General features: G+C 38.4%; 3 protein-coding genes and 1 long non-coding RNA gene across 6 annotated transcripts in view; 2 read left to right on the forward strand and 2 right to left on the reverse strand.

Moving 5' to 3' along the window:
* Positions 1–16,789: 16,789 nt before the first annotated feature.
* Positions 16,790–25,085, forward strand: RAG1 (recombination activating 1). The gene is made up of 2 exons (XM_016123252.2): positions 16,790–16,900; positions 20,625–25,085. Exon 2 carries the CDS (start codon positions 20,639–20,641, stop codon positions 23,768–23,770), a length of 3,132 nt encoding a protein of 1,043 aa, XP_015978738.2. The 5' UTR covers positions 16,790–16,900; positions 20,625–20,638; the 3' UTR covers positions 23,771–25,085.
* A 7,080-nt stretch (positions 25,086–32,165) lies between these two features.
* Positions 32,166–39,584, reverse strand: RAG2 (recombination activating 2). The gene is made up of 2 exons (XM_016123246.2): positions 39,429–39,584; positions 32,166–35,206 (listed from the first exon to the last, which is right to left on the reverse strand). The coding sequence occupies exon 2, from the start codon at positions 35,172–35,174 to the stop codon at positions 33,591–33,593; it is 1,584 nt and encodes a 527-aa protein (XP_015978732.2). The 5' UTR covers positions 35,175–35,206; positions 39,429–39,584; the 3' UTR covers positions 32,166–33,590.
* On the forward strand, positions 35,468–92,404 carry IFTAP (intraflagellar transport associated protein). 2 transcript variants are annotated; one of them, XM_016123247.2, is made up of 7 exons: positions 35,468–35,661; positions 51,515–51,669; positions 70,740–70,897; positions 72,647–72,718; positions 74,110–74,176; positions 85,848–85,996; positions 92,153–92,404. In XM_016123247.2, the coding sequence occupies exons 2-7, from the start codon at positions 51,567–51,569 to the stop codon at positions 92,315–92,317; spliced, it is 714 nt and encodes a 237-aa protein (XP_015978733.2). In that variant the 5' UTR covers positions 35,468–35,661; positions 51,515–51,566; the 3' UTR covers positions 92,318–92,404. The 2 variants fall into 2 exon arrangements, with proteins under 2 accessions (XP_015978733.2, XP_015978735.2); XM_016123249.2 differs by lacking the exons at positions 35,468–35,661; positions 51,515–51,669 and adding an exon at positions 59,894–61,513.
* Positions 92,405–143,247: 50,843 nt separating this feature from the next.
* LOC118602900 overlaps positions 143,248–144,179 on the reverse strand; it is a 3,089-nt gene continuing 2,157 nt past the window's right edge. For both annotated transcript variants that reach the window (XR_004950968.1, XR_004950967.1), the window contains exon 2: positions 143,248–143,768. This is a non-coding gene — a long non-coding RNA (uncharacterized LOC118602900). The remainder of the gene's footprint in view (positions 143,769–144,179) is intronic.

Below are 144,179 nucleotides of genomic sequence, written 5' to 3' on the forward strand. Positions count from 1 at the left end.
TCTTCATCCATAAAATTGGAATAAAATTTACCCTGTCTTCTTTTCAGAGCTGTTATGAGTTCAAATGAGATTATATATGTGAAAAAGCTTTGCAAATTAGGAAGTGCTATATAGATAGAAGGAATATTCTGATTAGTAGAGTTGCTTGATATGTATAACAACCACAATACCCAGGTTTTCTGAAATGCTGCTAATTTAAAATATTTTGTGCAGTTTTCCTTAGTCAACCTAAAGTTAATCAAAGCGTATAAAAATATTGTCACCATATCATTCCCGAATTGCTGTTTTTCACATTCTGTTTGAAACATGAAATAGGATACACCTTGTAGGCTGTTGCAGGTGGGGGTGGGTGGGTGAGAGATTTTTTCCCCTCAAACATTTAGCAATAAGATTTCCCTCTAAGAGTTAAATTATAAAATTAAGGCATGATTCATTAATTTGAAACATTTATTGAACAGCCATTATGTGCATGTGGCAGTCAGTCTTGAAGATGTGTTTATGTTCTGATGATCCCCTTCCACAATGAATAGAGTGTAACCAATGGGATGTGAAAATGACAGAATGTGACTTTTTAGGCTAGGTTGTCTCCAGGGTTCCAAAGGAACCAACTCAAGAATTCACAGTTACTAAGGGAGAATTTCTTGGAGGTCAAGGAGAGATTCATTAAGAAATATTCTAAGTGACTGCATCTTATTTCATTCAGAAAACGAGCTCAAGACAAACTATAGTGTTTTATCCATCCTTCTTTCCTTCCTTCCTTTCTTTCTTCCTTCTCCTTCCTTCTTTCCTTCCTTCCTTCTTTCCTTCCTTCCTTCCTTCCTTTCTTCCTTCCTTCCTTCTTGCCCTCTCCCCCTCCTCTCCCTCCCTCCCTCCTTCCCTCCCTTCTTCTCTCTCTCTCTCTCTCTCTCTCTCTTTCCTTCCTTCCTTCTTTCTTTCTCTTCCTTCCTTACTATCTCAGCTTCCATCCATTTGTCTATGCACCCATCTATGGTCTGTACATCTATGTTAGAATTAAAATTCATGAATAAAATGATTTTCACGATTTTGATTGAAAACTGATGGAAAGTAAATCTGATCGGTTGAATTGGTTTGTCAATGAGGACTGGCTTTATTAGTTAGATTACATAGTAGATTTTCCTTATAAATTAAATGAGAATTGAATGATGTGTACGTGCAGCTCCTAAGTGTTTTCAAAAAAACACGCAAGGCATGTATAAAATATACAATATGGCAGAATCACATTCTTTGCGATTGTTCGAACTTATTATAACATTTTAGATGCCAACCTAAAGTATCATCTTACAAAAGCGCCTTAAAGTGAGAATCTTTTTCACAGCAGAAACAGGAAGAGTGAGAAAGTAAATATGTTAACCTTTGAGAAAATTATAGATCAAGAAAGACTGAGTTAATCAGAACAGGAATTAGAGATGATGGTGATGGAGCCCAGAAAAAAGTCAAAGGTATCCAGTGTGGCATTTCCCACATGCATTCGATTTAGGGGAAATGCCATGCATCAAAATCTCCCCTTAGCTGTCCATTTTCAAAGGCAGGAGTTTTGGAGATGACCTGATGTCATCAACCTTTGAGTTGTAAAAGCAATTACCTATTGAATGAGTTCATGATTGCTAACAGTGGCTAAATGAAGCTGATGGATTTCAACAGAGGATTCTGGCCTTGGAATAGATTGCAAGTACAATAAGTTTCAGGGTAGTCCCCACCATTTCTCCCTCCTTCCTCCCATCCCATTCTACCAAAATAAGGGAAAGTTCTCAGAGAGCAAAGGAAGGAGTAGATGAGGAGTGAAGGGGTAGGGGGTGGAGCAAAGAGGGCCGGGTGAAGGAGGTGTGTACACATGTGGGTGTGTACTGGAAGGCTCCTGCCAGTAACAACAGCAGGCTTCGATGGCGCTGTTCCCTTGGCCCAGGCCACTGTCCAGACTGAGGGCAGACTGAGCCGCTAGGAGCCAGACGCTTAGTTTTGGAGCCCGCCTTGAAATCAGTGAGAGTCCCCCATATTGTCAGTGGCAATGAGTTTCTTTGGTAAAGCCTGTCTACTATGAAGGATCTAAAATTCTTGCCCTTCCCTCTCTACCTTCTTCCCAAATCCACACCAAGAACCTAGACTTTTTGTGGCCACACTCATTTTTCCTGCTTTCGGGGAAAGGAGGGGATATCTTCATTACTTGGAAGAATGGGGAGGATAGGCACCTTTTCATGGCATTGGGACCAATTTTTTTCCTAGTTTCACCACTGCTCATCAAGCAATGGTGAGATAATAAGTTGATTCAATTTATTGCTTTCATTGAGGGAAAGAATGTGCTAGGCATAGGAGGTAAGTATCTGATCTAGCTGTGAATTTTATTTTTAACGTAAACAATTACTTTAATCTGATTTGTATATCTATTTCCTGTGAGCTGCATAAGTGTACAGGCACACTGGGTGGATAATACCAATTTTTGAACTGATAGAGCTAAAGGTCAGATTAATTCACCAAGGTAAATAATACCTTATGGCTTCTCTTGGTACATTCTTTTCTGGACACTTTTAAAACAATTGCTATTAAGAAAAATCATCCAAAACTTCAAATAAAGTGAGAGGAAAGCTACATATCCTTTTGGTGTCATTGTTTAACATGTTCACCTAATAATTATTTTATTATCTACATCTGAGAATTCACCTATGTTTGACTTTGCCAATTACTATGTGATTAAAGACCAGACACTAAAGTTACACATTAACTTAGAGATTTCTGTCCAATAAGAAATCTAACCCAAGAGGTTAATGCACTATAGGATATTAACCAGTTTCTTACCTATTAAGCAGTTAAATTAATTTCAACTTTTCTTTGACTGATTATATAAAAATCTCTGTTTTTCCAAGTCTCCTTTGAACCAGATATATCAGCTTATTAATTTACTAATTAATGGATCGAATAAAATCTTAGATGCGTGTTCATTCTATGTTTGTATAGAAGTCTCGCGTTTAATTTTTTGAAAATTATTTTAATGCTACACCATGTCTGTTTGACTCTGCTTCTTTCCAACATTCTCATAGTGAATAAACTGCTCAGTCAGATTTTTCCATGTTTGATGTTTGACCTCGTGAATGAGACAATGTCGATCCTTTCAGGATGTTGGGATTCTTATTTAAAAAAATCATAACCATGGCACTGTAACACAAAACCAAAAATGTATCTTTAAGATTTTAGCTTACCCACATTCTGGAATGCGTAGAGGCTAAATTTTGAGGAAGGTTCTGAGTCTGAAAGTCTCATTTGTATGTGTTCCTGCTGGTTGCTTGGTGTGGAGACTCCCATGCAGCAGCAGAAAGTGGGGTCTCTGAGGCAGGACAAGGACAAGTGTCCTGCGCTGTGGCTTGAACTTGCTCGGTGGGAAGAACAGGAAATATATCTTCAGTGTTCGATTAGAATTTATAACATAATTTCCCCCCAAAGGCAATTAAATAACTAATATTAGTTCCCTCGAATTGCTCACCATGTAGTTGAAATAATGTCTTTTATGCAACAGTATTATTTTCAGTAATTGTATTTTTTCATTGCAATAAGTCACATAGTCTTCTGTCGGGGAGACTGGAAGATTAGTTCCAATTTATAACATGGTTCTTATAGAAGATACGTATTTCATTTGGAACAACTAAATAAAAATGCTTTTGGGGCGAACAGACAATTCTTTGATAGATTGGGAACAGCCTGCAATGAGACCATGAGGTTTATTACAATGACAAAATTGAGTAAATTAAAAGCTGCTTTACTAAAAAAGGAAATGGAAAGAGTGTCGTGTGTGTGTGTTCTTAGTACTATCACACCTTTGAGTTCTTTTTTTGTTTTTTAATCACATACGGTAGGACACACTCCAGGTTCTTCTGAAGAACCTGGATTTGCATTTTTTATATGGTGTTGTTATTAATACCTCATGATTATTAAGAAGAAAATAATTTTCAATTTCAACATTTCATTCACTAAAAATGTTATACTTTCATCCCAGTTTCTGGATTTCCTCAGTAGAACATCGCTTTAATGAATAACACAAGACTGACAACTTCCATATAACATGTTCTGGATGATAGCTTATACTCTGCTGCTGTAGGGAATACAACATACAATAATGTGGAACTAATAATGATCTTTGAAAATTTGACTTGTGCATGTTGGAAGATTTCCAATCTGGTTTTCTGAAGATGGTAATGGTGGTGTTTTCTTCTTAGGGGCATTTGTTAAGAGCCATTTACATTTTGTTTTGTTTTGTTTTCTGTACCAGTGAACTAGAGACATAAAGGATCAATGCCAGAAGGTGATGAACAAGAGATAATTTTAGCCATGACTGGAGAGGCATACTTTCTGATAGGAAATCTCTCTAAACTAAATTGGGGAAGAGCCAACTATCATATTCCAGAGAGGAAATAAAGTATTAGAAATTCAAACACAAGTGGAAACTGCAATGATTCAGTAGCTTTAGTTCCATTTGCTCTTAAAATAGTTTATATTTATTTTGCTTCTTAAATCAAGCATTCCCGATGTAATTAAAATGCCTCAAAATAATATTAAAGAATGTACACTTTCCTACTCATATGGCTATGCCTACGATAAATTTACTATCTTTCTAAGGTTATTTCTACTATATTTGCTTTTATAATATATCAGTAAACTTTCATGCATGAATCTTTGCCCACGTGAAGATTCTTTGCATGAATCTTTGACTTTAACATGGATTCCTTCAATGGACATTGGTAAATCAAAGGCTGTGGATATTTATGACTTCTCTTACAAATGACTTTCCAGAAAGAACGTCAATTTGTGTTCCCTTAGTTATTGGTGTGTATCTTACTCATTTTCCCTAGAATTCAAGGATCAAATATTATGTTTAAAAAATGAACACATGTATAAATAATTTTAAGAAAAAATTAAAATTCACATGCAACAAAATAGTCATGTTACAGAAGGGTAAAAAATAAAAGGTGGAAGTTTTCCCTTACATTTCTGAAACTCAGTTCTATTTTCTTGAAGTAAACACTGTGATGGAAAAACATACAACCAATTGAAATGTAACACCAAGGCCTTGCTATTTATATAACTACGTTTGGTAAGGAGGGGAGTGATTACCTGTTAAGGCTTGGGGATCATGATAGCACAATCTCTATAAATATTACCCAATATATATCCATATTTAAGTTCCTGCAATTGTATCTGAAATAATCCTTTAGAGCTATTTCTTTGGTTTAGTTTTCTAGCCAGGATTAAGTTTGCAATTGCATTTGCATTTGCTTGTCATTAATTTTTTTTAAATTAAACTTTAATTTCGAGATAATTGTAGATTCGCAATAGATGCAGATGCAATTGTAAGATACAGTACAGAGCACTCCCATTTACCCTTTATTCAGTTTCCACCAATGATAACTTCTTGCAAAACTGTACCACAATATCACAATATCTTGCTCTTGATTGACTATTTCCATCACCACAAGGATCCCTCCTGTTGCCCTTTTATAGTCAAACCCACTTCCTTCCTGCTTCTATTTTCCTTATACCCTGGAAACCACTAATCTGTTCTGCATTTTCATAATTTTATCATTTCAAGAATGTTACGTGAATGGAATCATATAGCATGTAAACTTTGGGGTTGTAATTGGCAATAGACGTTACTGTACAGGTTTTTTTGTGTGAACATAAATCTTCATTTCTCTGAGTTACGTGTTCAGGAGTGCACGTGCTGAATCCTATGGTACTTACATTTTAGCTTTTTAAGAAATTAACAGATAGTTTTCCAGAGTAGCTGTACCATTACACATTTTTACCACCAAGGTATGTGTGTGTCAGGTTTATATTAGCCATTCTGATAGATCTGTAATGGTTTTAGTTTTCCTTTCCCTAATGGCTATGATATGTAAATGTCTCTTTGGCAAAATGTCTCTTCATGTCTTTTGACTATTTTCAGATTGGGTTGTTAGTCTTTTCACTGTTATCTATTTTGATTTAGTTTTAGTATAAGGTGTGAGACGAGGTCAGCTTCCTCCTGTCTTCCCTCCCTCTCTACTATCTTTCTTTCTTTCTTCTTCTTCTTCTTTATTTTTTTTTTTGACTTTGACTATCCAATTACTTTAGCATCATTTGTTTAAAAGGCTACCTTTCCTCTACTGAATTGTTTTTGCACCTTTGTAAAAAGTCAACTGGTTTGAAAGCCCGTGGATACAGAGATGGATGGCCGTACCACATTTTGCTTACCCATTTATTCCTTGACGGACACTGGGTTGCTTCTATCCTTTGACAACTGTGTTATCTCGTGGCTGCTGTGGGTCGAATCTAGGCAAGGCTCAGCTGGTTCTTTGCTCAGCTTTTCCCTGGGCTGCAATTTCATCAGAGACATGACTGGGGAAAAATCTGCTCCTAACTCTCTCAGGTTGTCAGCAGAATTCATATCCTTGAGGTTATATGACTGAGATCTTCATTTTCTTCCTGGCTGTTGGCCTGTTCACAGTTATGAGAGGCTTCCAGACTGTCCCTGTCACATGGCACCTCTATAGTCCCTCTCACAATGTGGAAGCTTGTTTCTTCAAACCAGAGAGAGAGAAAAGTCTCTCCTGGCTCCTAAGACAGGGTCTCATATGACATAGCATAGTCAAGGGTATGATGGTTGCCTTTGCTGTATTCCCTTGCTTAGCTCAAGTTACAGGTTCTACCTGAATTTAAGGAGAAGAGATTTGTACATCATGTTTTTAGACACTCTTCTGTATGCGTAATTTATTTCATGCTACATTTAAAAATAAATTACAAAGAAAAAATCGCATAGATAGGTGAAATGTTGAAGATGTTCTCTCTATCATCTATCTATAGCAAATTAAAAACAAAAACAAACCACTGCAGGGAGGCAATAGTTACCCTAATCATAGAAGAAATTTAAAAAAAGCATCAAATAGCATAATGAGAGTTATTTTATATCTATCATATTTATTAAATTTTGGTTTTAAAAGATAATTTTTTCAATGAATGGATTTTTTCAGGATTAAAAAAATATTATTCTTTAAACTTAAAAATTTTAATAGCTTATGCCTTGGAAGAGATTTCTGTTCATTATTTTTATCTGAATGTAGTGATGAGCTCCCCTGAAGCTAAAGCTTTTTGTTTAGCGTTGGAAAATTGACTTCAATTATATCTTGAGTAATGCTTTTATTCTGTTTGATTTGACTAGATTCAATTATGTTTGGGGGATACCCACAATTCTTTGGGTTTCATTTCGCTATCTCATTTATCCAATAGTATTTATTCCTGTCTTTTTCCTCTCATTACTTTCATCTCTTCATTCATTTCCTATGTGATCCAAGAGTGTTTCTTCAATTTGTCTTCTGCATCACCGCTGCAAATTTGTCTTTCATAGCATCTAAAGTATTTATTTTATGCCTTCTCCGGAGGTGTTAGTTTCATTGCACTTCCTTTTTATCTTGGTTTATCTTCTTATCAAAGCCCCTTGTTGTTCAATAGATGTAATTTTGTATAGGAACAAAAGTAAATAAATATTTTACCATTTTTCTTCTGTTTCAGAAAAGCCTTTCCACTGAAATATTTTGTCACTAAAAAAGGCTTTTCTTTGTGCTGTAGAATTTCTTCATCACTAACATACTTATTTGGTTCTATTATTTATCTTAGAAAGAGAATTCTGTGTAGAGCTGGTATTAAGAAATACTTACATCTATTTCAATCAGAACCCTACACTTTTCCTTCCAGGGACTATCTGTAGTTTCTGCTTGTGTTTAAGGCCGGACCTACCATGCACAGAAAAAACAATGCTAGCTTTTTTCCAATTGTAAAACTCTTCAATGCAAATGCAAAGAGACTCACATTGAAATTGTTTTTACTTGATTGAATGGGTTCTTATTTGACAGAATAAGAAGGGAAATAGGGATAAGCTCCTGGCTTATTGTATATTTGGCAGGCTCCGTTTAGTTTTATAACATTGTTTTTCTCAAATGGTAAAACAAATACATGGTCACTGAACAGAGACTAAACCTTACATGCATCTAAAACTGTAGTTGCAGAGAGGCAAAAGAAGTTTTATGGAGAGGCTTTCTGAGGACTCTTTAACCTTTCCCTTCTGCCTGGTTAGTGCAGTGCTGCTTGCCTGAAATAGATTTTTATTCTTGCCTTTGTAGTTGGCTTCCCAGATACTTGCAACAGCTACTTATCAGAGGCAGATTCTCTATTCTGCTCCATAAGCCAGAGTCTTTCTACTTGGGCCACCCTGTTCATCATGGCAGCCTCCCTCCCTATCTCCAAATTGGAAAGTTTCTCTGGGTCTGTACTGTAGGTTAAGAAGGGGGCCTCAATTCGATCCTTTTTCTTTCCTCCCTCTCTTTCCTTTCTCTCTGTCTCTGTCCTCTCCTTTTCTTTCCTATTTTCCTCTCAGGTTATTTTCTCTGCCACCATTGTAGAGTAGGCTGGGATTCTATTATGGTCTGAATTGTATCCCCCCCCCCAGTTCATACATTGAAGTCCTAACCCCTAATAGGACTGTATTTGGCAATGGAGGCCTTAAAGAGATAATTAAGGTTAAACGGGGTCATGCGAAGGGGCTCTAATCCAATAGGACTAGCTTCCTAAAGGAGAAGAGACAGCAGGGATGTGTAAGCACAGAGGAGAGACCATGTGAGGACACAGCAGACAGGTGGCCATCTGCAAAGCAGGAGAGAGGCACCATGAGAAGAAACCAAACCTGCTGACTCCTTGATCTTGGACTTCCAGCCTCCAGAACTGTCAGAAATACATTTCTCTTTAGTTCTGTTCCCAGTTCGTGGTATTTTGTTATGACAGCCCTAGCAGACTAATATAGATACTATCTATCCATCATTTCTGCTAATCTATAGAGATTCCTTCTGTGAATCTTGGCACGTGTCTAATTTTTATCACTAATGTCTTATACTGCTGAAATTTCCTCTCCTTTTGCATGTTTTATAGGCATTTTTATGTGGCATTGGGAAAGAAAGGTCCACTGGCCTTCCCTTAATCTCCTTTGAACCTTTACATTTCTTATGGCCTCTAGCATGTAATTTGGCAGTTATATCCTATCTTGTTACATTCATTAATAGCATCAGCTTTAAGATCATCTGCCCAATTAACCCATAGATTGCAAGTAGCCGGTTATCATGTTCTGTAATCCTTGTCTAGCACAATGCTTATGCTTAAAAAACTGGAGGGTTGGTCAATTGCTTTAAAATCTCGAATTTTGGATCTAGAGTACAGGGATCTTCTTGATTCTCTCTGTTTCCTAGGTTTAGATGATGAATTCAGATTCTGCTAAAAGTGAAGGCAGTAGGTGCTGGACCATCTATCAACAAATGGGAGTATTTTGGAGCCTCCAGTCTGGTTTCTGCTTGAAGTGATATGCTGTTCAGTTGTTTTCCTCTGGGACCCAGAGGCAGATGTAGACAAACAGCAGGTGAGGAGGAAGAGCTGGGCTGAGCAGGGGGAGAGCTGTAAACAACGGAAACTATATTAAGAAAAAGCATCTGCAGCGCTTGTCTCAATCCTGCCACCCACTGGGCATGTGACTGAATTGACTTTTCGCAGTCAGCTCATCAGTGACAGGCGTGGAATGATTTGCACTACACGCAAGTGGCAGCATTTTAGAATTGGAAAGTTTCTTAGACATCACATGTTCTGATGTGTTAGGAAGCCTCGCTGTGGTATATGAACTATTTTAGGTAGTACACGAGATGATTTTAGGTAGAGACATGTTAACATTGGGTGCACATTAACATCGAATTGCTTTTCCGATTTTCTTTCAATCCTTTCGATGCTGGGAAGGAGAAAGCATCTGTCTGGTGCTGGTAGACCTTTACACATACCAACCTTCCTTCCTAACAGAGCGAGCATGTCCCCTCTGACATTGTATCTCTGCTACTACCTTTTGATAACAGATAAAAGTCCCTTTTTAAATCAATGAACTTATGCAAGATGTTTTCCTTTAAAGACAAATATTAGCCAAATAATAGTGCAGGTAATGCTTGGATAAAGCAAAAATTGTGAAGGTGATACAGAGTGAAATGAAGATACTGGCATCCCATCCCCTTCCCTTCGCTTCTACAAATGAAGGAACCAAAGCCTCTTTTGTAACGTGCCACTGCGAGGCCAAGTTGCGATAGTTGGGATAATTGACTAGCGGCCTCTGTTCTCACCAAGATGTCCAAGAGGAAGGAGAGGCTTCCCCAGAAGTAATCAGAGCTTGGCATCTGTGTGGACCTTTACAATGGCAATGCCTGACACAGAGAGAAGGTCTCCGACCAGCCGACCTTTCACTGGTTACCAGAAGGCAAAGAAAAGAACAGTGCCAGAAGAATGAATATTAACATTTGGGTGTGTGATCTCCGAGGCATTAAAGGACATGGTAAAAATTGAGAAGATGGTATAGAGAATCCTCATATATCTCTTATCTAGTTTCCTTTATTACATCGATAAGATACATTAGCCACAGTTAATTCCCTTTAACAATTATTTTGGGGTAGATACAAGAGGCTAACTAAATAATGGCCTCCAGCGATATGAGGTTCTAATCCCTGGAACCTAGAAATGTTATCTTCATGCCATAGCTTTTGCAGATGTAATTAAATTGAGGATTTTGAGATGGATAGATTATCCTGGATTATCCAGATGGGTCCTAAATGCAATCCCAAGTGTCCTTCTAAGAGAGAGGCAGAGGGATGTTTCACACAGTGAGCAGAGGAGAAGGCAATGTGACCACTGAGACAGCCATTGGAGTGATGTAGTCACTTGGCACTCCCAGAATGCAAAGAATGTAGCTCTAGAGGCTAGAAGAAGCAAGGAACTAATTCTGCCTTAGAACTTTCTAAAATTCAAGAGATTCTGGAGGAATAGCAAAGTTCCCCTTTCTGAAAGCAGCCAGTGTTACTAGATTCTTACGCATCTTTCCAGAAATAATAGATGAATATACAAGCAAAACAGGTATTGACATATTTTCCCTCTCTTTTTACCCATGTGTTAATCTGTTCATTGTTCTGTACCCTGCTTTCCCCCTGTGTTTTCACAAACAATAACCCTTGAAGACTATTCTGTATAAATACACAATTTCCTTTACATTTTTTAATGGTCCTTGTAAGAAGGGAAAGAGGCACTAGGAGTTCTCACACATAGAAAAAAGGCCACATGAGGACGCAGTGAGAAGACAGCATCTGCAAGCCAAGGAGAAAAGACCAGAAACCAAAGCTGGATCCTGAACTTCCTGTCTCCAGAACTGTAAGAAAGTAAATTTCTGTTGTTTAAGCCACCGAGTCTCTGGTAGTTTGTTATGGCAGCCCTCTGGAGTGTCTAAACTTTTGGATGTGTCCCAATTTTGTCTTGTAAGTATGTCAGTCAGATTGGATGAGGGACTACCTTAATGGCCTCATTTTAACCTCGTCACTCCTTTAAAGGCGCTGTCTTCAAACATAGTCCCATTCTGAGGTACTGGGGGCGGGGCCACGATTTCAACATACGAATTTTGGACGACACATTTCAGCCCATAGATTACGGGCATAACGGGCATAAAACTATTTCAACGCTCGACTATATTGTTATTGATTACTACCAAAAAGAAGTGGCTTTGTTGGAGAAGAGGAGTTATAAATCCAGAGACCAAAAAGGCTGCTGAACCTGGACTTGATTCCTCCTGCCTTGCACACAGTCTCTACATAATGGTCTGTGGGCAAGGAGAAACAGAATCCGCCAAGAACACTTTTTTCTGATATAATACATGCAACACATTCTAATTAAAGATAAATATGGCTTTTTTTTTTATATAGTAGGTGATTTTTTCTGGGGTGAGGAGGAGGGCAAATGGCATTCCAGAGATTGAAAATGTTGAGGGAGGCCTGAAGAGAATGTGGGTAAATTTTTTGACAGAAGTACAAAACATGGCAAATCTCATTTAAAGCTCAACTCAGCTAGTCTCCCCTTATCTGTCGCGCAGTTACTTTTTAAAATTGGTATGTAGGTGGAAAAAAGTAGACTCTAGACTGGTCTTTATAGAAGCTTATATAATGAAATAAATAAATTATTAGTACTAGTGGCCATCCCCAGATGTGGAAATAAAGATAAAGACTTTTGTCCGTAAGTGAATAGTAAAGTAGAATTTTATCTGCATTTGGAAATTGTTCTCTTTATCTGAGTGGGAGCAATGTCCCAGGAAAATTTTTTAATAAGATAAGCATTTAAATCACATAGTAAATTATAATTTTTTTTGGTGTGGGGGTGTGTGTTACAGGCAATTCAATGGCAGACTTTGCACAAAAATAATTACAAGTCGATTATAGTTTTCCATCTCTCTCCAGGACCACTATTCATAACTTGAAAAGGAATATAGTTTTTAATTAAAATTTATGAAAATGTAGCAATTGTTTTCATTATGTAGGAAATTAAACCTCCCAGTAACTAAAGATAGAAATACAGTTAAATTAAATTACAATTAAAGCCCCTTGTTCAAAAGTATTTCTTTCTCACCTTCCAAAAATTATTGCAAAGTTTTAGGAGCCCCCGAATTGTAGAGGTTGTGGCAGTTCCCCAAATTTGGCTTTTTGTAAAGATATTTATTGCTGTTCTGCAGTTAGTCATTTCAGGCCATTATGTTTACTCTTGTCTTGAGAAAGCTCATTCCTCAAACTTGAATTCTAGCCCTGAGAAATTTAGATCAAATTCATCCTCCATCAGTGTTTGAACTCATTCTTAGACTGCATTCAGCTAAATAACGAGAAGAAAAGAATGCCTTTCTATATTTGGGGATTGAAGGTGGAACAGATGCCCCCAAATTTGAAATGATGTCTGATAGAGTCCTGAACTCTGGACTTCACTTCTCAGTTCCCTAAACTCCCTCACAGAGACATGGTCCCCATGTCTACACTTGTGTGAGGAATGAGAAGGCATTTATTATGTATTTCCTGGGACCAATTAGCAGTAGTGAACTAGTGAGAGTAGAGTTTCATATTGGACTCTCGACTTCAGTGGAAGATTGGAGTTAATTAGGTGTGGGGTCTTGAGCAAATTACTTTGACTGTCTAAGCATTTGGTGCTGTTTCATAGTCTATAGGGATTATGGGGGGTTCCTAAGAGGTAGGCAATGGTGGAAGGACTGGGAGCGAAGATAGAATTTGGGATAGGGGAGGACAGACGAGAACCAAACATATGATTCCTTATAAACCAGTTCACAAATTCAATAAATTCTTGACCCGTTTCTGATAGCTTAATGATACAGACTTTTTCGCCCACACGATGGCACTAGCTGTTTAGAAAACAGCCTCGCTAATATCAGAAAGTCAGTGGTGGCACTCCTGAGTTTGTGGGGGAATGAACTGCAGCTGACGTTTAGAGCAATTAATAACGCATTAGAAAATTTACTAACAGGGACAATCTACATCGAGTTAATTAGAAAGCAGTTTCACGACTGGGGAAATGGGGGAGAAATGAACGTGTGGGGCTGCTGGCTCTACTACCAGTGCGATGGCAAGTGTACATATCACCGAAGGCTCTAATCTAGCCACGACCTGTTAAGATTCTGCTTCGTTGCCAACTGGAGTGTTTTACTAGGCTGAGAGAAGTGAGATGACATGGGAGAGAGGGACGCTCCCTTTTCAGCGTAGCGGAAAGAACCTCGTCCTGGAACTTGGGAGGCCAGGTTTTTAATGCCATTTCTGCTGCTAATTCCCTCCTGTGACATTGAACAGAACATTTTGTCTTTCAGGGACTGTTTCTCACCTATAAAATGCATCCGTTGGGGCAGATAACCTCTAAGTTCTCTTCTAGCTTTGGCATCCAATTTGGTGATGTTAGAAGACAAGAGTTTTGCTAGCTGGAGATATATAGATACATGCTTATATTTGTAATCGCAATGTCAGTAAACAGCATCTGCTGGATTATGATAAGAGCACAAAATGCAGTGTTCACACACTCAGACCACAGCTGCAATAGTAGATTTTGATTGATATCAGCAATTGGAGCTCATGGTTATCTGGGAAGAAATTGAATTTGAAAAGGTCTCTTAAAAGGGTCTGCAGGGAGCCTAAAGGAATAAGTGTAGGCAACCTGCTAAGGAGGGTTTGGGGCTTGGATGGAGAGGCAGGTGCAGGGAGGGACAGCAGGGTGTATGTGCTCAGTGGGTGTCAGACTTGTGTTGGGTCTGCAGGTACTTTTCAGATTAACTGCAGCTAATCACTCAGCAGGAGGGCCGTGCTCAAAGCTGCAACCTGGCATCTAATTGTCCAAACTCTCATTTGCCCTTTTCATTCTTTTCCACTTACTAAATTTGGTCAAGATCTGTCAGCAGCGCTTTATTTTTAATTTGCTCAGGACGACGTGGAATCTCAGGCAGCTCTGACTTTGCTCTTTGATGGTGGAAGTCAAAGTTGGCTCCAGGTGGAATTTGTGATGTGGAAAAGATTTGAAACAAAAACAGTGGGTGGAATTTTAGTGACCAGGAGGAGGGGCAAGAATCCATTGCTCAGCTTGTTTTTCCTGGTGAACCAATAGAGGTCTCATCTCACAGTGGGGGGGACAGGTGACAGTGATGTGATTTCAACATGGATGGGAGAAAGCGGTCCCAGGTGTAATGGGGAAGAACAGGAGACTACTGGAAATTCTGCCCTTGAAGAATCTGATGTATACAAATCCAGATTTTTATAAAACAAAACAATTAGAAGAGCTTATCTTCATATGCATTCACTATTTTTATCGTTTTAAATTCATCATTAATTTACTTATTTGTACACCTTGTGTTTTTTCTATTTATAAAAGTAACGCATGACTGCTAAAAAATTAAACAAAAATCTATGGTAAATATGGTAAAAAAAAAAAACAAAGAGAAAAAGAGAGAGAGAGAGAGAAACTCTCCCATTATCTGGTCTGACGGTCATATCCCTGCAACCCATGGCCTGGATAAGTTTCTTTGATGAGTCTCTTTGAACAATCTAACTTTCCCAAGAAAAAGTGAAAATGATCCTATTTATGACTTTTTGAGGTCAGAGAAATTTTATCACTCTAGTTTGGGCCTGAAGGGTGACCAATAGACCCTGTTCTGCCTTGGACTTTCAGAGCTAAACCCAGGAAAGTCCCTGGGAAAACTGGAATGGTTGGTCACTTTTGTTTCACTTCTAAGTCGACTAGCCTATGAACTAAAGCCTGATCCTTCAAAGCTGGAACTTGCTGCTTTGTTTCAATTCTGTAAGATATTCCTGTTTTCCTGTTTCTTCAAAGTGAAGCAAGAAAATCTAGCCCTTTCTTTTTCTTTTGCTGAGTCCAGTGGAGATGCAGTGTTTTGGAGCGCAGGAAGATGAATGGGAAGGGCGTCTTCTTCCACGTCAGACACATTGTGACTCCTCTCTACTGGACCCCATTGTATGAAAAGGACATCAAGGCACATCCTGGGGGCCCTGCTTTCTGCTGATTTGAACACAGGCACTGTTCAAATCAGGAAACGTTCTGTTTGTACCTGCCCAGTCTCTCAGTATCATGTGAAGCTCAGGTGAAGGCTTCATCCCTTTGGGTGTAAAAAACACTGAAGCTCCTAGAAGCCCTAGACCAATTCTTGTCTTTCCCAATGTTATCACAATGGATTCTGCCCTGTCTTGAGCTTACCGAGCAGAAGCTGTGTCTCTAGGACTGTTGTGTGGTTGGACTGGCCCAACTGTAAAACAGTAGGGATCTAACAGGGGTATCTAATAAAGGCAGTAGATCTTGGAGTAATACTTGCACCTGACTCTTTGACAGTTTGTGCCGAGGACCAAGTGAGAGCAAGGCAATCCCTAAGTGTTATCTGAACACAGGAGTACTTTGTGGGATAAAACTGGTTTGAGAATTATCAAGGGGATTTGAAACACAGACTGTGCTAGGTATACTGAAGTTCATTTTTCAGTCATTCTCCCACTATGTAAATGGCCTTCAGTATTCTCCTTTTATAGCAGAGTGGCGTGATTAAGAGCACAAGCTTCGGAAGCCCACCCCGTCTTCACCATGCAGTGGCTGTGTGACCATGGGCAAGTTCTCCATTGCTCCAAACTTCTGTTGCTTCTCTTTGGAGGTAAGAATATCAAAAGTGCAGAACTGTGGTGAAAATTACATATAAAGTACTTAAAAGCTTTATCTATTGCTCTCAATAACTAGCGGTTAATACTATCAATACTAGGGTTGTAGATGAGGAGATTGAGACGTCAATCACCTGAGGCAAGATTTAAATCCAAGTCTGTTGATTTAAAAACTCTAGTAATGTTTAAGTGTTGTTAGAAGCAGCATGACCTTCCCTGACCAAGAATTGACCAGATAGGAGGATTCTGGGTGATTTGGATACCATTTCAAAATAACAATAAAAAATTATTCTATAGTTAGTATTTGATAAATATCTGCTAAGTGTAGACATTGTTCCAAGTGTTTACCATAACTCTCAATGTATAACCTCATTGACTCTTTGAGGTATATACTGTTAGTATTTCCATCTTACAGAGCAGGATACTGAGGCACAGAGGTATAAAACCTTGGCAGAAGCCAGAGATTACACTGGCAAGATCATTTCCAACCAAACAGTCCTGGCGAGCAAACTAGCAGTTTTGGCAATGCTCCAGCATACACCGGTGTTTGGCTCTACACTCAGGTCCCCCAGCAAAGCTTCCTGAGAGCCAGGTGCCAGCTGGAGCTGGGGGCTCCTGGCCTGTGATTGGCTGCCATCTTTTGTGGTTAGCCCTCCGTTGTGAGGGAGGCTGGGAAGGACAGTGGAGGCTGATAAATAATGCAGCAGCCTGCTCTGAGGGACAGGAGAGCAAGGAAGGAGAGAAGAATGCACTTTGCTCTCTTGTTGATATCAAATAATATCAACTGAATCACAGACATCCCAACACTTTGCCCAGGCAGCCTGCTGAGCAAGGTAACATTTGGACTTTTCATGCCTTGAGCCATGTATTTATTTATATTTTTATGTTTCTAATTAAGAGTAGTTGGGTTTCTTTTTTTTTTTTTCTCACAGGGGATGAGAGGAAAGAGTGAGGGAAGATGACATTAATTTGTTTTTTTTTCTCTCTAATGTATGAAAATAGGAAAGGAGCACAATGCCAAGTTCAGGAAGAAACTGTAGGTTCATAGAGAAGATCCAAATTATCCAAACTACTGCAAATGAATGCTGTAGGCAGAGAAGGGCTTAAGGAGTACCTTTTGAATAAATGAGCAAACGAATCGGTAGAAGGAAAGGTTTGAGACTCTTGGCAAAAAAGCATATTATTCTGGTTCAGGTGAGAAAAATTATTAGGAGCAAACAAATTCCAGAGTGGGAGGAAATGTGTACTTTCCCAGATATTGTCAAGTATTGACAGGAAGTTCTTGAACTAGATTGGATTAAATAGGAGACCAGTATTTCTCAAAGAGTGACCGACCTGTGAGCCACTCATAGCAAGATCACTGGAATGTTTGTTAAAAAATACAATTTTTAGACTCTATCCCAGGTAAACTGAATCAGACCCTCTGGGACCCGATGATCTGCATTATTATTTTTTTAAACGCAAGCTCCCTAATGATTCTGATACATAATAATTTTGAGAGTTGCCACTGCAGGAACCCCACTTTGACATTTTGTCCTTGAACCAGGATTCTTGGCCAGGGGTTGTGGCAGTGCATTCTCTTTCTAAAGTGGTTCAAGCAAGAAGTTTCCTGAAGAAAGGGCAAGAATCTTGGGATTCTTTTGTGGTTGCCTGAGATTTATAAAAAGGTTTTTAATGCTGCCAACATTTTGATGATTGTCTCAGGCAAATAGAGGATAATAGTATTTGTGGAGTGAATGAGTGAAACGGATGTGACAATGAGAGGTCACATCTGGGAACGCACGAGTCACTTGGGAATTCTGTATTGGCCAAGTTGAAGATGCTAAGAGGGGAGCTTGAGGGCCAAGTACTAGTATGTATGTGTGTGTAGGGTGGGGAGCTGGGCAGGGGTAAATGTGGTGCTGCTGCTATGGACCAACTCCTGAATTAGTAATGATGGCGCTCACCACAAATGATAGCTTCTGCTCCATGCAAGCCACCGCATACTGGTTTGTGAAGATTAATCTGTGCCCAGTGGAGAAAAGGACAACTGTAGCTATGATGACAGGTGATGACGGCAAAGCTGAGGTGGCAGGGCCCAATGGGAAGGCTAAGCTAGCAATAGTCACTGTGCCTTTTAGATTCTGAGGCTGTGGAGGGGAGATCACGCATTTGCAGGATCCCCGAGTGTCAAATAAAGCGACTACAAGATCACTCTTTCCTAACTTCATGTGGTCTGTAGGCCCATATTTTAGTCTCCTCTCTACAGGCTTACCAGAAAAGAAAGATAAGCTAAGAATGGGGGTCAGATTCAAGGTTCAGCCAGGTCTTAAACTTTTCTGGGGGAAATTTAGAAAGAAATATGGAAAAGCGAGTATGGATATACATGTAAATCTAGCCTTTAAAACATGTCCTTCTAAATTGAAAAGATGACAAAATTAAAAAAAAAATAGTTTGTTGAGAAAAATTCAAATGGTAGAAAAATGAATAAAATAGAAAATTAAAAGAGACCTTCTTACCAGTGCCAATTCTATTTTCTAAGGAGTAAACATTGTTAAGATTTTAGTGCATGTCCTTTCAGAGTCTCTGTAATTTCAGGTACATACAATTAGGAACAAATAAGCACAAAAGGGGCCTTGCTGTATTACGATTGTTGTTCTGTGCTTTGCCACGTGGGCATCTTACTTAGTGTTTTCAGTGCATACATAGAAATTTTGAATTTCTGTGTCGTTTTCCATTGTATACCTGGAGCACAGTTTAATAATGCCCTATTGGTGATGCTGTTTCTACTTTTAAAGTAACAATTTTTTAAACAAATATTTCACTCTGGCTCCATATAAGTGGAAATAATCCGTGGGATATTTAGGAACATAACTGAACCATAAGGAATGTTGAAATATTTGTTGGGCTGCAGCTGAAATACTTTTGAGCTTGATGAAATGTTGGAAATGGTTCAGAGTTGTTTAGTCCTGCCTATAGAATAGTTTAACAGGATTTTTCTTTTTAACCAAGTCTTGGAAATTGGCTTTCAGTTTTTATGAAAAACATCAATCTCTGAAGCATAATCTATGCATGAGAAAAAAAAGTCAGCAGTTTAAAGGGATGACTCAAAAAGAAAGTTTTTTAGCTGTAGTCAGGATTCGCCCTTGCGAGTCTCTCACCAATGACCCCATCCTCAAATCCCACCCCTGGCCAGATTGTGTTCACCTGAGGATTAGTCTTTATGACTATATGATTATATATATATATATATATATATATATGTGTGTGTGTGTGTGTGTGTGTGTATATTATTAACTAATATATATATAATGATATATATGTATATATGTGTGTATGTATACACACACACACACACACACATGTATATATCATTGTTTTGGTTAATTGATTGAGGGGGAAAATGTTATTGATGTAATTGGTGTGTCAAGAGTGTTAACCCAGGCAAATTTGGGAGATACAGACGATAAGTTGAAAGTAAAGTTGCTGTTTTTCTGGTTATGTGTACTAAAGACTTTGGAGAGTATTGGGCTAATTGGGTCAAGAAAGGACTCAAATGGCATTTTCAGACTTTTTTTTTTTCCTACAGAACCGTTGCTGTCTGCATCACAACCGAAATTAGTAGGGTTTCCTGGTGTATATAATTGCAACTGTTATTTACCAGAAGGAAACTATTACTCCTGCCTCTTATTACAAACTGTAGAGCTAATGGCCACTGCCCACTAATGACTCCCAGAATGGCAGCCCAACACATACTTCAAAGTTGCTTACGGTTTTATACGAAACTACATGAATTTTTCATATTAAAATCTTTTGGAATCCTCATACTTGCATACTATGTTTTATTACAGGTTTAGAGAGTTCTGTGGTTTTTGTTTCTAATGTAGACACAGCCTTATAATTTACAGCAGCGTTCACTAATTAAAATTGTAAGCATAATTACTATCCATGATACTTATTATTAGTTTGCATTCATAAACCTCAAAATTCACTTCATCCTTCAAGTAGTGAGTAATTAGTTTCTTTGGGTTTATAGCTTTATCATCCCTTTATGACCCTTCTGGAAGAAATAAACAACCAACTTCCCAAGAGACTGCTTTAAAGCTGGAAATATATTGTCCGGCTAGTGCAATGAAGCTAATACAATGTGAAAAATATGATTTTTCCTTGTTATTAGCAGGCAGTTTTTCTTTACATGTACTCAGAAAATAACTATTAAGCACTTAATGTGTCCTAGGAACCTCAGAGAAGGAGATGAATCACTCAAAGATTCTGTCCTCAAAGATCTTAAGGTTTTGATGGAAAGGAAATAAAATCATACATATGTATTTAAAACAAATCATAATGGTCCATGTACATAGTATAAAAAATCATAATCATCATCAGAATAGGGAATGACTCTGTTCCCCACTGTACAATTGGCACCTAATGAAGTATATTAAAATAGGAGGTAAATTAAGTAACTTTATGGATGAATTAAAGAGTGAATATTTGAATGTATCAATTTGTATTCCTTCTGAGATGTATCAGTGAGATATTGAAATTTTTCCTAATCTGACTTGTTTTCATTGTTCCCAGGTACCTCAGCCAGCATGGCTGTCTCTTTGCCCCCCATGCTGGGACTCAGTTCTGTCCCAGATGAAATACAGCACCCGCATATTAAGTTTTCAGAATGGAAATTTAAGCTGTTCAGGGTGAGATCCTTTGAAAAGCCACCTGAAGAAGCTCAAGTGGAAAAGAAAGACCCCCTTGAGGGGAAACCGTCTCTAGAGCAATCTCCTGCAGTCCTGGATGATGCTGGCGGTCAGAAGCCAGCTTCGGCTCAACCAGTATTAAAGCCACACCCTAAGTTTTTGAAGAAGTTCCACGATGATGGGAAAGCAAGAGACAAAGCAATCCACCAAGCCAACCTTCGACATCTCTGCCGCATCTGTGGGAATTCTTTTAAAACCGACGGGCACAGTAGGAGATATCCAGTCCACGGGCCTGTGGATGGTAAAACCCAAGTCCTTTTACGAAAGAAGGAAAAGAGAGCCACTTCCTGGCCAGATCTCATTGCCAAGGTTTTCCGGATCGATGTGAAGGCAGATGTTGACTCGATTCACCCCACTGAGTTCTGTCACGTCTGCTGGAGCATCATGCACAGGAAGTTTAGCAGCGCCCCACATGAGGTTTACTTCCCGAGGAATGCAACCATGGAGTGGCACCCCCACACACCTTCCTGTGATATCTGCCACACTGCCCGTCGGGCACTCAAGAGGAAGAGTCGTGAGCCAAATGCACAGCTCAGCAAAAAACTCAAAACGGTGGTTGACCGAGCGAGACAAGCCCGTCAGCGCAAGAAAAGAGGTCAGGAGAGGATCAGTAGCAAGGAAGTGATGAAGCAGATTGCCAACTGCAGTAAGATACATCTTAGCACCAAGCTCCTTGCGGTGGACTTCCCGGCACAGTTTGTGAAATCCATCTCCTGCCAGATTTGTGAACACATTCTGGCCGACCCTGTGGAGACCACCTGTAAGCATGTATTTTGCAGGATCTGCATTCTCAGATGCCTCAAAGTCTTGGGCAGCTATTGTCCCACGTGCCGATATCCATGCTTCCCGACTGACCTAGAGAGTCCAGTGAAGTCCTTTCTGAGCATCTTGAATTCCCTGATGGTGAAATGCCCAGCACAAGAGTGCAATGAGGAGGTCAGCTTGGAAAAATACAATCACCATGTCTCAAGCCACAAGGACTCAAAAGAGACTTTTGTGCATATTAATAAAGGAGGCCGGCCCCGCCAGCATCTCTTGTCACTGACCCGGAGGGCTCAGAAGCACCGTCTGAGAGAGCTCAAGCTACAAGTTAAGGCCTTTGCTGACAAAGAAGAAGGTGGAGATGTCAAGTCTGTGTGCCTGACCTTGTTCCTGCTGGCGCTGAGGGCGAGAAACGAGCACAGACAAGCCGATGAGCTGGAGGCCATCATGCAGGGTCGGGGCTCTGGCCTGCAGCCAGCTGTTTGCTTGGCCATCCGTGTCAACACCTTCCTCAGCTGCAGTCAGTACCACAAGATGTACAGGACTGTGAAAGCCATCACGGGGAGGCAGATTTTTCAGCCTTTGCATGCCCTTCGGAATGCTGAGAAGGTCCTTCTGCCGGGCTACCACCCCTTTGAGTGGCAGCCACCTCTGAAGAACGTGTCTTCCAGCACTGATGTGGGCATTATTGATGGACTGTCCGGGCTGTCCTCCTCTGTGGACGATTACCCAGTGGACACAATTGCGAAGCGTTTTCGCTATGATTCGGCTTTGGTGTCTGCTTTAATGGACATGGAAGAAGATATCATGGAAGGCATGAGAGCCCAAGACCTCGATGACTACCTGAATGGCCCCTTCACTGTAGTGGTGAAGGAGTCCTGTGATGGGATGGGAGATGTGAGTGAGAAGCACGGGAGTGGGCCAGCAGTTCCGGAAAAGGCAGTTCGATTTTCGTTCACAGTCATGAAAATCACTATAGCACATGGCTCACAGAATGTGACGGTGTTTGAGGAAGCCAAACCCAACTCTGAACTGTGTTGCAAGCCCTTGTGCCTTATGCTGGCAGATGAGTCCGACCATGAGACCCTGACAGCCATCCTGAGCCCTCTCATTGCCGAGAGGGAGGCCATGAAGAGCAGCGAATTAATGCTTGAGATGGGAGGCATCCTCCGGACTTTCAAGTTCATCTTTAGGGGTACCGGATATGATGAGAAACTTGTCCGGGAAGTAGAAGGCCTCGAGGCTTCTGGCTCAGTCTACATTTGTACCCTTTGCGATACCACCCGCCTGGAAGCCTCTCAGAATCTTGTCTTTCACTCCATAACCAGAAGCCATTCGGAGAACTTGGAGCGCTATGAGGTTTGGCGCTCCAACCCGTACCATGAGTCTGTGGAAGAACTGCGGGACCGGGTCAAAGGGGTCTCGGCCAAGCCCTTCATCGAGACAGTCCCTTCCATAGATGCACTCCACTGTGACATTGGCAATGCAGCTGAGTTTTACAAGATTTTCCAGCTAGAGATAGGGGAGGTGTATAAGAATCCCAATGCCTCCAAAGAGGAAAGGAAAAGATGGCAGGCGACACTGGACAAGCATCTCCGGAAGAAGATGAACCTGAAACCAATCATGAGAATGAATGGCAACTTTGCCAGGAAGCTCATGACCAAAGAGACTGTCGAAGCAGTCTGCGAGCTAATTCCCTCCGAGGAGAGGCACGAAGCTCTGAGGGAGCTGATGGACCTTTACCTGAAGATGAAACCTGTGTGGAGATCATCATGCCCTGCTAAAGAGTGCCCGGAATCTCTCTGCCAATATAGTTTCAATTCGCAGCGTTTTGCAGAGCTCCTCTCTACCAAGTTCAAGTATAGATATGAGGGCAAAATCACCAATTATTTTCACAAAACCCTGGCACACGTCCCTGAACTTATTGAGAGGGATGGCTCCATTGGAGCCTGGGCAAGTGAAGGAAACGAGTCTGGCAACAAACTGTTCAGGCGCTTTCGGAAAATGAATGCCAGGCAGTCCAAGTGCTACGAAATGGAAGATGTCTTGAAACATCACTGGTTGTATACCTCCAAATACCTCCAGAAGTTTATGAATGCTCATAATGCATTAAAAAACTCTGGGTTTACCATAAACTCACAGGCAAGTGTAGGGGACCCGTTAGGCCTAGAGGACTCTCAGGAAATTCAAGATTCAATGGAATTTTAAGTAGGGCAACCACTTATGAGCTGGTTTTACAAATGAGCTTTCCTCTGGGGTTGTGCTGAGACCTTCTCCTAGAACCCTTTGCTCCTGTGCGCAGGGTTTCACCACAGAGGTGGTGGCGGGTTGGAGAGGCCACAGAAGCTGAAACCATGTCAGGAATGAATAACTGGTGAGCTGATTGTTTGAGCTGTTCAGCGAGTTCAGAGAAGCAACAGGAGAAATCAGTTATTTGAAAGCTCAATAACTCAGACCAGGAGTAACTGCAGGGGACCAGAGATGAACAAAGATATGTGTGTGTGACCGAGTGACATGAAAATCAAAGCCGATGTCATCAAAGAAGAAGGACTAGTAAAGTCAGGAAAGGAATTTGTCTTGTGGATTCCATTTTTTACCCTTAATCTCTTATAGTTTGTATTGAGATACAGCATTTTCTATGTTGCTTTATTTTATAATTTTCACATATCTTGGCTTACTCTACAAGATTTAAGAGAGCTTTTCAGATTTCTCTAATATTAATAATATTTTACATTCGTGTGGCACAATGACCTTTACAAAGTGTTCTCAATGCATTTTCTCATTTGTTACATTTAAACAGAAATACCTTACATCCAGGAAATTTTTGGAAAATTAGGCCTTTTCTAGCTTTAAAATCTATGTTGCAACCTTAAGAATTTAAGAGGGTATTTGCCGCTGTAGAAGAATACAGCTGTTAGCTACAGTTAGTTTTTCAATCTTCTGATAATACGTATCTACTTAGGTATCAGGAGCCAAGTCTTGTTTTTATTATTACTTTTTAATTTCAATTCATTTAGCCTTGTTATATATACAATCTTGAAGCCACAGAGGTTTTTGGAATCTGGGTTTGCTTACTGTATAAAGACAGATTCAATGTCTTGCTGAAAATTTTTGTCAGAATTTCTCCTTATAGCTTTAGTCAATTTTATTAAATCTAGGTTTCACGGAGTCTTTCCCTCTGTGATACGTTATTCTTTCTATTATGCTCAGTTTATTGTCAGTGTATTCAGATTTTTGTAACAAGGTACTTTTGTACTTTTCCTATTTGCTAAATTTAAGTGGAGCCTGCTCGCAAGACAGTGGAAGAATTAACATTTGTAGAGTGGTTTTTCTTGTTGCCACTTTTGGAATATTTTCACATCCATTTTTCCTAATTTTTCCTTATCACAACTCTGTGGGGTAGACATTATTATTATCCCCATTTGATGGAGGGTTAAATGATTTGCCCAAAGTCACAGGGATAATATATACCTGATCCAAAATTTGAATTTGGATTCCATATCTTTTCTACTATCTTTTTTTTTTTTTTTAAAAAAAAAAAAATAAGGCAGTATCATAATTTGCTTAGGATGCATAACTAATCTCTTCATAATCCTGGGATTATGTTTTTTTGGGGACAGGGATGGGTTGGTTTTTAAGTTTTTGATGTGCTTTGGGCCTTTTTATAGAAGAAAGTAATGCTAAAGCTCTCAAGAGCCACTAAAACCTCTGGTGGCTCCAATCATTTGGGAACTATTGTCTGCATCCTTAGGAATTTGGGAGTTGCCAAATGCTGGCAATTTAGAGCAGGCATAGGATTTTATATGCTAGTGAGTCAAGATGATATGTTAGTGTTAATTAGTTTTTCTTCCTTTGATTTTATTGGCCATAATTGCTACTTTTCATACACAATACATCAAAGAGCTTTGTAATTTAGTTGTCACATGTGCATCAATGACATTATCCTAAACGGTATGCGTTTGGTGTTTTTATAGGGATTGAACCCTGTATTTCCTATTTAATAAACACAGCAGTTTTCCTTGCTTTTTATATATAGAATATATATAAATTATGAAGACATTTGTAATTTAGTCATCAAAAGGATATATATATTTCGATTTTATTTTTTCTTGAAAATGCAAGTTTTGCATTTTGTAAACAAACTTCTAAATCACCCTTTCCCTTCATCTCATTTAATCCCTGCAGCATGTCTCTGCACTAATGAACAGCCAAGTTCATGTAATCATTCTACTCCCTAAAGCATGCTGGCACTAGTTTGTAGATTTTTTCTCATTTATACTCTGTACTCAATTGGTGGCACTTTAAATACTTTCTAGAATTAAAGCTTTCCCTCCACTTTTTTTTCCCCAGCATTGTAGGAACTATTTTGAATGCATGTGACTAACAGCATGATTTATAGCACAACCATCCCAATAATCCATTAATCAGATCATATTTTGATAAAACTCGGGAACATCTGGCTGCAAGAATTTCAATATGTAGCGATGTTGCCTGTGGTTGTTTTTGCCCTCTTTGTTGAGATAGCAATATCCCAGACTCTGGTTTTATACTTGAGTTTGATATTTTACAATGCCCATTGTAAATGCAATCACATACTCCAGGGAAATTCCCTGCACTGAATGGAGCATTTTTTTGAAGTATAGTCTGGAACTTCAGAAGTGCAATGCATTTTTTTTTTCCTGCAAAACCTGATTCTACAAGTTTTCCTGCCAACCCACCGAGGGGCACTGCAGGGACGATTGATAATGGCTGATGAAAGCTGATGAATGGTTGGTGTGAGGTCAGATAGCACTTTGGGATTAATAAACACACACTGAGAAGCCAGAGCAGGTGGAAAAGATGTCTTTTTCTTCCAGGTGAACTGGAATTTAGTTTTGTCTCAATTTATTTTCACAAAATATAGATGAAGGTAAAGATTTTTTTTGGTTGAGCATGTGGGTCTTGCATTACATTAAACAGAATGCACATTCCACACAGCTAGGAGGTAAGATTTATAAGTGCCAATGGTGGTTGGGAAGAGCAAATCATCATTTGGATGCAAGTGATTTTTGATTGTAGATATGTATGTGTCTTCAGTTATTGTATGAGGCATAGTCTGTTCTTTCTAGATTAAGACATTTTAAATAAGGGAGGATATTTCGTATTTTATTTTTTTCCCTTTAACTACAATAATCTATATAAATATACCTCAGAGATCATTTTTTTGGCGAGATTTTTCTTTCTTTTTTTAACATTGCACTTCACTTTATTTTCTTACAAATAATCATAAAGTTTGTTGAATGGCTACCCAGAGCCTTTTTTGTTATTTTGTTTTGTTTTAGGGTAAGTTCAGGTACCAGGATGCAATGGATTTATTTGATGTGGGAGGTCTGTATTTCCATGTCAAGTGTTTTCAAATTAAATGAAATATGTGTTTCGATACTTATTTTTATATTTTAATATTTCTGCTCCTCGTTAATATTATGGTTACTATTCACAACTGTATATTAACGTGTTTGAAATAAAATTTGGAAATTTGAAAATACTGGGTATTGTGATTTATATTCAGATAATAATATTGAGTGCAACATTTAAAAAATGAAATAACTTTTTTCTTGAGGGAGACAGAAAATAAATCTGCTGATCTTTAGAATAAAGGGCAACAGAATAGTGGTAATGAGTATAATTTATCCTAATGTAGGATGAGACATATTTTATGTGGATCTTGGATTTTCAATAAATGCTTATTGATGGGTACCCAGACGAGGCCATTCAAGAGACCTTTATCTTTAAGCTATACATACTAATCAGCTTTTCGAAAGGAGTGTTATTGATAATCTTTCCTTCCTATTCTCACAAAATTATGATTCCAATAAATACACATTTACTGGATTGGTATCTGGAGACAGAATGAAGTATTAGTTCTCTTAGAAATAAGTATGCTAAATTAGATGCTTTCTGACAGAATTAGATTTCTGAAAAGGTGATATCATCTATGGTAAATTTCAAGTCAAAACGCAAAATTCTATGCTAGAGTGGAATTTGGCGGCAGATAAATAATTTGAAATTCTTGTCATTAGAATGGCTGCTTTTTCTATCTAAATTTACCATGTTATCCATTTTAAATCCATGTGAACTCCTTTCAGTAGAAAACAGAATAAATTTAACCCAAGACCTCACCTCATCTTCTTCTGTGAATTTCACTGCATTTTTGATTTCCAAGTCTGTGAGATGAAATGTTTTGATTGATAAAAACATTTAAAATACAGGGGATTTATTTCCACATCCCACTCTTCCTTTATTAAAGAATTGGAAAGAGAGTGAGACATCTGCAGAAGTGAACACATTTTAGTCTATATACAGTGAACTTAATTCAATTCAATGAACATTTATCAAGCAACCAACTACGATGTACCAGAAACCATGCTTCGTATTAAGGATACAAAGTTGAAGAAGAAACTATCCTTGTTTTCAAGGACCCCACTGTCAAATAGAGAAAGCAGGCATATAAATGTCATATATTTTAATAAATGCTATAAAGGAAGACAGTGGGCAACGAGAGATGCCTTGGCCACAAAGCTGAGTGGTTTCTCTTTGTTTAGGCTGAAAGTTTCAGAGAGAACATTGAGATTGAGTTAAATCTTGAAGGATATAGTTGTCTACTGGGGGAAAGGATTTTCCAGATGGAGGAAGTTCGGCTTTGATGGAGAATCAAGAGGGATATGGGGAGAAGAGAGATAGGCCTAAAGAATCATATCTTACTGTACTAGACATTTGAATTTTTCCCATGAGAAATGAGTAGTCGCTGGACAGTTTTTACCTATGCGGTATCAGATTTTTACTTTGGAATGATGTCTCAGAACAGTCAAATTATCGGAGGGGGCTATGGTGAAGCAGAGAGACCAGTTAGGGGGTTGTTTAAAGAGTCTAAGCACAAAGTAATGCATGCGGTGGCAATGAGTATGCAGAGCATACAGTTTTGTTTCCAGTTTAACAGAACTATGTTAATACCTTTCATTATGATTTCAAGGTAAATGAGGCTATTTCGTCTGGATGTTTAAATATATACTATAGCTAATACTGGCTCAGTGCTTGCCACATCCATTTTCTTCACCACATGCAGCCAAACTATATTTTCCAGTTCCCTTCTATCTAGGTGGGGCCATGTAATTAGTTTTTTGATAGTGGAATGCATCACTTACAGCCTGAACCATTTATAAGTAGGTATGCGTTCTTCGTGCTCTTTCTTTTCCTTGTCTCTGAAGTCTCGAGTATACACAATAAAGATAAAGATGGCAGACTCGCCAAAAAGAAAAACTTGATTCCCTGAGACACATCTTTGAGGAGAGCCATGCAGGCGAATAGCCTAATGAGGAAAACCTGCATTGGACTCTACCTGAGGGAGAAATAAAATTTAATTGTGACAATTTACTGGTGTTTGAGATTTTGTTGTTGTTGTTGTTATAGCAGCCAGTGTTAATTATCTTGACCTAATAATTTTTTAAAAATTATCATCTATGTAGTTGCTCAGAGGTTTGTTGATTCCATTTATTCTCATCTCTCCCTTATTCTGTTAATTTAATTTATTCACTCTATTTCTCTGTGTCTGTGTCTGCGTCTCTGTCTCTGACTCTGTCTCTCTCTGACTATCAGTGTTATGCTAGACAAAGAATAGATCACTTTGGCTGCTCATGCTGAAATACAGATGCAACTCACCATAGAATTTAATTCAATTCAGTTCAACAACTTAAATGCCTACAATAGGCCAGGCATAATGTTAAGTACCAGAAATATAGAAATCACAAAGTCACCATTTGAGTCCTCATGTAACTCATAGTTGGTTGGACAAGTCATACACTTAGAATACCTAGTAACCAGTAATTTATTGGGTGAGATAAAATAACGGAAATCATTAGACAGGAAACAGTAGAAATCATTAGACAGTGCTGAAATAGCACTGAGGAGAGATGATGGACTCTGTATAAAATGACAATGGTTTGAGATAGTACTCTTTTTTTGAGAAAAAAATTTAATTAAAATGTCATTCTGTAACTCCGCTACAAAATGATTTGAATTTCAGAACATGTCTGAAAAAGACATTGTCCTTTTCAATAATATTCTCTAAAGATAACCTTTGAAAAGATTCCTTTAATTTGGATAAATAAAAATTAATTCTCTCGTATTTAAACTATGGCAATTTATAAAATGACCTTAGTATGTGGTTGGTTTTTGATTTCTGCTGACTCCATATTATTATGTATTTTAAGTTTTGATTCCTCTGCAAAGAACTAATGGATTAATGACCATTTTATTTTTTCTTAATCCTAATAATTTATTTTTTCCAGCTTTATTAAGCTATAATTGACATATAACACTGTGTAAATTTAAGGTGTACAATGTGATGATTCAATATACATGTATATTGTGAAATGATTATCACAATAAGATTAGTTAACAGATCCGTCAGCCCACATGCTATTTTTTTGCAGTGAGAATATTTAATATCTACTTTCTTAGAAATTTTGAGTTTTAAATGTAAAAACATTTTTATCAAAGAAAAATTTTTTTCTTTACTGTTGAAAATAAAAAGACATGTTTCCACCAAGGTATTGGTCAATCAACCTACAAATCAGATAAGAATACAATTTTTCAAAATATATTTTAAAATTTGTGTTGGTTTTGGGGGAATTAATTTTGAGGGATTTTCAGAAATAGTCTGAAATGATGCAGAACCAGGTCTGGTAGATAAAGTGAGTAGTCAAACTTTGTAATAACATTTTGGGTGATTTGTGCTAAAATAATACTTGATTTATTTTCCTTCTAGTTCTTTTTGTCCTGACGTTGGGTTTCAGGAATGAAATAAACTGAAAATACTAGCATTAGGATTTAAAGAACAGTGGGTGAATAAGGACTAGTCTATCATGCCCTCATCCATTCATTCAATAAATATTTATTTGGTACTTACCATGGCCAGGAACTGTGTCCATGACTAGACAAAGATTTCTAAGGAGGGCATAGGAGAAAAAGCTGGAATGAGTAGACTCTTTGAGTCCCAGAAAAATAGGATCCTTGTATCCTATGTCTTGGGTTGAACTATGGAGTTGGGGAGAACAATAGAAATCCCAGATAAGTTTGGGGGAGTCATGAGCAGAGAAAATGAGAATCTTACTTTCCTGATAGAGCTGAGGAAGCCAGTGACATCGAGAGGCAAGATGATGATGAGATGTGTTTAGCCAGAGACAGTCAAGAGGAAGTTCTGTGACCCAGTAAGGCACAGAAGCATCAGGATGTGCCCAAGAGTGGTACAGAAATAGACAAATACTAGGTAGTCTCACAGAGAGGACTGTGGCCACTCTGAGAGAGAAGGGACAGGGTGATCTCATTATCAAGGAAGCCCCCTAGGGACCTGAAAGCAGCTGAGAGAGGGAGAGAGAGAGAGAGAGAGAGAGAGAGAGAGAGAGCGCACTAGACCTAAAGATGTCTTGTAGTTAGGCTGAGATGCAACTTGGAGTCATCTTCAAAGCTGGCAACCTCAGGTTAGCTGGGAATGTGGATGTTGTAGCAGAAGCTAGTGATGAGGGGAGGTGTGGTGTGCCCTGCAGAGGGAATGGGTTGCTCAAAAGCCCTGAGTACTGAAACATCTAGGGATGCTCACTAAAAATGTTATCAGTTCAGCATTTTGGGCAATTCAGCACAAGGTCTGAAGGGAATGTTGAAACAAAGGGAAGGAGGAGAGGGCAAGTCAAAATGATATGAATGAACTTGTATGTGACCTTATTTTACTGATGAAAATCAGTGAGCCCTGACCCCTGCTTACCTCTCCAGGCTCGGGCCACTCCACACCCCATGTTTTGACCAGAATGACCTTATTTCAGATCCTCAAATGTCACAAGCTTCATCTTACTCCAGAGCTTTTAGGCCAACTATTTCTTTTTAATTATGCTTTCCCTTCTTATAACATATTAAACTCATTAGTACTTATAGATGACTACAGTCCATTAAAATGGTCACCTTGGAAAGCCATACACTTATTTATTGATATTATTCTTGTGTAAACAGTTTTGGAACTTACCTTTAGGACTTCTTTATGAGCCATATCAGAAAACTCATTTTGTTAGCTTGTATTCAGACTTCCTTTTAATCTAAAGTGGTAATATAATACTCAGTTACAGCCTACTAGGCTTTGGTTGACATTTGTCTGTTTTCAGAAACCAGTTCTATCTCTAATAAAGGAACAGGAATAACTGTTAAAAATCTTCAAAGGAATGAATCTCAGGCTCTGAAAGTGGTTAAAATGTGAGCCTAGAAATGTTTTAGGCAAAGCAGTATATTCTTGGAATAAGAGAGAACTCTTCTAATGTGGTTCATTTGAATGTTTGTGTACGCTTATTAAAAAAGAAGCATCATTATCTAAAGTTACACCTGATGAACTCATTGATGAATGACTTAAAAAGACTAATTTTTATTCAAATATTTGGTAAGACCAAAGTACTTGCTCTTGAAGTACACCACACACAATCACACAAACACACACACGCGCGCGCGCAAACACACACACACACTCAAAAGTACCTATGCTGGTGATATGAGTTTAACTATAGAACCCAGTGAGGTCAGAATTAAATCATTTAGATTATCCCATCTTGACTTCATTGACTACAAATCAAATATAGTAATAGTTTCTTAGCCACTCAGTCACTGTAGACAAATTAAGATAAGGTAACGTATCTATCTTTAGAGGGAATAACTCTTTTGAACCCTATTTTAGTTCTAACTTATGTCAATTTCTACTAACAGATACAAAGAAGTCAAAGTAGAATGATCCTGAGAATAATAAATAGTGTAATTTTGCCTCAGTTGGGTAACTATGAATGTTAATAATTGGAGCAAATCAATATAAACAGAAGGCATTTTAATATTTTATTAATTTTAGGTAAGTGATAGAAACAACAAAAAAACAAAACAAAAAAACACAATGGTATAGCAAATTGTTCAAAAGGACTATTCATCAAACAACATTACTGAAACAAAGTGAACACGATTTAATTTATTCAAGTTAATTTTAGTATTTAAGACATGGAACTGTTAGGGAAGACCTTATGTTCTAGGGTTTTATCTCTCCTGTAGGGTTCATGTTTCCCAAAATTTTGCAATAGTGCATTACACATTGTGGACTCTCAGATGCTATGGCTTAGACTCTTGGGATAATGTAAAATGCTTTTCCAGAAAAATATTCTAGGAGGGAAGGTATTTTTTTCTAAGGTCATCTATTCATCAATTAATGTCTTGAAGCCTCAAAATTAACAGTCCTTTTGACTTTCATTCTAGAAAGTATTTATTGAACCTTAGCAAGCTCACTTTTATTTTATAATTTTCATTGGCAGCAAACTCTGCATATTAACTAGACACATACATGAATTAATTTTTCCCCCTTTGAAATCTTCTACTTGTTAACTTGAGGAAATTCCTTGAACTTTTCTTATTTGGGGGAAATGAATAATACTATTCTTCTCCATGAGATTTATTTTGTGGTCCTTCTTTAGCATACTTTCATTCATCTTCTTTTTTCAGAATGCTTCGGTTTTCATTAAATCTCTCCAAGAATCAGTTCGGGTGACTGGCTTTGGTTCATCTGTACACCATATGGTGGGGGATCCTTTAAAGAAAGTGCATGCAGATAACTTGAGAAAAGGCAACAAACTTTATGCAGGCTCCTCTTCGTGTCAATGGAGCCTATCTATCTATCTATCTATCTATCTATCTATCTATCTATCTATCTATCTTGATTATTGTTATTGCTTCTATATTTAAGATTCCTTGAATGACAAAATTCAGATCAGAAATTCTCATTTAAGATATCTTGGAGTAAAATATTTTCAAGTATTTAGCATTGTATTATAAGCACTTTTTACTGGCACTGAATTCATATCACTAAAAGAAAACAGACATTTTCAATAAATGAAAATAGAAATGTAATTTTATCAGCGCTATGATTCTTCAAAACAGGTTTAAAAATCGGTGCACTCGAATCTAAAAGGCTGTTGAGAAACTAATCAAACAATCTTCTAAGAAAGGATTTCTTGGCAGGGGTAAGAATTTTCCCAGAACCCTTTTTATGGAGGGATTTCAGTGGAGGCTTCTTTAAGGGCAGGGCTCTTTTGGGGGTTTGCAGTGCTCTTGCTATCTCCACATGCTCATTGCAGTAATACTTGTTGCTTCCTTCTGACAGATGGATGAGTGTGCGTTCTGCCAGATCCATGCACTGGGCATGGACCCAGTGTCCATCTCCATGGGAGCAATAGATCATGGCAGGTTTGTTTAGCTCGGTTGAATAAAATGGTACCCAAGTGTTGATATTCACATCACAAGTAGGGCAGCATGTAATCCAGTAGCCGGTCTCAGACTCATCTTCCTCATCATCTTCATTATAGATATCAAATTCATCATCACCATCAAAACTATTTGCTTCTGCACTGAAACAAAATTCTTCTGAGTCTTCAAAAGGAGTGGAGTCCCCTGGGTCTTCTGTTGATGTCTGACTATTTGTGAATGTTTTCTGATCTTCATTTATGTCGTCTTCAGCACATTTCAACATATAGAAATAGAATGTTTCTGAAACAACCTGCTTATTGTCTCCTGGTATGCCAAGGAAGACAGTTCCATTTCCCATGTTGCTTCCAAACCATATCTTGCTGTGCTTGATATCCGGGGTCCAATCTGGGGTCTCCATCTCACGAATTGCTATCTTGTTGTCCTCGAAAGAGATGATATTGCAGACCATTCTTTTCTGATTTTCAAGCTGATAGCCACCCACAATAACAAATTCATCCTTGTTTGTTTGGGTCAGGATTGCACTGGAGACAGAGATTCCTCCTGGTAAAACTGTGCAGTTCACAGCTGGGCTACCCAGGGGAAGATCGACCCTTATTCTGTATAGGTTGGCAGGGCGGACATTATTGGCAAGTGAATGCCCTCCTAAAATATAAATGGTATCATTTCTGGCAATGGAGACATGAAAAGACAGCCCATCTTGAAGTTCTGGAAGAATGTACGCTGTAGAGCACCCAAATTCAAAATCCAGCAGGAAAACATGGGGCAGGCAGTCAGCTACGCTGTTCCATTTTTCTGTGATTCTTTGGGCAGATGGTATGTACGCTCGTCCTCCGAAGAGAACACCCACACTCTTTCCCCGGCTATACACCACGTCGATGGAATGACCATATCTGGCTTCAGGAACATCTCCTACCAGGTCTTTCTCAGTGCAGCGAAAAGTAACTTTTTTGTTGTTCTTACACACAACAGATATGACATAAATTTTATCTGAAAGCTCATTGTTTGGTGTTTTCCCTCCATGGATAATGTATTGATACTTTTCAGATTCTGCGCTGCCTTTGAACGTGCAAGTGGCTGGGTAGCGAAGAGGGGGAAGATAGCAGGAATCCTTAGAGAAAACCGTAGGCTTCAGTTTGAGTTGGTTATGCTTCACATCAAAATGGAAAACTCCAGTAGGGCAGGACCTCTTGGGCCAGCCTTTTTGGCCAAAGAAGAAAAGTTGGCCATCAAAATTCATCAGTGAGAAGCCTGGTTGAATTAAGGCTATGTTATTACTGACTGTTATCATCTGTAGTGACATATTTTCTGATCGTGGCTGTGTAGATCTTTTACCTGAAAGAATTACCAAAAAAAAAAAAAAAAAATTGACTTACTATATCTCTTCTTATATATCATTCTTTTTGAAAAATACAGAAAGCATGTTTCAAAAAAAAAGCTATCCTACAAGCCTGCAGTGGAACTGAATTAGTAAAATCCAGGCGCTTTGGTAAGCAAAGAGCCACAGAACCTTCTCGTCTAACGCAATCCAAGCGGCTGGGGCACGTTTTAGACAAGGACTATCCTCCCTTTGATTTCTGGGAGTTGTAGTCCTTTTTCCTTAAAGGACTCACCACTTGTCATCAGAAAGAACTACATTGCCTAGGAATCCGTCCTCTGTGGGATGTGTGGCTACGATAGTTTGTCTTTGTTGCTCCAAAAAGGGAGAATCCTAGGATGTCTCTGAGTAAAGACGCCAGAAGTGCCAAGTGACTAGATGGGAGCGAAGCCGGAAAACTAGGGACCCGGAGGTGAGAGTGGCGGACGCAGACCCAACATCCGGGTTGCGGGAAAGCTGCAGCAGCTGGGGGGCCTTCGGGCAGCCCTCTACCCCGGTGTGGCCAGTGATTCTCCCGGGAACTCTCAGGCTGGTGACCTAGTAGGAAGCACAACCGCCTCTAGCTAGAGTCGGGTTGCCTGGAAACCGCAGCCCGAAGGACGCCGGGCCTAGTGTGCTTGCAGACTCCTGCCTGGACGCTGTGGAGCTCCGCGCAAAGTTGCTGGGGCGCGGGGTTAAGGGGGGAACCGAGGTTTAAAATAGGCGCGACTATTCTGCAGAACTGAAAGATCAGTCTCGGAATATCTGGAGTGCAGGGGAGAAATTACTTGATAATGATTTTTTTTTTTTACCACGCCTATATTTAGTCATGAAAATACAGTAAATAGACTCTAGCGAGTGCCACATGAAAGTCCCTTTATTTGCTCAACTGCTTTTGCTCTCTTTCATAAGGTTCTTTTAGGGAAGCAGAAGAGATTCAGAAACACCTCTCTTTCTCCCTCTTCCTCCTTAGTTCTCCCTCTCGTTCCTTTCCTCTCCCTCTCACTTCTTTGCACTCTCCCTCCCTTTAGGAAAATAGAGTTAGTGGCTGTTATTTCAGGCTCTTTTCAGCACCCCTCCCCCCCAATTTGAAGTAATTCTTTAGTAATTCTGTAGTAAGCAGGCATTGAGGAAAGAGGTGTCAGAATTACTCAGGATTTAATATTTATATTATAATATTTTTAAAGAAAGTGTTCACTAGCTAAAATAAGCTTGATCAATTTTTACTTTTATTATTACCTACCTTAGAGAGATGTCATGAGCCTTAATGAGACATATACACCCTCTTTGCAGAGTGAAGTCCTAGGCACCAAAGATTAAAAGAAACGAAATAGGACAGATTCTCTGACTTTTAAGAGTAAATTGTTACTATGCTTCAAAAATAGTATAAAACAGTGGCTGAGTATAGACTCTGAAGGCTGATTTGCTGTATTTAAATCATGGTTCTGTTACTGACTACATGAATTTGGGCAAGTAATCTAATCTCTCTCTGCCTCAGTTTCCTCATCTGTAAAATAAGATAATTTTACTTACTTTATAGGTAGATGTAAGTGATGGTTAGTAAATTAACGCATATAAAGAAAGGACTCAGCACAGGGCTTTGCGCACAGTAAGTGATAATTATTATGATTATGCTTGAACTTAACAAAAGTAAGCTTTTTAATACACAATACCTGCCACTCATGGCAGATGATTTTTATAATATTGGAGGCAATTAGAAAGGCTTTAGGATCTGGGAATCTGGTCAGTGGGTATAGATTAATAATTTTTTAAAATAATGAGAATTGGATAAATATATACAACAGAGGTGCTGGTGGCGATTTAAATAACAGGAAATATTTCATTCTTTTTGTTACCCTTTCTGAAGTCCTCATTAAATATGCAGACTCTGAAGTTGGAGTATCTGAGTCCAAATCTGGGCTCTAAAGCTTAGTTGCTGTGTAACTATTTTGGGCAAGTTATTTTCTCTTTGTTCTTTTCTGTAAAATAAGGATACTATTAGTACTCATTTATTGGTTGTTTTGAAGAATAAATGGAAAAACTTATGTAAATCCCATAGTGCAGAAATATTCCATAAATGTTAGTTGATACTGCAAAGTTTCCTTGGACCACTTAGGATCTCTAGGCAGTCTAATGAGGTGCTGCTGGGGCTTTTCTCCTTGAAGCACTTCTGTAGATCAAGTGTAATTAATTCCTCATATTCTCTTCTACTTATTAGTTTCAGTTTGCTTGGGAGATTCCTCAAGGAGTGATATTTTAATAATCATCCTGTGGGTTATTAAACCAAGTGAAAAATGGTGAATGAGACAGACGATTACTAAAGTTATGAAAGCAAGCCTTTCTCCTCATCAGGCCATAGTGGTTTGTAGGTTCAGTAACTTGTCCCGCTTATGAAATAACATGGGCAAGTGTTTTCTTTGTTCATGACCTATCCATGTATACATAAGAGAAGGCATCTGTGCAACTAAGAAAATGCTCTCAGGAAATACTGTTGACCCTCAATTCAGTAAATGAAAACCGTAAGTGATTACACTCAGCATGCTGTGTGATGATTGTCAGACTTGCCCTCGTTGGAGTGGAGGGAGAGCTGAAGCCAAAGCCTGCTTGTTTTAAACACTTAGGAAGACTATTATTGGGATATAAGATGAGGCATATAGGGCTCATGGATTCAACATCGTAATGGGTGAACATACACTAAGAATATTTAATTTTAGACAGTAAACTTTAAAAATACATTTTCGTTGTAGCCTATTGGCTTCATTTTAAGGTTGTCATTGGGATTTTGGCTTCTCAAGTGAAAATAGGATTATTATGGATTAGACAGAAACATTTTCTTTGGGAAGACACAAGGAATACTACCCATTTTTTTGTAGCTTAATTTGGATCCCTAAAGTTTTCTGTTCTGTTCCTTTAATTCCTTGTCGTTGGCACACCTCATAATTTCAGGGCCCTAAAAACAGTGCTAAAGTTTATTACTGTTAACAAAACATCTCCTCTTGTAACACAGTTCAAATATTTGTATATTTAATGTTTAGGTTACCCATTTTAAACCTTGCCCAGAAGATTTACATATTTAAAGAATAAACAGAAACACTGAATGTATTTTTACATTATTTTGACATTTATTTAGTTTTGAAAATTTTGCTTTATTAAATATATTTTCACTGTAGTAGACTGTTGTATATTTTCCATTTTAATATGACTATATGAGTCATGTCTTTTTTGTAAGAGTTTTTATTTTTATTGTATGTACGTATTTATTTATTTATTTATTTATCTTAGGCAAGGCAACCCTTGGTTGACCTCACAGATTGCAAGGACCTTGTCATTTTACAATCCCTTATTTATTTATTTATTTATTTATTTATTTATTTATTTATTTATTTATTTATTTTACACTTACAGCACCTGGTCTTCCTAGGTGGTAAGAGTTTTTAAAAGGTTATACTAAAACTAAAAAAATCTACTTTCTTTAAATAGGCTAGATAAAAACAGATTTTGAAAAAGAAGACACTATTCTTTAACTGAAGGAAGTTTCAAAGTCAACACATTAAAGATTCTATTTAAAAGACGAAAATATAGGCCCAATAAATTTATACAAATTTCCCAACCCCATGCTAACTCTTCTCAGCAGGGAGATTTTCGTTTATGACTATGAAGCTAGGGCATAGTTGAGAATCAAAAGAGGACTAATAGTGTGAGGTCTGGGTTTGTAGTTTCCTGTGTCTGAACTGACTCTTTTTCCCTTCAAAGTAAAGTACTGTACTCTGAAGCATGAACAGCGATGCCCCTATTTTCCTGATTTCTCCAAAATAGCAGGTAACCTCATGTAACTGCAGTCATTTAGTGCATGAATTAACCATATCTTGCATGGTTAGTCAGATTTGAGGCATACATTATTCGATTTTTTTTTTTTTTTGATGACCAGAATTAGGTCATCCTTCTGATACTTATGGCAGAGTAGAATTTATGCACTAAGATTAATACAAGGGCTCTGACGCCACAGGAATTAAACCCTTGTAGCAGCTTGCAACTAGGGAGCCCCATAGTTTCCAAATTCTGCGTCATACCTTCTCCTCTAGACACCCAATCCACCTGTTAACTAACATGCTGCCAAAGGGGCCATCATCTATTTCTTGAAGTTGACAAATGTAGGCGCCCATCTTTTAGCTTTGGTAGAAATGAAGATATTGGACCTACCTGAAGGCCAGAGGGGCTACTCACCCCTCTCTGAATCTTTGCCGTTAAACGAGGTATTAAATGTCAGCACTTGGGGAGGATTCACTGACTGCCCACTCTGACCGTGGCAAGCAGAGGCTGACGGTAGAGAGTGTGTATGTGTGCCTACAGATGTTCCAGTGAACACTGAACTAAAGGGAGTAACTGACTGTGACCTTTTTTTTTTCTTTAGATGGTTGAGAGAGATATCCACTAGGGTGTACCCTCAAGATTTAACTATTTCCTTACTGGCAAACAATGGTAAAATAGTCAGCTATTTATCTGTAAAGACAAAAGAAAAATCTGGTTCAAACCTGATTTATAATTTTATTTGAGCCATTTTAGAAAAACAGAAGAAAATCAACATAATAACTCTGATTTAAATGAATACTATGGTGAATCAAATGGGAAATTCCTTTTCCTAAAGCAGAGACCACTGATACCAATGTCAGTCATGTTGACCTTGAATTGCTCTTCAGTGGTCTCGTTTTTTTTAATGCAAGTCTCAGAAAAGATTCTAATTATTGGAGGCCTAATGCCAACTTTATATCAGGTTGCTGCTGTGTAATACTGGATAGTAGAAACATTAAGACAGTTGGCTTTGGAGGCAAGCTGACCTGGTTTTCTCTGCCAGCTCTGCCATTTTCCAGATGGAGTCAACTTTATCCCCAAGCCTCTGTGCCCCCATCTCTGAAATGGGTATAATAGAAATGTTTACCTCAAAAGATGGTGGCAAAAAGGTTAAATGAGATAATATCTTTAGAGTGCTCAGCCAAGAATGATATTCCAGTGGTCTCAATAACAAAAACTCTGTTGGTGGCCTTCCTCACTCCCATCCAGAGGTTTCATAACCAAAGAAGGCAAAGGTTGACTTAATTTTTAGAATAGACTTTATTTTTTTAGAGCAGTTTTAAGTATACAACAAAATCAAATGGAATTTACAAGATTTGTCATGTACCTCCTGCGGCACTCATCACTAGCCTCTCTCGGTATCAACATCACCCAATGTTTGTTATCATTGGTGAATGTACATTGACACGTTATCACCCAAAGTCCATAGTTTACACCAGGATTCACTCTTGGTGTCGTATAGTCTATGGCTTTGGACAATAGTAAAATGACGTGTATCCACAATTATAGTCTCATACAGCAGAGGTTCACTGCCCTAAAAACATTCTGTGCTCTGCCAATTCATCTCTCCCTTTCCCCTAACTCCTGGCAACCACCTATCCTTTTACTGTTTCTATAGTTTTACCTTTTCCAAAATGTCAAATACTGGCAAACCTTGGAGATATTGCAGTTTCAGTTTCAGACCACTGTAATAAAGCAAGTATCGCAATAAAGCGAGTCATAATCATTTTGCTGGTGGAGGGTCTCGCTTTCAATGTGTTAAAAATACAAAATCTGTGAAGTGCAATAAAACGAGGTAAGCCTGTGGTTAGAATCATTCAGTATGTAGCCTTCTTAGATCAGCTTCTTTCACTTAGTCATATTCATTTAAGGTTCCTCTATGTGTTTTCCTGGCTCAATGGCTCATTTCTTTTTAGCACTGAATAATATTTCATTGTCTGGTTGTACCACAGGTGATTTATCCATTCTCCTACTGAAAGATATCTTGGTTGTTTCCAGGTTTTGACATTTATGAATGAAGTTGCTATAAACATCCACGTGCAGGTTTTTGTGTGGACATAAATTTTTAGCTTTTTCGCGTAAATACCAAGAAGTATCGTATGATAAGTGCATGTTTAGTTTTGTAAGAAAATGCCAAACTGTCTTCCAAAGTGGCTGTTTGATTTTGCATTCCCACCAGAAATGGATGAGAGTTCCTGTTGCTGCATATCCTTGTCAGCATTTGGTGGTGTCGGTGTTCTGGATTTCGGCCATCCTAATGAGTGTGTAGTGGTATCTCACTGTTGTTCTGATTTGCATTTCCCTGATGACATATGATGTAGAGCATCTTTTCATGTGCTTTCTTGTCATCTGTATATCTTCTCTGGTGAGGTGTCTTAGTTAAGGTCTTTGGTCTATTTTTTTAAATCAGGTTGTTTTCTTATTGTTGAATTTTACGAGTTTTTTGTGTATTTTGGATAACAGTCCTTTATCAGATGTGTCTCTTAAATATTTTCTCTCAGTCTGTGGCTTTTCTTTTTATTCTCTTCTTGGCGTCTTTCACAGAGCAGAGGTTTTTACTTTTAATGAAGCCTAGCTTATCAATTATTTATTTCATGGATCATGTCTTTAGTGTCGTATCTAAAAAGTTGTTGCCATACCCAAAATCATCTAGCTTTTTTCCTATGTTATCTCCTAGGAACTTTATGGTTTTCTGTTTTCTGTTTAGGTCTATGATCCATTTCAAGTTAATTCTTGTGAAGAGTGTAAGGTCTGTATTCTACCCATTAAACCTATCACCTAACCATAAAATTTTTCATTTCTTTGTGCTCTACTCTGTTTACCCAAATTATACACGTTTTATCTAATTATGAGAATGCATTTAAATTTTGTTTTAGCTTTTAATATAATAAAATTATTTCATATACTCTATGCAATGTGTATTTTATTTTCACCATTATATTTTTTAATAGTTGCCTGAAATTTTAGTAAGTAAATATAACACAGTTTATCTGATCATCCACCACTGTTGGTCATTTGATGATTATCTGTGTGACCTAGATGATAGAATTCAGTGCTCAGAGGTAAACAGATCTGGATTTGGGTCTCAGTTGTTCTGCTACTTACTAGCCAAATGACCTTTTAGAGGTTCAGTTTCCTGGGACAATACCTGCCTTATTGTGAGGATTAATGGATATAAAGTGTCTGGTATAAAGACTGTACTCATTAAATCTTGTCTAATGATGATGATGCTATAAACGTGTTTGGATAAGTGACCATTTTCATTTTGTAAAATTTTAGGATATATTTTCAGTTTTTAAAAAACTGATGAGTAGCTTAGCCGTTTGGCTGATTCTCATCACTTAAAATGTTGGTCCATCCTTTTAAAAAAGCATCATCATCTTTTCTAATTGCTTTCCTGACTACTCTTTCTTTGTCTGCAAAAGAGTATTGGATTATTTCTCTCACCCGTTTATGATGTTATATAATGATTATGATACTCGAAATTCCAGCATCAATGAGATCTCTTCTAAAGTTGAAATATTGGATATCTCCCCAGTAAATACAAAATAAGAACCAATGTAGAAACCATGGGTAGGTTTAGGTAAGTGTTTTAGCCTTTGCATTTTACTAACACACACACACACACACACACACACACACACACACAGGCAGTTTGTTGCAGAATGGGTTATTTGTCTCCTGAAGAAACTAGAAATTAGTGACTCATTTGGAAAGGGGTTTTAAAACTCTGAGCCCTTACTATACCATTAGGAGAGCGTTAGACTTGCAGTGGTCTCATTCCAGGTCCCAATCTACTAAAGTGCTCAGCATAGAAATGAAATGTGAAATAGTAAATAGTATTTATTGAGCATCCACTATGTATAGTCAGGTGGAGAAATAGAACAAAAACCACATAGGCCTTAAGGAACGTACATGATAGGGTGGAGCAACTTTCGATTGTGGGTTAAAGTGCCTCTCATTCTTCCCACATTCCTCCATTCAGCCTTAAAGTTCTTAAAGTTTCACCGAAATCGCAATTACAGGTTACTCAGCTCACTCTTAAGCCTTGAGACAGAATCAAATTCAGACTCGTACTGAAATATATTGACTTCTCCTACCTTTAATCTAAGAAATAATGGACAATTAAAAGATACAAGTCGGTGTAATTACAGAATAAAATAATTTTTGTTCCACAAGGGAGATAAAAGTAATGAGATATGCCGATGCATAACTGAACAAAAAAGAAAGCATAATTGGAGAAAAGTAGAATGTCAGAGATGGAACACAGCTTCAAGTTCAATCCCTTCAGTTTTACATTCAGACTACTTAAGGCCAGAAAAGTTACATAACTTGCCAAGGGTAACACAGCTGCAAGTATGTGTGTACCTGGTGGGTTCAGGTGAGGCAGAAAAGAAACAGTCTTCTGTGAACTCATGACAGTGTTATCAAGAAGTCCAATGTACCTCTCGAGCATTACCATCTCCATTTTATAAATAGAGAAACAACTTAAATTACATTGTTGCTCAATGAGTTAATAAATGATTGAAATATGGTCTGCGGTGACTTTTGATAGCATTTGGAAAGGCATAGACTCTTTAAAATTTTTTGATAAGTGGCTGGTTTTTAATAATATAAATAGTATATGAAAGGGAGATGTTTAGCTTGTTGAGCAAATCCCATGATAGGAGTCAACTGGCAAAGAGGAGAAAAGAGGAAGGAAAAGAAAATATAGAGAAGGAAGCAATCTACGGTTAATGATGGATTGTCAAGAGGAAACGTCATGAGTGACTTTTTTTTATTTAAAGCAATTAATGAAATATGGTCACTTGACCAGACTGCCTGGTATTTTCCTATGTTCCGTGTTGTCTGACTTAAGGTGGACTCTTTGCTGTAAAGTTAAGTGAAAAAAAAATTTCAGAGGTGTTTTACAATGTTGTACTACCAAAAAAATGCACTTAAGATTTTATTTTTAGAGAAGGAAGAAATTTGTGTTTTTTAATTTCTTCTTTTGAGTATAGTAACCATGTTGGTGAAAATAAATTGTGTGTGTGTTGTGTTGTATTGTGTACATCGAGGCAAAATTGCAGATAAAATGCTGAGAGTAATTGGAAGCTAGAGAACCATTATATTACTGCTTAAAGCCCATTCATAATCACATTCACAGGAATTTAGAATTAAAAATAGTTGGGAAATACATCTTTAAAATCTTATTTCTTTTAAGAGAATGTCAAATGAAAAGGTCAATTTTATTTGCAAGAGCTGGCATTCTGAAACACTTAGAAATGAATTCCTGCAAGCAGAGTCGATTTGGTTCGGTTGGTCTACACCTGCTTCTAACTAGCTGTGCAGGTTTTGCTTTAAAGTAGGCTTTCTGGTCTTGTAAAAGTGCTGGGCATTGTGCAGGTGGCTGACAGGCTCAGGAAGCTGGAGCGAAGGGGATAACTGTAAAGAGTGGATGCCTTCATGTTATAGTTGTTATGCAATACAGATAAAATAAGCATTAATGGGACAATGCATCCCATGTGAAGGTGGGATTATAATGAATGAATAACTCTTTTATGATTGAAATACTATTGCATGGTTATAGAGCTATAAACTTGACTCAGAAGCCACTACCTTATGGAGTCCCAGCCTTAATAGGGACGTTGGAAAAATGTTCACTGAAACACTCACTGTTACCATCCAGAACTCGCTGGTATAGTTGATCACATTCCTGAAGACAGGAGACCAGTTTTGAATGTGCTTGACATGTTCATGTGCTGTACCATTTCCTTGATAAACATACTAGTCTATAGATCATGTGATGTAGGAGTTTTGTTAGAGGGGTGAAGGTAGGGTATTTATTTGTGATTGCCCACAGCTCTAAATTTTTCAGAAAAGCAAATAAATGAAAATAGTGGTGAAAGGGTAGTCTTCGTGACTTCAAAAACAATGGATTTTCTAGAATTTGTCTTATGGGTACATCCTTCAGATTCCATGTCCGCAGATAATCTGTTTTTTAAAAGAATGACAGGGAGTGAGCAGGGAGAGGAAGTTTGAATGCTTCGCAGTTTGCATTTTTCTTTGTTTAACGGAATTAATAGCTGTGTAATTGAAAACAGTCTAATATTCAGTTGACCTGCCTCAGTGAGTCAAGCAGACATTTCTAGATTGACTTAAACAGCTTGGAGGAAGAGTATATTTTGGGGAAATAAAATTGATTTTGTACAATCTGCTGATGAACAGCAAGGCTTAATGAATGATGGCCTCAAGAAACCTCATTACAGTAGCTTGGATGAATGAGCAGAAAAGGGAAGCAAATTTTTCAAGAGGAAAGTTTCTGCTTAAACTTGTAATTTTATAGATTAGTATTATTCCCATCCCCCAGAGCTTTCTACAGTGGGAAGGCAATCAACATGCCTGCATTCCAACATTCTTGGCAATACTTTTAGTGATAATTTTCTTTTCCTAAATCTCTTTTGCCTTAGTTGGCTAACTCTTCTCCTGCTTCCCTTTCCCCTTTTTTTAAACTTTTAACTGAGAAATAATTATAGATTCACATGAGGTTGCAAAGAAATGTACAGGGAGATTCCATGCAACCTTGGTCTAGCCTTTTGCAATGTTAACATCTTATATAACTGCACTATTAAAACTCGGGAAATCGGCATTGGTAGAATCCACAGACATATTCAGATTTCACCAGTTATATATACACTCATTTGTATGTGCGATTAGTTCAAATATATCACGTGCATAGCCTTATATAACCACTACCACAATTAAGATACTTAGTTGAACCATCATTACAAGACTCATAATACCCTCATTTATATTCATATCTCTCTCCTTGCCTCCTTTCTAACCCCAGCAACCACTAATTTGTTCTCCATCTCTTTAAATATGTCATTTCTTAAATGATACATAAATGGAATCATGCAGTATGTACATAGAGCCTTTTGAGATTGTCTTTGTGGTTCATCCAAGTTATTGTGTGAATCAATAGTTTGTTCCTTTTTATTGCTGAGTAATATTCCATGGTATAGATGTACAACAGTTTGTTTAACCATTCACCCATTAAAGGACATTTGGGTCGTTTTTTGTTTTGGACTATTATGCATACAGCAGCTATGAACATTCGTATACAAATTTTTGCATAGGAATAAGTATTTCTCTGGGGTAAATATCAAGAGTGCAATTGTCAGTTTAATAGTAAGTCAATTTTTAGTTTTGCAAGGAACTGCCAAACTGGTTTTCAGAGTGGCTGAATCATTTTGCATTACCACTAGCAATGTATGAGTTAGTGTCTTTCTGCGTCCCTGTCAGCATTTGGTGCTATCACAATTTTTCATGTTAGCCATTTCCAAGTGTGCAGTGGTCATTTTAATTTGCATTTCTCTAATGACTAATATTGAATATCATTTCATGAGATTATTTGCCGTTTATTTTTTTTTGTTGTTGAAATGTGTCTTTCATCCTTTTTAGATTGGATTTTTCTCTAATGTTGAGTTTTGAGAGTGCTTTTTTACATTCTATATGCTAGTCCTTTGTTGGACGTGTGATTTATAAATATTTTCTCTCTGCCTGTAATTTGTCTTTTCATCTTAACAGGATCTTTCACAGAGCCAAGTTTTTAATTTTGCTGAGGTTTGATTTATCCAGTTTTCCTCTTATGGATTATGCTTTTGGTGTCAAGCCTAAGAACGCTTTGCCTAGTCCTATGTCCTAAAAAGGTTGTCTATATATTTTCCCTTCCTTTATAAAATCCACGCACTATTTTGCCTTGATGTATTGTTATTGTACCTATTCCTATTATACCTTTTATTTTAAAATACTGTCATTCCATTTCATATTGCTCTAATTCAAAAATAATCCAGAAACAGGTCATCAGAGTCATTTCTGTTACAAAAATGGAGCCCTGTATTGAAAACATAGATTATAATCCTCTTTTAGAAAAGGAAATAGATCTGCTTTTTTTTTTGTTTAATTTTTCTTTTTCTTTCTCTCTCTCTTTTTTTTTTTTGGTAACTAGATCTTTTTATTAAGGTGACCTTTGTGATATCTATGTTCACAGTAAGCATGTAATGGTCCCCCATTTTTTATTAGATGCAGTTTTTGGGATAGTTGTCTATTTTTTTTTTTTCCTTCAGATGAGGTTTTTCAAAGGAAAAAGTGTAGCTAAGGCATGCCTACTACTGAGACCTCTGCACAGATGATAACTTCTCTGTTGGAAAGCTTTGTACTCAACAGTAATCCCAAGCCTTTCCTACCTTCCTCTAAATGCTTCCTTTAATATTTATTGCAGGGGAATACCCCGGGGAATTTATGTAGAAGTATAGAAGTTTATGCCATCAGCTTTTTTGGTGATAATGATGAATCTCATGCCTTTTAAGTGTTAGAATAGGTTTTCTGGGAGAAGCTTATAACTTGAAGCGCAGTGTATTCTTTGATGTTAGAAGTGTACGTTTTTATCTCATCCCAATAAAATAAAACACACAGTAAAGGAGTTTAGATTATTTTCTGTTTTGTAAGATTTGTATTTATGCCTTCTTCTTTATTCCTTTTATCTTTTCCTTTGTTTTCTTATTTGTACTGGTAGCTGTCTGGAACAACAATGTTCCTGGGGTATAGAATGTAGTCAGGGGTATGGGTATATACCCATCTAGGGTCAAATCGCAATATTTTGCTTAATTTCCTGCTGATTTCATGAATGCCTTAAAATTCATAATCATGAGCATGTCATTACTATTTATGATATGAGAACCAAACACTCCTTCTCATCATAGAGTCACTGGTTGACAAAAACCCCACCGAAAGTTTTTTTTTCCCAGAACCATTCATTTATTCTCTCAACTCTAAGAATCTGTGGCAATTTCTGTCATTGGACTTCTTTTTCTCTTCTTGATATGATCTAAAAGACATAAAAAAATTTAGAGGATGCAAAATAGGTGTAGTTCAGTCAAGGAAGAAGAAATCATTCCATCTCAGATCTCTTTTATCATGTAAATAAATAGGTACACCTCCAATTTGATGTGGTTTTTTTGAGATTAGTCAATTTTCCAGAATATAAAAGGAGACGCATCTGGTGAAGCGCCAACAGTGCTGGTTTCATTTTCTTAGGTAAGGCAAATTATTTTGATAACATCCCATCTTACCTTTTAGCACAGCAAGAGATTTTTGTTGAAAACTATGAAAATCTGAGAAAGTAGGCTTTTGACAGCCCCTGCACAACTCTTTAAAAATGTGTTATTTGTTATTTTTAAGTATCAGTCGTACATCATCTCGCAATTGTTTTTAAAAAACTTTTTTTTTTTTTATTTTTTTGCATACATACAACTTGCTTGCTGTTAAAAAGCAGCTTACCCACTTTAAGAGGAAACCAGCGGAGACTAGCTAGCTCATGGGGACTCTAATTTTAAGGTTTACCACTTTTATCTCTGAAAGTTGCATTTTGTTTAGGTAAGTTGATCAAGCAGAGATCTGAAGATAAACATCAAAGATGTGCTTAAATTAATGGTGATAATTAGATGTACCACATTTCATAATAAGTTCTTTTCGGATAGCACACAACATCAACTGGCTTGGGTGATTGTTAATTTCATGATTTCATATTAGAAAACAGAACTTTGGGAAGGTTGTGTGATTCTTTCATTTTTTCTCTCAGTGATTTGATAAGAAGGGAACCCTGTTCCTTACCAAGCCTGTGGTCTTCCTGTGACCTTTATTTAGTAGTCTATACTACTCTGTGTTTCCTACTGGAGGCTGTAAGTGTGAAAGTGTTATTGGTGAGTTACCAGTAGACATAACATCACAATATGTTCTAGGTCTTTCATGTGAAGCTCTAAGCCCAAAAACATAAAAACTAAACCAGAACAAAGAATCTTGTTATCCAGGCAAGTCTGTTTCTCTCCACTTCCCCCACCACCCCTTTTCTCTGCCTCTCCCTTTCCTTCTTTTAGAAAAATACTTTATGATAAAAACACAAATGCATGTGAATAGTAACTGAAAAAGCATTGCTTCCTTTTAGAAAACCACTAGGATTTGCATAAACCACTTTACTGTCTAGTAAATGATTATCTGCTCTGTCAGCCCCTGGGGACTTTTAACATTAGGTTGTTTGTATTTTTATAGAGAAGGAAAGTTTTAAATTTGAAGGTGGGTGCCTGTTAGATGCTCGAAATAATGATAGTTTGTAAAACTGGATTTTCCAAAAGTCTTTAAAAAGTCATAAAAACATAACCTCTTCTGTATGTGATAACCACATGAATAAAATGAGAGGCCTTGAAAGATTTCGAATTTGTGCTGTGCACAGCCTGTTAATTATTTGCTTTTAGCAAAATTTACATGTGTTAAGGCTAAATACTCAAAATATACCAATCTGAGAATTGGAAAGGAAGTTTAAAGGAATTTCTGTCATCACTTCACAAGCATCCATGAGGAGGCATTTACAGGAATATAAGACACAAGCGGCTGCTTCTCCGTGGTACTTGCTTGCTGAAGTAGATTACCCAAGATGATCTGAGAACGAGATTGATATAACACGAGGTTAGAATTTTGTGGGGGTCCAATTCTGGGAAAGCAGATTGATATGGACATTTTTGAAACTAAGTACGTGATAGTAAAATAATAGCCACCTCTGAATTTATTTATTATTTTTTCTATCAACTGCAAGCATAATTTATTAAATTTTGGATTGCTGAAGCTTGACAGTGTTACAGGTAAATTTGCATAAACCATAACTGATGCTTTTTCCTGTATCTAATTATTAGGTACAGATAGCTTGAAACAGTTTCTTTCATTTTGAGGTACAGAGCTACATATTTTATTCTCACTCAGTCTTTTACAACATCGAGTTTTAACCAGGGTTGTAACCCATGAAGAATTATCTTGATTTATCTCTAGTTAACATCAGTGCCTTCAGAATCAAAGGGGTGACAGTCAAAACAGGTCTTAGTGTAGACAAAGGACAGATTACTAAGCCTGATCCATTATCATGATCATCATGGCTAACATTTCTTGAGGTGCCTTGTATACTCATTTAATCCTTATAGAAATCCTGTGAGGTACATGTAGCCTCACACCCTTGGGGTCAGATGTATTTCAGAATTCATAATTTTTTGGAGTTCAGAAAGAGAATCATATTACACAAAAATCTCCAGTGGGGTCTGGGAAAGCACCTCAAAAGCAAGCTAATTAGTATTTCTGCAGGGAAACATAAATAGTGACACTGAGTAGAAGAAAGGAAAGCCATAAATACTTTCATGTTACTTCAGATCAGGTCTTGCCATCATATGAGGATGGGCATCAGCTTATGAAAACAATTTTTTGAAAATATCAAATAAAGTTAATAACAGGTAACAGATTTTTTACTCTTATTTTAGAAAAAAAAAATAAGAAGCTTGGTGCTTTCTCTGTGTGCTAGGTAGTACTGGAGACCCCCTCCTTTTTATTATCCTCCATGAATTGTACTAGCTACTTAGGCAGTAATTACTCTTCTGCTTTCCGTAGATAGTCAATTTTCTCAAAGCAATGTAAGAATGACATTTCATACAGAATGAATGGAATTTAACAAGATGAAATCTAAGTAAGAACAAAGTTCAGACTGTGCAAGCATTGCGGTATTGTGTCTTAGCTGACAGGCGTTTAGTTAGCTGTGTGTTAAATGAACTGACTGTGTGGAGGGGCCACAGCAACGTGAGTGTGATCTTCAGCTTCGTAGAAGGAGGGCGGATTTTGGAATGAGAGAGTTAGTGAAATCTCACTGTATCCAGGACCATTTCTGGAGTCTTATTTTCATTTCCGATGCCATATTTTAAAGAAAGGAAGGCAGTATAAAATCTTTAACAGGTAGATTGATCAGGAGGATGAAAGGACTTGAAGCCACATCAGGTAAGGCAGAAGTAAAGTAATTGGGCAAGTTTATATGAGCATTTTGCCAGATTCTAGCAATATTTGACTACAAATAAGTAGTCAAATAAGTATGCTCAGATAAGTATGAATGCTCCTTGACTTACGATACGGTTACGTCCAGATAAACCCAATCAATGCAAGTTGGAAATATTGTAAGTTTAAAATGCATTTAATACTGTTTTCCCTTGTGATCGATTGGCTGACTGGGAGCTTCAGCATCACCAGAGGGTATGATAATATGTATTGCTAGCCTGGGAAAAAAATCAAAATTTCTTAAGTCAGGTACCATCTGTAATTTTAGCTTGATGGTGATTGACTGCCAGCTCTATGCAACTTCCTGAGCTGTCAGACACTTGGGGTACAAAGATGAAAAGACATATGAATTAAGAAGATGATAATGAGGAAACTGAAACCAAGAATAACAATTCAGAAACCAAAGTCTGTTCCTCTAGGAACTATCTTATCTGTCCTTTGGGCCTCGGAATTCTTCCACCTACCCATCTAGCATACTTTCAGAGATGCTGGTACTGCACGAATCTCTCTAGCTCTTATTCTTCTTTGTTTTGTAGATAAAATGGATTTGTGAATAGGAATGCCTGTCTACACATTGGAATTGGAGATATGGATGAAGATCAAATGATTGAAGAAGTCTTGGATAAATTTGTTAGTTGTCATGAGCAAACGTATGAAGAATTTCTGAGCACTTTTACTCATCTATCAAAAGGTAAAATGGAGAAGTAAGCTTTCATTAGCAGTAGAGATAAAGAACCTTCTGGGTCATTGACCCACATTTGTGAGACTATTGGTCTTTCACTTAGCTGCACATCGGACTCACCTGAGGAAATTTTAGAGTATATTGATGCCGTGGCCCATTCTAAATTTTAGCGGGGGCCTAAGAATCAGTAGTTTATAAAAGTTCCTCTGGTGATTTAATGTGTAACCAAGATTGAGAACAGGGAAGTTTCGTAATCTCCAACATTATAACACTCTCGAGATAGTTGTCTTCATGATTCATGTCTTCTTAACAAGTGTAAAAGAAGGGTAATTATAATGAACAAAAGGAAAAGTGATTGTCACCTGTTTCTTTTATTGTGCAAAATAATTGGAACATCGATATCTGCTTTGTTTACACTTAAATACTGGACTGTGGTCTCGTTTATACTTAAGGGATATGGAGAATTTAGGAATTCTCTAGTTAACTTCAGGACTGTGAATGATCTATTTTGACATGATACTTGGATCAAATTCATCTTTATAATGGCCAAAACACCTTGGTCTGTAATTTGGGTCCAGGCAGATGCTTGCTTTCTTTGAGCCTAGTGGTTTAGTTCCATAGTCACTGGACCCAAACGTGACAGTTTGAATGGCTGAGGGTGGGGTGTGGAAACAGGGTAAAATGGGCAGAATTAATGCATCTTGATATGCCAATTGTGTTTGATAATCCAAATTATTTGGGAAATTATTTGTAAAGCAGGCTTTATTTTTGTACTATGGAAGAGTAAGGACTTGCAAGGACTTGGATATTTTAAGGAGGTTATGATATTTTTGTTTCGAGGGTAAGAGAGTCTATTCTTTTTTCAAATTTCTGTATGATCATTGCATGCTGAGACAGAAACTGTCGTCCATGTGGCAACTTCATTTTGAGTTCAGTTTTGGGCCCCAAACTGAGCTGAAATAAATGATGATGCAAATAACATAAACTGCATCTCCAAGCACACTAATTTTTTTCCTTTCAAAATATCCCTAGGCGCCAGTTCACATTATAATAAACTAATGACCTGAAAAAATTCCTCTTAAAGCACAAAAAGTTGGGAGTGCAAAAATGCATCTTAAATCAGTAAGCATCCTTCATTCCCCCCCCCCCCCCGAAATATTTAAATACCTTCTGAAAAACCAAACAGGACTTAGGGACAGGCCTAAGAATTGACTGATAGAAGAATTGATCAAAGTGAATGTGTTATATTCTGTTTTAAGGAAAACCTGAAAGCTATTTCTTCAAAGTTTTCCCCTTCTTTCCAGCCCTCCATTTGTCTTAGTGTTTTGTTGCTGTGCTGATATGTAGTGGAATCTCTTCTCTGTTAAAGTGGTTAGCACCATGCATGCTTATGTACATTTCTTTAGTAGGTTTAGTTTCTCAAGTCCATTACCATTTCTACTGATTGACTGTTCTATTTAACTTTATAATAGTTATATGCCAGAATGCTTATGGGATTCAGTTTCCTTCCAAGAGTATTAAAAGGGTCAATAATCCTATTAAAAATGTTTCCCTGGAAAAAATTAAACTGTAGCTTTATTGAAAGAAATTCACATTACCACTTCAGACTCTTGGAAAAACAGTTGGAAACTGTTAATATTGTAGCATATTTCTCACTATAGTACATTTATGTTGATCATATTTTGCAGTTTTTTTTTTAAGAGGAGCTCTGTTTTTTTAAACCATGGCATATTTGATAAAAAGTATAATGTTCTACCAAAATCTTAAAAGAGACATATTAATTATGAGTTTTAAACAGTTATAATTGAATTTTCAATAGTGTCTTTGGTTCAAGAGGATAAGACCAAGTTGTAAGATTTGTATTAGAAGGTCAGCGTGCAGATTTTGGTTTTATTCATTATCGGTGAAGACATTATTATATTGACATTATTGTGAATAAAGAGGCCAAGTTTCAGTCATTAGTGTCTCAGTTTCTTTGTGAATATGATTAATTTATAGATGTTTTTAGAATATCCATCTAAAGGGAAAAATGCTTTTTCCTTCTTGTCTGTCACATTTCTATCATTTTTTTTTTGGTTATAAAAAACCAGATATGAAAACTTACATTTGATTTTCTGATAGTGCATTCATTCATTCATTCATTCATTCCCTCTGAGTGTGTAGTTATGGTCTAGGTATTATGTTAGTTGCCAAGGATCCAAAAATAAATAAGATATTATTTTTATTCTCAAGCACTCTTAGTCCAGTGAGAGAAAGAAATAAGCAAACGAGGAATTACACTAATGTATGATAAGTACCGTAATGGAGAGGAGCAGGAGCAGAGCTCTCTGAGCGCTCATAGGAGGGCCGTTCCGCTCATACCTGAGGGGAGGACAATTAGATCTACACATTGGAGAGGAAGCGAGAGGTAAACCTGGGATAACCACTGAACCAAAACTTACCCTGAGTCCTAACATGTTAAATAGAGGCCAGGAAGGTTGGAAAGATGTTAAGGCGCTTCTGTTGGTGATGGTGCTTTTGGATCAGAGCTCCATTTGTTTCAGTACTAATACATATATTTATATAAAATAATTTTTAATAATAGGTTTAAATAATAAGTTTTCCAGATGGAGATGTAGCTTTGCTTTTAGTAAGGTTTAGAGTTATTTCTAAGCCTTTGAAAGGAAAAGGCAAGTTCTTTCAATTTCCTTCCACACCAAGATGATCACAGAACCCAATGTGGGGAGCATTTGCTCTCACCTTTTATGTCGGTAGTTACTACCCATAATGCCATCACACAGAGATCACAGAAATTATATATGTAAGAAGCCAGTGACTTAGAAGTTGACATTCAGTCTTTTTACTTCATTATGTCACATATCACTAACCTTGGGGCTTTTCAGGAGTTACATGCAATCCCCCATCCTCCTCACTCCACCCCTCCCCCCATACCATTATTGTTCTGATTTTGTGCTTCAGGCTAAATGGTTAATTTCCATTAAAGTTGCCCATTTTACCAACTATTCAGCTTTTAGTTTGGAAATTGAAATGAATATACTGTGGTTTTATGATGAACTCTTAAATAAATCTTTTGTTTTTCGTTCTTTGATTTATTTCATTCTTAAAATACTTAGGTTCCAGTTTCCCAAGCAATTCTACTAGTTTCTGTATTACCACTTAAAACAGCTTTTTATTCACTGCAATATTTCTCTGTTTAACCTTTTTTCTTATGTCTAGATCAAAGATATGTTTCCAATTTTGATGCGTAATTTTGTTTCTGGTTTTCTTCATGCTATTCTCATTTCACTGGTAATACTTTTTACTTTTAGCGTTTTGTTGTTCTTTACACATATCTTTGAAAAAAAATTTCTATCAGCTCAATTTTCTTTTCTCCCTTCATACTTGTTAATATTTGAAGTAAATGCCCCCTTAGGTAGAACATCGTGTGTGTGAATGTTTATGACAAAGGGCTGTGCCTGTGACTTCATGTGCTGGTAGTGGTCTGACCTTTGATTTTTCCAGACTCTTAGTTTCAAAGCCTCTAAATAGTTTTCAGTTTTCCTTGGATTTTAATAATCTTATGCAATCATAAGAGAGTTTAATCTATATATTTTGCTTTATTCATGTTTAGTTCTTTCAGGAGATATGCCAGTAATTTACCTCCATTACAAATCTCAGGGATGTATAGTTATCATGTGATTTGCGATCATTAAGCCTGCACTGTCTGATATAGGAGCCACTAGCTGCATGGGACTACTCAGCATTTAAAGTGTGGCTAGCGCTCCCTAGGAACTGAGTATAACTGATACTGAATTCAGTTATCGAAAAACTTTTAAATATGTTTGGGACAACTTGGGTTTTTTTAAAAATGTAATTTAAATGTAAATTTTTCTAAATGTAAATTTTGTGAACTATACAGATCAGATAGTTCTGATGAAAATTTTGCATTTTAAATGCGACATCCAATAAGTAATTTGAAAAATTTCGAAGACAGTATAAAAATAGGAAGTAAAATATCCCAATAATATTTTTGACTACATTTGAAATGACAGTATTTTGGAAAATTGCCTTAAATAAAATATATTACTAAAATTAACTTCATGTTTTTTTAAACTTTAAAATATGGTTGCTTGAAAATTTTAAACTGTATATGTGACTTACATTATATTTCCAGACACTATCCTGGGCTTATTACGTGAGACACTCTATAGCGAGGGGTCGAGGAATTTTTATATTCATAAGGCTCTCCACGTAATTCTGACGCACCACTAGCTTAGACTACAAATTCTGATAATGCACTCACTTAAATAGTAGGACTATCATACTCCTTTAAGTTACCAGATAATTGCCCAAAGTTTGTTTCTGTTTCAATTGTAGGATTGGAAGAGACAGTCCAGTGCTCTTTATTTTAGATTCTCACAAAGCATTTATCTTGAGTAATTTATTCAGTTGTCACAAGGATACAAAGAAATGGCTATTACTGTTCCTTTTTATAGCTCAGGGAGATGAAAGTTGCTGTAGATTAACAATTTTTGAGGTCTGGTCAAGCATTCAAACTCCAGACATCAGCCCCTCCTCTGTACCATTGTAACTCTCCCACAGAAACATCTGGGATTGTGTGATTGTATGATTGATAAGCAGCTAACTGAATATTATACTTAGCATTTTACCTGCATCATCTCAATTAGTCCTTATAATAACCCAGTGAATTTTTTTACGGTTTAATCTTTATTTTTATTATCCCAATTCACAGATGAGGAAACTAAGGCTTAAGGTTAAGTAACTTGCTGTTATGGACTGAATTCGTTCCCTTAAAATTTATACGTCGAAGCCATGCTCTCCAATGTGACTGTATTTCAGTTAGGAGCTTTAAAGAGGCAATTGAGGTCATCAGGCTGGGGTCCTAATCCAAAATGACTGGTGTCCTTAGAAGAAGAAAGAGACATACCAGGGAAGTACACATGGAGAGAAAAGGCCATGGGAGGACGCAGCAAGAGGACATCCTCCTGCCAGCCAAGGAGAGGGGCCCCAGGAGAAACCAAATGTGCCAATATCTTGATCTTGGACTTTTAGCCCCCCAAACTGCTAGGAAATACATTTCTGTCCTTTAAGCCACCCATCATGTGGTATTTTCTGAAGGCAACCCTAACAGACTTGCCCAAGATCATGTTAACTAGTGAGTGGTGGCAGTGGATTATGGGTTTAGTCAGTGTGGCTCCAAAGCCCATACGCTGACCCACTTTGTTTTCCTGCCTTACTTATAGCACTGGGTAGTTCTCAAGATCTGGGAGTCAATCGCATGTAGATAACATGAGTCATCGAATGGATGTGCTGCCTCAAAGTAGAATGATTCTCTCTTCCCTCTAAGGAGTGTAGGCTCCGTGAGGTTGCTCGTAGATTTCGTTCACCATTATTACTCTAGTGCCTACAGCAGTGCCTGCTAATGTAGAATAAGTGGATGTGTAATAAATATTGTTGAATAAGTGAAATAAAAAGAAAATAAGAGAATACAGAATGACAGAAGGACAGATAAGAGGGCATTTAATTCACGTTCGCATTTAATGGATGAGCACAGGAAGAAGAACCTGCAAAGTAGACTGTGTCATGATACTCTTAAGTTTGGATTTGATATGCTAGGTGGCTGGGAGCCATAGTCTCTCACACACACACACGCTACAGGTGATTTTGAAAGGTTGGGGCAAAGAAGTAGAGAAGTAAGTGGAGTCAGTGAGACAAGCTAGGAGGCCGAGCAGAAATCCATATGTGGAGGGAGATAGGACTAGGATAGTGGAGGAGGAAATGGAAAGCAAAAAGGGCCCGTGAGACGCTGCAAGTGAGAGAATGACAGCACTTGGTAACAGCTGGCTGGCAGGATTAGGGAGAAGAAAGTCGAAGACCAGTCACAGGTATCTTGCCTGGGGGCGGGAAGGGGGATACTGAGGCCCACAGAGGCCAAGTGACTTGTTCAAAGTTACACAGTTCTCATTACATGAGTCTTCCACTTTTTTTTTCTCTTATTGAGTGTACGTTCTGTCAAGAGCTTAGAATCTTGGGCTGGGATTTGGTTTACACTTTTGGACTGCTAAATTTCGAGTTGTCATTTCAGCCAAAGGAATATCACTATTCATACTGACGACTCCTAAAGAATGTAATTAAAAATGAAACTGGTGACAGCACATGAAACAACACGTTTCCAAAACTGACATATCATTTTGGTCCCCATCCTATTCTGAATTCGAACGTTAGAAATGCATCTTTAAGCTTCCATGGGGGTACAAAGAGTCTTTTCCCAATCTGAAGAATGAATTTCAAATCTGCTGTAAAAATACCACAGAGAAAAATATAGAAAGCAGCTGGCCCTCTTACCAGTTTCAGAGCAGGAAAAGAATTTCAGTAGAGCAGAAAAACAGCTTTCTCTTATAAAAGAAAACACAACAACAAAAAATAATCGTGGCCGTGTAGCCTTTTGCAGTTGTTTTCTGTAGGGCATTAGAGACCCGTGGGCTCAACATTGTTTTGATACCCTTGCAACTGGCAGGTTGTCTGCCAGAGGAAGTTGGAAACAAACTGACCAGCTTTATGCTTCCAGGTGGCACTTAAGCCACATTTTCTGTACTGTTGTTTTCATTTAATTCCCTACTGAATATTGAGTGGTGTTTTTAGTTCACAGGCCATTTGCAATATCTTTCTGTTTCCTTTTATCGTTAGCCACAGTGAGAAAAAAAAATGGCAACTCTGGAAGCACTCTTGCAAATGGGAGCTTAACAGTAAAGCGCACAATTGAAAATAACAGGGCAAATAGCAATAAACATACTTTAACTTAAGACGTAGACCATTGGGATGTTAACCTCAAGAGAAACAGAAGGCATCATATGAGAACTTGCTAATAAAAGCAACTAGGCAGTTAAAAAACTCACCTAATTAATATGATAGCCCATGGGAGAGATAAGGAAGTGGTATTATTTTAAAGCTTTTTATTGGTGGTTTCTTTCTTTCTTTCTTTCTTTCTTCTTTCTTTCTTTCTTTCTTCTTCTTTCTTCTTTCTTTCTTCTTTTCTCATTCTTTCTTTCTTTCTTCTTTCTTCTTTCTTTCTTTATTCTTTTCTTTCTTCTTCTTTTCTTTCTGATTCTTCTTTCTTCTTTCTTTCTTCTTTCTTTTCGTTGCTTCCTTCTTCTTCTTCCTTCTTTCCTTCCTTCCTTCCTTCCTTCCTTCCTTCCTTCCTTCCTTCCTTCCTTCCTTCCTTCCTTCTTTCCTTCCTTTTCTCTCTCTCTCTCTCTCTCTCTCTCTCTCTCTCTCTCTCTCTCTCTCTCTTTCTGGTTTTGCTGCAAAGAATAAAAGAAAAAGAAAAAAGTTCATGGTTTTATATCGATCACAAAGTCAGTGGCTATCTGTATGTGACTTCTTTATCACAACATAACATCAAATATCACATAGAACACTGAAAGAGAGAAAAAGGATTGAATGAAGCAAACTAATTTATAGCGTAGTCCTCTGCAAGAAACAGCATCAGCAGCATTAACCTGTTCTTTCTCTTTGGGGGAACATCTGCAAACTGTAATTAAGCAATTTTCATTTGTTTCTCTGTTTCTTTTGTCATCACTAAATCACTACACTTAGGGAACAAATTGACAAATTATGAAACACAGAAAAATGCTGGTTCAGTTGCAGAAGGAAATTTCCTTTCTCAAATTATGATGGATTTTGAGCTGATGGAGCCATTTTGCTTTAGATGTATTAGCATAAATCTTCAGCTGCAGTTGTTACAATTCATGTTTATTCTACACATGAATATTTGGTCCACATATAATTTGTTTTCTGTGCTGTGGTTAGGTGTAATTGGATAAGGAAAGAAAATGTATTTAAGTATTTACATTTTGAATTATAATCATTAAATTTATTTTTGGCTACATTTTTAATGTGCAGCATTTTGTTGTAATAAATATCTTTTTGAGTGTGTTTTCTCAGTGAAGTAAGATATTATTGAGTTTTAAAATTTGGTTTATGTAGATAAAAGCATCTTTTTTTGATTATTTCTTTTCGACACACATATATATAATACAGTATATTTTATATTTACATATAAATCAGAGAGGTGAACTTAGGCAAATGGAAGTTTGAACTTTTACAAAGCAGAAACAGAGAACTATATAGTAGCCAAATAAACTTTTAAAATGGTCACTATTGACCTTTAAGTAGCTGATTTAAATAATATCATGTACACATTTGTTTTGTATGCATTTCTCTTTAACTGGTGACATTATTTTCACTCATTGTAAATGTATCATTATACTTGATGGAAAAGAGTAAATTACTCGACTTGAAACTGAAATGGTCATAAAACTGCATCCAGTGATTCAGTTGAATGGGCATGTATTCAAATCTGGATGGTTTTAGCGAAATGTTCTTTGAGCCGTAGAACAATAATATTTTCTTTGAAACGGTCAGCTGAACACAAAGGATGCAAACAGGAAACTTCATCTTGACCAGACTCATATCTTGCTTATATGAAAATCAAACTGCTATCTGTCTAGTATGAGACTTTAGGTGTTTTTTTTTTTTATTCGTTTGGTTTTTTCTCCCCTGCTTGGATTCATTCTAGATGAGATAGATTTAAGTGACACCAGTTAGCTCACACTTCTTGCACACTATTGCTCTCTTAGCACAGGCAGGAATCATTTAACCATTTTCATGTGTTTTCCGTATTTAGCCTCCCTTTGCATTAGATTTTATAGTGTTTGAATTACTGATTAGTAAAATAGACTCGTGAATCAAGTACCATAGTTTATTTTTTACCCCCTTCTCCATAAATTATGTTTTGCGTGACTTGTAGCCAATCATCTAAGTTCTGGGTATTGCATTTGGTCCCTAATTACAGCGTCAATCCAGTTCTTTTTGCTAATGTTGAGATCATTTCAATATTGACCATGTGCCTGTTATATTGAGCTACAATCTGGGAATACAAGATGCAGATGACAGGGCCCCCACTCTGATATGTCATTCTTATTTATTTCTTTGTACATCTGTTCCAAATGCTCTAGATGTGAAGGCACAATAGCAATCTATATGTTTATAGACTGGATAGAGGTCGATTGGTGAGTTGACACTAACTACTCTTTGCATAGCGCTGATAATGCAATATCCAGAATATTGCCTTTGGTTTTGGGGTCTCGGTTTTAGATTCAATAAACATTATTTATGAATTAAGAAAAGAGCAATCAGAATGATTAAAACAGTGGAATTTTTAAACAGTTTTTTCTTTTCTTTTTTTTTCTTACTCCAACCTTTTTTTTTTTTTTCATCCTGAGGGACGGGCTGGAGTGCCCTGAAAAGATGAGAGAATGTGAAAAACATGTACCATTTAAGTCTGCTCTAGCATCACCCTAATGCTGCCTGCCAGTGTATGCGTCCTGGATTATTAGAATTTTGTGAGGAAGAGGTTATTCTATCTCGTAAAGTTTAGAAACTTCTAAGAAGCATATATTTGTAAAGAAGATGGAAAACATTTATTCTTACGTTCTTCAACCCATGTGAGTAAAAGAGCTCGTCTTAAGCAGATGCGTCTTCATGCAGGCAGGCAGAAGGGCATGATTTCAGGATGAAGGGACATTTTTTCGGTTGATGGAATTTAGCTTTATGAAGTGTTTTGTATATTGCACTTATATTTTTCATTTTGTTGTGGGCAGGACCAGTGTAATGGAAAGGGTACTATTCTAGTTTGAGATTCGGAAGAGCTAGTGCAGGCACTTATTAATTCTGAGACTGCAGGCCTGCAGCTTACTCTCTCCGCATCTGTAAATCAAGGATCATTCTGCCTGCTCGGTATGTCTCACATGGCTGTGGTGAAGATCAGATGAAATATACATGAAGGTGTTTGGTAAGTTTTAAAGATTTATCCAAGTATAAAATGTTATGATTATGGAGACTATTTATGATTTAAAAGAGGGACATCGGGGTTATACATTAAGGAAATCTTGAATCTAGAACATAAAAATGTAAAATACTATCTACAATGCTACTTGTCCATACCATATTCCTTGAAGTTAAAACCAACTATGTGTATAGATATAGTATAGTGTCTATGTGTAGTGTATATAGTATAGTGTAAGACTATACAGCTCAGGGTATAATCCTACACTGGCCTCTGGTGGGTGGACTACGTAGTATGTTTACACGTGACCTTCAGGCAAAGGTACTTACGTGCTTTGACGAACATAAGATGCGCTTCTTTTTTTATTTTCAAAATTTAGATCGTACCTCATGGAATCTTTACTTGGGACTCTTACCTTAAGTATATGTAAAGATCACCTGGGAGGGAAATCCTGGGGACCAAGCCCCCAATTTTGATTTCATAGTTTTAGTGTGCTACTCAGGAACCTTGACTCTCAAACCAGCTTTGAGAAATACACCCTAAATGAGATCAAGGAGAGTATGGAGAATGCATGAATTCTCCCAAATGCTGTGATTTTGTATATATTGCATTTTTCCAGAAAGAAGGACCATAACTTTAATGAAATTCTCCACAGTCTCCATCCAAAGATTAAACAACAATTATTTTATTTTAAATATAAATTTTAATTTGATGTCATCATTTTATATTATTTAAAAGGCATTTTGACAGTGAAAAAGTGTGGTAGTTTACAAGAATAATTTTACCGTGATCTTGCTAATCTCTGATACAGAGGCTAGAATATATTAGTTTATTTTAGGGTGGGCTTTAGTTCAGCGTGCATTCTGTTCCAAGTCTGAAGGATTATCGTGCATGTGTCTATAGGCCAAAGTTGACCCATCACAGGGAAATCTCCTTGCCACTTCTGTTGTTGCTGGAACTGAGTTCTTTGTGAGCATTTTTCCATTAGCAAGTGTACTGGCAAGAGACACGGGAGACCACATGGGCTGTGTAGACATCTTATTGAAGTAGTTCTAGGATTTGTCCCTCCAATGATTTTGTTGCTTATGATAACTTTTCTGCTGTGTATTTCATATGAGAAGGGACTTGGTAAGTTAAAAAAATTTACTCAAGTGTAAAATTTTATGATTAGAGTAACTATGATTTAAAAGAGGGACATATACAATTAAATATTAAAGGAGTCTCGAGTCTAAAATATAAAAAATGTAAATGTAAACAATTATGTTTTTTTTCAACATTTCCAAGAAAAACTTTTAAAAAGGAGAGGGATGCATGTAGGTATTCCCTGTAGATTGAGGATTAGAATAAAATGCTTTTTACTTCTAAAAATAGGAGGACTTTTTTTTTTTGTCATGGTAGGAAAATTAGAAAATACAGAGAGGCACAAATACACATACACGAACACACACAGCAAAAAGAAAAACATGTTCTTTCTATAGGAGTAGAATTTTAGCTACTCTATGGCCACTCAGAATAATGATTACATTTCCCAGTCTCCTTTGCAGATAGGTTTAGCCATTTGACTGAGCCTGTGCCAGTAAGAAGTGAGGAGAACTGATTTGTGTAACTTCTGGGTCATATTTTGAAGAAACATACCCTAGACTCTTTTTATTCTTTTCCCCCTGGCTGGAAGTAGGCAATCATTGAGCAACTCCTTAGACCCAGGAATGGAAGCCATGTGCTAAAGATGGCGGAGCACTCCATCAGCCTAGATCCCTGGATCACCCGATGGAACAGAGCCTGCCCACGTGCCTTGAACTGTTACATGAGAGAGGAAAAAATTCTTGTTTTAGCTGTATTATTTTGGTGCTTCCATGACGGAGTAGCTTAAGCCATGTCTTCACTAAGGAAAGGGGAATAGATGTGTACTCTTTCTTCTTTTTCTTTATCCTCTTGCTTGGAGCAAGGGTATGGTGGTGCATCATTCTAAGGCCTGCAGAGAAGGGTGGTGGTGCCTTAGCGATGGCAGAGCAGAAAAATAGAAGGGGCATGGGTTTTAGGATGACCGCAGAGCAGAACAACCATATTAGCCCTGAATTATTTAGTCTGTACCCTTCTATGAGAGAGAAATAACCTTCCATCGTATTTAAACTATTGTTACTTTGGGTGTCTGTTTCATGTAAGCAAACGTATATCCAATTAATTAATTAATAATACCACAATCCTGAGTCTTAGAGATAAACTAAGGGTATATAGATCCTTTCTGAACTTTTCTGTTGATTAATTTGTATATATGTATACAATTATTAGTTAAGAACATGGGACTTGGTGACAACCAGGATTTGAATCTGAGCTCTACTACTTCCCCACTTGTGGTCTTAGGAAACTTTTATTGAAAATCTCTGAGCTTCAGTTTTGTTATTTGTAAGATGGTATAATAACTTTCATTTCATAGATTTGTTATTAGTATTAAATAATTATATGTGTATATATGAACATATACACAAATACTTATGTTTATTTATATTAACAGTACCTGAATTGCAGTAAAGGCTTAACCTAAAGTTTCATTCACTTGTATATTCAGCAAATTTATTATATTATCTTAAGTGGGACCATGCTATACATATTCTTTGTATCTTACTTTTTCACATATCAATTATGAACATCTTCCCATGTTAATAAATATGGTTATTTTAACAGTATTTTTAATGACTGCATTATATTTATTTGTGTGGATATGCCATAATTTATTTAACCATCCTCTTTTTGTTGGACACTTATTTCCAATTTTTGGCTACTATAAGTGATGCTATATCTCACATCTTCATTCATTCCAGAAATGTTTATTAAACACCTACTATGTGCCAGTATTGCTCACATAAGAGAACAAAAGAGACAGAGATCATTACCTTCAGGGAATTGCATCTTAGAAGGGGGAGGCAGACAGCAAACAATAAATGTTAATACAAACAATAAGCGTAATACATAAGAAAAATATTTTTGTTAGAGGAAAATAATTGCTTTGGGAAAGAAAAAAATATAGAACAGAGCCTTTGTGCTAGTAGGGGGTATGTAGGGATGCAGTTCTATGTAGGGTGATCTGGGTGGCCTGGGGAAGGTAAAATTTGAATGAGATTTGGAAGGAAGTGAGGGAGTTCAGTTTGCAATACTTTAGGGAAAAGCATTTGAGATCAAGTGAACGATCAAGGCAGAGATGTGCTGACGGCAGCAGCCTGGTTGAGGAATAATGAGGCAGCAAGTGTGACCAGAGTGTCATGAGCATGGATGAGAAGAATGAGAACTGAGGTCAGAGGGTATGGAAGTGGGGACAGATAAGGTATGGATAGCCTTGTAGGTCCTTGTAATGTCTTTAGCCTTATTTATCTGTTTGTTTACCCATTCATTAATTCATTCATTCTAGTAGCTGCATCTTTTCACTCTTTTTATTTATGGCCTTTGAGTAAATTTTTACACATGGAAATGCTGGTTTAAAGATAAGCAAAAATTTAAGGCTTTGATTAAGTAAACATTTCCGAGGGAGTAGATTAGACATTTTGGCTTTATAGTGAAATCTTTACCCACATACTTAATTATTTGTTTTGGAAAAATTCTTAGACATGGAAATGCTGGCTGAGAGATATAAAAGATTATGCTTTTGCATGAGTAAAAGTTTTAAGGGAATTGATTATGTTTCTTCTAGGCAGAGGTCATGTCTCACAACTTTCTTAACTCCTCATCTTCTAGCCTGGCCTGGTGTTAAACACACAGTGTGCTCACTAGTTGGAGGGTTGCATTCTAGTCTTAATTGTTACATGTCCTTTGCAGTGGAAAATGAACATTTTCTTTTTCACAAACTATGAGCAAATTCCTGACCAAGAGGTCCCTATTCTCCTAAGGTTTATATTTTATTGTAAAGAGATGGACAATGAGCAATGAAGAAAGGTAATTTCCAATGATGTCAGATAAATTTGATCTATATAATAGAGAGTGGACTGATTCTAAGCCTATGACCACATGAGGAGAGAAGATTGTATCAGAGAGTTGTAGCTTCAATTAATATGTGCATTTCTCCCATTGTTTGGGTGTGGAAGGAAGCCGAAACTCTGTTTTGATTTTATAATGTTATGGTACCACGTGGAATATTAGAATCAAGGGGGTACAAAATGTGGAAACAATCTGAATATCCATTAACTGCTGAATGGAAAAACAAAATGTGGTCTATCCATATAATGGATTAGTTCTTGACAAAGAAGTAAAATTCTAAAACATGCTACAACATGGATGAACCTCAAAGATGTTATGCCAAGTAAAAAAAAGTCTGGCACAAAAGACCACATATGATGCAATTTTCCCTTTGTAGGAGACTTGTGATGTTCGCCTGTTGAAACTGTAGCTGTGTTTCAAAGCCCGGCTCAGATGCCTCGTTCCTGTGTGAAGCCTATTGTGATTCTCCCAAACGAATTGTGATTTTACCATTCTCTAACATTGTGCCTTTCCCCCCTTACATCGTCTGCCATGGTTGGGTTCTGTTTTGGTGGTTTGCATACCTGGCTTAACTTCCTCGTTTGTAAATTCTGTAAAGCCAGGACTGGGTCTTACCTATTTTTGTCACTCTGCATGTCGCAGTTGATGCCAGATTATAACTTTTGGATTGAATGAATTGCATAACTCAACTACCACTCAGATTTTTTTCCTGTAAGTAAACTTTTCGGCAACTTTACAATCTTTACATTTTCCCTCTGTGAGTGCCTAACACTGGACATTTAAAAAAAATTCAACTTACTACTACGTGTCCCTCATCTTGGGCTTTTGACACACGTTTTTCAGGGCCAGAGTTGTGCATTCATTTCTTGGCAGTTTGAGAGCTATGACTGTGACTAATGAGTCAATTATCACCCAGCCTCAGGGAAAGCACAATTATTCCCGACTTGCCAGGCTGAGGTAATCCTCTCCTCCCTGTACCCTTTCAATGAAGAACATAAAACAGTTGGAATTCAGAGCACTGCAAAGGGAATTTAGACAAAACATTTGTCTGCTGAATTTAGCTTCTTTGGATTTATTTTGATTTATGATTGATTGGTTTTTAAATTGCTTATTTAATCCTAACGACTATCGCTCCAGGGGAGGCCAGATACCAGGTAGCATGTGATCAAGAAGCAGTTGAGGGAAGTAGTTTGGCTGGACAAATCAAGAGCAATTATTATTGTCCAGAGAAGCATTGCTGTAGGCTAGGAGTATAATGTGAAAATCGCCCTCTGACTTTCAAAGTACCCAACCTTGTTATAAGCATGATTGCTTATCCCCTATTCTCTTTGCAGAAGGCTTTTTACAGCTGCCCAGTGTTGCACAGAATTTTCCCCCAATGATTTTTTTTCATTCCTTCTAGCAACATATTTAATATCTGTAGGATTGAGAACATGCCCTTGTTTTATATTACTATTGAACCACGGTGCAGAAGAACAGACACTCAGAGGCTGCTGACAGAATTTGCTTGTGAATTCTGATGCTGGTGGTGTTGATCTGTGAAAACTCTCCCGCAAGTGTGGTGATGCTTCTCAGCACGTGGCCACTGGTCTGGCTTTTGTGTGGAAAAACTTGAATTTTTAAAAAGTTCATTTCAAAATAGACTTCAATGAAATTGATCACTTTCATCTGGAAAATGGATAATCAATATGTGATTAGTATCTAATGTATTGTGGTATCAGTGGTTTCAACCTTTTCAACCTTTTTCTTTGGCCTGAAATTAGACACTCTAGGTACAGCTGGTGGCCTCGTAAGGGTGATCTGTTGGAAGCTTGTCTGTTAGGTATCAAAAGAAAATTGAAATTCCATTGCTTCAGAATAATGAAACCTTTAAAAACCTTTAGAAAATAACCTTTGTCTCATCTGTGTTGAAGTTTTGACTCAGAAATGCCCAGAGAAACACTCTTTCAGGTCTCAGTAACTTATTTGTTCTCCGAAATGTTGCTGTTACATTTCTAAAATGTATTATGTCTGACACTTATTTCAAAGCAGGAAACATTAGGGATAAGATGAAAGAGTGGAAAAGGACTCTTATGAAAAACAGAAGAAGATGAGATGAACACTTGGGTGTCACGTTTGGATTGTCACCAGGATAAATCCTTCACCAGATTCTGGCTCTCTAATCAGGCTTTATGCCACTTCAGATTCTGAGTCGTGCCAACATCTGCCATTTTGACACCATCATATTGAAAAAGAACTTTTTTTCCTATCTCATTCTACCAAGAGGTTTATTATTTGTCATGTTTTTTTTTTTTTTTTTTTTTTTTTTTTTTTTTTTTAAATAATGAAAGCCTTACAAGAAGCACTTCTGGGACTTTGGAGTAATAGAGTATGTATTCTTGAGAAACTACTTTTAAGGTTTAGGAAGGAGCCTTAAACTATAAGTTCAATTGGAGTGAGCACAAACAAGTTCTCTTCTTAATCTTCTGGTATTCACAAAACGAAAGCTTTATGTTTATGAAATGAAGAAATTTTAAAAGAGTGAATAAGAAATTTTATTAGATCTGACACCCCTGCAGTAGTTCAACATCGGCATCCAAAGCTGGCACTTAATTGTATTTTGCTCTTTCTTTCAAAAGAGTTTCATCTGGTTATCTGTCAAATAACCTGGTTGTTTGATTGGAAATGGTAAAGGAACACACTGTGTGATCATGAGAACAAATAGAACTTGTTTGTCCCAGACATCACTGTGCTTTTCAAATATTTAAGTCAATAGGCTATTATAGTAGTGTTGTGCTGGGTGGGTACATAGCAATTGCTTAGGAATAACTAGATTTAGGTTATGCCAGACTTAAAGGATAAGCAGGGAGAACCGAAAAGATGCCATCTCATGTCAGAACAGCTCACTGAGGAGTGGCAGGTAGTAGCCACAGGAAGTCTTGCTTCGAGCTTCGATGAAGTTTGAGGAACTCTTCCATTCCTCAGATAACTCCTGCTGCCCAGCATTTTCAGGTCCATCTTGCTCCACCCTGCTACCACTGCTCATCTTTGCCCTAGGAGTGATTTAGGACATCTCCGCGGCTGTACAAGAGGAAGCAGCAGTCAGGGAGAATAAGTCCTAAGACTATTTCTTTCTCATTCATCTGGTCTTTTATAGTGCTCGTTACCGCAGCAATATTCTTAGCAACCCTTCCATTACCTTACTTACTCAGCCTCCTCCCACTTCTACCCCTCAGCCTTTCCGCCCAAAAGTTTCTAGGGATTTGTTGAAGCCAAGGGCAAGGGGTCACTTCTCCCAGTTGTAGCTAGTTAGGAGTCATGGGTGCTGGTACAGGAGGCAGTAGAGAAAACTGGCTTAAATTTGTGTTATTTACTAATATGAGCTTTTAAAAGACAAAGCGATAAATTCCACATTTGTGTTTTCCCTCTATGGCTTATTGAGCTAATAATGTACTATAGACTAGGTTATCTTACTTCTGCTCCCCAACAGTATTTCTGTGTTAATGTCCTTTAGACATGCCTCCAAGTTTTAATTATACCAATGATGGGTATTCAGAAGCAAACACAGGATTCCGACTGAACTTGCACCAGGCTGTGATGATTAACAACAGGAATCTCACTGATTTTGATGCCGTGCAATTAACAGCTGAAGAACAAACATGGCCATCTTGCTGGGTTAGGCTGTGTCACGACCCTTCCAGTGAGCTACCTGCCTAAGGATCTCAGGGATTAAACAATCCCTGTGTCTCTGGAACCTTCTCATGGTAGAGCATTATAAGGGGATGAAACAGTGATCCCCAACCTGACAATGCCTGGATTTCTGCCACTTCGCCTCTTTTGAATCCTTTAGCACTATCCTAGTGATTAATGGCACCGATTTCTGTATTTGCTAATGTCAGTTGCGGTAAGCAAGTCTTAGTTTTAGAATCTACTATGTGCTTTTTGTTCTTTTTGTACTATTGTAAACTTTTCTCCTTTGTCTCCTTTCTGGGATTTTTTCCACTTCATTTTTAGATTCTCTAAGGACCCTTTCTCTTCATCTGTTATATTATGCTAAGTGACATAGCATGGTGGTTAGGAGCATGGGTTCTTAGTCAGAAGACTCTGGCTTCAAATCCCCACTCTGCTGTTTACCAGGTATATGACTTTTAACAAATTACTTAATCTCATTTGGCCTTGGTTTCCTCATCTGTAATTGGGGATACTAATAGTACTTTCCTTTAGGGTTGTGAGGCTTAAGTGAGATTTATGAGATGCTCATAAGTATCATCAGACATTCAGTATATGTTAGCCCTTATTATTATTTTTAGTATTACTACTAATATTAAAATAATTTTATGACTTAAACCATTATCCCAGATATTTACCTGTAATTGTTATCTCTCTTCCATATTTTAGCTTACATTTGCAGCCTTCTTCTGAGCATTTCTCATTTCTTCTGGTACCTCAAATGCAACATGGCCAAAACTTAATTCGTTATCTCACATCAGAATTTATCCCCACATTTTTGTTAATGGTATCATGATATCATAATTTTCTGTCTCCTAATTTAAGATTAATCTTAGACTCTTCCCTTATCCTAAGGAGACAATCATGAATGTGCACAGGTTTAGTACAAAGTGTTCGTTGTTTATAATTTTAAATAGTTGAGAATAAGAGATTGGTTAAATAAATCATGTTACATTTATACAATGAAATTCTCTATAACTATGAAAATTACACAGAAGAATATTCAATAAAATGGAAAGAAATATTGCTGTCAAGTTGAATTATAATATGTACGATAAAAATTTATTTGATTTTTAGAAGTAGGTAGATGTATAGATAAAAGATGAGACACAGCCACTGAAAAATTTTGTTACGGTTTCTCTGTCTTGTAGGATTATGAGTAATTTTCAAATTTAATTTTTTTGTCTTGTACATTTTCTAAAATCATCCATATATTGCTTCCATATCAGGAAAATTCCCATCAAATTTGGAAAAGAAAATGAGATAGGTACATGCAAATATTGGGCTTTACTGACCTCTTAACAATGGCTGAGGACAATGCTGGGTACATAGTTAGCACTTAATAAATATTTTTTTGTATAGTAACTAAAATAGTGTTACCGTTCTTGCATTTTCAGAAATATCTTAGTAAAATTGAGTCCTTAATGCCTCAAGCATTCAGTTTGCAAGTTTCTTTGAAAAATCTAATTTGTTTGGAAGGAAGATTCTTGATAAACACAAAATAAACTAGACTAGGTGAGGCGAATGGTTTCTAATATTATGTAACTTATCATTTCAGAGGATAATGTGACCAAAAGAGGAGCCTTCGGATTCAGTTCTTCAGAAAACATATTTACTTCCATTCAGTTTGCTCACGAAAATGAGCCAAATGATCACCATCTTAGAAATCAAGCTGTCTTTCTTCGTACTGCACCACAGTGTTCAGAGGAGGAGCAGGTAATACCACAGCACACGTAAACGGACAATCTGAGAGAAAAAAAATTCTTCACGAATTGAAAAAAAAAAAAGAAAGAGTCCATAAGAACAAAAGAAACTTGGATGGTTATTGGATCAATAACTCAGACTCCAAATTCTAGAAAGAGTGCTGTTGGGATACTTTATTGAAAATCATTATTACATTTCATGATTTCAGCAGCTAACACTTGGTTATCCCTGATATTTATTAAAAACTTTTTAAGAATCTGCCACCCACAGATTCTTCTTGAAATTAATTATGTATTTTAACTTGTCGTCTATTTGGGACAAAAGAGTTCCTTTTAAATTTCTCCGCGTAAAATGAGAGTTTCTTTTCCCTGTTGTGGATTCATCTGTTTTGAATTTAAAGTAGAAGCTGTTATTTTTTCCCTCCAAGATTTAGTCAATAAGCATTGTATGCTCTCTCCCTAATCTTCAAGACTTAATAATAGACTATAGTCAAATTCTCCTTAGCTATGGCAAACTATTAAAACATGGAAATGGAAGCTGTTTTATATTTCAAGCCACTTGAATTTTCTGGTTTCTGCTTTATCATGGCTTTCCTGTGACTGTGGACAGAATTATATTTGGGATTGTGGTTTTATAGAGGAGAACAAAAATCTTTATATTGGAAATGTGTTTATATATCGCAGAGCCTGTATATGTAGAGAGATGCTTGTAGGATAAGAACTTTTTTCTCTAGAGGAATCACTGTCTATTGGCAATCTTTAGCAATTGGAATAGTATTATCTATTGAGTCTTTGACCAAAATGTGAGAAGTAAAGAATTGTTCAATGGCTTTGTATTCTAATTTGAAAAGGTTGTATTAGGATTCTCAGATTTGTCCTTAAAAGTGATGCAGGACCAGGCGAATTTCCCCTGAGTGGGCCAGGACTAAGAGGGGATTCTTTGAACGCAAGAAAGAATCCAGATGCCATCCAGAGTTAGAGTCAAAAGGAAAGTTTATTAGAGAAGGGAAAAGGCAAAGGCAAGAGAAAAAGCCCCGAGTGTCAGGAAATCCCATTTATATATTATTCTTAGTTTCTGCGAATCACAGTTTAAAGACTTTGTTACGCATTTTCTTCGATATGGGTATGCAGTGAGAAAAAATAAGTATATAGCGTGAAAAGGTAAAAATATGTAGCGTGAAAGGCCTGCCAGCAATACCCAGCCTTTGATCCATGAGTTCCCCAAGATTTTTGCCATAGGGAATGAATGATTTTATTTTGTGTAGGATTAAAGACTCTGTTTCCCCTGCACAATATGGGGAAATGGTTTGTTAGCAATCCCAGCAGAAATCGTCCTTTGTTCTGTAGGTTTCCATGTGGTTTAGCCGTAGGGCTGATCAGCATATTGCAGCCTCGGAATATAGCTTGATTTAACATTTAGTTCTCTTGCTTCCTCCCTAACATTAAACGATTCATTGGAATGGGATAGGAGGTACAGTAATGAAGTGGGCAGTTTTGATTTTACATATGAAAAACCTGAGGTTAAATCATCTAGTTAGGCTGTATACACTGTGGATGAATTTAGAGGACAGAAGTGGAAGCCAACCCTTGGAAACCTGTCCTCGACTCCTGATATGATTTAGCGAATCTGGTTCATCATGCATAGCCAATCCACAAAAACTGAAAGGAGAGTTTTACCATCTGAAAGGCTACAAGATGATTGGCTCCTTTATTTTTGGTTGTTTCATTTTACTCCTCAATATGTCCTCATTGTTTTTTTCAGATACTTATAGATGAAGGCGAAAAAGTTGGCAGTTCCTTGCAAGGTGATCTGAATTGGGCAGGAAAAGTAAAGGTAAGGCATGAGTCATTTTTCTTCCATGGCAAAACAAACAAACAAACAAACAAGCAAACAAACAACCCCTAAAAACATAAAAACAAAAAACTGTAGGACTCATTGGCTATCTCATACAAGTTGGAGAATTCAGTAGATTTTGTCCTCATACTTTTTTTTAAGTTGGTGTTTGAGTATCTTAAACCATCCATGGTTAGCCACGTTCTGCATCTTTTTTCATTGAAACTTAATAAATGGATGAGATACTTTGATAGAGAAACATAACTGTAGTCCCCATTAGCATATACCATTAAGAGAAATGACAATATAACAGATTCTCACATTTTAGTATCGAAACCAGCTTATGAAAGATAAATTTTTGCTGTCACTTGGATGCTAAGAAATAACTGCAGTTATGTACTTACAAGCCATAGAAGCTGCCATTTTTAATTCCTATGTAAGAAACAGGGTCTGGCAAATAGAGCTGAAGGAAGAAAGACAGTAGCTTGTCTATTGAATTCCAATTATGAGGTCTAAATTTGCAATTTTAAGGTATTTTGTTATGTACATGTTTTAGGTCATAAGCATAAAAGGCATTTTGACATTATACCTTTACTTGATCTCCTTAGAGCCAGTAGTGAAATCATTTTCTTATTTACACTCTTTGATATTCACCTGAGATGAATTAATTCGTGTCTGAAATGTTATCATTTTGTTAATCTAAAATGTCTCATTGTCAGCTTGCAGTAGAAAACAGTGTCCCACACGGGATAGTTTTTCATTGAAATGTTGCTCTTGTATCTGTAAAGGTCATTTGCTCTGCTTTTTACCTTTTAAGTAATTTCCAGTTTTATTTGCTCGAAAGAGAGAACACTTGATTTTTTTGGCCTGCTCACCTCTCTTGTGATTTACCTGAGGCAGGAAGATTTAGTTTTGAATGAACCTTTCTCTCTTACTTCTTTAGTTTTTTTCTCTCTGGCTTTTCATAGCTTACTGCCATGATAATAGGCAGACCCACCACCATCATTAGCAAGAAACAAAAGCAATAAAACACAATAACAACAAAAGCAGAGGCACTGTTTTGGACTGTCTTGGTGGTGGTGTCTCTCCTGGGTTGGAATCTGGAACAAAGTCTCTTTTCAAAAACTCCCCAAATAGTTTCTTCCCTTTCAGTGTAGAGATCTTACTTTGGTACCTAAAAAATCCAGGCCAACTTCCAAATTTACTGCTTCTTTCAGATTTCTCTGGGAAAGCAAAGTGAACACAGAGACCGTTAGCTGGTACTCGAAAGTTAATGAGAAAATTGGGTTCAGTTGCTCACTTGAATTTTGTGGAAATGGATGCATTGATTCTTAATTGTATTTTTTTGTTTCTGTCTAATAAGCATAAAAATGATGTTAATATCTTTCTAGGTAGACAATTTCCTAGAACTAGAAGATTTGGACGTGGATGAAGAGATTAAGCTCCAAATGAGCAAGGGTATGACTTCTGTTTCCTCTCAGTACTGCTTAACCTCTTTCTAGAAGCTACCAATGAGACTTCAGCCTGTTTTTCTTTTAATCATCTTTTTTTTTTTTTGGCAATCCTACCTCCATTTTTCCTGAGATAGAGAAAACTGGAGTCTTGTTCTTTTTCAGTAACAGAGATTTCAGCTTGTTAAAAGTTGTGAAGTGTTACATCTTAAATGGAATAAAGATCTCCCCGCCTCCCTGCCTCCACCAATTTGCTGTATGATTGATATTTGGATAATTGTCTTAAGTAAAGTCATTTAAGTCAAACTTTTATTTCTTAGAAGTGGCATGTTGTAAATTGAGGTTAATTTTGAGTGATACATAAAACATCATTTGATCGTAAGAATCACAAAAATTCGGAATCTTTGCTTTTATAACTATTTATGAAATATGTAAATCAAACATTTAAGACTAAAGACGGACATGGTTCCATAGTGTAGTAGTTAGCACATCTGCTTTACATGCAGAAAGTCCTGGGTTCACACCCCAGTGGAGCCACAGGCCATGGTCTATGGCCATGCCACTCTGAATAAGCCCAATGTCTGATCTTGGAAGCTAATCAGGGTCAGCCGTGGTTAGCACTTGGATGGGAGACCACCTAGGAAGACCAGGTGCTGTAGGCATAAATAATAATAATAATAATAATAATAATAATAATAAATAATTTTAAAAATAAGACTAACGATATATTGTAAATGTTTCTTCTGGAGCATTTTCCCACCTGGATGGGCTGGAAGAGGCTTGATGCTGGTTCATTGATGTTTATGTAGATGAAGTCTTTTGCTTTTCCTGGTTAACATTTTTATGTAAGGATAGGTATCCTTTTTTTTTTTTTTTTTTTTGGTCAAAGGACCTTTGAAATATGTTCAAAATTAGAGTTATTTGCTTTAAAAATTCTCATTCTTAATTAAATATGCAAGAATATCTCAAAGTCAATGTTGAATGTTAGGGAAGGGGCAGTTTCCATGGGGATTGATTGGGTGGTTGACGTTTAAGTGTTGTCATTATCATTAGATGGGGGGCTTATCTGTAAAAGATGGTAGTTAAAGTGACGGTGTAGTTGGTTCAGGGGTGGTAAATTCTCTGTAAATTGGTTGTTTAAGCCCCTGCTCTGGCTTCTCTGGTTGCTTGAACATCGCAGTACTCTACCAAGGGGCTTCTTTCTTAAGCACTCTATTAACCAGTAGACTTTGCAGATTGTTTTGCTTACTTACTTGGTTCAAGTGAGATCACAGATCTAAAGGATTTACATAGTCAAGAGAGAGGTTTTCTTAACTTTGACACCCTAGGCAGCTCTGAATTTCTGTAAAAGAGAAGTTTAGGGGCTCTGTTTGGATTATAAGGGATATCTAAGGACTTAGCCAGAAGCCGAGTTTATAGAGCAAGCTCTGTGTTTGGGTTTTGGGTGATTTGAGAAGGGGAAGCTTGTAAAAAATGCAGATGCCTAGGTCCTGTTCCCTAGAGAGTCTGATTTAGAAAGACTTTGCTGGCCTCGAGTGATCTGTGCTTTCACACTAACCTAGGGGATTCTGATAAAGTTTATCTGTGGATGATACTTGGAGACAAATGGTTTTAGTTTGTATGTAGTACATTTGCAATTTAAAATTAATTTTATAGGAGGGCACAGAAGTGTACAGGTTGGGCATTTTTGTAGATGGTTTAAATTTCTTGCTTCCTGCCAGTAATGAGAAGGTCTGTATACTGACATAAACCTACTTAGCCAATGAATGTGATTTTGGTTATATCAATCTCTTAAATTAGCCTTTTAACCTTTTTCATTATTTTCATATTCTTTAAACATTTTTCAAGTTGTGTTTTTAATGTTTTTTTTTAAATCACATTTGTTACTTTAGTTTAAAATATTGCTTAAAAACCTCTCACTAGTATGATTTTTCCAGAAATCAAATAACAGGTAGTCTTGCATTTTTGTATCAAAGGTTACTGAGGCCTGAATCAAGTCTCAGTGGACCTGAATGAGCAGGTCAAGACCTTCCCATGTGTACAATCATGTGAAAAGCTCTGCTGAAAAGCAACCCTGGCTTCAATGATCTATTCCAGTTACCAGCTGAAAAGGCCACCGGAGCTTCACAATCTTCATAATGCACCGTCTGGGTCATTTGAAAAGAAAAAAAAAAAATTAAATAGTTTGTGCCAAGGTGAATTTTAGTTTGGGCCTGATTTGTATTACATTTCAGGAATGTGAGCAGAAGGCAAATATTTACATCAGATGGGAAATGTGACATTTTAAATAGGCAAGTTGCTTGTTTGATTTTGGCAACTGAGAAGTTTACTGATTAGATTCTGTTGTTGCTGCTTAAGCAACAGATTTGCCTAGGGCAACAAGGGAGTGAGTTGGGCATTGTTTTTCTACCATTGACTTCATTTGCTTACCTTATTTGCTTTCATAAATATTCTCCAAAATTCAGGAGCATGATTCTTTTCCAATATTTGATTTTTCATTTTGGCTGCCTAGGTGGACCCAGTTTTTCAGAGGAACCAACTCAGTGTGGTGGTGTTGAACAATTGTCTGAGGGTAATATTTGCCACGAATTTGGGGCTTTGTGTATATTTGACATCAAGTTAACCACTTTTTACTCCTTTGAATTTGATAAAAGTTAATTAACCTGACTGTTATCCAGCAAAATTATTATTTGGAATGGATATTAGCTGTTATGCTGAGGCCATCAGAGTAGAAAGAATCTTTTGGTCATATTTATTTATTTTTCCCATCAGTTGGCTCAGCCTGTTCTCTGTCTGAGTACAGTTGCCTGAAGAAACTTTTTGAGGTCTCCAGTTCTCAGAATTATAGTCTTAGACAAGTCTCTTGGCCAGTATGTGTAATTACCCTGTGGTTGATTGTGTTGGGTGAGAATAGGCAGCTGATTCCTGCTCAGAGATTGGTAGCCTTATTTATTTTTCATTTTCAAGTTCTTCAGTACTCCTAATTCTAATGAAGATATTGGTCAACATTTTCTTTTTTAACAAATCCTTTCCAAAATTGAAGAAGACACACAAATCTGGAAAGATATTTCATGTTTATGGATTGGAAGGATCAACATAATTAAAATGGCCGTATTACCCAAAACAATATATAGATTTAATACAATCCCTTTCAAAATCCCAATGGCATTTCTCAAAGAAATAAAACAAAAACTCATCAAATTTGTATAGAACCATAAAATACCCCTAATAGCCAAAGCAATCCTGAGAAAAAAGAACAAGCTGGAAGTATTACACTCCCTGACTTCTAATTATACTACAAAGCTACAATATCAAAACTATATGGTATTGGCAGAAAAACTAAAAAGTTTTTGCACAGCAAAAGACACCATCAACAAAACAAAAGGCAACCAATTGAATGGAAGAAGATATTTGCATATGATACCTCCATATCATATTATTATCCAAAATATATAGAGAATACAACTCAACAGCAAAGCAACAGACAATCCAACTAAAAAGTGGGCAGAGGACCTTAACGCTTTCCAAGAAGACATACAAATGGCTAATAGATATATGAAAAGATGCTCGACTTCACTAGCTATAAGGGAAACGTAAATCAAAACCACAGTGAGGTACTACCTCACACTGGTTACAAGGGCTCTCATCAACAAGACAAGAAATAACAAATGTCAGAGAGGATCTGGAGAATAAGGAACCCTCATACACTGCCGTGGGAATGTAAATTGGTACAGCGTTATGGAGGTTCTTCAATAAATTAAGAATAGAATTACCACATGACCCTGCGATCCCTCTTCTGGGTATCCCCTGAATTTTAAAATGTTTATTCATAAAGATATGTGCTCCCCAATGTTCATTGCAGCATTATTCATGTTGCCCAAGACATGGAAACAACTGAAGTGCCTTTCAATAGATAAAGATGTGGTACAGATATGCAATGGAATATTACCCAGCCATTAGAAAAGATGAAATACTGCCATTTTTGATAACATAGCTGGATCTTCAGAGCATCATGCTGAGCAAAATAAGTCTGATGGAAAAGGACAAGAATCATATGATTTAACTCATATGTGGGATATAAAACAAAGCAACAGATGAACAAACAAAACAAAACGAATAAAAACTCACTGACACAGACAACAATATGATGGTTACTAGAGGGGAAGAGGGATGGGCAGAGGTCAAAGAGGGTAGAGGGGGTCAAGTATATGGTAATCAGCACACAATGTAATATATAGATGATGTATTATAATGTTATAGAGCTGAAACTTATTAACCAATGTCACTCCAATAAATTTAATAAAAAAATTATTTACTTTCAGCAGCTTTATGTAGCTTGTGAATGACCTAGGACTCTTATTCAACAAATATTTATTAACTATGATGGGTGCCTGGAATATAATGAAGAATAAAATAGATCTGATTCCTGTTCTCAAGGAATTCATAGTTTATTGGAAGAATCAAACATTAACCAAATAATCACAAACACATGTTTACAAATTGTTCTAGACCTCATGAGAACATACATATGACAGGGGGATTTAAATTTGCCTGTGGGATAAGAGAAAGCTCTCTGAGAGCTTGAGATTTAAAGGATGAATAACCTTTAACTAGATGAGGGGGGCAGAGTGAGGCTGAGTGTTGGGTAGGAGAGTATAGGAACAGCATAAGGAACAGCATGTATAAAGGTCCAGAGCTAGGAGATGGCATCGTTCAGCCAATTTATAATTTAGGCACTTCATTTATTTCTTATAAAACTGTTAAAAGTCATTCTTTCATTGCTTAGAAGATCACTAGAAACACTGAGAGGGAAAAATCCTTGCTTCAAAATGTTCCTTTATCCCTATTTCTCCAGTTTTCATATGTGCAAACTTAACCAACCATCTATTAAGATCCAGCTTGAAAACCAGTCATCCACAAGGGCAAACTTGGTTCCCAGGCCTCATGATTACAGGAGGAAACTTACCTCCATTCCTGAGAAGAGAACAGAATCAGGAAGACAATTCCGCCCTGTTAACAGTTCCTCTGCCTATTTCTCCTGAGGGAAAAAGGAAGACTTTATCTAATAGGAAAATTGGGAAAAGAAAGTACGTGCTTATGAATCAACCCTGTTATGTCTTCTTTTGGGTTCATGCTGTTGGGAAGGTACATGTCCTCTTTTGTGTTTGTGCCACTTTTCTTATGATGGACACACCTTAGATGAGGCCCAGGCCTGCCTTATGTACTAGTTTTTAACCTTTGAGACACATTAGACTCACTTGAGGAGCTTTAAAAAAACATCGATACCTAGTGATTCTTTTTCAGTGTTCTGATGTGTGTCTGGGCATCAGCGATTTTTAAAGCTCCCAGGTAGATTTTAATGTGCATTTGAGGCTCAGAACTATCTTTAGACAGAAGTTTGGAGATAGTACACTCCATGTCTCTGCTCTAAAGTCTCCACGGATGTGAAGTAATTCTCTTTATACCTGACTGGATATGTGTTAGCTATGTAGAATTTCTCTCAGGTGGGATAGCCCAAGATCTTGACTTGAGAGGAAAGCTTGACAAATAAGAAGCCCAATTGTGTTGCTGACAAGCTCCATTTTTCAGTTCAGCTCTATCAGTTCTAAAGTTTATATTTTGGTCCCCATCTTTCTGATTCCTGTGTTAATTTTACTTTTATTTCTGTACTTGGAGGTAGAGGGAACTGATTTATGATTGCTGTCAAATGCCGACCTCATCTATGAAGTAAGTCCTCCCTGATCTTCCCCACATTCTCTTTGGATAGCAGTTATCTTTATTCTTTTGTACTTCCATTTTTGTTTATTCTCAAGTTTTTTTTTTATCTCAAAGTAGGTTTTAGTTTTGTGTCTCTTGAAAATGGCATATCGTTTATATATATACATTTATATACATATACATATGTATATAAATAGTCTAAAACTTTGTCTTTAAATTGGAATATTTAGCCTATTTACATTTAATGTAATTTCTGATATATTTGTCTTTAAACCTATATATTGCTATTTTGTTTTCTACTTGTCCTGCCAGTTTTATGTTCTTTTTTTCTTGCCTATTTTGAATTAATCAAGTGTTATTGTATCCCCCTATTTTTTTGGCCGAGTAGAGATTGCTAGGCTTGTTATTTTTTTATTTCAGCATTTAAAGATGCCATTCTATTCTTTTCTGGTCTTAAACTGAAAACTATTGAAAAATCAGATGTCAATTTGATTGTTGTTCCTTTGAAGACAATACGTTTTTGGCTGTTTTTATAATGTGTGTGTGTGTGTGTGTGTATGTGTGTGTGTGTGTGTGTGTTTCAGTAATTCCACTGTGCCTTGGTATTATTTTATTTGTATTTATTTTGTTTGGGTTTTGTAGAGATTCCGGTGTTGGGGAATTCTCAGCTGTTATCTCTTCACATATTACCTGTGCATTTTCTATCCTTTTTTATTTCCTTTCTTGCTTCAGTTGGAGTATCTTCTACCAGCTATATTCTATTCCACTGATCCTTTCTTGAATTGTATCCAGTCTGCCGATAAAGCACTCAATATTTTAGTTATTGTAGTTCTTAAAAGAGATTTTGAATAGCTTTTTATAGATTTTAGTTCTGTTGAAATTCTCCCTTTTTGCAATGTATTTTTGAAACATATTAATCAGTTATTTTAAAGTTCATGTTTCATTCTAGTACCTGAGATGTCTGTGGGTCCATTTATTTACATTATTAATTTCTCCTTTTGATCTGATGTCTTCGTATATTTGGTAGTTTTTGTTTAAATGCTGAACATTGTATATAAAAATTTGTGTAGGCCCTGGATGATGTTATGTTCTTATAAAGAAGTATTTCTTCAACATTTTACTAGCAGTTAGAGTAGGAATAGATCACCTTAATCCAATCTGGGATTGAGCTGATTTGGGACTAGGTTTTAGGGTTTATGAGGGCTGCTTGTTTCTGGGGGATAGCCCTTCAAGGTAAATCATAGACCTTCCTTCTCGAAGGCCTTTGATTCTAATTTTTATCTTCACTGCTCTGTGAATCTGTTGGTTGTTCTGCTAAGCTTCTTACTTACTTAAGTTCTTTTTTTGTAGTTTCTCAGCTTCTCTGCCTCTGCTTACAAATTGGTAAATGCCATGATTTGAAAAGCAACTTAGACTCTTATATTCACTTCTCAGTAATTTCTTTCTCTCTGGAATCTTGGCCTCTTATGTCCTGGGCTGCCCTGGAAATAAAGTGCCCAATGTCTTTAAATAGTTGAATTTTGTAATTTATCCAGCTTTTCTAGTGTTTTTGGTAGAAGGGTTGGGCTGATATTAGCTAGATCAGCAGACCTCTGCAGGTGTGGTCTGGGAGCTCCTTGGGAAACCCCAAGGTCTGTAGGTCAAATGTGTTGGTGTTTGTACTAGTTACCAAAGCAATGATAGGTAAAGATGCTAGTAACTTAGTGTGAATCAAACTATGCCAGTAGTCCTTGTAATCTTCACTATCTTGAATTTGTAGTTTAAATACTAGTTTCCATTGAAAATGTCTTTGAAGTGGCAAAAATTCTTAATTTTATTAAATTCTGATCCTTGAGTACACCTCTTTTTAACATTTTGTGTGCTGAAATAGGAAGTATGCATAAAGCACTTCTACTGCATACTGAAATACAATGGTTGTCTAATGGAAAAACACTTGTGTGGTTGAGTGGTATGCTGAACTATCTTTCTTTCTTTCTTTCTTTCTTTCTTTCTTTCTTTCTTTCTTTCTTTCTTTCTTTCTTTCTTTCTTTCTTTCCTTCCTTCCTTCCTTCCTTCCTTCCTTCCTTCCTTCCTTCCTTCCTTCCTTCCTTCCTTCTTTCTTTCATGGATCAACATTTTTACTTGAAAGAATGACAAACTATAGCTCTCAAAAAATGAATGAAGGGAGCCTCTCTCTTCAAGACATCCAATAGTACTCATTGTCAGTGATAAAAGTGGCAATGGATCAAGTGAGAAACAGCTTTTTGAAAACTTGTATTCGGTACTCTGAGCTTGACACCTCCCCAATATTTAAAGACGTTTCTGATAAAATTGGTGATGTTAACTAATGTGATTTTTATACTATATAATAAGATGTGTCAACATTTGAAGGATCTGTATAAAATAGTGAATCATTATTTTCCAAATGACCAATTTATGATGTTATGAAGTTATGCATAGGAAAAAGATTCATTTAATGTGTAAGATAGACCAATGGATTCTAACATAACAGTATGAAAAATTCACTGAAATGGTTTCAGATTGCACATTGAAACCATTTTTTTTAAAACTATGTCATTTTTCAAGATCTAGTGTAGCATCAAAGAATATCCACAATTTTATAAAAAAACTATTAAAGTGCTCCTATCCTTTTCTATTACATATCTGTGCAAGACTAGATTTTCTTCATTAATTTCGAGTGAAACAGCGTATTCCAAAACTTAAATGCAGAAGCAAATATAGAACTTTCTTTGCTTAAAGCAGACAGAAAAAAAATTTTAAATATAGAACAATGCTTCTCACTATCTCCTTTGTTTTGGGAAAATAGATTTTTCAGTAAAATATTTATTTTAATATAAATGGTATTTTAAAGATTTAATAAATGAATATTTGAAAAATCATCAGTTTTAATTTCTAATATGGTAAATATTGATAGATGTTATTCCCTTAAAGGAAAGTTCCTTGAGGTCTTCAAAAAATTTTAAGAATACGAACCACTGAGATAGACCTTCATAGCTGGAACTATGTGCAGAAGAGGCTGAGATTACTAAAGCTTTCTTATCTATATTCTTTTTCGGTCTTGGAGAGTGTCCAAAATTTCAAAAAATTTTGGCCATTTCTACATGACAACAAAGGAACAGATTGGTTAATTTTATAAATATGTCAGGCAGATTATTATTTTTGTCTAAATTATCAGATGTCAGATTGCTTACTTTTTAATGTTGTATTTGATTATGTGTTTATAGCTTTTGACTTGCTGATTATTGACTAAATACAGAAAGACAAATGGCACGAATATATATTTTGTAAATATTGGAAATTCTTATCACGTAGTTGAGAAAGAAGAGACTGAAATGTTTTTAACCAGTCTTGCCATCTGACATCAATACATTTTTGAGAGCTGCTTTGACTACAGTGTGTATCAGCCAAGATTGGTGGTATTTAGTTAAGATGAAAACAAGGCTTTGGGTAGTTACAGAAACAACAATCAATAAGATCAGATTAAGTTTCTTAAAGCATTTCAGTTTTAGAAAGTTTTACAGAGACTTCAGAAATTCCATTCCCCACTATTAATGAATATAATCCTTTTTTCCCCTGGGAGAATATTCATATATAGGTAACCTACCCATGATTATAAAATAGCTAAAGGGTAAGGTAGCTTTCTTCATAACATGTTCTATCAGACCATTCTTGTTCGTATATTTTACTCTTTTATAAATCTGTCCTTTTTAGAGTTAAGGTTCTTCATTTTGTTTTGATTATTCTTTGATTGATTTTATGTGTGAAAAATCTTATCCCTGTACCAACATTTAGTTTTTGAGGATAGAGACTATACATATTTTATATCATCTGTGATGTTCTATTAGTAGGTAGACTCTTGATGCTTCCTGAAGTTGAGATGCAGGAAATTAATTCATTTCCTATCTATAGGTATTTGCTGAGAATTTACTATGTATAAGATTCTGCTTTAGGCACCGATAGATAAGCATTTTGCTTTGACACTGAAGAAACTCATGGCAAGGAAAGTTTGGAGGATACTTAGTCTTATTGTTTTGAAGGAATTGTTCCCATGGCTATAGAATTTTTATAAAAGAAATAATTTTTGTCGAAAATTCCATCTTCTGTGAGATATATTAGAAAGGTTAGGAGGTTTAGCATAAGAATCACAGAGTTGTCTTCAGTGTAGAAAGCTGTCAATCAGATTTTAAATAGCTCTGAAAGCAGAATTGATTTTGACCTCACACTTGAACTGGTGTTTGCTCTGGCAGCCAGTGGGTCTGGTAGATATTGGTTTTTACATTAAGAGGCTTGAACCTTTCCCTTCTTGCCTTTGTTGTTCACAGACCCCAAACAAGGCTTATACCAGTGCTAGGCAGTTATACCAGGGAGCTTGATAAGGGAGTTTGGCTTTGAACTCATAGATATATTAGAAAGCCAATCTTTTTACTGACCTTACTGCGTTTAAAAATATTCTCTGGGTATAAAATGTTTAAGTGCACTTAACACTGACTAACCATGCTACTGTGCTCTTGTAATGACATTTCTTGGTCCTGAGTTTGTATGTATAATCTGATAGATTTAAATAATGTATGTAATGAAAATATTTACTTAGAAGAAGTTTATAATGTGACATCATGGGCTAAGATTGCGGGCCCTGAAGACACACTACCCAGCTTTGTCACTTTCTAGCTGTGGCACCTTGTTTACTCCCAGTGCTTAGAGCTCATTGTCTATAAAACAGGAAATAATAGAGCTGTTGGGAGGATTAGCTGAGTTGATGCTATGAAAGTCAGCTCATAAGAGTTGATTATTATTGTTTTTATTTCTGCTAGTAAATTAGTTAATATTTTAAGGTTTCAGTAATTAATCATAGAACTATCCTCTTCACCATCCCCTCACCTACATGTTCAGTTTCTAGGTTGTATATGTTCTCTGTGGATTGAGTCTTAAGAAGAATTTTGTAATTATGTTTTTCATGAAGGTGATATCTGCAGTGGTGAGAACTGTATTCCAAAAATGTTTCAGTTTTTGAGTGTCTATACGTGATCCATTATCTCCTGATATACTGCCATTGGCAACAGCCAAGGCGTGTCTGTTGTTAATTAATCACTTCCACTGAGAACAAAGTGTCTTCATTAGGATCCTCATTGAGTAGCAGGCAGCATCATCTTGAGCCAGCTGCAAGTTATTGACTGGCTCCAGCAGCCCCTCTGGTCTTTTGAAAACTTAGACAGAGGAGGACAACTGTTGTGCTTCTATTTGTTTTTTGTCCTCCTTAAAGAAAGCTGTGGGAGGTCATCAGTTGTCTGTGATGCTTCCATGTTCCATCGCACATGCAAAAATAAGGGAAGACATCCACTCATAATGGATCGATCAGAAAACTAAGATAAATTATTGAATTCTTATAATTGTGCTAAACAAGCTGGAAACACATTGTTGTTGTTTACAAGTGCTGAAAATTAGACCATGTATTCTAAATATGACAGAGTAGTTCATTTTTCTCTGAAAGTTAAAGTTCTTTCCTCTGGAGTTGTTGTTTTTTAATATATATATTTTTGAAATATTGCCAGATCATTACAGGTTGAAATCAGCACTTCATTTCTTTTCTCTTCATCCTTCAGGAAAATATGGGGAAATGAGGCAAAAATAGCATCATCTTGCCTTATTTTTCTATAGAAGTAGAAATTGGGTTGGGGGATGAGAGGCATGATCAAGGCACTCTTGAACAATATTTCTCTCAGACCTTTTGGATGGAATGTAACATTGCAACAATAAGATAAAAATAAATGCACCTAGGACTTCTACTTTATAGGAAGGGGAATCCCTTGAGTCAAGCTCCCAAATGAGGACAGGCATTGTGAAAGGGACCTACTTTACTTGAGAATATTTGCTTTATTCTTTTGACTATTATAGGCTTTTAGATGATTTAGGTCAATGTGAACTCAATGAAAGGATCAAAAAAAATATTTTGTATCCAACAGATTTGCTGCCGCTGCTGCCCGGAGAAGTGGAGCAGGACGTAATCGGTGTTCCCTCTTACATTCCTTCCATGGCCCAGCCTCCTACCCCGAGAGTAAAGAGAGTAAAGCCGAGGCCCACGGTGAAAGAAGCAGACAAACAAAGGGAAGAGGTACTCCACAGGGGACTTAATCTGTCTCAGAACTGCCTTGGTTTTATAACTCGTCCTTTCAGAGAGATGCTGCTATGCCTGTGTACTTTTGTATTTTTCTCAGATTCGGGAAAATTTAGAAAGTTGCTTAACTAGGTCCCTCTCACTACCATCTCTCTATAATGTGTGTATTTCTTTTTAAACACAGAGAGCAATTATGTTGTTATACGGAAATTGTTTTTGTCTCATGATGTACGCTATGCTATAGGACAGTGCTACCTGGGGACTGCACGATAGAAAGGATGATATTTTTTTTTATCTCTCTCAGTCTGAACCGGCCTTTTTTCTTTTTATTATTGTTTCTGAGGTCCTATAAACATCTTATATTAGTTAAGGTAAGACCAGGCTGCTATCGTAGGGAATCTGAACAATAATTCAGTGGCTGGAGGAGAAAGAAGTTTATTTTTCTCATGGAACACTCTGTGGAGGATCTTTAAGGGGTCACCGAAACTTCACTCTCCTTTAAGGCAAGGGTTCCCAAACTCTGGACCACAGGCTGGTACCAGTACCAGTGCTGGTCAGTGGCTCATTAGGAACTGGGCCGCACAACTGGAGTTAAGTGATGGGTGAGCCAACAAAACTTCATCTGTATTTGTAGCTACTTCCCAGCGCTAGCATCACCGCCTCAGCTCCACCTCAGATCATCAGGCATTAGATTTTCATAGAAGCACAAGTTCCTGGTACCAAAAAGTTTGGGGACCACTGCCTTAAGACATTGTCCTCATGCGCATGTTCCAAGTCAGGTCATCATCCTATCTGGAGGGGCAGGATGATGAGTGTGTGGGCAGCAGTCTTTCAACCAGAAATATCCACACACTTCAATTTTAAAATACCCCTTTATTACAGAACTTTGTTCACTGGTAACACAAACATATGTCTAGGATGCTTGCAGGCTTATATTAAACCCCTCAGTTGGTTAGCAAATAGAATAGTAGGGACAGCCACTTTTCAATGAGCTTTTGGAATAATGGATGCTTTTGTTGAGTAATAAGAAACTGAAATTGCAAGGTTGTTTATATCAGGAATCAGTTTTCTTTAAAGACTTGTTTATATTATTGACTTCAGTTGTGACCATACAGGTTACTGTATAGTGCCATTATAGAAGTTTTTAAAAAATGGTTTTAGTTGATGGGTTACAAAAAAAAAAATGATTTCTGGAATCTATCAAATAGCTAGTAAAATGCAATTATACCCTGTATGTGATTGTATCTTTAAAAGCAATTTAAATTTCTTCCCAGGAAATGTGAACATTTTTAAATGTTGGAATCGAAATGAGATAAACAATTTTTGTGTTAGCAAACTCATGAGACTGATGAATAACTTCTGTATTTTTTATTGAATGTCCAGAATAATGTCTTGATTGGAATTTTTATTTTTAACCACAATTTGTTAGAGAAACTGTCCAGAACTGCCTAGAATCATACATAACCCTATACCAACTCTGCCTTGGTTTAATAGTATTAATCTTATTTTAAAGTCCCCAATGCCAGTAAAAGAACATAAACATCAATTTCCAGTAAATACATCCTCCAAGGGACGATTTTAGGCTAGAGATAGTTGCTTCCTGAGACTTCAGTCTCAAAAGATGAAAATGTGTCCTGGACGTTCTGACTTCTTTTAATTGCCTAATAAAATCCGTAACTTCTTAATATGGATTGAACCAATTTAATTGTTAAAAATAATTTATCACTGTTTTTATACATATGCATTCCCCCCTTAAAGTCATTTTCCAAGAACCTTTCACTTTCCATTGTGAATAAGTTCTTGCCTTAGTTAATCTATTTTGATGAATTTCAGAAGTTTTGAAAAGCTACGTAGAGCAAAATGAACTCACATTATGAAGATAAAAAATTGTGAGTTCCTCCCAGTCCATAGAAGGTTCATTGAAGAAACATCTGTGGTATTTTAATGGCAGATCTCCTGTTTTCCCAATTCATAATGAGACTTCAAATTTTTTCACCTGTAAAAGTTTATTTACTCTGTTACTTTGTAGGATAACCTATAGCTAAATGCTGCTGTTATTGATTTGAGCATTAGTTCTGTTTTCTTTAATTTGCTTGTGTGGTACTATGAATGAAAATGATTCCTCCTGTAACAGCGTCTCTCTTAGATTAAGCCACATGAGCAATTTTAAGGAAACCAGCAGTTTCCCGATGGTGCACAAATTCTATTCCCTGAGAGGCGACAAAAAGATTTCAATTAGATTTGAAATTAGACACCTGAAATCCACATATTTCTCTCAGCTCCTTAGGCAAAAATAACAAGTTAATAACTTAATTCACAGTTGTTTTCTGTTTAATAGTGGGGGGGTTTGGTGTTCCATTGCACAATTTTTTTTTCCTTTGAAATAAATCTGAGTTTGAATTTGTAATTTAAAAACCTTGGAGTCTTTTAGCTTAGGACCCTTACATGAACCAAACTTGAAAGAAGAGAATTCCCAAAATGTGCCATAGTAGCTAACAGCTGAAATACATAAATAGAATTGCAACTTTACTCTATTTTGAAAACTGTCATTTCAAAGATCACAGTGATGTCTTCTGAATTGCAGTGAACACCTAGTTTCATTTGAATTACATATGTGCCTCTTATCTTGGAAGACTGTAAATTCACTTACATGTATTTTCATAAGCTTATCTAAATTAAAATGCAAAAATGTCAGAACTAATGTCGAGTTCAGCGCTGTGCATATAGTAGACATACAATATATATTGAATGAACAAATAAATAAACAAAAAAACTCTGGCCACCTACTGGGAGTGACTTTCTGGTATAATAACATAGTTAGGGTCATTCTCTTTTTTTTCTCTATTGCTTCATTCTCTTTAACATGTAAACATGTTCAAGTCTTCTCCATTCTTAACATAATGAAACAAAGCAACACAAAACACAACCTTCCCTTTACCTTGGACCCTTCTTTAGCTACTGTTTATTCTTTTTCCTCTCTTTTCATCTAGACTTCAGAAACCATTACACTTGCCTCTACTGGCTGACTCTTTTTTCCTTCCCTCTTTCCTCATTCAATATACTGCAAAATGTCCTTGGTTCCAATCACCTGTCTGGCAGTATTCAGAATAAAGACACCAATTACTTCATGTGTGCCAATCCCAGTGGACACTTTTCAGTCTTTATTCTAATGGATCTCTCTAATGTGTTTTTCACCTTCGATCTTCCCTGATACCCATAGTTCATTGGTTCTCCACTTCCCTGCCCTCCTCAGCTTCTCTGCATATTTCTCTGATTGTTTTTTCCCTGCCTGCTTCGGGGGTTTTCCCTCTATCCACCGCTGTGAGTTGTCCTTCTTTAGGATTCCATGCTAAAACTATATACTTGGATCCATTTTCATCTGTATGTTACTACCTTTTATGCTTATGTTTCTAAATCTGCATCTCTAGCCTCAGACATTTTTTCAGAGCTTCAGGTTTGTGTATTTGGTTGCCTGTTGACATCTTTATCTGGGTTCCGTTAGGAACCTTCGAATTTTCTCTTTTTAGATCTGAATCAGACACTAATTTTACTTTTAGCTATTTTCAAACCTCTGCTACCAGTGCCTTGTTCTTATTATCTCTTGCCTGGACTGTTTCAGCAGGCTCCTGACTAGTCTCCTCAGCTCCAAATCTACCCTTTGTTTAATCTTCAAAGTGACCTGTCTAGATGTAATCTCTAAGAGAGCAAAGGACCTTTCTGTTTTGTACACACCTATGTCTCTAGCACAGGTCTCATTGTAAGTGCTCAGTTAAAATCTGAATGAAAGAATTCATCTGAAATGCATAGGTCACTAGGTTTTCAAAAAATCTTTCAGTGACTTTTCATCATCTGTAGGATACACAGAATACAAAACCTGTCATGATCTGACACCATCTTTTTCTCTTGCCACTGTGTACCTTACACTTTATGCTCTGATAGCAAGGAACTACCTGTAGATTCACACATGTAAAAATCTGTCTTCTTTCCTTGGTCTGCTCATGAGAACTCCTCTTATCTGCAAAGCTCTTCTTCCTCAACCTTGTTAACTAGTATTACTCTTCAAGATTTTGCTTAGATATCACCTTTTTCAGAAGGCAAAGTGAGTTCCTCTGGTAAGAGTGGTTAGTAAAAGTCTGGTCAGGTTTTAGAGGCTTCGGGGCAAGATCCAAAGCTCCACCATAGTGGGCAACTTGGGTACAGGCAGTCTGAAACTTGACGGACATGCCATGACTTTAACCAGGCCAAAAAAGCCAGCAGGAATCACATCAGCCTGACAGTGCTTGTGAAGATGGGGGTCCCTCCTCACCCTCTGCCAGGAACCGTCAGAAGTGGCTCAGGCTGGCACTGTGGCCGTGCCTGCAAGCCTCAGTGCTGAGTAGAACTGGAGGTGGCAAGGACACTTATATTCAGGAAATGAACATGTTGTCTCACTGCATATGTGTTCCTTTATTTGAGCTGGTCTTAGCAATATTACCCCACTGTCACTTTGTGACGATGATAAATTTAATCTCAGAAAGTGACCAAAATGGATCACTCTGCAGACTGATTTGCTTCCTGTGTACAGGTGCTTTTTAATAGCCAGTCAGGGTAGTATGTGGAGCCTTGAGCATTTTTTTTTTTTTAATGATGAACTATGGGATTCGTTTAGCTTATTTATAAAAAAAATCTTTTCTCCCAAAGAGCTACGACTTGGTTTAGGTAAAACTTTCAGGGTTAATTTTTGCTCGTGCTTTTATAGAATAGGTGAAGGCTTTATCCGAAGCAGCATACTCTGGATTCAAATCCTGCTTCTCTCCCATACTAATTGTGTGGTCTTGGGAAAGTTACTTAACCTTTCAGCACTTCAGAAGATGGGTTGTTTGAAGATTACAGTGAGCGCCCCCATGGCTCCTAGTACTGGGACTGGCATGTGGAGGGAACTCACTCAGTGGCAGCTCCATCGTTATCTTTGTCAGGAAAGTATGCAGACACTTTCTAATAAAGAAGAAATAAACAAATCCCTGAAATTTGTTCTCTTGCTGGTTGTACTAAGAAAAGATGATAGTTGGCTGGGTGTTTGCTATTATTAACATCACACACCTAACTATAAGATGCAATTTGCTGAACAGACAGGAGATATCTACTCTTAATGGTTGTGGTTTTCTATTTTATTTTTTCACGTTTAATAACAGCACATAGTTTCTGAGCTATCTGCTCCACTTTGAGAACATTGTAAAAGCCGCTCAACGAGATCATATTCCATGTAAGAATATTTAAAGCCGATTATAGTTTTAGGGCATTTTTTTCAATCTTGCATAAACCATAGTTTTCAATTATTTTAGCATCACCATACATATTATAGAGGTGCTGGATGATTTCATTGTATCACACACCATTTGCTTTTGGAGGAGCTTTTTAAGGGGTGATACAATGAGATTTAAGGCATTCTCTTTTTGTTTATTAGAAAATATGCTTTTCTATCTACCTTTCTTTAAAAAGTCTTTAAAACTCACAGATTATGGATAAATAAATACAAAATTATAAACATCTCTTTGTAGATACTTTGACTCGTAAATAAATTCTGTAATATTTTAAAAATTCTTGGTAGACAAAAGATATCCTGGACTTTTTAATTTACCACGATACCATGTGTGTTTACTCTCCTATTATTGGCCCGGGAATTATAGGTAATGTTTGAAGAATTAAGTATATTAAGTGTAAAGTATTATTATCTTTGAATATTATGTTTAATTGATATATCTTTTTTAGTAAATGGTGAAAATGTATTTAAGGTTGATCAAAATCTGAAGATGTATTTTCTCACATTTTAATATAACTCTTAGTTTTTCCATATGCCTCTAGCACTAACAATAACAAGTGGAAAAATTGTGATGAATGTGTGCAAAAGAGACATTCTGATTCTTGCCGTGGGTGGAATTAGTTAGTGATACTCATTCAGATGTAGGATGGTATAAATGGGGCATGTTAAGAGGCTTAAATTAGGTCAAATTGAATAATTGAATTTATTCCTTTACTTAAAAACAGCTTAATCAGCTGAGAATGCTGAAGTCTAAAAAAAAGTTTAATTAAATATTAATAGGGAGTGTATATTTTCAATTCTATCTTCATTTACAGTGATTGTATATGATTTTCTTTCTTTGTTACTTTTTATAGATACTCAGAGATGAAGTTCAGCCCTTCTCACTTGATGAGGAATTTGATTATGATACTGTGATGCTAACCCCCAAGTTCACGCCTGGAGAGATGGAGGCCATCATAGAACTGTCCAAACAAAAGAGAGAGAGCACCAACAGAGATGTGGAGGAACCCGGTGTCTGATTCATCAAGACACTTTGTGTTTATTCTTATTTCGTTCTTATTCAAGCAGCTTTAGGATAGAAGATAAACCTACTATAATCTCCTTTGTGCATTGATTTATCAGAGTTATTTGGCTGTAGGGAGATGCGACTCGCAAGACCACAGAGATCTCTACTGTTACAGAGTTCCCCTCCGTCATGTTATGGCTACATCCCAATGGAAGTGGCAAAGGGGGACAGGAAGCAACATCTACGGAAGGGTCCGTTTTGATGAGAGCGCTGCAACTAGGTAACATAGGGTATTAAAACAGATTGCAAACATCATCCCACCTTCTTGGGAGTGAAGGACAATTGCATATGCAAACGTCATTGTAGCTCCTGGAGAAGAATTGATTATGTGGATAGGTCACTGGTCCCAGCTATTCAGATTTAGTGGCATAACTATGAGTGCTGAGATGCTGGGCTTCTAGGATCGATTGGGAAAGGCTTCACTGAAAAAGGACGCACCTGAGAATTGATTATATGTCATATATTAAATTCTTGTACTTTGTTATTGCCATTTAGCTATGTCTGATGATAGTTTCAAAGTACAAGGAATGATCTCTATCTGCCAAAGCTTAAAATACAATTTGAGAAAGCAAGAGATAGAGAAAACAACTAGAGAATGTACAAACATATCACGAAGTGCTAATTGCATAGAGTACCCATAAATGCGTTAAGGGAAGAATAGAGGGGTGAAGTCACAGAAGAAGGGGGAATAGTATGTATGAAATATTTTATTTCTAAAGGAATCAGTCACATCAAATGTATGTAGTCTTAATCAGTATTCATAGAGGGCTTTGTGTGTGTGCATGTATGTGTGTGTATGTATTCGTAAAAAATGCCATTTATATACCTTACAAAAGAATACTCTTGATTTAATGTTGAGATAAAGTCAAATAATTTTCATACATATTTTTCTTTATTTAGTCAACAAACTTTCATAAAACACCATTTATTCATCAAGTCTATGCTAGCAATGGAGAGGATCCACTTGAATTAGACATGGTCCGATTTAGTGGGGAAGGCAGATGTATACACAAATAATTATGATAGGGCTCCACTATTCAATGTCATAGCTACTAGTTGCATATGGCTATTGAGCACTTGAAATGTACCTAGTATGAGAGAGGAACTGATTTTTAAATGCTAGTTTTACTTTAATATAAAAAGTTGATATTTGATGCAGTTATAACAAAATTTTAGAATATTTGAAATAATTCTTATGTGAATTTCCTTCAATTGTAAATTTTATGACATCTAAATACACATTAATTTTTTAATGACAACTTAGTGTCTAAATTTTAAATATGCTATAAATAGAAAACACACTGGATATCAAAGGACTAACATGAAATAATGTAGGCTATCTTGTTATAGTTTTTGTATTGATTACATGTTGAAATAATATTTTAGATACACCTGGTTAAATAAATTGTTATTAAAATTCACCAATTTCTTCTTACCTTTTAAATGAGGCTACTCGAACATTTAAAATTACACCTGTGGCTTGCAGATTTTTACTTGCAGCATCATAGTAGAGGGTGATCTGTGTTATGAGAGTAATGTGTACCAAGAGCTACTGGGCAAATGACTTGGAGTGACTTAATCATGCCTTGGAGAGCTGGCGAGTCTTCGGAAAGGAGGTAGCATTTGGGCTCAGTTAGGAAGAATCAGTAGGAGTTTTTGATTGGAGGCTCTTAGAATAGTTTGTCTGGGAGATGATAAGAGCCTGATTTAAGGCAGTGTAAGGTGGAGCGAAGAACATGGGTTTTATTAGAGATTTAGAGGTAGAACTAGCAAGAATTGTTGATTGATGCAATATGGGGTGGAAGGGCAAGTGTGAGGTTAAGATTTTAGCACGCAATCTGTAAACACACTGACTCGACACACCCATGTTGCGATATAATTATTCACAGGATCAGAGACTCTCTTTTGACTCAACATATATGCAGCATTTTTGGTATTTTAAATAAAGAAAAGACTTCACCATTTTTAAGACAGACATCTTAATTTTATGGACTTAGCTTTCTAATAGAAGAAACAAAACCATCTTATTAAGTTTGAAAAGAATGACAGTGTAGTAACATTTCATTAACTATGTAGTGGAGATGGCAGGTGAATGTTACTGCAGAGCTGTAGAGTTGGTATTTTGGTTTCAGTCCTTTTGGCAAGTTTTGATTCCTGCATTATTTGGGGCAACTGTGTATTACAGAAAAGATGACATCGGAAAATAGATCCTTTAAAGCTTTTGGATGAAATAGTTTTGTCTCAATTATGTACCATTAGTCTTGCCCTAACTAGCAAATACTCCTCCATGACTCTCCGCTTTATGGATTCCTTGAATTGATGTAAATGGTTTGTTTTGTGTAGGCTGGTAAACCCTAACCAAGTGCCTTTAGAAGAAGCCTGTGCTTCTATTGCTGGATAATGCTTACCTGGATTAGGTAGCATCATCAGAGGTAAGATTAAAAAAGAGTAGAAGGTAAGGAGAAACACCTGCATGTATACACCAAAATGGGAGGGAAGAACATGAAAATTTTAAAGGTACCTTGAAATAATGTGGCAGTTTGCTTCACTAACTAGCTTGGATAGGTATTGCAAGCCTGCCACACCAGTCCTCGCTTGTTTAGGGTGGTGGCACACCAAGCAATCTTATTCTTTCGGGATCCATGTTACTTGGAGTAGTGCAAGAAGGAAAACTATTTAGACATGATATTGAATTTCCTTGATTCCTTTATTAAGAATTCTTTTTCTTTTTGTTCCCCATGAATGAGATAGAACTGTATCCTTATTTTAAAAAAATTTTTCTTTATTTACTAGGTGAAAATATGGTCGAGTTAAAATATGAATAAGACAAAGAAAATGTTTTCTTTGCATTTGCTTGTTTCTTGGAAGTTGATGGTAAATGAATACAGGAGCATGGATGGGAAATGATATGAAAAAGACAATGTTATTGAGAATTTTCCAGAAAACTACTTCGTATGAAGAAGAGAAATCCATACTCCTTCCCATGCTCTGTCCAATGCTTACATAATATAGCCCCTTCTTACCTCCCCAATCTCATCTTGTACCTTCTTCCTTATTTTTTATTATATTCCGACCCTTTTGTATTCATTTTTATTTTTCAAACACTTCACCTTATTTCTATCTCGAGGCCCTTACTCTTGTCCTTTTTTTTTGTGCCTGTTCTTCCTTGGTCCTTTTGTGGCTAAATCTTTCTTATTATTCAGGTCTCAAGTGAAAAATATCTCTCCACAATGTCTCTCTGACCATCTACCTAAAGTAATCCATTTTTCGTGAACTTTCACCCCAGTCACTGTGCATCCCATAACTCTCTACCTTGTCTTATTTATTATCTGACTCCGCCATTAGAATGTAAGCTGCAGGGGGGCATGCACCGAGCCTGCCTTTTCATTGCTGTGTCCCCAACACCTGAATAAAGTGTCTGGAATAAAGTAGGTGTTCAATAAATATTTACTGAATGAATTAAATCTAAAAGTATAAGCTTATTAGTTTGAAGAACCCATGGGTCCATTTCATCAATTCAGTTCAGTTGGAAATCTATTCTACACTTTTTATGTTAATCAAGGCATATATTGGTTCTTACTTTATAGACTCATGATAATCCGATGGTCTAGGCGAATTTGGGAATTCTAGTCTGATTAGGTAGAACTGTTCTATGTTCAACACGTGCCATCTTTTCCTCACTATGTTGCCTTGGAGAATTGAGAGAATCTTGATTCTCATGGGAACTTTACCCATTTCTCATTTGCTCTTTTGAAACCTCGTTATGACTTCTCACATTAAAAATCCTATTAAGGAGCAATTCATGTGACGTAAATACTGGTGTTGCCAACACTCTACATCGAAAAGTGTGGAATGATGACTAAAGAAAAACTGGAAAGTGAGAAGAGAACAAGACCCGAAGAGTGGGGTAGGAAGAAGGAAAATTCCATTTCGGTAGCTCTCTGTAAAGCAGAATCCTTTATCCATCCATTCAAAAATATTAATGCTCGTAAGAGTCATTATGCTTTAAAGGCTGTCCTAATGTATATTTTGAGAGCGATGTAAGCCTCAAGATGGTTTTAAATGGAGGAGGGACACAATCTGACTTACATTTGAGGGGAGATGGGTAGAAATGGGGCTGGACTCTCTTGTATTGGGGGAAGGTACCACGGGAGGGTGTGAAGGGCTTTTGTATCGCTTTCTCTCTGGAAGTTTATATGCTCTCGTTATCCCTACTATTCTGAAAATGTTTGAGGATATGTGTTGGCATAAGTCTATTTTCATCTTTTGTACTGGGTGCTCAGTAGTCATTTAGTCTGGAAAACTATGTCCTTCAATTCTAGGAAATTGCCTTAAATTATTATTTTTTTGATGATTTTCTTCCTTCATTTTCTCTTCTCTTTCTTTTCAGTATGTCCACTTTTTGGATGTTGAGCTTCTGAGAGTGCTACTTAATATTTTTGTACTCTCTTCTCTCCTGTTTTTCTCTCTTTTTGCTTTATTTCCTGAGATTTTCCCCAACTTTACTTCCACATCTCTTATTTGAATGTGTGTATTTTCTTTTCCAAATTTTTCACTATTTTCAAATCCGCAAAACAGTAAAGCCATTTCCATGAAAAAACAAAATGAAAAAAGACAAGCGCCAAGAAAACGCATCCTTCTCTGCCAGAGTTGCATCAGGGCAAGACTATTAGAACCATAAAGGTGAGGAGAGTGTCTTCTCCTCGAGGATGTTAAGCATAGTGCCTCGTGATGGTAAGCACTCGAATTTACTGTGTTGAATGAATGAGCAGTAGAATCTGGAGTGAGATGTCAGGAGGTTCTCATATATTCTATCGCGTCGTAGAAAGCCTCAGAAATGACCACGTGATGGCTAGGTGAGTTCTAGAACCCCAGACCCCGAGAGAGGAAAGTGATACATGACTGTGGTGAGTCTCTGGCTGGGTTGCCTTTGTTAGATACAAAGCATTCAGATGTTAGGCGCTCCATCCTCAAAAGCACACCCTTCTTCTTTCCCTGTTGTTCCTGTTTCTGTTTATGGCAGCACCGTGGTTGGCAAAGCCAGTTATTTTTGCCTCTACACTATCTTGATTTCAATTTCTTCTCTGTATCTCCTTTGCCGTTATTCAAACCTTCATTTTTCACTTATCTCCTCCTGGGAGGCTTCTTACTTCCCAATTAGTCTCTGAATGTCTCTATTCTATCCATTCTTGCTTGTTTTACACATTGATTTCATATTAATCTTCGTGTTGCCCATCTTGTTTCAAAACTACCACTAGCTGCTCATTGTCTATTAAATTCTTAAAAACATCTCAATTTAGCATTCAAGGCTCCATGTATTTCCACACTACAGACACAGCCGACTACACATGCCTTCTGAATGCTGCCTTCCACCTTTAGGCTTCGCTTCTTATTGCCCTTTCTTTCTGGATGATCACCCTTCATTTCTGCCCAGTGAATCCTTTACGATGTGCTGCTGGAGTCACTTCCCTCGTGAAGCCTTTCTGATTCTCCCAACCAGGTGTAATTTTTCATCTTCCCCAGAACCTTGATATTGTTTTGTAACACTATTGGTATTGATCACATTCCGCCTTGTATCATAGTTATTCGTGTACATGTTTTCTTCCCAACCCCGAGGGCAAGCACTAAACCTCATTCATTCTTACAAATTTAGTAAGTGCTGCCTTTTGCACTTTATGGTTCTCATCACTGGCTTAATTTACTTACAAAACCCAAGTTGAGTGCCAGTAAAATGGATCACATTAAGATTTGTTCATTCAATTAATATTTATCTAGTGTCTGGTTTCTTTGTTACAGTTTATTATAGAAACAATGTCATGATTTATTAACCCATTGAATTTATGGTAAAGAAAATAGTGCAAAATGTCTGCACAAGCTGTACCAGATTTTGATTTATTGAGATAATAATCAGGAAAAAGCAATTCTATCCAGTACCAAAGCAGGAGGGAAAAAGGACCCAATAATATAATTCTAATATAAGTAAATTTTACATGAAGGAATATAGAAAAACACTGTAGTATCAAAATAATAACAAGTCAGCAATAAAAGTTATGGTACATGATATATAATTATAATACTTTCCATTCTGTAAAAAATGTGCAGTCTTTCTAAAGTTTTTAGTTGTTGGTTCCACTTCAAATGGTAGATTATCCCCTTTATATGCACTTAGAATACTGACATCCCCCTTAAGATTAAAAAAGTAAATCCAATAAATCTCCAAATTGTATTAATATTGGCTGTATTCTCAGAAGAAATTAGCATCAATTTTAGTTTAGATTGAAAAGTATTTTCAAAGGACGGCTTATGTGCAAGTAGTGGTAATGGTGCTTGAAGTAATTAGGGTGTTTAACAACCAGGCAGAAAAAACCCACTAATTAGTCTCATCTTCTTTTCTTTTTTTTCCCTGCGAGGATTGGAAAACCTGGAAAATATTTGAGTCATCTACAGATTGAGTATTAAAAAAAAAAAAAGCCCCACAGTATCAGATGTATTTGCAAAAATGATTTCCTGAGTCCTTTAGGTTTAAAAAGTTTAGTGTCTTGGACTAGCGGAGGTTTGAAACTTCTAAGCTTTGGAGAATACAAGTCAGCTGGTTCCTGAAGAGACTTCCGTTACCGAAGAATAGTTTATGCCTTTCTTTATATGTTTTGGTTACAATGTCATCCTGTTATTGACACATTGATCATAATGATTTCTGATAAATGTAGATATTTGTATATATATTTGTATATATATATATTTGTTATTTTTCAGTGAATCCAACTTATTTCCAAATGCAAATAAGTTCCACAGATTAGTCTGTGTTGCCTTTTTGTTTTGCTGAAATTGAGTTTGCTAACCTTTCTCAGGGAAAAAACATGTGGGATTTATCTTTGTTCATTTCTGTTCCTTTTTATTGTTCTGGCCTGTGGGCTTTGCCTATAACATCTGTATCTGCTTCCCCCAGTCCACCGAGTGTAAGTATAACATAGATAGATGCATGCTGGTGGTTGTTTTTTGTTTAAACAGCTGAACACCTGGCTGCTCGTGTGCAGGTGCACAGATCTCTGCAGAAGGGATGTGAATTTAAGACAAACAAAAAGAAGAATATATGAAAGTTGCAGATGAGGGCTTGGGTGTTGGACTTGAGATGCTTCTGTGTTTGAAGACAATAAGGACATGTAAGTCCCTTACATGTCAGAGATTATAAAATCCTTGTCATAGTTGTTCCTGGAAAATTTCTTTACTAACAATGCTTTCTGTATTTGTCAGTGTGAATGAGTCTATTATATTTTATTTAGGTATTATTGTCCTCAATTTTCAAGGGTCACAAAGAGTTTTACACAGATGATACCTAAAGTGATTTTTCTCATTGTGCTAAAATTAAACCCTAAAAGGCCATGTATCAAATAAATAACTGGTCCAATGCCATCACAATAGTTCAGAATGAGAAATGAAAATGGGAGAATGCATTTTGTGAAAAGTGTGTTTACATGTTCATTTTCCCCAAATCCGACAGTCATTACATCTTACACAATAATTGATCAGAATAGAAAGTATTAAGAACATATTAATTATCAACTGAGTGTCTGTCACATGTTCAGCATCATCTTAGATAAGATGTAGGAGAAGGAAAAAATACTTTATAACATCACAGAGAGGCAAATTAGACACAGGAAAGAGAAGTCAGTGCGATATCCCAGGGAACCTAGTGATGAACTAGTAATAACGCTAGCTACACTCATTGCTTCAAGTAAAGTATTGACCTTAACACCTAAAAGGAGAAGGAAATTGACTTTCTTTATCCTTTCTAGAAATTGAGCTCAATGTTCTTTTGGGGAGAGATGGTTCATCTTGGTCATATAGTACCAATGGCAAATACCTGTGTATGTATATACTTACCGGGCTTGTACCTCTGCCCTGTTAGACACTTTGCTACACCACAGATGGCACATGTTCGTCTCGTGGTGGTGAAGGGTTGACATCAAAGGCAAAGAAACCCTTGAAATCTAGCCCACAAGAACAGCTTCTCTCTATCACAGTGATGAAAGCCTCAGATAACAGGGGCATTCCCACCACTGTGCTCTCTGTTGTGGGCAGCTGACAGTTAACACAGGTGGGCGTAAGGTGCTGCCCATCTTTTGAAGGTTGTCTGTTGAAGAGGAATGCCATCTCTCTGGGACTGGTGCCCCGCTTTGGTCCATGAAGCTGCTTCTGAGAAGTAACCAGGTGGTGAATGCTTGCCCAGCTCTTCAGAAAATCAGAGGTGGGTGTCAGAAGATCCACTACGAATCAAATGCTGTTGGGCAAGGTGGCGAGTCTTCGAAAAGAGTGATTGTTTGAGTGGTCACCTTGATTTGTGTTTTTGTTTTTGTTCTCCCCACCCCCCAGCCCCACTGGAGAGGTCAAATTTGATTGAGCTGCTAGCTCATCTACCTCCTTCCGAAAGCTGGATGGGAGGAGGCTGGGTGTGTTCAATTTGCAGCATGCACAGCTAAAATGCGTGAGAGAAGCGAATGTTAAATGAGTCTGCCATTCACCAAACAAACATCGTTTCGTTTAAATTACACTGTGTTATTTTATCTTGACCCACAACCAAATGGAACTCATTGTACTACATTTCACATACAAGATAGTTGGCTCATTAATAAAACCCTAGGAAGGAGACAAGAGTAAACAATGAAAACTCCTACACATTAACACCATAATGTACTACAATATTTTCCCTTCTTTTTTTTTTTTTTCAAAATCCTCCATGTAATTAAATCCCAAGTCAGTCAGTAAACAAATCCCTCAGCTTCTTGTATTGCACTTTTTTTTTGGTAGTGAATTATTTATTTTTCTTATTGCTAAGTAGCAACTAAGCACAAACTCCTGGACAGTATTGAAAGTTTTCCTATAGACAATAAATATTTATTGAGTGGCTATGATATGCAAGGCATCAGCACTCTGGAGTTACAGCAATGAACAAGACATCACATATTACTGATAAATGCTATGATGAACATCAATCTGGATGAAGTAAAAGAGAGCATTTACGGGGTAAGGATAAAACTTCTTAAGGAGGATACAGGTGAGCTGAGACTGCAATGGCAAGATGGAGCCATGCTCACAATGACCTGGAGAAAGTGTGTTCTTGATTGAGCCAATAGCTAAGTAAAGACCCTAAGGTGGGAACAAACTTGGTAACCAGTGGACATAAGGAAAGCCTGTGTGGCTGGAGGGCAAAGATTGTTGGAAGTGAGGTCATACAGGTAGTGGGTTTTGAGGGACTGTATCACATTGTAGGCCATGATAGGGACTTAGATTCTAATCTCAGTGCTAGGGGAAGCCATTGGATTGTTTTTTAAACCTTCCATATATGTTATCTTTTAAGAGGTGAGCTCTATTTGATGTGATTGTGATAGGGCCAAGAGGAGAAGCAGGGAGGCCAGCTAAGTGGCTAGTATTGCAGTAATCCGGGTGGCTTGGCTTGGGTATTAATGGGGGAGGTGGAGAGAAGTGGATTCAGGAGCTGTTCTGGAGGTAGAGTTGATGGGATTTGGTGAGGGCTTAGATATGGAGGGAGTCAGGATGAGACAAGTCGAACCAGAATCCTAGGTTTTTGCTTTATGGGCTTCTCTTCCAACCTCCGAGGACTGAAGACAGGATAAAGAAAAGTGTGTTGAAAAAGGTTTAGGATTTGTCTGCAACTACCAAACTTCACTCTGGAACCACTGTATAATATTATAGGAGGTTTTTTTCTCAATTAAACATCATCTTCTCCAACTTGGATATGATACTTCTCAAGCCACCTGCTATCTTTCCTCTTTTCATCTATGGATTATCTAACAACACTATCACTTTGCAATAACCCAACCTCATTCTTATGCATCTCAGCATCTGAAAGCAGTTTTAAGCCAGTCATCCAGATATCATGGGTGCCTATAGCACATGGTACTAGACATAGGCATTCCCTCATACATGGAATTGAATTGAAAAGGGATTCAGGGCAGTACCACTCAGTGTGGTCTACAGTCAGTCCTGTGTGGTTCCGTGAACTGTTCGTCATAAGCCATTGGTTACAGATCCACGGCCAGGTTAAGTTTGGAGATGAAGAGTAAATATTTAGAAACTTTTACAGGAATTTGATATTGTTGTGACATCCAAGAAGCGTTTCCCTTTTCTACTAATTTGCTTGTATTATATTTTAATAAAATAGAGAAAATTAAAATGAACACGCAAATGAAAAAAAAGGAAACTTTTTTTTTTTTTACCTCAACTAGCTTGAGGGCACTGATTGAAAACAATAGGCAAAGCCAATGCCTTTCCAATGGGGACAAGTGCATGTGGTGACATCACAGGAGAGACGGAAGGCATTGGGGGGAACAACTGGGTCTTGCTCTTTTTTTTTTTTGACTTGTTCTAATCACAAGTGGGTTGTGGAGACACCAGGACTTTCCTGACATGTGCAACCTCTGTGGTATCTGAAAAGTGGAGACAGGAAGCGATTGGAGGAATTCCAGGAATTTATATTATGGGGAAGCATGAAGCTGAGCTTGAATAAATGACCGAAAACCTATGTGTGGGGAGGACCAGCTTTTTTATTGTCTCCTTCCGAGGAGTGTCCTCTAAGCTTTTCCCAATGGGTGATTTGAAATTGGTGTTGCCATTTCAGAAAGCTATGAAATTTGGAGTTGGAAGGCACTTCTGAGACCGTTTAGTTCTATTCCCTCATTTTACAGGTGAACTCACTGATATCCTAAGGATATCTTTTGAGAAGAAAAAGCCCCATAGGGTCCAGAAGCCAAGGATAAAGGACACTTGCTGATCTTTCCCACCGCGAACTGAGAGCCAGGGTCGTGGGTGGGTTTTCACAATGCTCATTTTTCAGTGTTGTGATTTTGATTAACTTTCTTCACAAATCCACATCTCTGTGAAATTGGAGCTTGTGAACCCATTTTTAGCCTCTTGTTTTGACATAAACCCAAGTTCTGTTTAGTTGTAAATTTGGTCCAGAAGAAATGCAATTGCGTGTCATAGCAGCTCTTTTCAGTTCGCACATCTGTCATGGGAAGTATTTGCCAAGAAAACTTCATGAGGTACCCTTCACGAGGAAACCGAGTGACTCACATGGTTTGTCTGCACCCCTTCTTTATCCACTTCCAATAGGATTTCATAAGCATTTCATTGCTTTATTGAGGGTCATCAGGGTTTAGAGGGCAAGAAGATGAGTTTTGGGGTCTAGGAAGAGCAAAGTTTGAGTTCAGCACATGTTAGTTGGGTGATCGTGTAAATAATGTATCCTCTATGGGCTTAATTTACTCTTTTTAAAATGGGAGTGATATTACTTCACAGCGTTTGGCGGGTTAAAAGAGGTGATATGCATTATGCATAAACACTTAGCATGGTGCCTGGCACAAGATAATTATTCAGTAGTGGTTGTAGGTAGGTACTGTATCTGATGAATGGAGATGCTCTATAATAAAAAGCTTCTATGGTCAAATGTTGAAAATACCTCCTTATGAAATTTCAAATTGCACATTAGAACATTAAAGACTCTGAGAAGTCCTGTAGTAAAGTAAAATCTTTTTGCTTAATCTTGTATGGAATGTTTCCCAAACCTCACAGTGTCCTTTTCTTTTTCTTCTCTCCTTCCCCTTCCTTCCTTCCTTCCTTCCTTCCTTCCTTCCTTCCTTCCTTCCTTCCTTCCTTCCTTCCTTCCCTCCTTCCCTCCCTCCCTCCCTCCCTCCCTCCCTCCTTCCTTCCTTCCTTCCTTCCTTCTTCCTTCCTTCCTTCCTTCCTTCCCTCCTTTCCTCCCTCCCTCCCTCCCTCCTTCCTTCCTTCTTTCCTTCCTTCCTTCCTTCCTTCCTTCCTTCCTTCCTTCCTTCCTTCCTTCCTTCCTTCCCTCCTTCCTTCCTTCCTCCCTCCTTCCCTTCCTCCTCCACTTTCCTTCATTTCTTTTTATCCTCCTTTCTTCCTTTTCCCCCTTTTCCCCTTTCCTCTCTCATTCCCTTTCTTTCTGTCTTCTTTCCTTTCCCTTTCCATCCTTTCCCTTCTCTCCTCTCCCTTCCCCTGCCTTTTCCTTCCCATGTCTCAGAACATCCCTATGATTTTGCTGGCTTTGACCAAGGAACACTAAGGCCTACTTTGAATGTCTGACTAATCCAGCACTGGGACTCATCTATTGAAATCCCTACAGTTTTCATCATATTTAAAAAAAAAAAATTGCCCAGTGTTGTACTTTGTCAACACCTCTGAAAAATAGCTTTTTCTTTGTGGATTAGTGTGAATCTGATTGAATTTCTAGAACAATGTTTCTCAGACTTTAATGTACATGGAAATCCCCTAGGGAACTTGTTAATATACAGATTCTGATCCAAAAAGTGTGGGGTGGAAACTGATATTATTCTAACAAGCTCCCTGATGATATTTCTTAGAAAAGTAGACTCTCAGATCTCACCCAAGATATACTGACTCAAAATATACACTTTAGTAAGATTCATGGGTGATTCATATAAAAGTTTAAGAAGCACTAGTCTAAATCTGGGTTACTCAAGTCTTAGCTCTATTAACGTTTTGATCCTCATAGTTCTTCATCATAGGGGCTGTCCTGTACATTGTAGAAGGTTTAGCAGCATCTTTTACTACTACTCACTAAATGCCAATAGCACTGCTCTTCCAATTATGACAAGCAAAAAATTTCTCCAGAAGTTGATGAGTGTGCCCTGAGGTACAAAATTGACCCCAGTTGAGAACGGTTGGTCTTAATCCATCATTTTGTCTCATATTTCTGTTTCTGGTCCATTTGGAGATATTTTAAATGCGATAACCAAGCAATAATCTCATTTAAAATCAAGTTTTCTACCCATGGTTTCCCAAGCTGCTGTACATCAGACTCATTGTGGGGAGATTTGCAAATTCTGACTCACTAACATTGGGGAGAAGCTTAGAAATCTATTTTTATTTTTTAAAAATAAAAATAGTAATGTAGATTTAGGTAACAATCTGTGCCAGGCACTGTTCTAGGAGCTTTACATGCATTAACTCATTTAATTTTTATAAAACCCTGTAAGGTAGATATAAGTATTATCTCTATTTTACAAATGAGGAAATCGAGCCACAGAATAACTTCTTAAGATTTCAGAGCCAGTACTGAAAACCGATGGGAGGAGGTGGGGTCTGTCTACAGGGTTGGCACTTGTGCGCTGGTGGCCTGCGGATGGCCGGTATGGGTATTGCATAGCCCAACTCTCCCACCCTCTGGATAGTTATCCATTTTAATACTTGAAAGGTCGGGCCACTGCCATTTTTCTTATGCCAAAAATTACTGAATTCTTCATTTCATCTATGCATAGAAACATAGTTTGGCATTTAGGGCATTTTGATCTATTTTTCTCATAAATCTGATTGAACCGATTGACTTCTTATACCCCTCTGTCACCCTCTGCTCCTCAAAGTGCTTGCCTTCTATTTGATAAAAGCTCATATCTTGAGTTTCCAAATGAAATAGAGGGGGAACAGAAATAATATGTACTTTCTAGTGACATTTTATGAAGGAAGAGACAGTAATTTAAAAAGATCTAGGGTTTAAATGTTTAACATTAGTGTTATAGACACAGTTAGTTTATTACAAATAAAGTAACTCATTTAGTCTCTCCAGCAGCCCCATGGGTAGGTACTACTATTACTAGCATGTTACAGATGTGAAAATTGAAGAACAGAGAGGTTGCGTAACTTGTCCAAAGTCACACAGCTGGCAAGTGGTAGAGCTAAGATCCTAAGATGGTAGAGCCAGATGCTCTGGCTCCAGAGTCCGGATGCTGAACCACTCTTAACTGGCTTTTGGTTGGGATTATATCAACTCACTATGGTGATATGGATAGCCCTCTGCTGACCAGAGCTTGTCATTTTCTATGTCCTTAATTAATGATTATAATAAGAAAAAGTAGGAACAAAGGATGATTAATAAATGCTCTAAGTTGGATTGGCAAGATTTTTCAGTACATGGGACTCCATGGAGGTGTGGGAAGTGTATGCTGTAAAGATTCCTTAATCATGAAGCCATTAGGCAAATGTGGTTGATAATTGCTCATGGTGCCATAATGTCGCCCTTCTGTAATTTTTCAGTATCAGAGGGGGGTTGATTGGAGTGACTCAGGAGTCAATTTAAGGGTCTGTGGAAATGCTAAGTGTAGAGATTCGGGACCAGGGAAGCCTTTCAGAATCCCCATTTGCAACAGAGGTGGCTGTGCCTACTGCTAAATAAGGCTCTTATTTGTCGCCCAGCAGAGGGCACCAATCCTCTTTATGGAAGTGAATATTGCAAGTGAACAGGTTTTTTCCCCCCCTAGAAAACTGGAGATGGATAAGCATGGCCAGCAATTTTTCCTCCCCACTGCTCTCTCATTCTAAGAGCTGCTAGCAATCTTGTCCTCATCTGGACTAAAAGACGTAGCTCCCAACTTTACTGAAAGGAAGAATGATCATGTTTTCATCATTCCTTTTGACCTCTTCTGAGTATTCAGAAGGAATTCTGGCCAAGGGTTCCAGACACTGTGAATGTTGCTGTGGCTGCAGGCTCATCACAAATCCATAAAGTGTCCCATTGTGCCCCACAGCTTGGAGCTCTTTTTGGTGAAAAGTGTGATCTCCTTTGAAGAAGTGTTTCAAATCTCTGCTGAGTTGAGATATTTTGAAAAACCTAGTCTTCTAGAATCTTCATTTGAAACATAAAAAAGATATGAAAATCAATTAACTTTGCACATGAAAAAATTCCTCATATGGTTAATCTACCTTTACATAATTTCTTGATTATGTTTGGAAGTAAATTGCCTTGATTATACCTTGGATGGAAAGGAATGTCTTTTAATTAATTTGAAACATGCTGTAGTGATGCTGATTTGTACCATAGAGTGATAAATTGGGTTGAAAGCAACAAGTTTCTCTGACAAGAATGAGCTACAGTGAGTTTTCATTTTATTTTTGGCTGAATGGTCAACTCAGAGCTCTGCTTTCTTAAAGGGACAAACTGAAGAATCTGCGCCTTATTTGGAAGTCAGGCTTTTGGTAGGACTATAATTTGTGAGAGCATTTCTCCAACTTTTTAAGGAAAAAACAAAACACAAAACAAATTACCAAGTTTGTAAACCTAAAAAGACATTGTCAACTACAAAGCTTAGAACTTTGATAATTTAGAGAACAATTATAAACAATATCCATGGCTACTCTTTATTGAGAGTAGTATCTCTTTTCATTTTAACTCACTTTCAGTTAAGGAAACTTCATAGAGAGGTTAAGTGACCCGACCTAGGTCACAATGTTGGTTACCAGCAAGCCTTGTTTTAAAACCAAATTGACTTGATTCCAAATCTATGCTCTTAATTGTTCAAGTCTTAGGTTTTTAGGAATCTGAGGGCTTCTTGTATAATTAGTGGTAAATGCTGCATTGCTAAAATTAATCTCAATTTAAGTGGAGTAAATAATAAAATACTTTATAAGTTTTCTATGGTGTTTAGTGTAATAGGTCGTGCTGTGAGTTTTAATGTGGGGATTTAGATACCAAATAGCCTCCAGTTTCTTTTGGGCATAGTTATCTTAGTCTGACCCTGTTTGAATTTAGGGCTGATAAAAGATTTAATGCAATAAAAAGTACTAATCTTTGTTATGAGGCCATTATTCATTGATGGCATTCTTGAAATATAAGTAGAAATATGAGATATTTATTTATAGGTTTTAAAGTATATTGTGTAATTAAAAATGATAAATTTAATATGCTCAATAAGCAAATCTCTGAATATTTTGCTGATAGAAATATAATAGATAATGTGGATGGGGTAGGGTGGTGGCTTTGTACGATGTCAAAAAGATATATTTCTTTGCTTTTTGTATCCTTACTACTTGGAAATCACATGAAAAGTCCTGAAAGAGTGTGTGTGTGTGTGTGTGTGTGTGTGTGTGTGTGTGTGTATTCTTCTTAACAGAAGAGCTATAGTTTCAAAAAAAGTCTTAATTTCATCTGGGAAAATCTTCATCAGTGACAGGAGGGCCTGAAGATATAGGTGTGTGATGAAGCCAGATGTTTATTATATTTTGGGACATATTCAAAAGATGCTAAACATCTTCTGAAACCTGTAATTGATTAATACATAGATTATATAATCCTAATTTTCAAATGGAGACACCAAGGCCTATAGTAATCAATCGGTTGTGTTAAAGATTATCTGGAATATTCTAGAATTATCACTCCTTCTTGATATTTAATTCCTTTTTTTTTTTTAAATCTAAGATACCTAGCATTCACATAGATTTAATTCTTATATTAATTCCATGGCATAATATTACAAATATAGTAAGTATTCAATTTGGAAAACTTGCAGCATATAAAAACCACACAGGAAAAACAAAACCTCCTGCCAACCCATAAATCATCTCCAGAAAGGCAGAAGAGGAAGAAAATAGTTTTATTATTGAGTAAGTATTAAACCAGAATGCTATGTGCATTACAAGCTAAGAGATTACAAAGACAAGAAGAAATCTTTTGTATAGTCAAGGCGATACAACCCATTACATACACGTTCTCGAGATAACCAATAACTATTCCACAAGTAAGTACTTGACAGTACTATTTGCCACACATAGTTCATCCTAAACTCACCTGGTAATAGGGATAGCCATCTCTGTTTGCTTAATTGCTTTATCCAAAGGAAAAGTAAATTTCTCCTATCTTTATGACAGGAAGTAGGTTTGCTATAAGGCCTGAGAAAGTTAGGCCCCATGACACTGTGACAAAGGGGCCCTATCTTTCTTGATGACTACTTTTCAAAGAGATGGCTCTCAGATCCTTGAGGAAACAGAGCCTATGTGAAACAAAAAAAACTTTTTTAACCTCCATGGCTGAAAGTATTTTTAAAAGAAAATGTTTATTAGGACACTGCTAGCAAAAAAAAAAAAAAAAAAAAAAAAAAGACAAGCATGTTCGGCATTCTAGAGTTTAGCAAGTGTTTTTGTGCATCAGGTGGGAGGGAGAAAGATGTAAGCTGTTCAGAAAGAATTTCTGTTAGCTATAGACAAAGGGGATGGGAGAGGATGCGACTGGCTCCTTCTGGGATAGGCAGAGACCAAGGAAGGAGCGGGCAAGTGCAGAAATTTCATGTGTAAATAAAAAGGGGAGACTCCTGGGGTTTGAAGTCACCTGGCTATTCTCCCCTTAGAATAATTGTGGAAGTGGCCACCTGGAAATTAATATTAAATTTCAATATACACAGGAGTGTAAGCAGTCTTTGGTCAGAACTGGCCCACAGGTTCTCACAGCCTAACTGTCCTGTCTCTTTCTCTCTGCAATTTTACTTTAGAACACCTCAGAATTTTTCTTCTTGTCGCTTACTTAGGTTTTAAAAAGATTTACATACATTTCAAAGAGGCAGAGAAAGAGCTTATAAGTGACTAGTTTTCAAAGGTAAATTCTCTTATAAAAAGGGAGTGGTGGAAGGTCTCTTCATTTTCTTTGCCTCAGGGGGGATTATATTTTTTCCTTATTTTTAATTTGTATTTACCCTTACATCAACAGCATCAGCATTACCTAGGAACTGTATTTAAGGATTTAAATGCTCATATCCCAGCCCAGACCTACTGGACCAGAAACACTGGGGATGAGGCCCAGCAATCTATTTCCCAGGTGATGCTGATGCTCCCTAAAGCTGGAGAAGTTTTGCAGAGGACCGTTGACAGCAGTCCATGTGAAAGGATTTGGGGATGGCGAAGGATTTAATTTTACTTGCATTAATGGTTATCTGCATTTGCATTAGAGAGGCAGTCAGTCACCTGCTTGGCTAGCATGTGTTACCTTCAATTAATTGGAAAGAAATTAAGAGAGCTGACATAAAGATATTAGGTAAACTTCAGTTTAGCCAAGATTGTCAAATCTGAATGACTTGCATAATAGAGCAGAACAAAAGCAAAAGCGTTATGTATGTTGAAAAAGCACACCAACATTTATGTTCATTTGTCTCTGGAGTGCATTTTCTAATTTAATATATGAAAAGTTGTCTGATTTTCTGGCAAATCACACAATACCTGAATTACGCAAAGACATAGAAGAGGCAAGGGAAAGGAGCCGATGGCACAATTTTCTCACATGCACCCTTCGACTTCAACTGGCCGTTTGCTGGGACCAAATCCATCAGCGTTTCTAAATTTCGGATGCCAATTGGAGTCATCTAAAGATATATGTAAAGCCGAAATTGCAGGGGAGGCTCTCAGAGCAGTGGGCGAGGTGGGAACAAGGAGTTCTTTTGGGGCATGAGCTCACCGGGGGGCAGTCTGGGCAGTGAGCTCCCGCCTTCCCAGCAGAGCCCGGCCTGCCATGAACAGCAAAAATGAGAACTTCAGAGACTTGTTGAAGTTCTAGGCACGGGGACTGAGGCGGGTTATTTGGAGCAGTTTGGAATTTTCTCATTTAAGAAATCCGCCCTGAGAAAACAGCTCATATGCTTCAAATTTGACCCATCCTTGAAAGGCAGCCCTAATAAATTTGTTTCTTGTGGCCACTGAAACAAATAGCATTCGTGATGCAACCAGCCTGCTTTTAGAAAGTCCTCTTGAAGTAAAGTTTGATTTTTTTTAGGAGCTCCTATTTTTCCTGTGGCAGGCCATCCTTGTGTCCTGAGGACGAGGCCTGGGCAATAGCCCCCCACATGAGGACATGCTGCAGTATAGCCAGGTGGAACTGGATGCTGCAGGTAAAGTCCCAGGGAGAACATGGAATAGAAAAACAGGTATGAGCAGCTCCAGGTGAAACGCCTGGTGATGGGAAAATCAAGCATGTGTTTGAAGAGATCATAACCCAGGTGACCAAGGAGGCTCAGAAACAGATGGAGCTTGACAAAATCGAACTCCAAAAGGCTTTGAAAGAAAAAGATCAACTTACTACAGACGTGAACCCCATGGATAAGTCTGTCTCTGATCTTTTCAAGGAATTGAAAAAACAGAAGGAGGTGATTGAAGTCTATCCCGAGAATGAAGAATCACTAAAGCAGTGACGAGCGGCAAATTCTGAGACGTTCTAAATTGGAATTACAGCGGCCAGAGAGTGAAAGACAGAGACGGAACAGTCGGCCTGTTCATAGCTGTAGACCAGCTCTGACAGAAGACTGTTCTCACACCCGCGTATCTGTTGGAACTTTGGGTTAATTTCTAGGTGGCTATTTCTAGAGACTATCCCAGCCCAGCAGCATCCAATGCCAGGAGCCACTTCTTGTTGACACGTGGCCTTTCAGGCTGCTGCTTATAGCCAACCCATAGGAGTGAACACTTTTTACAGAACCCCAGCGCTGGCCCCACTTCACTTTCTCCCACCCCTTTGCCTATAGCTAATGTAAATTTTTGTTTTTCAGATAGCTTACATCTTTCTTCCCCCTTCCTCCTACTCGATGTATAAAAATGCTTGCGAACTCTGAGATAACGGACATCTTGTCTTTCCTACCTAGCCATGCTGCTGGTGGTTTAAACTCCATGCTCCAAGACCAGGTATTGTTGTTATTGTTGTTGTTAGCAATGGCCTAATAAATGCTTTCTTTTAAAAAGACTTTGACCCGTGGAGGTTAAAACTTTTTGTTTAATAGTGATGTGCTGATGACTACACATTAAGAATCAAAAAGGTCTTCTTTGTGACTTAGATGAGAAGCCAGCATGCCCGGATTGGGGATTCTGGGGGCTCCAGGTGATCCTCTGTTTCCTGCTGCTGAAATAGTCACCCAGGTGGCTATAGTGACATTAGTGGCCATGATGGTTAGGGCCAAGTGGGACTGAGCAGCTCTGGCTTCTTCCAGAACTTGCAGGTTGTACCCCAAGGTTCGTTCTGGAAGGATGTCATCACCCAGGTCGCAAAGACCCAGAAAACGGAGTGTGACAGCAGACTCCACTGCCAAGATCCATGCCTGAGGGACAGACAGGCAGCCTTTCCACCGAAACCACTGGGATGACAGGTAAGCAAGAGGATAAAATTCAACTCCTATTCCTTAAGGGCTTCTCTGAGTCACTCCACACTGTGGGCCACAACCTTGTCACTGAAACCTCCTGCAAAGCCTGTGTGCCCCAATGCCCTCCTTATTGTCCTTTGGGGGGGCAGTTCTAGAAAAGCCAAATCTGGATTATTAAAGTAGACGCGCACACACACACACACACACACACACACACACACGCACACACACACACTCAAAAAGGAAGGCCAGAAATACCAAATGCCAAGGCTTGCACAGAAGAAACATGTCAACCTAGCATGTGAGGAAATCACCCAGGTGTGGAGGTGCTGGCTTTCCAGGTGAGCCTGATAAAGGAGCAGATGTGGATCTGTCTTAGTCCATCCAGGTGCTATAACAATGTACCATAGACTTAGTAGCTTATGAGCAACAGGAGTTTATTACTCCCAGTTCTGGAGGCAGGAAGTCCGAGATCAGGTTGCCAGTATGGCCAGAATCTGGTGAGGGCCTCTTCTCAGTTGCACGCTGCTGACTTCTTGTTGTAGCCTCACATGGCGCAGAGGGCACGGGGAGGAAGCAAGCGTTCTTGTGATGCTTATAAGGGCACTGACCCCATCCATAAAGCTTGCGTTCTCCATACCTCCTCTAATTCTAATTACCTCTCAAATGCCACATGAGCAGCTGCAGGTGAAATGCTTGGTGATGAGAAAATCAAGGATGGGCCCCACCTATTACCATCACATTGTGAGGTAGGGTTTTAACCTATAAAATGTGAGGGGAACAGGAACCTTTAGTGCATAGTAGTATTCATTTGCTGGAGAAGGTCATTGAGCAGAACACTAAAGAAAACCAGGAGAATCTGTGATGCCCTGGTTTCAGGGTGGAAGACAGTGTAGATTTCACTGTTGTCTGTCTGTCCATCTGTCCTTGTGACCTTGTCTGTAAGCAGGTCTCCGGTACTTTCCTCTCTCATTTTTTTTTCTCCCCCTTTTGGTAGAAAACTAAGTGACCCTCAAAAATAAAACTACAGAAAATTAAGTATAAGATATTTTGACTTCTGAACGTTACACTTTTTCATGCTCTATTTACCTTATTAAATGCTGATGCTAATCTTTAAAAAAGGAATGAAGAAAAAAAGACACACACACACACAATTCAGAGTAACTACTAGCAGTATTTAGTTTTGTCCTTTTGTCTTCTCTCTATGAAAGTTGACTTTAAAAAAAAAAAAATCAACACTTACCATTCTCTTAAGAGGTCTCACTGAAATTAAAGCAGACAGGTAAAAATCATTCGATGTGAAATTTATTTTTCAGTGAACTCTATTTCACATATAGAAGACTACACAGGAAGGAGACAGTTTGTATAATATTTAATTAGTGGCTGTTTGCTTCGTGAAGCCTGATGTGACCCATGAAGTAATCAAAATAATTATGGGCACAAATCGCGTATGCAAAATTGAGACCTAGCAGGTGTCCTCACGTACCTGGTTTACGCCCCAGGGACTGCTGGTTCCTGACAATAGGGTCGTCAAGTGCGCAGCCCCTTTCTTGCTTTCTCTTCGCTTCAGTGCTTTTCTGCCAAAGCAGCCGAGAGATTAATAAATAAATAAATAAATAAATAAATAAATAAATAAATAGAGCAGCTCACAATAGTGGAGGAGGCAGGGAAGTCAGGGGTTGGGAGAGTGCCTTTCGAAATGCCAACTGGAGCATTTATTGCCTCTACCAAACATTTGTTAAAGTCAGGTCTTACCTTTTATTACTATTAAAAAGTCTCTCTTGTCATCACGCTGATGTCTTGTGTTTTTCCTGTAGTACTTTCTCTAATGTTGAGGATGAAGCAGGTACTCACTCTGAGTGACTGAAGGGCTGTGGTAGCACACACAGCAGAAGGGGACTTGGAAATGACTTTCATTTCGTAATTTTCTACATACCTCTTAGGATGGTTAAAGAAGAGGTGCAAAGAGAAAGAGTTAATATTCCAGGTTTGTTAAAGTAGGATTTTTTGATTCTGCAGTAAGATAAGATGTTTGTCAAGAGAGGAAAAGATATCCAGAACTCTTTTTAATGCTGCCCCCCAACATATCAAGGGGGGCCTCATTGGATTAAAACATGGAAATTTCTTGACTATAGAGGTTCCTCTCTCCGCCTAGGACAGGTAGGGCATAAGACTTGATATCCAGTGGAAGATAATTCATACAGGAAATGAGAAATCCACAGTCTGCCCCTTCTGGCATTGGGTAGGCATGGGGGAGATCTGGGAGAAGAGGAGAGAAAGAAGGAAAGTAAAGAAGGGATGAGACCCAAGGTTTTGATCTCATTTCTTCCGGGACTGACCCCTGGCGATGGGAAGAGAGAGAGAGAGAGAGAGAGAGAGAGAGAGAGAGAGAGAGAGAGAGGAGAGAGAGAGAGAGAGTATGTGTAATGCCAGCAGCAGGTTCGAGATTCTGGGTGTAGATATGTTTCACAGACTGCCTTTGCAGCAATTTGTGGGCAGCTTCAGCAAAGGACACTGGTCAGCACAGCCAAGTTAGGCAGAGGAGGCTCTGGCTCTTTTAAACCAGCCTGAATTCTCAAGTTCTTGAAAGGGACCTAGAGGTTCCTCGTGCCCCCAGGGCTGGCTACTAGATTTTACAGAGCCTGTCTGGGGGATCTTGAGAGAAAGGGCTGCTTCAGGGAGCAGAGGATCCCATGTAACTCAAGATAGCAGGCAGGGGTCCCTGGCCAGGCCTCAGGAGTATGGTCCATTTGTGCCAGCAAGAACTGAGACTCACCTACAGACTTCGAAGGCACATACTCATGCCTCAGCAGCCTCCAGTCCAAGGGTCAGCCCAGCCCAGGCCTTCTGTAGCAGACTCCAGCTGACATCTAAGGTATTCCGGCCATCTCCCCTCTGACCTCATGAGGTCACATTAGCCTTGTCCTTCCTCTAAAGTGCCATCTTAGGAGGAGTAAGGGAAGAGAGATCAGCCTCTGAAACACTGAACATTTATCCAAGTCATCCAAGCCGAGACGTGATTCCAAGAAAGACTAAATTACTAGGCTGGACAAACATTTCATTTTTTTCTTCTCCTGCTGTCAACTGGGTGAAGGCCTGTGAGAGAAGCCAGATCAATTACAGAGGAATAAAAAGCCTATTTGTTTTTCGTACATCTGAGTAGAGTGTAAGTGAATATTGATCCTGCTAGAGCATATGTCTGATGTTCAAAATTCATTAGGAATGAACGTTTCTCAGCTTTCTCCTGATTCTCCAAAGTGAGACCTCTGTTTGTAAAGGCGTCAGCAGGAGGCAGTGCCTCTCCAGGTGAAGGGAATGTGGGAGGTGACCTTCCTGGTCGCTTCCAGTGAGCCGAGCGGAAGCACAGGAGAACTGGCAGGGCTGTTTGATGGGAGCTGCGAGCAAGCACCTTCGAGCAATCAAAAAAATGTGCTTGTTTTCTCAGAAAAATCCCCTACTCTGCTTTCACGTGGTCAGCCTGAATGTCTCATTCTGCATTCAATGCCAATATATCTCCAGGGATGAGAGAAAAAGCCATTTTGAATTTAAGTTTTTAAACTAGAAGTCACCAAATCTGTCAGCCATACTATGAGAATGAAAGAGGTTTTCCATCTCCCATGCAGATAATGAGCTTTTCCAGATGCTGTATGTGTGTGTGCGCGCGCGCACGCGCGCGCGCACGCGCGCAAATTCACATGCGTGTATGTGTAACTTTGAAAGCAGCCTTTAGAAAAATGCAAAATAGTTTGAGAATTAGAAATGTCATAGACATAGAAGACCCAGCCAGGCTCTGGCATGCAGAAAGGCTATTAATAATATGCAGGCAACTGTAAAACTATGAAGTGATGAGATTTTCCTTGGGTGGTTGTTAAATCCAGTCTTCAGTTTTTAAGCACGCACCAACCACAAGGCCAAATCGCATGCGGAGTGCTACCAAATGACTCTTGTCATCAGGAGCATGCTGGCTGGAAGGGGCTGGGGGGACTACCACTTATGATTCTGTGCCAAGAACTTGTACGTCTTTTCATGTGATACCACATTTACCTCTCTTACTATCCCACAAGGTAGAGGTTCGCGTATTGATTCTGTTGGTGAGAAAACTGAGGCTCTAAAAGCTTAAGTGATCTACCTAGATCCCCGGCTGATGGGTGAGAAGGTCTGAATTCAAGAGTAGACCTGACTTAAGACCCATGCTCTTCCTGTGAGACCACACTGCCTCCCCTGGGGAGAGGTGAGGAAAATCTCTCAGAGGGCTCTAAGGTTGCATTTCCTACTTCTTTGTAGAAAAGATCTCATCTATACATTTAAAAAATTAAATATCTGTTTTCTCTTCTACATGGTGAGCAAAGGAGAGCTGAGACCATGTCTGCTCTGTTCATTACCTTCTCGATAACACAGGACCCATGTCTGGCACATAGTACATGCCCATGTTTTTCACTGGCTGATGCTAAGTAGGCAGATGATGTTGGTACTAATGCGAGTGTTGAGGATTATTCTTTGCAGATAAATAAGCTTTCTGATATGTTGTTGATTCATTTAGAAAATGATTTTTTTAAATTTTTCCTAGATAAAGTTATAATTTGTTTGTGAGATTCTTTGATGTTCATACTAACTAAAAACTCCTACATGATTAATAAAAGTGTAAGACGTGTCAAAAGACAGGTGGGCCAACTGCTGGAGTGACTACTGTTAGAGTGTTCCGAGTTCCTCCCTCCCCTCGCCCCAAATTTTTCTTTTTCCCTTTTACAGACTTGGTTGCTAATCATTGGATGTGGGCTTTATGAAATTTGGTGGGTCAGGAAGGGAGTGGGACCAATGGTTTGAGCTTGAGGCCTCCCTAAAATGGCCAGCAACTGAGATTCGGGAGTGGCATGGAAATTGATTGAGCTGTAGTCATATACTCAGAAGAAATGAACGGGGAGAGAACAGGATATGTTGCACGAGAGGTGAAATGGGAGTCCCTAAGGGTAACCTGATTACCCAGGTGCCATCGCGCTGACTAATGCCTTGCATCCATCTGGAAATCGGCCTCGTCTCTTCCCCTTCCGGCTGACTTCTAAGCCGAGAACGTAAAGGTTAAGCACGGAGGGAGGCCTGGGAAGCAAGCGCCTCTATTTCAATAAGGGCGAATATTATTTCTGCTTCAGCCATTTTCACCTGGAAACCACATGGTGGCAATGTGGCATCATTCCTTGTGCAACCGTAAGCCACAGCCCGACTCCAGGTAAATTCGACTGCTGAGCAATAATAAATTGGGAGATGCAGGATGGTGTTGGTTTAACCAGCAAACATTATACTTGTATTTGGTACTACTGATTGTATTTTCCATGATATAATATAGCACACTCTAGGAAAAGTATTATGTCTTCACTCCTTGTTAGAACCCTTGTGTAATTCAAGCAAATGAATGCGGACACAGCCTGAATTCATCTTATAGGGTCGGTTTGCCCCAAGATTGGACCAATTTGTTTTATTCCATCCAGCCAACACCTGCTTGAGAGGACATTTAGTGTCATAAAGGAAAATGCCCACCAAAAAATAAGGAAACCGAGAGGCCAACATGACATCACCATGTCGCCAGGCTCAGCTCTGAAGCCTTACACCTCCCCTGGTGGGTTCTCTTGGAGGAAACTATTTTTCAATATAAGCATCTCCATAAAAAAATTTTGTTTGAAGTCACGAAATGTTCCTAAGCAAATGATATTGTTGGGAAACTTTTTTCTCTTCATTAGGAAGCAATCTGTGAGGACACGTTCAGGGTCGAGTTCTTTCAGCAGATTCGTGAGTCCTCTGATTTCCAACTGTGGGGAAAAGAGACTCAAATGACATTCTGCAAAGCCATTAGTGCAGCAGGGTCTGGAGCCTTGCGAAGCACGATGCACTTAGGTTAAATACCGAATACTTTTCGCTGACTTTTAAGATGAGGTTACAGGTGTTAGAATCGTTCTACCTAGAAAAGGTTCAGGTGTAAATGAGTTGCTTTTATGAGGAGGTTAAGGGAAAACACGTCACTACATTAGATGAGTGGTTATCATGTCGCCTGGAGGACTTGTTCAAACGCAGGGCTGGGCCCCACCTGCAGAGTTTCTGATTCAGGAGGTGTGGAGTAGGGCCTGAGAATTTGCCTTGCTGACATGTGCCCAGGTGTAGTGAATGCCGTTGGTCCAAGGATCACACACAGGATCCCCTACTCAAGACCTGTTTTTCTTAACGAATGGGCTCCTGGGTGATTCTCTTTTAGATGCTTTGCATAGGATGTTGAGAAACATTGATTCAATGGAATGAACAACTTGCTTTAAGATCTAAAGATGTTACTTTAAATACAGGCCGCGTAATTTAGGATTTGCATGAATGAGGCCAGTGACTTAACCTAGAACCTTGCTTTGTCATCTACAAAACAGAGTTTTATTGAGATATCAGGATTTGAATCCTGGATCTGTTGTTTACTCTGGGACCTTGTAAAAATTACTTAACCATTCCGAGTCTGACTCTTCATGAATTTAAAACAGTGCTTTTCATTTCAGGATTGTTTTGGAAGTAAAACATTTAATGTTAAGAATTTGCTGCTTTCTCCATTTTATTTTTCCTTCTTCAGTTGATTTATGTACCCAAAAGCAATTTATGAAATACAAAATATCATAGACATGTTAGTTAATATTTAACGTAGAAATTGCTTTAGGAGAAGCTATCCTGGGTCCCTCAGACGGTCTGTTTTCAGCCTAGTTAGTTCAGGTAAATTGGCTGTTTCCTTTCCATAATCTCATAGTTGTTTGACTGAAATCACTGGACAACCCAAAAGTTCGCATAATATAGTTCAGGTTGCAGGAGGAAGCACTGATAAATCCTGGAGTGTTCTCCAGATTTGGTTGGTCAGCTCTGCTTCCCTCTTTCAGCTCCCGTTTAAAAACAAAACAAAACAAAACATGAATAAAGTCTTGAGAATTGAATGACTACGAAGCTTGGCTTAGAGAATGGGGGTAGTTGGGGTGAGGTGATCTTTCCAGATCCCTTTTTAGGTCCTAGGAGAGAGGCCGGTGCCCAAGCAGAATGTACTGACTGGTTTCCACATTACGACTGCGACTACTGGATGTCAGTATGACTTGTTACAAAGTAAAAAAGTGATTGGTTGTATGAACATTGATCTGAAGATGTTAAAGACCTAATTCTGTTTCTGCCTGTAACTAACTGTATAACCTTGGGTTAATCATTTCCCTTCACTGAGCCTTAGTTTTCTCATCTACAAATGAGGAGTTTGCATAGGCTGAGGCTTCTTAAACAGCAGTCTGTAGATGGGATTCGTGAGCCACCCAAAACTCTAAATCTTGTGATTGTGCATTTTAATGGAGAGAGGGTCCATGACTTTTATCAGATTCTTAAAAAGGTCTGCAGCACTAAAAAGTTTAACCTTAGGTGTTATTGAAAATCATACTCAAGTCTAGCCTTGCATCTCTGCCCTTACTGCCACGTGACCATCTTGACTGGGCTTTTCATTGCACACGTAAAAGAGATGAACGAGCTCTTTTGGTATTGTATCAGTTTTACGCAATGGTGAAAGACTGGAAAAAGACCAATGGCAAAGGGAAGGATCAACTCATAGAAAATCTTCTTGGTAAAATGCAGTAGCTGCTTTGTAAATATACTACTGTCCATGGGCTCCAGAAACTGGGCTTTTTCAGTGTAATTACAATTGATCAGATTTAAAGTGATGGATACTCACTAACTTAATTCCCATGAGATTGATGGATAAACTAGAATGCCGATATGATTATTTACAATAAGAGAGAACTCCTGCCTGTGCCTGGATGGCCCCTTATCCAGGCGTTGAACTACATTATTAATTAGTAGATGGTTAAGTAAGGATTCAAAGCAAAAGGATGCAGATAGTTGTGAGGAGTTTTTCTTTTGGGTTAGGGTGAGGCCCCAGTGTGCCAACATCATTGATTATGTTTCAGAAAAGGATAGGATAGACTTTTTGCTTTCTCCTATTCAGTGTTGATTTCTTTGGCTTGTCTGTGGGTGGGCACACTTGTTTACAAGTTCTTTGGGAGCATGCTTCACTTTGCTCCCAGGTACTGCCTAAAAAGCCAATTATTTTTGTTATTGAAAATATCGTTAAGGATCATTGCGTGCAAACTGAGTTAAGTTGATGAGATCTAGGGCATGCTTTTCTATTCACAACACCCCTTAGCTTGTTGACCCATGTCAGAAGAAACCTGAGTGTCCAACCTCATGTAACACAATGATACATACCATTATTCTACCATTATTCCTGAGTTTCTATTAACTATTTCAATAAAACTGAAGCTTTTGTTCAAATACACTTTTAATCAGTTATTCTCATTAGAAGAACCTGTAGCTATAAAAAATCTCTTATCTAGTTCCTGATTTCCTCTCTGTTTCCCAAGAGAGGAGACTGACTTCTCATTCCTCTGCTAACTGGTCAGATGAGCATCCCATGTAGGCATATTGAGGTCGTCAAGAAACTTCTGCAGACACTTGCCAGGCATCCTGTAAATTAAACTAGTAGTTGTCGTAGAGTTCTAAAAATTCTGCCTATCAGAGAGAGATGTGGCACACACAGTCAATGTACCTCTAAGCAAGCCAGCCCAATGTAGAAAAGCTTGTGTTTATACAAAATAGTTAAGACATTCTCACTGTTCAAGATGAATTGGTGAATTCTCTCCTGGAATACCTACATTATTCTTTGATTTATGGAAAATTACTTACCCAGAGCTTACGGAAGCATACATACTGAATAAAGTGAAACACTGAGTTGTAATGCATGCTGCCTAATGCGTGGGATGCTAGCGATGTGAAATCAGAGGCAGAAAATTCCAGTAACTCAATTCTGCAGAATATGATGCTAGCTATAGTCAGACAGCTCAACCTCTTATTTCCATGCAATTGTCCACAATTTTATCAATGCCAAGCAGGAAGTGAAGAAATGAAACAGGTGAGGCCGGCTTGCTCAGACCCTCACTCCTCTTTTGCCTTATTTTCCACCCTTGATAGTAGACCTCCCTCAGCTACTCAGGTTATCGCCTCCAGGTACTCTCTCTCAATTTTCAGTGAACGCCAGTGCCCTAGAAAAATGGCTAAATTTATTTAGCCTTTTCTAAGGCATCAATAATTGACCATGGTTTGATATGTAATCCCTCCTATATGGTATTTGTAATTTAACAGGAAAAAAACCCCCCAAAGGAACCATACATTTATGGTTCTAGCATTTCAGACCATAGTGAAGTGGTAGGTCATGTTTTGGAGAGTGGTAGTGGGGGTCAGGGATATGCTTCTTGGGTCCCAAGAAAGCATATTCCATTAAATCAGACTTTGTGTCATATTTCTAAGTCTGACTTCTTTGTGCTTGTTTCTACTTGTGCGATTGATATAAATAACATAATGGTTACTGCCACAACTTTGAGATCAAACATGCATTAACCTGTGGGGTTGTTTTACAGTAATTAAGTAATAAAACCTTTCTGAGGTTGGTGTGTGTTTTGAAGGTTTTTTGTAGTTGATTAGCAGAGAAGTGAAGCTGAAGAATTTAATCAACCGCCAAAGTTGTTAGGTTCAAGTTTATGCTAGTACCACCTTTATTATTCTGTATTAAAGGGAGGAAGGAGGGAGGGAGGGAAGGAAACAAAGAAAGAAGGAAAGAAGGAAAGAAGGAAGGAAGGAAGGAAGGATGGAAGGAAGGAAGGAAGGAAGGAAGGAAGGAAGGAAGGAAGGAGGGAAGGAAAGGAGACTTTTACCCATTGACATGTAGAACATATACTTTCTCAGTTTCATTGTAGTTTGGAGAAGATTTGTCCTTATATTTCTCAATCCCACTGCCAGGCTGCTGCAAGCTGACCTCATGCAAGGGTCTGGGCTCAGCTCGGGAGTGAGTGATGCCGATGACTGGCCAAGGGCAAATTTTCCTTCGAAGGTAGAGCCAGTTGGCATTGTCTCTAGTCAGACAGTGCTGAATGCTCTCGCTCAGCACTACTCTAATCATTGGTCCCCTAGTCATAAGGATAAAAGAGTATGGATATATCCATATAATCCACCCCAATGTTGGGAAACATGCAAAAGCAAAGTTTGTTGATAAGGACATAGTGCTGCCATCTTTGTGCGTAAAGAATAACATCTTCTTCCTCCCGCCCCCCATTCACTCATCCATCAAATGTTCATTATAGCTCAGACTCTTTTCTGGGCTTGCTGCTAAGGGAACTCTTGATATGGATAAAACATTATTCCTGACTTCAAAGAGCTTGCTCAAAGAATAAAGTGAGAGAGAAACCACCATACTGTGTTCCATTGTGGCTGCACTAATTTACATTCCCACCAATAGTGCACCAAGCTTCCCTTTTTCCCATATCGTTGTCAACACTTGTTATTTCTTGTCTTTATAATAGCCATCCTAACAAGTGTGAGGTGATATCCCATTGTGGTTTTGATTTGCCTTTTCCTGGAGATTAGTGATGTTGAACACTTTCAAGTACCTGTTAGCTGTTTCTATGTCTTTGAAGAAATTTCTATTCAAGTCCTTTGTCCATTTAAAAAAAAAAAACATCAGGCTACTTGTTTTTTTGGCTATTGAATACAAAGAGTTTTTTGTATCTTTTACATGTCGATGAAGTGGTTTTTAAAAAGTGGGATAGAGTCTAAAAAACTAGTGTTTTAAGTATTTTGTTATATATATTGCAGTAAGTGAATAGAGAGGAAGGTGTAATTGGCTACTTCTGAGTGGTGGCGGGGGGACCACAGAGGATTTTTAGAGGAAACATCTGTAGAATTGGTTCTGGAAAAATGGGTAGGAGTTAGCTAGGTGGATGGGTGAAAGACTGGGGAATTCCAGCTGGGAGGAAAGATACTATACATAGAAATACTTGGAGCATCATGGCAATGGCCATGGATTTTTGTGGCTAGAGTGTAGGGTGATGGAGTAAGTGGGGTGGTAGGAAATTAGACTGAGAAGGCAGGGAGGGGCCAGCAGGGGCTCCTGAGCCTTGCAAAGGACTTTGGAATATGCCTTTCAGATAATAGGGATCCTTCAAATATTTTTTATCTGGAAAAATATCTAATTTGCGATCAAATTAAAATTTAAAAATGTGATATTTCACCACTTGGAGAAGGCATCGGTAGCGTGGCCAAGCAGGGGAAGTGATGTCATGGTCCAGGTGAGAGATGAGGGAGCCCAAACTCAGCCAGCATGGAGGGCAAGGGACCGATCTAGGGGACAGACAGTGCACTTGGTATTACCCAATCGGTGGATGTTATGGGGGAAAAAATAAGAGAAAACTCTTAAAAAAAAAAAAAAGACAGAAAATATTAAGGCTAACAGGAGAGATCGAAGGTATCTTCTTAAAGAGAGAGGAACTGTACCTCTCTGGAGGTCAGCACTCTCAGCGTGTGCTGCTACCTTGGGAGCACGTTCTGGGTCAGATCTCACAGGGGAGTTGGCATGAGGCTCCCAGATGCTGGGAAGGACGCAATAAAAGAAGCAGGAGAGTAAAGCACCCCGGAAGAGAGGGGAAACTGTTTAAGTAAAGGGTTTATATTAAGTGTTGTGATTTGGAACTATGCAACTTAGCGCAGAATTATAACTTCTCCTGTAGTGAGCAGTGGGAATATAAAGATGAAAAGACAGAGTGTTGTTCTCGAGGAGCTTACAATGTAGTGGGAGAGACAGATAAGTAAACAACTAAGTGAAACAGAGTGTGGCATGCTGTCACCCAAGTACGTGGAAAAAGACAGAGGCCTGTCACGGCATGGTGGGATGTGTTCAGAACATTACATTATGCGTCTCGTGCAGATGAGTGATAGGATTAGGTTAGCGTTTTAGAAAGATCACAGCAGGCTGAAGGGTGGATTGGAGCGAGGCCTGTGTAGAGTTGGAAAACCAGTAAGAAGGCAATGGTGGCTGAGTTTGAGCTACATGGCTGACTCTATGGCATTGTGGGAAGGAACTGTGCTTTCTGAGTTCCGAAAGTCTTGCTAAGTCCTAGCATCGCCTTGGGCAATGATCCATTATTTAAACGCAGCTTTCTCTTTGGTCATTCAGGAGTCCTCGAGGGTTCTGTTTCATTCTCCCACCCATTCATAACCAGAGTATTGACATTAGGGCTGAACAGTGGCAGAGTAGAAATGGGGTGAGGGGTGAGTGGAACTCAAGATCCAGAGAGTTGTGCTACCCTGGGAGTGAGTTCTGGATGGGCGCTAAGGGGGGAAGTTTCCATGAGACTCCCCGACACTTGGATGCTGGGGAGGATGCGATAAAAGGAAGCAGAGGAGCAAAAAGCCCTGAGTGAGGAACAGGGAGGAAAGTTCCTGTATTTTGTCACACACTAACCCTAGATGGCCCTTCAATAAATAAACAAACAAATACCAATAAATGAGATCTCTCCAAGCACTTTAGGTACATTAGTTCATTTAGTGATTGTAACAACTCTATGAGGAAACTGAAGCGTTTCCTCTAGAGAGGTTGATAACTTGTCTAAGGCAGAGCTAGTAAGTAGCAGAGCTGGGCTTACGACCTAGGCGGCCTGGCATCAGAATCCATGTGCTTATCACTAAGCTGTCTCTCGAAGTATTGGTAAGAGAGGACGTGAGTTTACGAAACCCTGGATTATGTCTGTTTCTTTATCCCAGCAATTCCGAAGTGAGTCATTCCAATTCCATGTTTAGTTTAAAACAGAGAAAGAGAGGGAAGGATATTGTCCTCGTGTCTTTGAATTTCAGGTGAGAGCAAATGAATGAGGAGGGCAAACGCCAGGAGCCAAAGTGCTCTGGGATGCCTAACGTGCTGGCCGGACCTTTGGGGATGAACTGACTGCATCCGAGGAACTGCTGTCTGATTAGATCTAAAGGTGATGTTATTGAATTTCTGTCTTTCCTCATCAGCCTGCTCCTGGAAATGGTGGGCAGCTGAAGCCAGGACAACCAAGGAGAGGATTAGAGGCAGCTGAGACCTAACCAAGTCACGAACCTGGAACATGAAAAGGTGAGACTTGTTTGAAATTGTACCTCCTGGGCCTGTTTCGATGCTTGAGCTTTCAGACAGAATTGTGGCACACACACTTTTCTTTATTTTTAAAAGGTAAAACATTGATTGTTCTGGAGACAACAAACTCACCTTAGCTGTGAACTAATGCTCTAGTTGAATGGAGGGGTCAGGGTCTCCACGGCTTTATAACCCCTGGGCGATGTTTTATAGCAATTACCTGTACAACAAGTTGCTATAGTTACCCATTGTCTGTGCTTTAAGAGGAGAAATCTCTAGCCAGGCTAGTTAGTAGAAGAGAAATAGGTGCTGAAGTCTGACCAAAAAAAAAAAAAAAAAAAAAAAAAAGAGCAGAATATGCAAGAAAATATCTTTATGCACATAGCAACAAATTTCAGATCATGGATCCTATTCACAGGCCAGTAAACATGTATCTTTTTATGGGAATCACCCCATTCACAGGGACAAGCGCAGAATAGTCATATTTGAAACAGGTGACCACATCACCATGGTTGTAACTAATTGGACCGTGGTGAATACCTGACCCCTGGAAGTTGGGACTGAAGTTTTTCTGGCCAGTATGTCTGGATAAATGGTAGGATCTGCCCTTTGGAGACTCGGAAGCTTAGAGACCTTTTTGTATCTCATGGAAGGAGGAGAAGAGAAAGGAGGTATGTGGACAGAAAATCAGCCTATTTATAGAGGGAGCAGAAGAGAGACAGAAAATGTCCTGAGAGTTTTAAGTTCCTGGTTCTTGCCTCCCTCCACCCCCCCTTTTTTTTTTAACATCGATTACTGAGTTTATTTTTTATTATTTATTTATTTGTTCCTTCTTGAGATGTGATTACATTCCTGCCTTAGAAGTTTGTCTTTCTTTGGATGATGATAATAATTACTGTTATTATTAGCTCTCACAAACATGAATTAGTTCCTGTGACTTATCACTAAAAAATTTCTCTGCTTTAATGCAGGTTACCCTCAATACCCTTTTGTTGACTGAATTGTGTCATCCCCCCCTAACTCCTATGCCAAAGAAATTAATATGTTGAAGTCCTAACACTCAGGACATTAGAATAAGACTATTTGAAGATAGGGTCTTTAAGAGGTAATTAGGTTAAAATGAGATAATTAGAGTGGGCCCGATTCCTATATGATTGGTATCATTATAGGAAGAGGAGATTAGGGGCAAGACCTTGTGAAGACAGAGGGAGAAGGCGGCCATCGAAGAGCTAAAGGGAGAGTTCCTCCGGAGAAACCAAACTTTCTGATACTTTGATTTTGAACTTCTAGCCTGCAGAATTGTGAGAAAATAAACTTCTGTTATTTATGCCCCCCTATTTGTGGGACTTTGTCATGACAGCCCTCACGAAGGAACATACCTGTTCTCCAAGATATGAGACTGTAATTCCTCCTCCCTTTGTCTCTGATGAAGAAAACTCAGTATTGGAGTACTGCTGGTTCTTTTCTTAATGGTGATCCTTAACAACAACAGCAAAAGGATCTTTTACCTTGGCGAAAATGTAAGCCAATGACTGGCATTTAAGGTCCCCAACAGAGTACAGCTCTAGAGAAATATATCTTCTTAATGCTCCTGTTTGGCTCAAATTAGAAGTGTTCAATTCCGTGTCTTCCAAAGGAAAGGTGTCTGCTAAGCATTAATTTTACATGGGAAAATGATTGTTTTTTACTAATTGGAATGAATGGGACCTCTTTTTCAATTCATTTGAACTTAGGCTAAAACACAACCAGTCATTTTACAGGAAGTACCGGGGCTTGCACATTTGTCTATTGCCCTAGGATTCTGAGGTCAGTGTATGAAAAGGCTTTCCATCAATTATCATCATACTAGAAAATTATGTAGAGAAAAGTGTCCAGGTCTTGCTTTTAATCAGGACAAGGTGTTTAGGGAAATGCTGTTGAGATTTCAAAAAAAGTAGAGAGGAGTGGTGAAGGTAAAAGTGAATAGAAAAATAAAAAGAAAAAGATGTTGACTTAATTGAACCTGAGTGGCATTTAAAAGGTCACTGAGCAGGGACAAGGTGCAAAGGAAATGGGAATAGTTTGTAGACTCAGATAACACTATAGATGCTACTAGAAAGAGGCATTGAAAGAACTCTGGCTTTTGTGTGTGTGCTCCAAGGCTGTTTCTCTTGGAGGGAAGAGAGGGACTTTGGGCAATTTTGTGATGCTCATGTTTCTGTGGAGTAGCATTGGTCAGCAGTAGAACAGACATGGCAAATAAATTTCAACTTCTATGCAGCTCTGAATATTTGCATCATCATCTCCCTGGAGATCGTGTTGAGCTAGATTCTGAGGATGCATTCAGATCCAGTGAGAAGGGGCATTAACTTGGGATGATTAATGAAGGCCATCCATGAGACCAAAAGTCACAAATTGTGGCCCATGGGACAGGAGGGACTTGTGAGAAGTTTCGTTCAACCCAAATGGTCTTCTTTAAAAAAATCTGATGTAAGCAATTATAAGTAGAGAGATGTTTTTTTAAATCACATTTGCAGCTTCTCTTAACACATCATACATAAACTCTAGCCATACTGGTTATTATTCTTACATGACAGCAGGATGGAGCTGGGCTATGGTTCATTTCAAGCTTGGCCTTGGTGGGCATTGAAGCCTTGATCCCAAGCTAATTTCTCCTTCTCTGGACTCAGGAATCATGTGGTTGTAGATTGAGGAAGTGTCCCGTCAACGGTGTGTCAAGTCAGAAAGGACTGAAACTTCAAGAGCAGTCTGGCCCAGGAGGCAGGAAAACGGGCAGGCACGTGCGGCAAAGCAGAAGGTCAGTGTGAGAACAAGCCCACAGGCCACAGCGTTTCCTAAGTCGGCAGTGAATGTGGTCTTCTACAAGGGTAGGCCACCTGAAGTTCTGTGAGGATGCAGCTGTGACTTGTAAAAGCTGAATTCTGGAGACGTTCTCCTTGCTCTACTTAATGGTACTTTCAGATATTGCCTTTTATGAGCTGAAATGGGACATTTCATCAAACTTCCTTTTAATTTTTTTTTTAAACAATGGAATCAGTAGTATAGATCAACCCATTCCTCTAAACTCTAGAGGCACATGTCCAGCTGTCTGCTAGCCATCATATTGTATCAAAGATAGTTCAGACGTAAGTGTCAAAAATGAAACCCATTTCTCACCCAAATCTGGTTGTTTCTGGTATCTTTATCTTCAGGGCATAGCACCTGCCTCCATTAGCTATGAAAACCAGGACCCTCCCCCTTAGCTCTTATCCAACCATTATGAAGCCCTGGTAATTTTGCTCCTAGATACCTGTTGACTCCACCCTCTTCTCTTTGGCTCTCCTGTTCTCAGAGTCCTCACTTCTATTGCTTTTTGCCAAAACGATGGCAAAGGCCTCCTAAATTGCCTCTCGCACCCCTCACTCTACTCTAAATTTTTCTTCACATGGCAGCCACAGCCATCTTTACAAAACCTGAACTGATCATGTGTCTTCCTTGCTTCAAATCATCCAATGGCTTCTACTGTTCTCAAAATACAAGCACCACATTCCTTTGCACACACTTGAATCTTCGCAAAGCCTTCACATTTGCTCTTTACATGCCTTGCATAGCTTGTCACCTTCCCTTCTTCCTGAGCAAATTCATCTTCATAGGACAGAAAATCACATCAGTTCTCAGCCCAAGGCATGACTGGGGACATATTTCTGTAAGAATAGAGACAAATTATTCTGCTTTTCTTTTGGTGATATTTGACTTTCAATCTCTTCTTTCAGTACTTGCTGCAATTACAGCAGTCAATTCCAGACTTTTCCTGCTGCTTCAATGCCAGCAGCCTGTCTTTACTTACAACTGATAGAAGAGTAATAGCTTCACTTGCTGGAACTGAATACTGGTAAAGTGTCCCAAGGCCAATGGGAGAGTTAGTTCTTTTGGAAGAAATTTTGGGAATATCTGGTTTTGGTTATCTCTATATGTCATCTCAGTTTCAGAAGACTAGATTCTTCTAAGTTTACTTTTCTCATTGTCTTGGGAGGTCAGATTCTGAAGCCTAGAAGCCATTCAACACTGATTAGTAGTAGTGGATGACGGTGTATGGAGGTGCTCTGTTCAATATGGTAGTCACTTCCTATGTGTGGCTATTTAAATTTATTATGATTAAATGACATAAATCATTCAGTTCCTCAGTTGTAGTAGGCATATTTCAAAAGCCCAATATGCACATGTGGCCAGTGGGTGCCATATTGGACAGTGAAGCTATAGAATATCATTGCAGAAAGTCCTATTGGACAGCATGCTATAGAACATTCCACAGAGGGGAACTTCACTTGACATATATGATGTGCCTATAGTAGCATGTTCTTTTCATTGAAAAATAACCAGTTTGCTATTTTAAGTGACAGTTGCTGTTATTTTACTTTCAGTAAAACCATAAGGGAGGAAAGTGAATCCATGTTATCTGGAGGGGAGGAAATAGGCCAAATGGTAAAACATGGCAGTTGAATTTGGAGAGAGAATGCCCTCTAAGAGTCTTGTGTGGATAGAGTGAGGGAGGATGGGTTTGGGAGGTCCCCCGCCCACCCCCATATCATGCTGGGTCTCACATAGACACAGACAATTATTGTGTGATTTGTCTCCACTGGAAAATCCAATGTAAGGCCCTTTTCACTTTTCCATAGGCTTGTGGTGATCATTAAGGAGAAAAGTGAACAGTCCTCCCACCAGGAATAGGACAATTAAATGCAAGTGATGTGGTGCCCTTCCCAAAATTCCTGCCTTTGTCACAACACCTCCGTTCATTTTCTGGAGTACCTTTTACTTGTAATTTGCCTTCATAGCTACACTCTCATTTTGTTGCCACTCTTTTCCTCCTTTGTTTTTCTTCTGAGGCCATAGAAAAGTGAACAATTCTATTTTGGTGCTTGGTGTAGGCAGGTGATTAGATTAGATTATAGTTCAGCTGAATGATTGCTCTTGTCCTCCCAACCAATAGTAATGAGAATCGTAACAGCCAGTTTTTATTAAGGATTTACTATGTTGTAGTCTTTGTGTTGAGGGCTGCACTTGCTTGATTTCATTTGGCATTTAATGAAATCTCTGAGGTGGTTGCCGTAGTGGTTGAGAACACAGGTCTGTGTCCTCAATGGCCTTACCATTTACTAGCTAGGCCTCAGTTTCCAAATTAAAGGCAGTTCATGGTATTTACTTCACTTTTTACCGTATTACATGAATAATGTGGAAACCACTTTGTCTCAGATTTATGACACCAGCAGCTTTTCACTTTCTTTAGCTACTTAAAAAGTGTTGTTATCATGGCTGTGAGTTTGAGTAGAGGTGCTGGAGGGTTTCCAATTTGTACTAAAATAACACATTTTTTGGGAGTCATTCTCAAGAGCAGGAATCCAGCCTTTGTAGAATGAAGGTACCAATTAGGACTTCAGAATACCAAAGAATCCTAGGTACTGGTACACAATTATTTTTAACAAATATTTGTAGATGCTGATGGTGTTAGAAACTGAATTGGGCACCAGGTATACAATAATAATTTAGACACAGTCCCTACCCTTAAGAAGCACAAAATTTAGAGGAAGAACAAGGCCTATAAGCAAATATTTGGAGGACTTGGACTCACCAAAGTGACAATTTAGTGTTGACGGATGAGTAAGAGTTTTCTGAGAAGAGCGGAAAAGGCATTTCAAGTAGAAGAAGGAGAAAGAACAAACCAAAGAGGCCTAAAGGAATATTTCTTGATTAATTGTTCAGTTGTTTAGAACGACTTGAGCTCTGGACACACAAGGGTATGTCTCTGGAGATGAACTTGGGCAGGTAGGCTGTGTAGAGAATCATGCTGAGAAATTTGGACTGTATTCCAGATGCTGGAAACTACTGAAGACATTAGACGAAAGGGTAACCTGATTAGACTTGTATTTTAGAAAGATAACTTGGCATCCGCGTGGAGGGCAGATGGAGGAGGCGTGAGCCTGGAGTTAGAGAGAACAGTTTGGAAGATTCTGGATAGTCCAAGTGAGGGTGACAGTGTCTGGATGTTGAGGGAGAGGATGGATTCAAGAGACATTTCAGAGAAAAAAGTGGGCAGGACTTGGGACCAGAAATAAAGCACTAGAGAAGAGGAAGAGTTAAAATCCATGTACTTAGCACTTGCTTTGGGCCAGCACTGTGCTAAGCACTAGAGTTATAAAAACAATCACGAAATGGTTCCTGGGTTTAAGTAGCTGGAAGGGGGTGTAAGTATAACAATCAATACGTGCAACGCAACCTCATATATGCAATGATAGATATGCATACAATACATAGGAGGCTGCCAAGAATAGTTCTGTTTTCTAGCTCCAGTGACTTGGTGGATGTTAACATGCCTTTGAATAAGCAGAAAAAAGGAAGAGGAGTGTTTCTGGAGGTCTTTAATGGATTGGTTTTGATGTTCATGAGGCAGTTGGAACTTAAGATAATCTAGCAATAGTCAGTCACAGTCAAGCTCATCTTGGATTTGCAAGAGTTACAGAAAAAAAAAAAAAAAACCCAAAACCAGTAGTCTTTCCAAACCCTGCTGGCATGATGTTTCTCCTTTTAAGTGTTTTTTATTGTTGTTGTTGTTGTTGTTGTGAATATAAGAGAGAGACAGACTATTAATTGCCTCTTTACCTCCCACAGTCCTGACTTGGGTTTAAAAAATTCTTCCTGCACTAATTACAAGGGTTCTGTCTATTCACCCTGAGAACTTCTGATTCAATTAAAAAATAGGAATAGCATTGAAGGCTAAACTTGTTTTTATTTTGCAGGCAAGAAAATGATATCCTGAGGGTCTCATAGTCAGCTTCGCCTTCTAAAAGTCAGATGCCCTATATCTTTACGGTGACCTTACCTAATATGGATTCAACAGTAATTTATGGGTAGGTGGAGGTTTATGCAAAATATTTCATAGTTTGCAAAGATTAATGAAAGAGCCAAATATAAATACATTAACTTAAGCAACTACCATGGGAGCAGGGTTAACAAATAGTAGCAGTGAATATATCAAAACTAACTTAGAAACTATTCCTCAGTCTGTATTGCTTTTTTTTTTTTAAACAGAGAATTTCTTCTAGGGACCTCAAAAAATTTGGACAATGCTGTCTCGGTTTCAACCCTCGTCTGGAGTCTCTAATGTGCTAGTTCACTGGAAACAATTATAACCCTGACGCTAGGAATCAAGGATGACATATGATTGTAGGTTTTCCATATAATAGTGAGACAGAAGTTTTATGCATCACTGTGTTCAGGGGGAAAAAGATTATAAGGAATGAGCATAAAGAGATCCAAGACATCACTTTACGTGAGCAAAAAGAAGTCATCCGAGGCCTGCTGTGTTAGCACCTAACGGTGGTTCTCAGCCTCATGGATTTCACTCATCTTTTGAGCGCTGGAGTTTTGGGGGCAAATAATCTGTAATTTTGCCAATACAAAACCTATTATTGACTATTCCTCTCATTTATGAAAGTGCATTTTAATACCCAAGCTTAATGTAGGAAGGACAGGGTGGCAATGACTGCTCGGTGCTCAACTAAAGCCACAGCCGGGACTACAGTTCCCAGCCTCCCTTGCTGTTAAATGGAGCACGGGGGTGCGGCGGAAGTGAGGTTTAGCCACCTGCTGTCCTGGCCCTTAAAAACCTCCCATGATCTCCCTCTCCCTAGTTGCCCACGTGTGGGAAAAATGCTGAAACTCCTGCCGAGGACCCGAGGCCCTACTGGTGGCTGAGTGACGGGAGTCTGAGTGCCCAAATAGCCAGTGCCGACCCGGAACATTCTCAGTGGACTGCAAGTGAGCAGAGCAGGTGCTGAGCTGAAACTCCGACCCCTGAAGCAGGGACACTGGGAGCGTGATGAGGCTCATTCTGGGAAGAAGGGGAAAAATCTGGAACGTGGAACCAACTGCTTCTAGAATCAGCTGCTGCCGTCAGGTAAGAAAGTGGTGCTCTGGTGGTATTGACAGGTAAAACAAAACAGCCCACAAAAACACAAACCCAAAACAAGCCCACGAAAGAGCACATCCCTTACCTCGCTCCTCTAGCCTTGCAAGCTTGTTCTAGCCCCCACTACTGGTAGAATCTTCGAGAAAAAGCTATCAAAGCGTAATGTAGTTTGCTGAATTCCAGCTCCGGATTGTACAGCTGGATAGGGAAAGGTGCGTTTTCAGAAGAGTCAATAGCTTAATTACTGGCGTAGTAAGAAGTATATTTTTATTATATGAAACCATCAAGATATTTGATATTTGTTATACTAGCTAATCAAAACATCTCAAAACTAGATTTAAATGGGACAAATTTAATTTTATAAAAACCTACTACAATTTCTTTCTTTTTTTTTTTTTTTACTTCATTAAGAGTTTGGTGAAAATCCACCTCCCGGCACTGTCCGTGGCAGTGTGTGGACTCTGGTGCAGGTAGTACCACCCTTCCCTCCAGGTAGTTGTTTCTGTGCCCAGGTTTGCACAGAGTGGCTGGTGAAGTATGAGAAAGGAAGGAAGAATGTGGCTGGGGGTAGGAACGGGAAAGTGGAAGATGAAGTGATGTTTACTACCAGTTTCCTTTGGGCTCTTTGGATTGGCTTTAATTCCTTTGGTTAGAGGAGTCGAGTGAAAACTGACCTGTTTGTTTTGTGAGAGATCTCGTCAAAGGATTTTGATCATCAGTTGACAGAACTGTTTAAGAAGAGCTTCTTTGGGGCCCAGGTGACAAAGTGTGGCATAGAGACGGGCAAGAGTTTATATTTTGTACACTTCTTTATGGTCCTTGGCAGGCCCTGTGCTCTGTTAGCCCCAAACTTGAGCGCTGAGTACATCCCAAGAAGGCACATGAGCTGGCCTCTCTGGCCTCAGCTGTCCTCCTTCTCCTCCTCTTCCACTCACCTGGTCTCCTAGCTGTTTTGGGGACAGGCCTGCTTCCCCATCAGGACCTTATTGAAATACTTGCAGTGCCCAGTAGAACAATGGTCTCTCTTCCCCCCTCCCTCTGCCCTCCTCTTTCCTTGCCTCCATGCACACCATTAAGGCCATGTGACATCTTGCTTCCTGCAGAATAATGTAAGCATCATTTTATTGGCAACCCTGTAAGAGACAAACTCTTTTTAAACTCATCCTCTAAACAAGAAAGTTGAGGCTTAAAGAGCCTAAGCCAAAATATCACAAACCCAGGATGCCTAACTTCTGTGACATCTTGGAATGCTCGTTTTGGGGGAAACCAGCTGCCCTGTAATGGCCCAGACTGTTCTGAGACTGGCATGCTGTGAGGAGGCTGAGGCCAGCTGTATAGAGAGGCTGTGGGGAGAGGGAGGCCCCGGGAGCTCTGGTTATTCCACCGTTCCAGCCGGGTGCCAACATCTGAGTGAAGAATCCCACTTTGTGTAACCTATAGAAGAACCTAGGAATTCAAATGGAATCCAGAACCGAGGCCTCAGAAAGGTGGCCCCTGGCAAGTGATCCCAGCCATCTCGAGTTATGCAAGTCGTCCCATTGCCGTTTCAGTTCTGGTGTGCACAAAGCCTAATTTGCAACATTGTGAGCTTCATAATATGATGGCTGTTGCACTACTTAGTTTTCAGGCGGTATGTTAACGTAGCAATAGGAAACAGGAACAGGACCCTCATCTGGGCTTGGAAGACAATGAAGAAATCCTCATATCACAAGTACATTAGAGGACAGAACACATGTAGTCGCAGAAGTCTCAGACAATATCTGCTGCAAAATTATTCTCTGCTTTCACGTGTGAAGGCTGGAGGTGAGTGCCTCTTCAGACCCGAGGTCTTACAGTCTTTGCTCTGTTGGCGAACTTCATGGAAAGTGCTGATTTTGGTCCTTATCAAAAACTGCTACCCATGTGGGGCGTGCTGGTCTCCTGGGGGCTGGCGCTGCAATTTGCTGCAGTGGCTACCCTCCCCTGGCTCTACGGGTCGGTACTGCCGGCCGCTCGTTCAGCCTTCCCTCCACCCATGGTTCCGCGTCATGGACTGCTACCTAATTCTGCTGCCTAATCTGCTTTGCCAGAGGTCCTGCCCTTCTCGATTCTCAATAATTATTTTTCTGTTACTTTTTGTTGGCGTTACCGGGTCCTGAGATCCCTTGAACCTTTACTCCTCCAGTACTCCTGTGTGTCACATTGCAGAAGAGCAGCATAATAGAGAGATTCAGGCTGCAGGCCCTGCAGTCAGACTGCCTGAGCTCGAAGTCCGATTCTGCCTCTTACAGTACATGACCTTGCAATCTCTGTGCTTCGGTTTCCTCAACTACAAAGTGAGGGCAGTGGTGGTGCCTGCCTCGTAGGGTCGGTGTGAGGATGAAAGAGATCGTTCATGTATAATGCACAGAACAGTGCCTGGCATGTAGCAGATGTCCAATAAATATGTCGACTTTTATTATTCATAACATGCACCTTGCAGTATGGTAATAACCTGCCAATTTATGGGTCTGCTCGCTAGATTCTAATTTCCTGGAGGACAGATAGTGTTTTGAGCGCTGTCGCCTGCTAATTCCCTGCACCGTGTGTGACATATATTAGGCACTCAATAACTGCTTCTTGAATGGGTGAATGCCACAAAAACAATTGAAAGACCGTTCTACCAGTGGAAGGTCAATAATATCTATAAAAGAGAAAGGCAGCAAAAGTTGGACAGCAGCTTGATTTTATAGAACGTACTCTACATCATTCCAAGAGTCAAAAGGACAGAAAGTTGGGAGGATAGGCGTAAAACAGCCATTTTCTTCTATATGGTTCTCATATATGGTTTACTATAATTACTGTGTGCTTAACACGCCTGGCAATGTAAAATAGTAATGATCGGTTTCCTGAAAAAGTTGAGATGTGGGATCTTGAGCCTGAAACACCTCGATTATTCATGGAGAGGCTGCTTAAATGAAAGGAGAACTACTTATTTATACATAAGATCCACCTTGATCAAGAAAGGATTTAGTGTGGTGTACGGAGATTCATGTAATAGTTCAATGCGATAAGATAAATGAAAGTAAAGTGACGGAATTGAGTCTTCAGAAAAATGTAGGTTAAAAAACTAGATGAAATTGGCAGTGAGGTTTGTTCCCAAAATGCTTGCTGTGTAGTCCTATACTTTTTTTTTTTTTCCCCAGAGGTGGGTTACAAATTTGAAGCTGAACTTTCTACTGCTTTTTATGTGAAAACCATAAAATAACCAATTACATGAGTCATGCTTTGGAATAATAATGCTAACAGCTAGCATTTATCAAGTGCTTACTCTTTGCCAGCTGCAGCTCTAAGTACTTCGTGTGTGTTAACTCTGAATCCTCATGTTGATCCTAGGAGGTATGTACTAGGCCTGGGTCATGCAGTTCTCGCACAGTTTTGAAACCAGGCACCTTGGCTCCGTGCTTTTAAAACCTGTCAGTTGTTTAAAACAAGAACAACTAGATCTCATATTAAGAAACTGGAGGAAATTTTTTCTTGTTAGTTCTTGAATTTTCCTGGGAGTGTCATCTGACAAGTATAGAAGATCACCACTTGGCACCCCCACCTCCCCCGCACCCCAATCTCAATCAGAAAAGGAAGTTGAGTGCATGCTCATCTAAGCTAATTCTCAAAGATGACCCCAGATTCGCAGAGTCAGCCTTACCTGGACACTTGTTAGAACTGCAAAGAGGAGCTCTGAGGGTGGAGCTTCGCAGTCAGCATTTTGACAAGCCCTCTGGGAGCTTCTGATGTGTGCTCTTCTGAGAACTGCTCTCTTGGTCCAGAAGGAGATTCTAGCTTCTTAGGACCTTGGTAAGGAGCTTCGGGAGGTAGAACGGCTCATGATATCATGGTGCCAGCCTCAGGGGGATTGGACTCCTGTACTCAGGACCCTAGAAAACTAGGAGATGCTGTAAAATCCACTGGCTTTGTTGCTGACTGATCCATTGAGTCACAGAGAAAGAATGCAATGTAACAGTAATGCCTCCTTACATGAGTTAGCGATAAACAGTTTGACCACATGCTTTCCTTATATTTTCTCATGAGATTCTTTAGCCACCAATGTGAATTAGAGATTTTTATGCTGAGAAGCTTTTACGGGTGAAGAATTAGATGCTCAGGGATCATGCATTGATACATCTCAGAAGCAGAACTTGAGTCTTTTCTCTTCTACCTCTGGCCGTTTCTCAACGCTTTCTTCTTCTTTCTGCTTCCAGCCACATCTGCTGTCTTTCATCTGGATTATTGCGATGGCTTCCTTACTGGTTTCCCTTTGTTCACTCTTATCCTTTTCTGATCCATTCTTATTAAGTCATTCATTTAATTTTTTCTTTTTGGAACACCTTACCAGCTACTATTTTGAGTTATGAACTCTAGCAGTGATCAAAGTCACGGAACTGGTACTCATGGAGCTGGCATTGTGGCAACAGGGATCCTCGTAAGATTTTAATACAGATCATGATTTTTTTTGTGCTTAAAATTGTTTAAAGGCTTTCCACTGTACTCAGAACACGATTCAAACACCTCGCGGTGGCTAACAAGGCCTTCCCACTCTGTCCCTGTCCTCTCGCCAGCCTCATCTTCGGCTCTCTCCCTTGTTCCTCATGTTCCTTCCACGGTGACTGAATCTCAGCTCCGTGAACACCCCAAGAACTTCCCCAACTCTGGATCTTTGATCATCCCTTTCCACTGCCTGGAACGCTCTTCTCCTCATTCCTTGTATGCCAAAATTCTTTTCATCCTTTGGGTCTCAAAGTAGGTGCACCTTTTTAGAGAGGGTTTCCCCATCTGTCTTAGTTCGGTTGGGGTGAAATAGCAAAACACTACAGAATGAGTAGCTTTTAGATAGAGAATTATTTTCCACAGTTTTGGAGGCTGGAAGTACCAGCGTGGTCCAGAGAGGGTCCTCTTCATGGGTCATAACTGATGCCTTTTTGTCCTGACTTGGTGGAATTGGTCAGAGATCACTGTGGGGTCTCTTTTATAAGAACACTAATCCCACGCTGGAGGGCTCCACCCTTATGACCTGAGTGCTTGCTAAAGGTCCCATCTCGTAACACCATCACATTGGGCATTAGGATTTTAACATATGATTTTTGTGGTGATATAAATATCCATATCATCCAACATGTACTATCCAAGGCAGCTTTTTCACTCAGGTGCTGTCACCTGGGAGGGATGGATGACTAGCCAGAGCTCTGTGGGCCTCTCTCTCCCCATAACCTCTCTACACAGATAGCTTGAGCCTCCTGGCAATGTCAGCACAGTCAGACCCACGTCATGGCAGCTGGCTTCCAGGAGAGGATACCACTACTTCTGTAAAGCCTGGGTGAAGCATCACATCTGCCATATTCTGCTGGTCAACACACTCTGAGAACCAGGTCAGATTAAAGAAGTAGGGACGCAGATGTCTCCTCTTGGTGGAGTGAGTGAGACAATGCCAGAGTTTGTGAACAAGCTTACTCCGTAACAGAGCTCTTTCTGTAGCCTCTGCTGGCACACTGTGTTTGCCTCACCAGGACATTTAAACTGAATTGTAACTCCAATTGTAGTCAACGTCGTAACCCTAGAGGTCAGCACAACACCCTCCATAAACTTGTGCTGAATGCATAAATGAAAATTATGATTTGCCCTATGTTTTGGATATCCCCAAAGATTCTGAGCAATAGGAAACAAGACAAGAATTTCCATGAGAGACCACATCTGTTTTGTTCACTGTTGCTTCCTCTGCAGGCGACATAGTTCTAGCTAATATTTCAGGCACTCAACAGCCACGTGTCCAGTGCATGAATGAATGCTTGTATACATGCATACACGCATGCATGAGTCTAGTTCCACTGTCCTTTCAGTGGCGCAAAATCAGTTGTTAGTGAACATCGAGACGTTTTTTTCTGCAGCAGCTGCAGAGACACTTCCATCTCTGCCCTTCCGGGCCTTCTTAAATCTCTAGTCCCAGGGAACAGATAGAGTCACGTTCCCCAGCACCATGTACCACACTTCACACATATATTCTCACATTCTTGAAGCGGGAATAGGGAGTGGAACATTGCAAGTTTAAAATTCACTCAGAAAAAAACAGTGCCTGCAAAGCTTACAGGTCTCTCCACTGTGATAGTTAGACGTTTGGAGCTTATTCAGCCTTTTCATGTAGGGGCATTTTGGAAAATAGGATATTGGAGAAGGCCTTGGAGAGGCATTTGGAAAAAGCCATAAATGCATGGAGCTCTCTTTCTTTCTAGGGGAAATGCAGAGGAGGACTATGTGAACGTTTGTAGGAGTTACTGAGAGGCTCAGAATTAGGGTCAATTCTTGTAATAGAATACTGCTTTTCAGCTCCATAAGATGGTTTCTCATTGGGGCTTTTTACTCTGGTGAGTTTACTTTGAGCACTTTGAATTCGAGTTTTGCTTACAAGGGACCAAGGTGATTGCTTGTAAAGTAAGGGAGGACTCTGAAGCTTTATCTTTGGTTTAAACTTTCCTTCTGAGCTTTAGGCCTTTATATCAGATTGCCTACCACAGATCTCTCCTGCGTATCCTACCGCTATTTCAAATGGCACTTGCCCAAAATAGATTTCATTCTCTGCTCCCAGAAGTGATTCTACCTTCTATAGATCCTATCAAGATAAAAAGCACTGTCCTCCAAGTAGTCAGTCACCTGAGCACAGAAATGTGGACATCATCCTTTAGGCTTCCATAATATCGATGGTAATGGATCATGTTTATCGATAGCTTCCTATTGCCAGGTACTATGCTAAGCGTTTTGTGTTCGTTAACTCCCCTAGTCATCACTTCAGCCTGTGACTAAAATGAAGTTGTTATCTCCATTTTACAGATGAGGAAACTGAGGTGATTGCTAAAGTATCCTAATACTTTGCGTACTGCCCCCTCCATGCCGTCTACCGTGGAGGCCTGACTCATCTTTTACACGTGCAGATCTGATTCTGTCATTCTCTTCCTTAAGAACTTCATTGACTCCTCATTGTCTTCAGAATATAGCTCAACCTTTAGCGAGGAGTTCAATGTCCTTTGTGACCTTGTCACTGAGCACCTGTCTATTTCTAGCTTCTCCTGCCTCCCCCCTCCCCCACTTCTGTGTACTAACCATGCTGGATACTTGCAGCCGTTTGAAATATGCACGTTTCCCTGCCTCATTTAATTCTTTGTTTATTCTGCACATCCTTCTGGGGAGCCCACCGTGTGCCAGGACTGTTCTAGGCTTTGGTGATATAGCTGTGAACAAAACAAATCACACCCTTGCCCCGATGATGGTTCTTGCATTGCAGTGGAGAAGTCAGAAAACACGTAGGCAAATAGCTAACCGTGTACTATAATGTGACGGTCCTGAGTGCAGTGTGGAGACATGAAGCAGGACACGGGGACAGAATCGCAGGTGATGTTGACTTCCCAATAGGCCATTGTGAGGCCAGGATGGAAGTGAGGAGACCACATGAAGAGGCTCTCGAGTGTTTCTTGTTCCCGTCTCAGGAATTTCCATTCCCCACCTTCATCTTCACTTTTTTGGGGGTTACAACTATTCAGCTTTCTGCACCCATCTCAATTGTATTGCGATGCCAAAACAACGCCCTCAATTCTCTTTTCCATTCTCCTGACACAGAATCGTATCTCACTTACCCAATACCAAATCTCACTGTTTCGCATTGATGTGAACATCTGACTTAACTGACTGAGACCTCCTTACGGGCAGGATCTCTTCTTATTCTTCCTTGTGTTCCTGGCTCCCTATTGTGGCACCTGATACTTGATAGCACTCAAGGAGATTTTGTGTACGAAGGAATAAGCGAATGAACAAATGAAAAGCTTGTTTGGCTAGCACTAAACATTTAAATGCTTATTTGATTGAACAAAGGGAAGCTTTAAATAATTCAGTTCAGACAAAATGGGCTATGTATGCATAGGCCAGCTTTTGAATATAATATGCAGATGTAAAGACATCAGGTTTCAGAAATCGTTGTGGAAACTCGATTTGTGGAAGCGCGGAACAGACCTTTTGATAACAGTGCCATCTGTTGGAAAGAGCTCAAGGCTGTTAGCTCACTTAGCAACCTTTCTTCCTGCTTCCCAGCGCCACTCACAGTGGTCCAGAGGACCTGCATTCTTAAAAGCAGCTAGTGGCAGTCAAACAGAACCGGACTTCACACCTTTTTGTTTTAGATTGTCAAGCACTTCTGCAAAACTCACTTCAGCTTCATCAGGGTGGAGGATGTGACTTATGGCTTCTCAGGGTGTTCATTTGCTGAATGGCCTTCAGTTGGTTTTTTGGTATGTCTGTGCCTCACTTAAAATAAACCTGATATAAAAAAATCATTCTTTTTTTTAAAACACAAATAACCCAAAAGTGATTTATTTTATAGACTTAAATCATTATAGGATTCTTTTAACTAACAAGGTTTCCTTAATGCATTTAATGCGATTTGTTAAAGAAAAACATCTATTTGCAACTGCTTAGGGTCCTTGAACAATGAAGTTTGAGCAGTTCCTGCAACAATGCTTATTGGCCAACCCTGGTAGGCAGTTCTCTGTTGGTGCTGTGGGTGCTGTGAGAGACGCTGGGAGTACAAGAGAGCAGATTCTGGCTCGGTCTAGACCTGCCGTGCCCGAAATGTAGCCTCTAGTCACTCGTCGCTCCTGAGCACTTGAAATGTGGCTAATGCAGTCAAAGAACTGAATTTTTAACCTGATTTAATTTAATTTAATTATAATTAATTAAAATTTAAAACTTGACTTTTGATTCAGCTATTGGACAAGTACTAAGTACATTTGGAACAACTGGATACACGTATTTGCTTTCTCAGCTATAAATTTTATGAATTCTAGATACAGATCAAGTATTTCTGATAAAAATTTAGTGTACCAGTTAACATATATCTTATATGCACTGATTTCGAAGACTTTAGTGAAAATGGGATGTAAAAATTTCTCACAATTGTCCTTTTATACTGATTACATGTTGAAATATTTTGGATTAAAATATGCTAAAATTAATTTCACTAGTTTATTTGTACTTTTTAAAAGTGAGCATTAAAAATTTCTAAGTTCTATACCTGGCTCACATTATATTTCTACTGAACAGCACTGGCAGTCTGTCCTGGGGATGCCCATTATCTTTTCATCACACACATCTTGTTCTGTGTGAAACCACACAGCCTGCACGGGACACCCAAAGTACCAACAGCTCTGGCTTATGATCCCAACTGGGCCTCCCATGTGAAGTTTTGAGAGAGAGCCTTGTATCTTTCCCGTAAGTCTCCCTTGGTGTAACCTGGCTTGAGAGGATTTCTGATTCTTAAAGCTAATGATTTTTACATGTGCGCATGTGTACACGTGCACACACACACACACACACACACTCACACGTGAGATTAGGGAAACGAGCGGAACATTTGTAGAAATAAAAAAGGCATCAAAATATACAAACAGTGAAATCAGAGAAGTGAGCATGTATATGCAGGCAGAGGGAAGGCAGGATGAGGGATGGACTAGAACAGGAGTCCTCAGAGTACGTATGGTCAGGAGATCACTTGGGGACCTTGAAGACCTTTTCAAAGGGTTCTCTGTAAGTTCACAATCATTTTCCTAGGAATACTAAGATGTTGTTTTTCTCGTTCTCATGCTCTCATGAGTGGTGGAATTTTCTGGAGACAACATAATGTGTGATAAAGCAACAGATTAAATGCAAAAGCAAATACGAGATCCCAGCTTTCTTTTTCTTTCTTCTGTTAAACCATGTAAATTAAAGATTTATAAAAATGTCAAATGCCACTCTTCTCACCATTTTTTTTGATTCTGTAAAGTAATTTTTTATAAAAATATTTATGTTAACAGGTAAAGACTTTATTAACTATTTTAAAGTTTCTCCATTTTTATTACTAATATGTTGAACATCCATAGATATAACCTGTATAAAAAAAACTCTTTGTTGTCCTCAATAATTTTTAAGAGTATAAATGGTCCTTAGTAGAAAATAGTAAGATAATCAGCAAAGAGGAGATCTGGTTTAGCGTTGTTCCGAGATTTTATTTTCTGTTTATAATGCCTGCGTCTCAAACAGGACCAGCAAGGGTGTGATTACAGCAGTTCTCAACCTCGACATCGAAAATCAATTTAGGGGACTAAAAATAAACACCGGTTCACAAGCCTCCTTCTCCAGATATTTGTATCATAAAACCTGAGAGGAGATCCAAGAATCTGCATTTAAAAAAAAAGTGCCTCGGGTGTTTCTTTGCAGGACTAACAAAGAGCAGGGAAGAACAGACACCATTTAACTACAAGGAGATGGGCCGCAGGCAATGAAAAGCAAAGAGGGGCCTGCCCAGCCTGGCTACAAACCTTTTTCTGGCTGCTCTGTGGGTGAACTGGGGGTGTGTGAGGAGCTGGTTGTTTAGGTCAGAGAGAGTTGCTTGCACCGAGGTGGCCTTTGCTCTCCTGGCTTTCTCCTTGACATTCTACTTGAGCTGGTGGCATGGGTTCATTCGGAAGTTCTCAAGGGTACATCCTGAAACCAGGATCCAGCAGAGCTGAGAATTGAAAAAGATGAGATGCTGCAAATGTGAGCTTTATTTCTAGAATTTTAGCTCTTTAGAAAATGTTCTCAAGGCTGAAAGTGGCTTCTGAAGCAGAGGCTAGCTGTATTTCAAGAGGTAGGCTGGACTTGTCATTTGTATAGCAAACCAGCAGAAAGTTTTCGCGCGTGCGTGTGTATGTGTGTGTGTGAGAGTGTATTTGGGGAGAAGAAGAAATAATGGGTAAAGGCTGGGTTTAGAGCTATAAAACGAGAGAAAATCATCAATATAATAAATGAAATTGAGATTATGACATGTAACCTCTATCATTTTAACCTAGATCAGTGTAATAACTGGATGCTTCACTGAAATATGCAAGACCATTTCAGTGCTAGTAGACAAAACAATCATTTCATCAGATTCTAA

This window comes from Rousettus aegyptiacus, unplaced genomic scaffold, assembly GCF_014176215.1.
Source record: "Rousettus aegyptiacus isolate mRouAeg1 unplaced genomic scaffold, mRouAeg1.p scaffold_m13_p_5, whole genome shotgun sequence".
NCBI lineage: Eukaryota > Metazoa > Chordata > Mammalia > Chiroptera > Pteropodidae > Rousettus > Rousettus aegyptiacus.

Bases quoted from the DNA above. Each gene is read 5' to 3' on its own strand.
- IFTAP (XM_016123247.2), top strand. From the start codon at position 51,567: ATGGATGAAGATCAAATGATTGAAGAAGTCTTGGATAAATTTGTTAGT. The intron at 70,898-72,646 runs GTAATACCACAG...TGTTTTTTTCAG, and splicing joins AGTGTTCAGAGGAGGAGCAG to ATACTTATAGATGAAGGCGA. The intron at 74,177-85,847 runs GTATGACTTCTG...TGTATCCAACAG, and splicing joins TAAGCTCCAAATGAGCAAGG to ATTTGCTGCCGCTGCTGCCC.
- RAG1 (XM_016123252.2), top strand. From the start codon at position 20,639: ATGGCTGTCTCTTTGCCCCCCATGCTGGGACTCAGTTCTGTCCCAGAT.
- RAG2 (XM_016123246.2), bottom strand. From the start codon at position 35,174: ATGTCACTACAGATGATAACAGTCAGTAATAACATAGCCTTAATTCAA.